General features: G+C 35.0%; 1 long non-coding RNA gene across 2 annotated transcripts; it reads right to left on the bottom strand.

Moving 5' to 3' along the window:
- Positions 1-4,749: 4,749 nt before the first annotated feature.
- Positions 4,750-74,740, bottom strand: LOC110468041 (uncharacterized). 2 transcript variants are annotated; one of them, XR_004149317.2, is made up of 4 exons: positions 74,467-74,740; positions 65,117-65,203; positions 50,734-50,849; positions 4,750-4,961 (listed from the first exon to the last, which is right to left on the bottom strand). It is a non-coding gene; the product is annotated as an uncharacterized LOC110468041 (long non-coding RNA). The 2 variants fall into 2 exon arrangements; XR_002464979.3 differs by lacking the exon at positions 4,750-4,961 and having other exon boundaries at positions 50,681-50,849.
- Between the last annotated feature and the right edge of the window lie 69,439 nt (positions 74,741-144,179).

The following is a 144,179-nucleotide window of genomic DNA, read 5'->3' on the forward strand; positions in this document are numbered from 1 at the left end:
GACAATAACTAGCATCCTATCTATAGAATAAAATTCCCTGTGAATTAATACAAAAGGAAGCACTCAAAATCTCTGGAAAACAAATGGGATACCTGTCAAAGAGCCATATTTTTATGTGACATGGATGGACACTGATGTAATGATTTACAGCCTATCAATAAAAACCTTTCTCTAAACAATAAATTGATGTTTACATTTCTATATATATGCATATCACTATTTATAACTTAGAGAGAGAATTATATATATATTACCTCTAGTTGTTGAAAAACTTTCTACAGAAATATTGATCAGATTTTTTCTAATCTTTTCTTTTTGTGAACCACCACCCTGCTTAATGCAAATCAAAGATAAATAATGAATAATCAAACAACTCTTTTATTATTGTTTTGTGAGGGATTAATTTAATAAGGTGATTTATGGACATATAGTACAGTTACAGTTTCAGCAAACCAAATAGAAATAAGAATGTCATGTGAAGAAAAGACCTTTACCCTTTTACCAGGGTAAATTTACACTTTGTTACATTGTCTCAGGCATAAGCTTCAGAAAATGGAAAACCAGCAGCAGCCATTCTGCTTGCTCAGGTACATATTAACACACACACACACACCCTTATATGCAGACATATCTTTTGAGTTGGTAAGAATTCAGCCTACTGCTTGTATTACCTAGTTTACCATGATTGATTAGCAAATGTTGCTGTTTCAAGCTCAGTATATTTTTGTTTCACTAGTCTAGTTAAAAGCATTGCTCAACAGTAAATTATCCTGTCTGGAGGGAAAGAGGCTTGGAAAAATGAAGCCAGAGCTCTTACAGTTATTTGTACTAGTTCTTTTCCTCGGTAGGCTTAAAAATATTTCAAAATTGACTAAAAAACCTTCATCTCAAAGGTGTCTCTTCATATAGATTAAAAGCAAGTGATTTAGTTCCTATGAATTGTCATCATAAATATTACTCATGGGTTTGAAATTCATTATAATAGTTGCCCAATTTTTTTTTCTGGAGAAAATCAGCTGAGTCAGATGAATCCCCATTTGCTCAGATATGATGCCCATTTTCTTCTCACGTGGACTCTCCAGAAGTCCCCCAGAGTAAGGATATTTATAATATGTCCTGTTGTCTTTCAAATCTACTAGAAAACATAGGATTTTTTCACAATAAACTAGTGTGGGGACGCTGGACTTCATCTTTCCCAACAAACTAGGAATTAGAATAACGTGGGCACTCCACTGATAACTGTTTCTACTCTCTGAGGCGGAAGAAAAGGCATATGTGTACAAGAGCTTTTACTCAATCCTTTTCCCAAGTACTTTCTTTCTTGTTGCTATTTCAGAAGATGTTTTTGTAGTCACTTTGGAAAGTTGCAAACACCCTGACTCAAGTCACATCCATTTTGCTTTCTGGAGTGCCTCACTCTAGGTCGGTTTATGATGAACCTTTTCAAAGAAGCTGTTTCTCAGAGGTTTTATAGCAGCTTCCTTCCTCTTTGTACCTGCTGCTGTCATTTTTGAAATGCAAATGGCTGCATTTTGAAACTATATTTCTGTTTCTACTTTACGTTTTAGAATTTCTTGAGTGTAGAATTGCATAATAATCTTTGTTAATCGAGTTTATATTTCTGTCAATACTCAAAAATTGCTATTAAATAACATCTTTGTAATTACCACCTTTCCCAGAATAATATCAATAGTGAATTTAACAATTATGTTTTCATAATTCTGTAGAAATAAATCCAGAATTTGCTCTGTTAAACTTTATAAATTTGCTCATTTGCTACTGAAACCCTGGCAAGGTAAAGAATGAGGAATATTGCCTTTATATTGAAGACCCCATGGCACTATACTTCTCACATAGAACAAGAGAAGGAACAAAAACCTGAAAACACCCTTATGTTTTTCCCTGGTAGCTGCACCTCACTTTCTCCTATATCAGTGGTGTTGCTTGGAAATCTGGTGCACCTAAAGGAGATAAAAAATACATTTAAGCTTACTTACCCACAGTATTCTGACATACTTCACACTGTGAAAGTTACTCATAAGCTGTTTGCATCTTCATTAAACTTCAGAAGTGCCAATACGCTTTTTTATTAAATATACATTTTACTTAGGAGTACTATCAATTATCTGGCACCCCACCTAAGGATAAATTTAACACTTATCCACTTAAGAGGATATTGAACAGTAGCTACCATAGGGAATAGACAGGCAGATGAATAAATTTCCTGTTTTTCAACGTTTTGTAGTTTATAGTATATATTTAATATATTTTATAGAATAAATTTGTCAGTTCAAAAATACTTCACCAGATCAACATTTGTTTTAGCAGTTTTTCACAGTAGTTCCTTAGTAATGATTTTCCCCCCAAATGTATTCTGGCTATCAAAACTCATTTTCTCTGATTAACCACTGTTTTAGCTTCAATGGTCTTACATGTAAGTTTTAAAAACATGTCTCATTGTAGGCTAAATTTCTGTATATGCAGAATTTCAAAACCACAATATTATTGAGCTAGGCAGATACCTTGCAATCTAAGTGGCACTGGACAGTCAGTTCTTCTGTTATCTGTTTTTACCTTTTACTTTCCTATCTTTCTGACTTTACAAAGAGTAGTACACCACTGGTTTTTGCTTTTTATTTAACCTGCACTGCTCTTGGGAACATTATATTTTTTTTTTTTCAGTGTACCAATCACACATTTAGGTGTCAGATTTTTCAGCAATTTGCAGGATATGTTCCTGAAATGGAATATGTAATATTTAAAAGAGGCAGCACAAAGCAGAATCAGAAAATACAAATAGAGTGTATATATATAGATATATAAAAGAACAAATCTCATTCCCACTCTCCAATGTTTTAGCTAATATTCCTGGAAAATAGAGATGCCATTTATTACTATTATTCATTCCAATTGGCTTTATTTATTTTCCTTTGTGCAAGGCTTGGAGTTTTGAACATGATTTTTAGCATATGGCTTGCAAATTTAAAAATGCCATTGTAAATTTTTGGTCAGTGATCACTCCAGCAATCAGATTTCAATAACTAATTCAAGTTACATCAGGCTAATTTCAATTCTGTCAATTCATTATATTTCATAGGTTTCAAGTCCATTTTTCCCAAAGTTCACTTACTCTCACTGTAGTCTTTCTGAAATTTGCTCTGTTCCATTGTGTTGTCCTGTACATACTGAATTGTTGCCATGGATAAATCTTAAAAGTCAAGTAAATGTGTTAATAAAAATTAACAATGAAAAAAAAAATTGTAATCCTAAATTTGAAAAACAGATACTGACCTCATTGAAAATGTAATTCATTATATTTAAGTATTCTAATGGTTAAAAATAGCACAATTCCTTTAATTGGTTTTGGTTTTGGCTTGTTTGTTTTTTTAAAAGCAGTTAACTACTTGCTTTTAATATAAACTGATTTTATAATCCAAATAAGTAAAGACTGACGCTTTATCCAACAAGGGTCTTTCAGGATATATTCCTACTTCTGCAGTACATTCTAATTTTAGAATGTGAACAATGTTTCTGATCTTTTACAGAGTGATATGGGTTGAATATACTCACAGTTCACTCGATTACTTCAAATACATAGTCTGCAGCACTTAGTGTGGAGTGTTTGGATTTGAATCATGAATTTCATTACAGAATTTTAGCTGAAAAAATGCATTATACAAGCTACTTTTGCATACAATTCCAATGCGCAATTTCCAATGCTTTCTTCATGACCTTGCTCCTCTTGATATATTTAGTTTGTGTTAGACGATTTTTGCAGCTCTGCTTGCCACAACTTTCTGGTGATTCTGTAGTAGTTCAAGACAACAGGACATATTATAAATATCCTTACTCACTGACCCACTCCAAATGTCAGAAAATACAGCTATATTAAATGTGTTACCCAGAAGCATTTGCTTTAGATGGGCATTCTGCAACAGCATTGCCACAACATGAAAACTTTTTCCTCAAAGAAAGGCTCACATTTGTGCAAGCAGACTCAAAAGAGATAGAACACAATTTCAGCTCAGGGATAAATGTCTTATCTTTCTTCCAGAAGAATTTGAAGTTGTGAAGGAGTGACAGACTAAGACTTCAAATTTAATTTTTGTCCCTTTCCTATAAATAAAAGAATTATACTGGTTTAATGAAGGAGCAAAGTTTTAAAACATCTCTGTTTACTGATGTGCAAAAAAATTTTAATAATTACAACTATTGGGTAAGTTTTTTGCTATTCTTTCATTTTAGTGAATGATTAGGTACTTCATACTTTTGGTATTTACATATTTAGCTGAGTTTACAACTGCCAGTGTTGCTACAACTCTCCTTATTTTAGTCTTCAGTGATGAATTCATCTTAGAATCTTGATTTTGGGAAGGGTGAGGATGGGAAGAGACAAGTAGTGTTTTTTAGGGTTGGGCAGAAGCAGGAGCAGATGTCAGTTCTGATAGACTTTCATCCTCCCCTTGGTGAATATTCACTTTTCTAAAACTATATTCTTGATAGCAATGTTTATGTATTTCCCCCTTGAATTGTGCCTTAGTATTTTGATCTTTCAAGTATGAAACAAATTAGGTGACATTTGTCCATTCATAATTTCATAAGGATTAAATTTACCCCAAGGTTTACAGCTGGATCAAGGATTATTCTCCTCTAAGATATCACACAGACTATTCTTGTTTGCTTGAATGTCTGTTTGCAAAACTCTGCTTTCCATTTCTAGATAGAAGTTTGTGTGTTTTTTTAAATTTAATTTTGTTTATTTGTTTGTTTTGTTTGTTTGTTGCCTTTTCCCCCACTAAAACCCAACACGCAATATGAATATCCATGGGGTGATGCTTTAAATCCAAAGGACAGAACAATGTTCCTCTGTGAAGCCAGTCTTACTCAACCTTAGTTATATTAACAATGCTCCTGGTATGCTGAGCATATGGATCAGGTGGTGCCGCACGGTATTTTTCCATCTGTAAGAAGAAACGGGAAGAGTGTTTATCTCAGAGCATGATGTATATTTCAAGATATTTGGCTTGTCCCCCTACATTACACTGTTGCATATCATTTCTCCAGATGTCCCATTTTTCTTCTCTTTTTGTTTTATTTCTACTGTATTTTCATAAATCAAAGTATCAGACTCAGTTTCAGAAATCATACTCTTTACCATCTAACTCAAGGACTTATGAAAGTCAGATATACAGACTACTGATGTACACAGATGTTTCTCATCACAGAAGGCTTTAACCCCTGCAAAAGATTTCTAGCATCTTAGAAGTCTTACTTTTCAAGCCATTTAGAAACATTTCCTAAACATAAATCTAGCAACTTGCTAATATTTGTAGTTATTATTTATTATTATATGGTCACTGAGGTGTCTTTATTGTCATCTCAAGTTAATGTCTCTTCTAGTTTCATTCCTCTCTAAAGATGTTAAAAATTTATAAAAATCCCCTATTGGAATGTCATGACATACACGTATGTAGAAGGCATTTCTTTTGAATTTACACTTTCTGTGGTCTTCAGAATTAAGCATTATGCACAATAGTGTGGTCTGAATAGACAATTGTAGACAATTGTATTAATATAAACCAATCATCTTCTTAATTAAGAAGATCTATGGTATCCTGTCTGTGAACATTTGGAAATTACAGTGTCTCTAATATACGTGGTAACTGACTAAATTTTAAGCACAGGTATTTTAACTTTTAAAAAATATTCTAACAGATTATTATAAATAGTGCTTAAAATTTATTCCTACAGAAAGTTTTTGAGGGCCTTTAAGAAACAGCCACAAAAAAGAATTAAAGATATGATTCAATACAATCATTATTAAAGCCCCAGAGCCTGCTCCCAAATCCAGTGACATAAATTATCTAATCATCTCAAATTTAGGACTTGTTTCTCCAGGAGATATGGCTAATATGGCATATTTGCAATTTACCCTTGCCTTTTCAGTTGTGCAGAATGTGTCTATTTCTAAAGTAAAAGGTCTAGACACAGAGTCTAGAACAGTCATTTCAGAGGAGCTGACCCAAATTGCCTTATATTTCTCAAATATGTTCCTCTCGTTCTCACTCTCATCTTCAAAGATCACTATTTCAAAAGCACAACAACTATTTGTATATCTTCTTCTTGAACCTGTTATCACAGAGGTATTACCACTATTTCCAATTGGCTCAGACTTGACCAGCATCATGTCCCTCCTTAGAGCCACCAGGTATTGTCTGTGCCTGGATATGGAAGAAACTTCTAGCAGCTTCATACAGAAGCCACCACTGTAGCTAAAACCCTGCTACCAAAACCAGTAGTCATGCAAAGCCAATGCAAGGAGAAAGATTTGAGATAGACTTTAATGTGGTGAGATTATTGGTTCTATTACACAAAGACTCCTGTCAAACACTGAAGTTAAAGTTCCTGCTTTTATGTTTAGCATTTATAAGTACATATGAAATTAGTATATACGAAAATAGGAACTTACAGCTTCTTCAGTATATTAGAAAATATATTATGGAAAAGGTAGTCTGCTCTTTTGCTATGCTTGGGGAAGGACAAATAAAATGTATTGTGCCATATGGGTACTGCTATTAAATTTGGACTCATAAAATAACAGAAAAAAGCAGAAAAGGAAGTAGTCCATTCACATATGAATAGCTAAGAGCTATATCCCAACTTCCAATGCTTTTTATCAACTTTTTCTAGATCTGGCTAGGGAGAGAAAAATAATATATGCAATGACCCCAGTTTTTTGTCTCTCCTATTGTACTCTTTGTGTCTGGGATAGAAAATAAAATGAGTAACACTCACAACTCAAAATTAACTCACAAAGCCATCATTACTATGACATGTAGTATAGCTATCTAACCTAATAAATAATAATGCTAAATATTTCCACAATCATATAAGACCCTCCTAGAACTGAAATTTAAAAAGGATACATGAACAGTAAGACAAATCAAATTAAGAGAATGTCTTATTTTCCTTTTTTTTCCTTGTCTGAGGTTCAAATGTTTTTTCAAGGGTAGGATAGGCAATATGATACAGAAAATACACTTTCAAGCCTCTGCGTCAGAATATGTCATTATAAATTTCTGTGCTAGTTATATCTTCTAATGTTTTACTTTTAAGTGGTTTGTGACTTAAGCTACCTGAACCAGTAATTTACCTAAGAAAAATTTGCAGCAAATGTTTCCTGCAGTGAATTATGAGAAAAAAGAAAAAAATACAATAGAAAGTAAAGAAAGTAAAAAGACATTTCAAGCTTCTTGTTTCCTTGCTCTAACATTATGAAGGAAATCAAAGAATATTTGCATAACTATTGTAACTCCTAATATATTTGAATTACTTCTCTGTCACAATTTAGACTGAAGGCATACATTTTAATGTAAAATTTGAAAAACATTTTTTCAAAAACTGTTTTTTAGCACTTCTATTGAAAGCATTAGAGTGCTACTGCCAGCATTCCCCTACTATTCTCTACCCATTCTTAAATGGGAGGCGTGAGGAGTCAGAGGACTCTCAACTTTTTCCCCACAATTTCAGGAGTAGGTACAGCTTGAATTAAAGTGTTTTAAAAGGTGCAGCATCCAAAAGAAAGAGTCTTTGGGCAGAGGAAGATGAGTGACAATTAAAACTTTCATTGTTAATATTTTGGTTTGTTTTCTTTTCTTTAAAGGACAGGTAGAGAAATTATATTAAAAAGGTGAATAGAGTGGAAATTAATTATTTAAAATGTCTTTGCTCAGTAGCTTTGCTTATTTTGGGAATCCCTGTTGTTTAGTCTAAAATGTAAATTCCTTGTGGTTTCCCTGCTTTATGCAAGAACTGCTGTTTAGCTGAGGAAGGTCACCCTAAATTTAGCTAAAACTTAGTTTAGATTCTATATAACCTACTTACAGTGTTTCATGGAGGGTCATTATTTTTAGAATAATGTAGAATAAAAAATAGTCTGTAACTCTTGTAATGCTGAGATACTTAGAGTAAAATCTGTGAAATTTATAATTTAATAAACACACACAATTGTCTTTTGTGTGTGTTTTAGAGCATCCCATTGACTATGTGCCTGAAAGCCCTGGTACTCTTGACAGCCAAAGATATTTTAAAGTCTGCAAGTGTCAGAAGAACATCATTTAGGTTCAGATAGAACAAGAGTACGTGGTAAAATATGCATAAAGGTGTACATGCTGGTACACAAGGGATGCTTATTTCAAAATGGATGGAATATGTGAAGGCTCTTGGCTGGCAGAAGCATGCAAGGTGCTTAACAAAAATGACATGCACATGGTCTGTCGGGTAATATAGGTCAGATAACTCTCTTGGTTTATTGAGTATTCCAGTGCACTTTGCTTCTGAGGACAGATAGTTGCATGTTAAGCTTGCCAGATGTAAGGCACAGCCAGGAATGTAATAATGAGAGCTGGGAGCAGGAGTGCATGTGAAAATGAGAGAGCATTTATCTTTTGGGAGGAAGAGAAAGTAAGGAAAAGGAAAATGGGGTAATGTCAGCTATCTACCTACAGAAAATAACAGGAAAGAGTACATTTCTTTGCTACACAGGAAACATAAAAAGATAACTATGAATTATTGTGTGTAAATTGCTTTATTTTCTGGACTAATGTTTTCTGGACAGTAGAAGGATGTCCCACTTCCACCCACAGAAACACATGAATGAGTGTCCAAGTTCACATTCACAACACCTAGTCTCTCACCCATGCACCATTTAAAGTAGGGAATATATTTAAATATTTGCTCACTTTAGAGCCTATCATGCTACTCCTTAAAGATTCCAAATATTGTGAATATCTGAACTTCTTTTTGTCTATCAACTGACACTGCATTTTTCTAGCCCAAGACCAAAAAGACCACACTGTGTTGTATTCAGGTCTTTTTTTCTAAGACTCTCCAACAGATTAAGTAGCCATATCAAAGACACAGTCATCTGTCACAGGACATAGGTGTTTCTGACAAACAGGCTTTGTGCAAAACTGTAAAACAAACTCGTTCTTACTACATGTAAGAAAATCAGCCATCTAGACACTGCTAACTTAACTAAATGTTATTTCTGTCTCAGTTTCTTAATGATGACAGAAAGTCACTGGGGTTTAGCAGTGAATCTTATAAAGTATCTGACATTTCTCTAATACAAATGGTTTCCTCTTTGGAATTGTGTAGCATGTCCCTGCTCAGCTTGCGGTCACTATTAAAAAAAAAATACTATTCTGTATACCATGATAACACAGTCATTCTTCTTAAACAAAATGCCTATTTTCACTGGCGTCTTGTAGCAGCTTCCCTTCGTTCTAGAAATTACCAGAGATATCTGAGAGTTTTCAAACAACTGCCTTTTTTTACAGTACACTGTGATTCTCCTCTTTCTCTCTAGATCCAATCAGCTTTCTGAACATTCTTCATCTGACTGCATAACTGCTAAGATCTAGTAAATGAATGAGCTACTTCTATGTACATTTGAAATGTCATGATTTAAGAACTCCTAAGTGGGTTACACTCTTAAATTAACTGACTGTTTTTCAAAGCCCAGCTGTGACTATCCCTACATTTTTTGAATATTCTGACAAAAAATCTCTTGGTTTGTTTTTTACTAAGCCAGGATTCATGCAGGAAAATAAAGCCACAGCAATGTGGATATTAACTACACATTGAAGAATTTATCCGTCTCCTCTATATGAGGAAAATTTTAATAAAGAATAAATGGAAATAAACAAAAATCTCCCTTTTGAAAATAGGGTATGTAAAAATATTTCAAACATTTGATTTGTTCTTTAAGTGCAAATTAAAGGCATGCTTTACAGAAGATAAATAAAAAATGTCTAATTGTATTTGGTGTTGACTGGTGACCAAGGCAAAATTATTGCTATTTTCCTTCTGCTTCTGAGAATGTGTTGGCAATTATGAATTTAACTATATATTTCACAGAAAGCAAACTATATTTATATCTATCCAAATGTCTCAGGGACATGTTGTCATGGTCTAAGCCCAGCTGGCAACTAAGTACAACCAAGATGCTCTCTCACTGCCCCTCCACACAAATAAGTTATGTTCTTATTAGAACACATCCTGTAACATATAAAAGTATCAAAGGTAGGGGTAATGAAAAATTCTCTTGATTTTGTTTACAAGAAAGGAGTGAGCTGGTCTCCTGTTCAGCAGTGGTCTCTGTTTCTAAACAAATCCTTATGTATTATGATCTACTCTTCCTTGGTAAATCATTAGCTGAAACTTGATTTCAATGTCTGTAAATTTTATTTGAATAAAGCTTTCTTTCATTCATGTCGGCCCAGCAATGAAATAATTATGAACTGCATAAAATTAATGGCATTCTGGACTTGAGTTATCAAAGGCTTATTTACAATTCAGTTTGGGTTTTTTCCTGTGGCAATTACTCCCTTCTAGAGAGCAATACTGTGCACAGGAAAGCGTCTTCAGCTGTATTGGTTTAACAGTGAAAGGAGGATAAAGAATTAACCTGTCAGAAAAGGAAAACAGCAGCAAAAAATCTCCACGATGCCACTGTATTTGCTATGCTGGCTCAATATATTCTTATTCCAGACTACATTGACCTTACTGAAGAATGATCTTCACCAGTTTCTATGACACTTTGCCAGGTCTGAGCCTTAACTGGGGAGGAGGATGCTGCTGATTTAGATTCCAGAATATTCAGTCAGTCTGCTTCACTCTGCATTACCCTGCTTGTACTGTATCTAATCTGTTACTTTGGAAGGGCCTGCAGCTGCTGTTAAGTGATTTATCTCAAGTAACCTCTGTGCCATGACAGCTCTGAGATACTAGATGGTCCCAGCAGTGATAAGAGCAGCCACACTCAGCACAAAGTGCACAACTGCATATTCATGTCAGACTGGGGTTTGCCAAATAAAATCTGCAATGCTGTGATTAATCAGACAATTTCTTTTCATACACAAAATTCATTAAGAGAACAATGTAATCTTTAACATCTTGCAGTAACACAAATGTTATTTCATGAACAGGCATAAATTTATAAGACATATAGAAAAAGACAGAAACGTTTCCTTTTTTTGGTTAAACATATTGTTATTCAAATGCATAGGTTTGTACTAGGAAAATTGATCTCATTTTATTTTACAGCCTTGAGCTATATCCTAGCACCAACAACATAAAACAAAGCATTATTGGTGGAGATCCCAGAGATCCATAATGTTTGAATATGCTATTTCACACTATACACTTTTTTGTGTATTTCGTATGTCATGATCATGTTAAAATAACCTTTATAACATTAAAATATCTTTCCAAAGTTTTTAATAACATAAAAATAAATGCAACATATGTTTAAAGGGGGCATGATGATAAGAAGATATTAAAAAATTCCTGAGTTCCATTCTGAAAAAAAAAACAAAAAACAAACAGTTAAGATGCCCAATTTTCAATATGTTTGAATTCCCAAAGGACAGAATTTTTTTGGCTGAGTTGAAACAGGGGTAAGGATGTCTTACAGTTGATGTTACTTCAGCAAATGAACCTCCAAGAAACAGCTTACCCTTCAACTAAAAGTACTAAAAGTACTGAATCTAGTAGTGTATCTGTTCCATCAAAACTAAGTAGACCTGTCCAGGTTTCTGGGAAAGCATATCCTTGCAACACTAAATGTCAAATCATGCTTAGTTTGTGTCAATGCATTAGTAGCATTTACAAATGAGCTGAAATCATACTGAAGTCTTCCCAGGAAGTGATCATTTGGGCTTTGAACTGATATTTAGACTAAGGAAGAAATATACATTTTTCCTTTTGCTGAACATCAAATCTCCCTTCTTTCTGATTTTATTGATATATATTGAGTTTGCATAGCAAGGTTTTGGTGGCAAGGTGGGAAGGTGGCTTTTGTGACTTCTCACAAAAAGCATACACTATGTCGAAGACAGACAGTGCTGGCTGGCTACAAGAGGGACCCATGACTGGCCAAGGATAAGCTATCAGTGGTGATGGTAACACTGCTGCAATAATAAGATTTAAGAATGGGGAAAAAATTGCTGTGAAGCAGCAGATGAAAATGAGGTGTGAGAATATGTGAGAATAGGTGAATATGTGAGGTCTTCAGACACCAAGGTCAGAGCAGAAGGAGGGGGGAAGAGGTGCCCAGGCAGTGGAGCTGAGATTCCCCAGCTGTGCTGAAGACTCTCCTGTGATGAAGACTGTGGTGAGGAAGGATGTTCTCCCTGCAGCCCATGGAGGTCCATGTGGGAGCAGATAGGCACCTGCAGCCTGTGGAGGAACCCCATGCTGGAGCAACAGAACAGGCTGTGACCCCGTGGAAAGACCACACTGGAAAAGGTTTGCTGGCAAGACTTGTGATTCTGCAAGGGGTTCACACTGGAGCAGTCCGCTGAAGGACTGAATCCTGTGGAAAGACACCTGCACTAAAGCAGCTCCTGGAGGACTGCCTTCCTGGTGGAACCTGCATGAAGGGGGAATAATGTGAGGACAAAGCAGCACCAGGGCCAATGAACTGAGTGCAAGCTCCATTGTCTATTCCCCTGTGCCACTGTAGAAAAAGAAATAATGAAATTGAATGTAAAGTTGAGCTTGAGAAGAAGGGGCAGGGAGGGGAGGAATATGTTTTTAGATTTGTTTTTACTTCAAATTACCTGAATCTGGCAATAAATTTAATTAATTGTTGCAAGTCAAGTCTGTTTTGCTTGTGACAGTAACTGGTAAATGATCTTTTCCTGACTTTATTGTGATTTTTTTATTTTCTCTCCCTTGTCCAGCTGAGGATAGGGAAAGATAGAGCAATTTAAAGGACATTTGCCCTTAAGCCAAGGTCAACCCACTACAATGTCTCAAGCAAAAATTCTGAAATAGGAAACTTTAAGTTTTTAGTAAAAGTTTAGTACAAACCTAGAATTAGATTCAGTGAGGTAGCTGTACCCATTGGTACAGCAAAGATGCAATAACTTTAAATCTGAAATACTAAGACAAATAATCAGAATTCACAGATGTTTTTAGGTTTTCTTTACAGATAATGGAGAAAAGCCATGACTACCAAGAAAGCCAGTGCATTCAATGAAGGATATAACTTCAAGGAAAGAAAAAACGTGGGGTGAAAATCCTGTTCCTATCCTGAATTTCAGCATCCCCTACAGTGAGCAGTTACATGAAAATAGAATTTACAACTTAAATCTGCATTTTAAGGCATATGATTTTATCACAATTCAGGAAAATTCTGACAGCTAAATGTCTCAGTCACTTTGTGAATCAGTTGCCTCAAAACTTTTGTGTGTCAAGGTCTCAGTTTTCAAATGTATCAGTATACAAATTCTATTCTGCTTCAGTCTGTTTGCAGTGATGAATATTTTTGTCATAGAATTGTAAAAATACATCTTTTTCTCTTTGGTCTTTCAGTTTAAAAATGCTGCAGCTTATTAACTCATTCTTATAAATGTGTGTATTCAAAAACAGTGATAAACTATTTGATCTTTTTCAACAGCAGTTGCAGCAAAGCAGTTGCAGCAATTTTGGATAAATCCATTTTCTAAAATGATGGAATTCTACATGCATATTTCAACAAATTAACTACATTCTTTATTGCTGTCTAAAGTGCTCTCTCAATGAAAACATTTTTTGAAATTAAGATGTTTTAACTGTAGCAGGCTGAAATTTCCTTTTCTGTCATCTTTATGTCACCCATTAACCTCTTTTTTTTTTCTGGCAGAATTACCAAAACAGCAATCATGAATATTAATTTTAAAGTTAGGTTGAACAAAACTGAAGAAAGGAAAGTCAGTAAGTAAACAGCACTGCATAGAAAGTGTTCTGGACTGAATGTCTGACTTCTAAAAGGTTTCATGCCAGACATCTGTGGTTCAATTTCTGTAGATGTCCTACTAGTTCAGGACCCTAGTTCAGGTCAAGTTTGTGTACATTTAGGTGATGAATGCTTAAATGGACAATATAAGTATTGCTTGATAGTGGTAAAAAAGGCTAAGTTTAGCTGTTGTTGTTGTAGTTGTTGAATCTGTCAAAAGGCACTAGATATCAACCCAAATTACAGTATCATTTCTTTCTACATATACATGCCTTTAAACTTTAGATAAAGTGAGTTGTTGTAAGGATACTCTGCCATAAATTATAGCTGACAGTGGAAGTGATTAAGGCACATAGTTTGATTGCATGCATTAATCTCTACAACTTTCATCAAGTCCAATTTAATTACCCACAGGTAAAAGTTTCTTTTTAATTTATTAGCTTTGTCAGTAATCAGTTGCACTGTATGCTATTCCTTGCAAAAGGTGAAACCCAGCAATATTCATGGAAAAATCAGACATTGAAAGTGAAATAAAACAAGTGTCATAGCCCTCAAGTGTACAGTAACAATGCTAAACTTATATATGAAATGAGACTATATGTTTAATCAGAAAGTCTGACAGATGTCTTGAGACCAGCACTCTTCCATGAAAAAAACTTTTGAGAAGGCTTAATAATTTTCAGAATGTTGAAACAGCTGCTTTGTTAGAATAGACACCTGTTCAGGTGTCATCAAACATACAGATTTATATATTTTTAACTGAATTTATGCCACTACTTGGACCTCGATATTTGTTGCTCAGCTGACAGTCCTGTTTTACCCTCATGATCAAGTGATCATGAACATGGATGTTAATTTTAATAACTACTATTAGGATGCAAATATTCAGCATGGCTACCATTTTAGGTCGCATATACATACTATGCATGTTATTTTGAATTTTCTTTGTAATGTAGATCAGACATTTTAAGAATTTTTATATAACAGAAATGCCTGTTCCAGTACTCTAATGCATTTGTATACAGTAACATTTGCAATACTACTCCAAAACATTGTCCAGTCTGTATTTTGAATTTAATGTTGCACAGTCGCATAAAGATCCATGTCTTTTATTTAAAAAAATCCCTAATCAAAAGGAAGATTGTAGGGGTATGGGTCTGAGGAGTGTGTGGCAGGGGCGGGGCGGGGGGGGTGGGGTGGGGGCAGGGCGTGTCTTTGGTTGTTTTTATTTATTTGGTTGGTTTTAGGTTTTTTTATTATTATTATTTTGATTTTGCTTTCTTTGTTTAGATTTGGGGGTTTTGTTGTGTTGTTTTTGGTGGTTTGGTTTTTTTGTTTCCCTATGCATTCTATTCTTCTAATAACATAGACATAAAGGAGGTCTTCGTGTTTTGTTATTAAAATGCATATTACAATGCATTACAATGTGATTCAAACATTATGAAGAAGATTGGTTTATGATATTGATTGTTTCCACAACCACATGGAAAAAACAAAGGAAAAAAAAATCATTGGGTACCAATATGTGATTAATTGTCAATATCCAAGAGCCAAACTCTGTTTCTTATATGTCAATTAATAAAATTTTGTACTGTGAATGTCTGCAAATAAATGTATTGCTGACAGAAGAATTACAATTTTTTTACATAACTCAAGAATTTTTAGTGCTTACTGGCCCTTAAATAATGCACAGTAAACCATTTCAAACAAATATCATGTTGAAAAGATACACAAGGGAAATAAAAGAGACTTCATAAATTGCACAGTACATGCAATTATTATCAAACTTGTTTAGTGAAACATGAAAATAAACTGCTTACTCGTGTCAAATGGATTTAATTACCGCACTAGCTGTCAGACAAAAACCAGTCTTCCTATGATGTAAATATGTTAAACTATATGGCTATAAATTTAAGAAAATATTTTTAATACAGTGTATGTACATTATTCCTGTTGATGAGCAGTTAAGCGCACTAGCTCCCAATCTTTGGGAGAAAATACAACTGCAAAGGAGCATATGGGTGCATTCTATGGCATGCCAAACTTCATAAAAGAATATATGGCACAATTCTAGAGTAATGCACACACAAGGCCTGAAGGGAAGCTTTCAGTATGAAAACTGTGTACAAACCGTATGATGTACCCAGCAAGTAGTAGAGTGACATGTCTATATTTATTGTTTCTTCCTTTAATATTTTTTCTTTAATAAAGACATTATGCCATGTAGTTTACTCTAAAAGTGTTGCTACTTTCCATGAGGCTAAAGGGTGATTTTAAAGCATTTTGCCTGACCAACTGAGAAAAGAGCAGTTCCAGGCAGGGGGCAAACAGGCTATTCCCCTGTTGCAGCTCAGATAGTAAATCCCAGGCTAAGTGGAAATGCAGAGAAAGGTGCCATGGGGACAGCAAGAATTCATATTGGACAGCCAAATTAAAGAAAGTACTTATCAAGGTCAGAAGTTATTTGGCCTAGGGCCCTGTCACAGAGAAAGAAAATCCATAAGTTCAGAACAAGATAGAAAGTGTAAAATGGATAATATCATTGAACAGGCATGACCATTCACGGAGAATCAGTAGAAGAAAGATATCTAAAAGTATCTAAAATAAAGGTTCTTCATAAATCCATATCATCCTGTAATAATTTGAATTTATATATTTTTCAACTGTTACAGTGTCATGCAGAAAAGTACTGCTGCACTGGTAGACCAAAAAAAGAAAAAGAAATATTGCTTATTCATGAAAGTCTTTAATACTTTTAATCAATTTACAGAAGTAATTTTGCAATATAAGATATTAAGAGACAACTTTAAACCCACCTGAACACGAAGTTAAAATGTTTATATTGATTGGCACAGCAATTAAAAGCCAATATATTCTACAGTAGATATTCTGTTCAATTTCTCCATGTAGTCCAAAGGTCTAAATCCATTATCTTTAAGCCACCATAGATTATGTGGGTTATTATAATGCTATACTGTTAGCCAAGAAAGTTTTTCACATTCAGAAATCTTCTCTTTATCTCTTTTCCATCTTGTCTGTACAGCATGTAGCCAGGAATATTGTGAGTGTTTACATCAGTATTAATTCAAGGCAAATAATGAGAGATAATGAAAATAAAGGTGAGGGGAGAGGGAAACTGATACAGACTTCTACAAGAAATTGCAGAGCTTTAAAAGTCATGTTTCAAACTTTGCAAATATTACAGAGAAAGAAACAAAATATTCACCCAGACAATACAGTCGTGACTTTACAGTCACAATTGTCTCATTTTTTGCTCTCGTGTTGTTCTGGATTTGGCTGCAGTCGAGTTAATTATCTTCACACTGGCCAGTGTGAGTGTATGCTTTCTGTTTGTGCTTAACACAGTAATGATAACAGAGATATTTTTATTTTCTCTGATCAGACTGTTTCTCTAAGCGGAGCCAAGGCCTTTTCTGTTTTTTGTCCTGCTACAATGCGAAAACAGACTGAAGAGAAATGGAAAGGAGACAGTCCGAACAGGTGGCCACAACAACCAAAGAGTTCTTCCAGACTATATGATATCATGCTAAGTATACAAAGTGGGGAGAAGAGGAAGGGGGGAATATTTGACTTCCCAAGTCATTTTTAGGACCAAAGGAGACAAATAGTGTGTAATACAAAAATTGAATAATGCTACAACTGGAAGTAGAAAACTATTTGACTCAGCCCTGTGCAACATAAGATGTTCTTGTTGGCTAGACATATGAAAACTTTGGCATGATGCGGCCTTACTCCCCTGGAGATGGCTGAACTCCTGCCTGCCCATGGGAAGCAGTGAATTAATTCCTTGTTTTTGCTTGGCTTGAATGTGCAGCTTTTGCTTTCCCTTTTAATCTGTCTTTATGTCAACCCATGGGTTTTCTACCTTTCACCATTCTGATTCTTTCACTGGTGGATGAGTGAGATAGAGGTGGCATGGGGCTTGGCTTCAGGCTAAGGTTAAAGCATGACAGGTTGAATATATAAGGTGGAATATATGAAGACGCTATAAACAATTGTATATATATAAACAGTATAAACAATGGTATTCTTACTTACTCTTCAGGTATCAGAACTGAACAACAATGAAGAACCAGGACAAACACTGCTTATTGGATCAAGTTATTGCCTGTTTACCTGAGATGGGATTAGATTCGTCTCATTTTACATTCCATGGAATGAAATAGGTGCTCCTTGCATTCAAGAAACAGATGAGGAATGTTTACTCTTATCTAGGTTCTTCCTTCCTTCTTCTCATAGTATTTCAACACCACAATAAACTAACTGTACTGCAAGATTATTTCTCAGATTAATTACCACTCAGAAGTAACATTAATTATAGAAGAAAAGCATTTAACATACTGAAGAGCAAAAGTTTGCTTGTACTTTTTTACTCTAACAAAATTTTAAAATAGAAGGAAAATGAGGATATGCAGCTATTCTAGCAAGGACCCACATTACCTATCTAACTAGTACTGCCAAGTGTCTTCAGAGATCTGCTCTGAATCAAGACAGACTGGGCATCTTGCTCTGTACAGTGCAAAGTCAGCTTCTGTTGTCCTATTCAGAGACTATTCAGTAATATCTGTCATCTCTTTAATGTATATATTCATGCTATAAACTGTGACAATCTCCAGTGAAAGGTCGATAAGAGAAATTAGATATCGGTGACTAGCAAGTTAAATACTGAAACAATGTACAAAAGGGAATATTGTTAATTTTCCATGTATTTTGTATCTCAAATAAAAGAGAAAATAAGAAAAAATAAGTACTTTTTAGGAGCAAAGGAGACAAATAGTGTGCAATACAAAATTTTAATAATGCTAAAACTGAAAGTTGAAAGATGTTTGCCCCAGCCCTATGCAGCACAGTATGTTGTTGTTAGCTAAACGTATATGAAAAATAGACAGAAGGATGTACTTTGGTAATTGACCATATTAATTTGTAATTGGTAAAAAAATTTAAAAACTTTCCCCAGAACAACTGAGCACTTTGCATGTTAAACTTAACATCTCTAAAGCATATTTTTCAGGTTATTTGACAAATAAGATACAATAGCTTTTTTTGAGGTATTAAAATAATTTTCTTTATAAAGGAAATTGATGTGTTTAGAATGGATGAAGCACTCTCCCATAAAAATGGAGGCCTAATGGAGAAAAGCATGTATCATATCAAGCATAAAACTTTCTCTTGCCCAGACCAAATGTCTATGCAAATGGTACAATGCCTACCTAAAACATACAATTAGCAAGATATAGATGTTTCCTTTCAGTTCCTTGCTGTAACTTCAGAGGGAATGAACAGTCTTTTTCCACCAGTAATTCCTTTCCTGGAGAATTTGAAACCTGCTCAATTTTCAGGATGCCTTGTTGTTAGCAGATGTTACTTTCAAATCACTGCATTTTCAAACAGGCTGTGCATTGAAAATGGAAAGTATGGAAACTGGAAATTGACATGCTGTACAGAAGCCGGAGACAGAATGTTTCTCCACTTAGTAGCTCAGGCAGAACGTGTAATTATTTTCACATCTTCCAGGAACATTGGTTTACTGTTAGATTGCTATAGCTCTGTCCATGTGCAGTGCACTTTAGTTCTGTCATTCAGAACTAGCTTAGTGAATATGTTAGATTTGCTTTGAAATTTCATAAAAGATTACTGAACAATTCTATCCATGTAGAAAACAATTACTTTCCAGTCAAATTTGTGATCAAGTTTTCTCGCTTCATGTCTCCCTATACTTTACAGGTTATTTGCAAAGAGGGTATTACTGCAAAGGTCAGGAAGTTTGGTTGCTGCCCTCACAAAGCTGTCTTAATTGAGCCAATTGTTTAGATATATACCATTTTTCATAAAAGTTTATATAGAGTTATGATATAGATGAATACAATCTGTGGGCAGTAATACTTCTGCTGGAGAATACAAAGTTAATCACAATTTCTAGAAGGAAACTTGTTTGTCAATGAAATTTTGAAATTACTAGATTTTGTATTAATAGCTTGGTATTCTCATAGTATTTACTGTCTAATTACTCTGTGTTGAAGGAAATTTTTGTCAAAACCTTATAGACAGAAAATTGAGGCAAATGGAAGATTAAGGTCAAAAAGGGAGACATCCTTAGTCATTGTCAGCAATGAAATGCTATTGTGACAATACAAAATTCTCTTTTTAATGTCTATCTTACAGAAAATATCTTTCTGGAATAGCTAAGTCAATCATAAGGCACAAAGATTATGAATTCAGAGAAGCAGAAATAGCTTCTGGTACATAAAGGTCAAGAAATCACCTCTGAAAAGCACAGAACAAACCATAGATATCTATAATTCCTATGCCATTAATATTAAATGTCCTTCATGGGACTCCTTATAAAGATACCTAAAAGTTCATATTTCTGCACATATTTCATGACCATTCTATGTCTTTTGTTTTTTAATATTTTAACTTAACTTATTGTTTTGTCTTAGAAAATGAAGGGCTTAACAAATATAGCGTCCTACAGTATTTGATACATTCAATGTAGTATTATATAGTAACTTTTAGGTAAAGTGCTGAGGTATCATTAGGTTACATAGAGTGTAATGTGAATTGAGACTTGGCAAGACTATGAGGATCAAAGGTCTATGAGCAGTGGCACAGTCCAGCTGGAGGCCAGTTACAGTGGGATTCTGTCACAGATCTGATCTGGGATCAGTATTATTTCACTACTATTTAATTATTTGTTTCATTGTCTTAATTACAACCTAGATGGTTGTATAAACTTCAACCTCAGCAAAACTGTGGACGATATCTAGTTTGGAAAAGTGGTCAATACACTTGAAAACAGAGCTAATATGCAGAGGGGCACAGAAAGGCTGGAGAAACAAGCAGAGGGACCTGCATGAAAATTACCTAAAGCAAAAAAACAAGCAAAACCCAGCCCTTGCAGCAGAACAGGTTGGGGCTGACCAGGTGGGAGCAATTCTGCAGAGCTATCTCTAAAGTCAGCAGGTTGGCAGGTTCCCATGTGGGAATGTGACCTTTTGTCTGGGGCTGCACAAGCAGGATAGAGTCAGCAGGTCTGGGAAGGGATCTTGCCCTGGCTGGCTCTCTCCAGCATGACGCAGACATAGACATAATGGCGTGTATTCCTCAGAGGCCACTGAAGCAACCTGGACTGGAACACTGGACATTCAAGGAGAGGACTGCAAGATCTGGATGTGTTCAGCCTTTAGGAAAAGGAAGGGTGAGAGGAAGCATTGCTATCCTCAATTATCAAATGTGACATTATAGAGAAGATAACCTCTGTTTCCACACTTATCAAGCAGATGAACAGCAGAATGGGGAGACTGCAGGACCAATGTTTTTGCCACTGGGAATGTCAGGTTCAAGACCACCTAGAGAACCTGAATGTACCTGAATGCTTGTGAGACCCAATAAGATACATCCCAGAATCATGTGGGAATTGGCTGATTTAGTTTCCAAGCCATTCTCCATGATATTGGAAAAGTCACAGAAGTATTACTGCCCACAGCAGTCTGGTGAAAACCCAGGTGACTGGAAAAATAAAGAAAACATTCACTCATCTTTAAAAAGGGTATAAGGGAGAACCCTGGGAACTACTGACCTGTCAGCCTGCCCTCTGTGCCTGAGAAGATCACAGAACAGATACTCCTAGAAGCTATGCTACGGCTCATGGAGCAGTCTGCAGGGCCAGGGAGGGAATTCTGCCCCTCTGCTCTGCTCTAGTGAGGCCCCACATGCAGGGCTGCATCAGCTCTGGGGTCCCAGCACAGGAAGGACATGGAACTGTTGGAGAAAGTGAAGAGAAGGTCCACCAAACATGATTAGAATGATGTAGCTCCTCTCATAGAAAGATAGGCTAAGAGAAATGTGATTGTTCATGCTGGAAAAGAGAAAGCTTCAGGATGACCTAATTATGCCTTCTGGTATTTGGAGCAAGACTACAAGAAAGATAGAGATAAACTCTAAAAGGACATTCAACGAGAGCAGAAGGGGAATTGTTTTTAAACTGAAAGAGAGTAGTTTTAGATGAGATGTTAAGCAGAAAGTCTTTACTGTGGGTGTGGGGAGGCATTGGAGCACATTGCCCAGGTAAATTGTGGACTCTCAGTTTCTGGAGGTGTTCAAGGCCAGGTTCAATGAAGCTGTGGTCTACTAAAAGGTTTACTTAACTATGGCAGGAGTGTTGGAACTAGATGATTATTTAGGTCCTTTCCAACTCAACCCATTCTATGATTCTTTGAGTCTATGAACACAAAGCCGTACAGTGAAATAAAAAGAGAGACATACAAAAGTGAGGTTTTCACCTAGATATAAAAATAAATAATTTGTACATTATGGGTAGTCAGAAAAGGTTAGTCATAACAGCTTTCTAACAGCCATCTTTGATTTTAGGCAAAAGTGGGAAAAAAGTTCTTAAGAAATTGATTGAAATAATTTCTAATGTATATTTTTCCATGATTCCATATTACAGAAAAGTCATCTCTAATGTGGTTATTTTATGTGGCTTGTTTGCAACATGTTGCAATATCTGGAATTGCATCTTCATCTGACAAACACATGAAAATTTTTTATTTTCAAATGATAAGTCTCCAAGGCTTACAGTTCTCTTAATTCTCTTTTAAAAGCTGCTTGCACTGTACACACATGCATCTGGGACTAAAGTCACTGATTATACAGTGATGATACAAGTTCACAAATAAGGGAAGAAATGCTTTTGGAGATGAAATTTGTCTAGTTTTTTTTAATATTTTATGTCATAACCCCATATTTATGGGGTTTATTCTACAACATACTTCCTCAGGTACTCCTGCCTGATTGTTGCAAACGCAATGACACCTTAAATACCCAAGGTGTTTTCTAATCCTGTGAATGCATAATGAAATAGTCAGATCACTGCCTTTTGAAATAGAGTAAAATGCATTTATACTTCAAGACACAGGAGAAGAACTGTGTACCATGCTGCAAGTTTGAAATTTTAAGTATTGCATTGTGACACTATGTTTATAAATTATTAACCAATATAATCACATGATTTTCTTGTTACCAAAACTGGAAACTAATTTTAAAAACAATGAAACCACAGATAAACTTTCAAGCTGGAGAGAATTATGTCCATTTTGCAAGGCATGCGGTCTGAAAAATGCCATCTATACTAAGAAGTCAAAATCACTGTATAACATAAAACGAATTCCCAAAGTTATAATTAAACACTGCACTCATTGGTGATTTCTGTATTGACAGCTCAGCTGAAATAGGACACATAGTCTCTTGATTCCTGTGATTACCTTTGGGTACCCCTTTGCAACATAATTTTAGAATACTGCCAGCCATTAATCAAACCACATGATGTCAAGGAGCTTTTAAGTATCATAAAACAGATGAACTTGAAAATGTCAGTATTTGGTGGGATATGGGGATATGAGCCCTTAAAGGATTAAAATATATTAGGCAGATAAGATGAATGAAAGACAAATGGATACATGTATGTGTAAGGAGACTAAAACCTCTGTCTATTCCACTGTATACAAGTTATTTATGTATTATATTAACTCTTCTTCCACAAAGTTTGTTTTGGGAGAAGTGTTTAACAGTATTAAACTATTTATATTATGACCAACTAAATATATCACTGAAAGAAACACTGACAAGGTAATTACTGGTTTAGCTCACTCTGTGAGTTTTCAGTAATAAATAAGTAGAACTTTACTGCTCTTGCAAGGGACACAAACATTGACAATTGCATTTTGCTGCTGCACGTTGAAAGACCAGGCTATTTGGTCTCTCTCTCTCTGGAAATAGCTTAATGAAATGAAAACAACAGTGGCATGACTGTTGTCTGATATCTCGATACGTGATACAGAAAAATTTGCTTCTGGGTATTTCACTACTTATTAGGGTGAATAAAAAATGCATGATGTCAAACACAAGACCTAAATCATCTTGTATTCAGGTGTCTTCTCTCCTTACTGATCAGCAGCCTAAGAGATAGAAAAAAAATCTCTGAGAGATATCTGCTGAAAATTATTTGTGGCAGAAGACTGGTTTTCCCTGATGGTTTTGCACAACAGTTTAGTAACGTTTTCAAGCGTTTCCCTTTCCTTATGCAGAGCTTCCTTCAGAGCTCTTGCATAGCATTATTCTTTACAGCAAAGGACAAACCTCTAGTGATTTGAAGCTGCTGACTTCTTCTTTTAGCAGCCTTGTGATGGTGATTATTTTGCATCACAAAGAAAGTCCATATTCATTATAATTTATACTAAAGGCTGCATCATTGTCTGTAGATTTATAGAAGAATTAAAAAATTCAAACTGAATACAGCAAAAGCATTTCATGGACTTAATATACAATATCTATAAAGGGAAAAATCTTAGCACTTTCAAGCAACTGGGTATTTTTTACTCATTTAATAGAAAACCAATAGAATTGACTGCCTAGGGGAGGTGAAAAGATTAGAGGACAGAGAAAAAGAAACCTATCAAAGATGCCTTTTCAGAATCCAAACTCACACAGTATTTTTCATAGTATTTCTACCCCAAAAGCATAATAAAATTTAAAAATATTTCCTGTATTTCTGTATTTTAATTGAATTATAGTCAACTGTATAAAATACTTCATCAGCTGTCAAAAATACTTTATATCAAAAAAAGAAAGATAAAGATGTTCCAACCACCTAAAGATGGCATCAGTGGCTGGTGGTCTGAAAAAGATCATTTTCCTACATAAACTTTATACAGTTTTAAATTGGTCCTCCATGCTAATCTTTGTTTGGTCTATAAGGTACTAACTCAAACATTTGACATAAACAGAGCATTCAAAGAAAAGAAAAACCATGGAAGATTAGAGAGTACTCTGTTGGGCTGAGATATTTTTAACAACAACTCTACTGGTTGTTGATTATGGGATAGGAATAGGCTATCCATCTCCTTATAATGTGAACACACTGAAGTATCAACTAGTATAAATGAAACTATGATCTCTATTTAAAACATTGATATAGTATTATTGAATTGAGGAGGTCATTTCCATGGTGGTTTTTTTCAAAAATAAATGTAAGGCTGACAAATGTCATCAAAATATTTACAACAAATTAATGTTTATTATCAAGCTATTGAAACTACATGTCAGAATAGTATTTGCTAAAGGTAAACAAAGCAACACTTTATTCTAATACCATGATTGCCAAATGTTTCTCTAAAATTAATCAGAAGTAAGCTTATGGTAAATACTATAAAGAGAAATTACAGCTATATTTTATCTGAAATGCATATTTTATATTCTCTACATTTTAATGCAAAATATTTTACCCAGTCTGACAGCATAGCATAAAATCCTAGATATCCTATGCTTTTATAATAAGTGCTTATAGATCACCTGCTTTTCTGTAATGTTCTCCATTTTGCTTTCTTCCTATACTTTTCTGCATCTCAGGTGCCTATACTAATCAAGAAATGAGAAAGTAAACATGAGAATTTTGAAATAAGGAATAAAAAGAAAATATATAATTTTATATATTTCTAAGAAAGGTTATTGGAGCTGCAGCAAAAATGGCTTCAGTAGTCTGAAAGTTAGCTGGGCAAGTGAAAATAAATGAAACCTGTATTAATCTAGCCAAACTCTCCATTTGGTTTAATGTTTTGAAACAAGAGCAATATTGTTATCACATCTTGATCTGAGGAATTCTTTAGGCTTGTGGATATTCTGGCTCTAATAAGATGGTATGCTGTAGTGGAATATGTATGTCTCTATATAAGGTGGAAAACAATGACGTGTGAATAGACTTCCTGCTCCACCAACGCATGAGGTACCAAGAAACAGGCATCATTCACTTCACTACTAGCTCTAATTATATCTTATAAAGCATGAATTTTAGAAGTCCTTTTTTGTCAAATTCATGAAGCCATGATTCCATACCTTGTAATTCTTCACTATTTCTTTCTGCTCCCAGTTATTTTTTGGTGGTGTTTTTCTAATCGGCCTATCACAGTATCACATAATGACTGATATGACACAGCACACCTTCACATTGTCTAGGCACAAACAGGAAGGTTTCTGTGTCTCCATGAATACTACAGCCTCTTGAGGAAGCCCGTTCCAAAGGCTTTAGAGAAGTTCAAATAAATTACACCCATATTTCCCAAATTACCTCCCAGTACTCCATGAGCCATAGCATAGCTTCTAGGAGTATCTGTTCCATGATCTTCCCAGGCACAGAGGGCAGGCTGACAAATCAGTAGTTCCTGGGGTTCTCCCTTCTACCCTTTTTAAAGATGGTTGAGTGTCTTCTTTATTTTTCCAGTCACCTGGGTTTTCACTAGACTGCTGTGACTTTTCCAATATCATGGAGAGTGGCTTGGAAACTAAATCAGCCAATTCCCACATGATTCTGGGATGCATCTCATCAGGTTTTACAGAGTTGTATATGTTCAGGTTCCTCAACTGATCATGAAACTGATCTTGTCCTACAGTGGGAGAATCTTTGCTCCACCAGTCCCTATTCTGAGGTCCATTCACTCTGGAGGTATGGGGAAAAAAAAAAGCTGCAATTGTAGAATAAAGCAAGACATTTGCTGAGTACCCCAGCAATTTGCTGAGTACCTCAGTACCTTGACTGTTTTTACCAGTTTATTTGTGTTGTTCATAAGGGAAAGTTGCACTTTCTTTAACCTTCATTTTCTGGCTAACACACATGCTGTTCTTTGCATCCGTCACCAAGTTCAGCTGTAGCTTCACCTTGATATTTCGCACCTTATACATACACAACTAGACTTCATCCCTGTACTCTTCTCAGCGTATGTACTCATTTGACAAGGAACTGAGTTTTCTCAGGAAGTTGAGCCACCAATCAGTGGTCAGATTTTGATATTGACATTTGGAGTGACCACTGAAGGCACTGCCTCTGAGAACACAGGGGGTTAAAAGCAGAGAACAGCCAGGGGAGCTCTCTTTTTCGGTTGTGGTCAGCAGAAGAGCTCAGACCTGCCCTGCCCAGACACGGGCTGCGTGGGGGAGGGAAGCCATGCGGCCTGGGAGAGGCAGGCCAGGGGGTGAAGGGACTGGAACCGGGCTGGACGGAGGGTGGAGAGAGACTGAGATGTCTTTGTACCCCCACCCACAGCAGGAGAGACTGAGAGAGACACACACTGTGCCGGCAGTACGCCAGCAGAGGAGAAATTGTAATGGTGGGAGGGAAAAGGTGCCCAGCCGTGGGCGTTCTGGGCAGCCTACTGCAGATTTCAGCCTGAGACTTTTAACCCCTTCTTGGACAATGAAAGCTTTGTGGAACATTAATCCTCCTTGATGTGAAAGAGAAGAGAGATGGCCTGGGGCCTGAGGTGTTAGAAGAAGATGAGGAAAGAATTCTAGGTGGGAGGAGATGATGGAGTGGCCAACACAGACTGCATTCTTAGGGGGATGCAATGGTTTGAGCCAAGAGAATGACCTGCTTCAGTGAGTGAGTGCATGTGCAGGAATGGGTGAGAGTGACTTGCTGCAGTGATGCCAGGAGAGTGACAGGAGTGGAGTGAACAGAGAAAGATGAGGAGGGTGTGGTGGTGCCCTCTCTCTTCAGGGAAAAAGAACAATATCTCTGTTCTTGAGACCCTCGGCCCCAGAGGAGGAGAAATTGTTGTTCTTTGGTCCTTGGCAAAGCATCCTTAAAAGGAGCCCTGTGAGCAGTCTCAGTCCATGTACAGTGGTGAGAGCACTGTACGTGGAAGGAGGATGTCACACTGGCAGATTTTCTCTGGGCGGCACCATGTGTGACATGGAAACACAAGAGGTTGCAGTTGTGTTTCCTCGGGGTCTATGGTGCAAGAGAAACTCCTCTCTCCCCTGATGGACTCAGTACTGATTATCTGAGGGGTGGTAACTTGATTGATGGTCCAAGTTTTGTCTTACTGTGTTTTGTTGGAAATTGTGTGGGGGGAGGGAGGAGGAATGTTTTGGAGGGTTTTCATTCTGGATTCTGTGTGTGTCTTTTTTTACAGTGGTAGGTTAATAAAGTTTTTCCTTTATTTCTAAGCTTGAGCCTGCTCTACTCTATTCCTGATCGCATCTCACAGCACTCATTTGGGGAGGGTGTACTTTCATGGGGGCACTAGCATTGTGCCAGCATCAAATCACAACAGTATACCTGTCCCTAGTTCCACTACCTGTGCCTTCACTTCTTTCCCTTTAGTTTGACCAGTAGGTATAGCCATGTCCCTCTTGTGTGAGGCAGCCCAGCACTGAACATTGCACCCAGATGTGTCTCATTTGAGTTCAGTACTGGGAAGCACTGCCTCTTTTGATCTGCTTGTAGTGGTCTTCCTGAATGTGGCAGGGTGGTGCTGTCCCTCTTTGCAGCCAGGATATATTGCTGACTGAGGTTAATTTAGTGTTCCCCAAGACCAAAGGGTCTTTCTCTGCACAGCTGTGCACCAGCATGGGTTTATTTCTCCTCAACTGCAAGGTGTGTCCCTTTATTTTGTTGAGTTTAGTGAGATTGCTGTCTACCCATGTTCCCAGCACTTCCATATTTCTCTGAGAGGCAATGCATGCATCTGGTATATCAGCTGCTCCTTCCATTCATTTGTTCCATAAGAGATTGTAATCTCTTTGTAATATAATCAGTAACTTCATCTCAGTGACTGTTGTGCTGCTTCTTACAAAAGCTTGTGGTACTGCATATTTCAGCTTCTACCTAAAGACATGAACTTGTGTTTTCAATTATAGCTATTAGAGTTTCATCTGTCTCATTACACAAAGGCATTAAATAGCTTCTGCTAGTTTACACTGACAGAAAGACAGCTGTTATACTACCAGTACTGATGAAATGGAATCCAACTCATTCCAAATCACAATCCACTATTTTACTGCAGCATTTTAAAATTTGCTTGTATCTTCTGCACAAGTCTGTCAAGAATGACACTAAAAATCTTGGCTTTAAATTTGCTTGCATTGAAATTAACAGGCATTTTACCATTAATTCCACTAGAAAAACTAAGCAAATGGTAAGGGCTTAGGAAGAATCTTGCCATATGTGACTTTTAAATATTCATAACTGAGATAAGTAGATATTTCCAAGACTGTGTTAGTGGTTTGGTTTTTTTTGTTGTTTTTTTTTTTTTTTTTTGGGGGGGGGGTGAAGGCTTAATTTGCCCCAATATTCTGTATTAAACCAGAAATCTTTTCACCACTCCAGGATTTCAGAATATGACCATTTGTTTTGCTTTTTTAAAAATCTTTAAGAACAAAAAAAACTTGACATGGTTATTTTAAAGAACAAACAAAAAGTCTCAGACCAGAAGTTTCAGATAAAATGTGATATGGAATTTGAGCATGAAAGTGCATTTTCCACTTCTATACAACACATATAATTGTACATGTTGGGAACGCATTTAAGATACAGTCGCTATTTCTTCTCTGTCTCAGATTTTTAGAGGAAATCTGATCATCTGTCATATCTTAAGAATATCATTACCCATACCCAGTTCTACGTACAGCCTTTAAAAAATTATATTGTAGTATAATCCAAACAAATAAAAAGCAAAATTTTAAATAATAAACTATAAACAGTGTTTTTCAATTTGTTATATTTCATTCCATGTTACTTTTACACTTGACGCAAGAACAACAAATTACATTTTTAAAACTTTTTGCTTAAAAGCATTTGTTACAAGAATATATTTACTTTCAACATATGAACACCAGAGTAGTTTTTCAGTATCAGAGTACCTCATCTTATAGTTTGGCAATATGATCTGATCCATTTGTTGACAGGAAACCAAAGTATGGTTTTCAGTCCTGTTACTTTCCTACATCTTGGGGGTCTGCCTTATTTTCCTTGAGAAATAGGAGGAATAGCAAAGACATCTTATTAAACAAGCAATTCACAAGCATTTTTAAAAACCCAACAAAACCATATTTAATGAATTATAAATATAATGGAATTTTACTTTATGGAGTGTGAAATAAATACTCTGGGGATGGAGACATGTACATTAAATTCTCTAATTTGGATTTGTAGATTTTTTTAACACTTGGTTAAAAGAAAAGCAGCTGAGAATGTATTCCATTAGGTTTATCCTTACTGGTTGTTATTTTATTGCATTGAGTTGTGAGTTTTACCTATCTTTGAATGTCATTACAGATTAATCAACATCCAGTGTATTGACAGTACACATTCTTCTTTTCCAGTGTCTACCAAAACCTTTGAAGTAAAGATCACCCTTTGCTGATTTCCTCTTATTATTCTGAGGAACATGTATTTTCCTAGAAGGTGAGGTAAAATACTCTTTACTAATAAAATAAGAAATTTCTGACAGTGAGAAGACTTTGTTCCATATGCTCTGTTCTAGGACAGGTGGATTCATTATTTACTTATATGTTTCTTAACACCCAGCTAAAATAAAACTCCATTTTATTTCTTATAGCCATCAGTTCAAACTGGTGCAATCTGTTTATAGAAGTATTGTCAGTTTCTCCCATGTATCAAAGGTGCAGAAAACACTGCACTCCACTCTTAGTGATTTTAAAGCAATGTTTCTCTTTAGTTTTCAAGTTTTGAAGAGAAAATCAGTACATCAAACTAATACTTATACAATATTGCAAAATTATTCAATATTTTTGCTTTCTTCATGCTTTGCCTCTGCTTATTCAGTGTTTTAGTTTTGCTGCCATTTGAAAGCATGCAATTGACTGATATAAGGCATGAAAGAATGTGACAAAGAAAGTCGTCAAGGGCCTTTATATCAGCATCTTTTCCAGATGATGTACTAGAAGAGGTTCCCTGTCAGGAATAGTGTCTTGAAGAGAATATATATTCTATATTTACACTTTTACTTGCATTTTAAGATGTAGAAGTAATATCTAGTTTTAAGTTGTCTTATTTCCTTTCAATTTCATTACTTTCCATGCCTTCTCCTTCTTCTTCTCACACTCCTGAAATTAGAAGGATAAACAAATAGATATTTGTTGTGACACAAAATTTGAATATATAGGGAATGATAATTTAGCTGCTTTTGTGTAAAATGGAAAACAGCATTTTTTTTCTTCAGAAATCAATAAACACCTCAGGCTCTTTTAAATGCAGACCCAGTTTTTTTCTCTTTTATAATTCTATGCTATGTTGATTGTTGTTTAAACTAATGCTTTTGCAAAACAACAAAAATCTCTATTTTAAAAATATTTAATAAAAACTCTAGATATAAAGAAAATATTTCAATGAAAAAAAATTAGCCGATTGCATATATTTGACAATGACTTTTTGTGTTGTTTATGAGTCAGTAACCACAAAGTGGATATATTTTAGTTACCAAAGGATATATTTTAGTTACCATATATTTAGCTTACCAGAATAAACACAGCCTGTGCCAAAAGTTAGTGTGACAAAGGACTGCACTGTAGAATGTATTGTATGGACAGTAAGAACCAGCACTACCAAAGATGCTCAAAGTGTCATATAGAATGGAAAGATTCACCTTAGATATAGACAAGAAGGTAGATAAACAGTAAATGGCAGACATTTCTGGGCTTTACTGCAGAGTGACATGTGCATGCTACACAAAGTACCCACCACAGCTGAGGAATCAGTGGTAGGCTTTCTTCCTTCATGTCAACTTTACTGCATTCAAAATTTCTTAAGTGATTGGCTATCATATGGCAAGCCACACAAAACAATTATTCAGGACTACTTAATTATGTCCTGTTACTTCCTTTTCAAATATTGTAAATGCTTGCCTCGTGAATTGCATATGAAATGGTGAGCTCCATTTCTAGCTTACTAATTCGTCAATGTAGTCTTGTATGTATGACCTTTTACTTTTACACTGTTCACTTGCTTTTAAACTTGTGTTCCTCCACACTAAGAATTAGATTTTCGCAGCTGGCAGAGTCAATCTAAGATGTCAGCAGAGGAATGTTTTCTTATGCTGTATGTAGCATGGTAATTCAAGTGTGTTCTCTGTCTTGACTTTGCTACTATGTTAGCCAGTATAACTCACTAATTTATCAGAATACTGTGTCACAAAAAACAAAACTGTTCTGCTGAACAGACTCAATAATATACATGCAAATACTTTAATCAGAACAAGCAAGAGACAGTTGTGAATACAGATTATAAAAAGGCAAAATTAATACCTATCTCTCTTAACTGATATTAAACAGATTAATATACATGAACATAACTGACAAAACTGACTGAAAATCATGTGAGCAGAAAACAGAATATTTTATACATCCTACAGAAAGCATATTTTAGAGTAGAAAACCAGCACCACACAACTGAAGTAAGTAATATGTAATCTATCTCTGTGACTGGTGACTTTTATTTTTATCTCCTTACTTCTTTCCACTAAAATCAGATTTAAAATTACTAGTTTTATAATATCTAATTTCCAAATAACAAATGGAGATTAGATATTTGAACTGCAAGTGTATACTTTGCCAACCAATCAGGATTGGAAATAAAATCATACTCAAGATTTATCTAAGATTATCAACACAGGTAAAATTTCACATTTTGATCTGTAAAAGTTTAGAACATATTAAAAAGTGTTCAATACTGATTATAAAAATAGAATAATACTTATGAAGTGTTCCACAGAAGAAAGATAATTCCACTAATTCTTTACCACACCATGTGTTTCATTTCTTAGGAAGGAAGTTTTGTAAAGGGACTATATATTGTCATTAGGTCAAAGAGAAGATATTGCAGTAATGACTGCATTAATTTATTTCTGTTTAATAACATTGTCACTGCAAAATCCACTAACATGAGTTTATCACAAATATCAGTTAAGTAAGTTTTTTTCAGAGAAAAAGAAAATATGTTGCCTAGTTCTACACACTCTGTTTTAACACTCCTGTTGATTTGGTGTGTTCTAATTTTATGAAGAGATGGTTATGCAAAAGGATGTGCTTTTCCCTAAAGCCAACACAAAGAATAACAACAAAAAATATTATTAATAATATTTAAGTGATCAGCAACAATTTTTTTTGAGTCAGCTGAAAAACTATGAATACCACAGGCAGACTTGAAAATTAGATTCCAAAAGTCATAACAGCTATGTGATGAAAAAACTGTGGCAGATCAAAACTATACAGTCTTCTCATTGCAAATGATAGGTTTTTCTGAAATGTTTGTGTTTCAACAGTTTTTTTTTCAGTAGTAATATTCTTCAGTATGTGCTGGTTTTACATCAAGACTACTACCTATCATGGCATAGACAGTAGCCTGGTGAATATGGATGGAGTATTTGAAATTACAATATTGAACCAGGGAATAAATTTCATTACTCTATTGTTACACTTGATACACAGGTATTGCACATTCCTTTAAAATGATTTAAAGTACTTTGTTTGGGTTTGTGTTTTATTTTGAAATGGACCAAAAACTATTTTGAAACCTAACTGAGGGAAATGATCTTTCATGAATTTTTCAGGGGAAAAAAAAAATAATTGAAAATGAAAATGAAAATGAAAATAATGAAAATGAAAATGAAAATGAAAATGAAAATGAAAATGAAAATGAAAATGAAAATGAAAATAATAATAATAATAATAATAATAATAATAATGATAATAGTAGTTGTAATAAACAAGAAAATGTCAAAAAGATGCTAGAAGAACAGCAGTCAAGTATGTTAAAGATGATGTCATCTCTAACCTGTAAGTAGGCACAAATAACTAGTTACAACTAGTTACTTTGGTGCACTGCAATGAGCCAAAGCGAGACTAGAATATCCAGAATGAGACTATGGAAAATAAGTGAAATTCTCAGTAACGCATTAATATGCTCTGTGCATATATGTGTACAACGTATTCTACATGTACAGTTTCTAGAACCTGAATTGTTCAACAGTTAATCTCTGTAGGTGTTGCTGTCTTGTGGATATAAATAAAAGATAAGTCTCTTACTGGGTTTTATGACACAGAACTTTCTGGGGTTTTTTCCATATCTGAATTTTATGAAGCACCTGTAGCTGGAGTAAACTCATACATGTGCCAGAAACAAGATTAAATAAACTAAAGGAATCTCACAGAGATTTGTAAAGTATTCAGTTGTTTGGGGTTTTGTTGGGGTTTTTTCTTTGTTTGTTTTTCTGGGGTTTTTGTTGGTTTTGTTTTTGTTGGGTTTTTTTGGAGTTTTTTTCTGTTGCTGTTTTGTTTTTGTTGGTTTTCGTTATTGTTGTTGTTTTGGATTTGGTTTTGGTTGTTGTCGTTTTTGCTTTATACCCATTTGTTTGCTTATACAAACAAACAAACAAAAAAAAGGGATAAAGAATTCCAACATTGAAATGACTAACTAATCTCATTGCATAGCTCCGTAAAATCTGGCAGGATTCCATCAGAAAAGGCCTGAACACCTGTGCCATATGGGCACAGAGAGGCTACTGTGGACCATATGCTGGGAAAATGGCCCAGGAGAGATTACTAGTCATTGGATAGGCAGCATGAGAAGCTGTGCAAGAAGAATGTCTATCAACCACAGCCTTACAACCCAGAACTATCAGCATTTGAGCTAACTGCTGAAATAATCTGGTACAGCCTGGTAAGGAGGAAAGGCCTATCAAACCAAATGGTATCTCAATACATAATTCATAGACATCATTTGTGAAATATCAGTGCAGTCAAAGTAATTTATAAATAGTGACTTTTAAACTAAAATCAACTACATATGAGCTAAATAACCAATAATCTCCTTACAATTTATGCAAAATATAAAATATTGACATTACACTCAGGGAGGACAGAAGGGGTGAAGATGAGGCTGTAAGAAAAAAAGTAAATAATTCTGATGCAAAGACTGCAAGCCCATATGCAGTCTTTGAAAATGTAAGCAGCCAGTTCTATGCAAATGCAACTAAAAAGGTAAGATCCCCTTCTTTCTTTTAAGTATTCTTAAAAGAATACACAGTATTCTGAGTCATAAGATATTCACCAAGTATTCAATACAGAATGCTGTAGAACTCTATGAAATAGAAAAGATAATTCATAAGTATTGTCACATGGTTATAATTTAGAAGGAAAATATATGTTTTAAGGAAAGCACAGTAAATATACAGAAATTCAATTAGAATTGTTTAATTTTTGTTTTTTCTCCATATATTTTAATTACAAATTAAATTAAGCCTTTACTTTTATTTTGTGGTTCAGTAGCTGTATTACTACCTGAGTAAACATACCAATTTCAGTGACCTTAAAACAAATAATTAGCATAGCACTAATGTAATGGCATTTTGTGCGTCAGATGTGCTAAAAAACAGGTTCCTAATAGAGCCTGTCACGTGTGTTCCCTGCCAGAGCTTTCTCATACAAAACCCTCATAATTCTGAAGTCATTATTTAACTGTAACTTTTCCTCACTCTCCTTTGAAACAATTTGTATGGAATAAAAATAGTTTTTATCAGCACCCAAAAGAGTCATGCCAGAAAAGAAAAGATCATATGTCTGCTGACAAGCACTATAAGCTAGTCCAAATAGACAAGCATTGTCAGTGGTAAAAAGCTTTCAGCAAACCAACAAGAAGGTTATAATTTCTTGCTCTTCTGTATTTATATGCAGTTTCTTTATTGCCTTATGCTCTTGCAATTTGCCTCTCTTTAACCTCAAATATATCACTGCCTCACAGATGTGGTGATAAAGAGACCTTTTGGGTATTTTTAACCAAACTTTCAGTTGCCAAAAGTAAGCTTGAGAAGAACTGGAGAAATTATGAACCTTGCAAGAACAAATAATGACATTCACAGGAGTGTCTTTTGACACTCTTCTATTATTAACCCACATTAAGTGTACCTTTATCTTAGACATTACATTGGAAAAAATAGTTTTTTGTTTATTTTTCAAATATTATACTTTTTCCTTCCTTTCATTCTTTCATTCTCATTTTCATCATTGCCTGGTAAAAAAAAAAAAAAAGAAAAAAAGAAAACATTAGTAGCTTCTGAGACAGGAAAATTAGCCTTGCCTGTTGTACAAATGCATGGTTGGATTGAGCAGTTCAGCAGTTGTTCCTAGATACATTAATTTCAGAGAGATGTAAAGTTTTGGTAGCAGTAATGTCCTATTTCTGAAGCCTAACCCAGAATAGAGCCTGTTTCTTGGCAGCCATTTAAAGACTAACCCAGCCCTAACCCAAAATAAAGCCTGTATGCATCCTGACAGGCAGATAAATTTTGAAATCTGGATCCAGAAAAAGCAGTTGAATGGCCAGCTGCCACTGAAAGTTTAAAGAGAATTCCACCTTTAAATCAGCCTGGTTTTGGAAACTTCAGTATTCATTGAGTTTAGTGAACATTGAATGAAGCAGCTCTTTCCTTCAGAAACATTAATGAGGAAAAGTCTCTTCATTTGACACAGAAATAATAATTTGCTCTGCCAATATGTGGATGATTATGGAGGGAACGGAAGCGTATTTGCTTTCATTACAATCATGCCAAAGGCAAAGTGTCTAAAAACCCACTCACCTCATGTTATTAAGTAGCAGAAGGAAACTCATAAATCACTATTCATTTTGAATCACATAAAATAATCATGTCTAATTGGGACCTTATTATTTCATTATTCATCTTGTTTTGTTGGGATCAGTCCAAAATACTAAGTCATAATATATAGTCTATCACAAAACACTCTGCTATGTACTGGCACATATATTGGCTTCAAAGATTTCCTTCCTGTTTTTCATTTGTATACTAGAGACTCTGTTATTTAAAAATAAATCACTAAAAAGGCACCTCTGCTGTGGACAATACTGTGTTCTGTGTGTGTATTCAACATAAATGCATTTTGCTTTAGACTTTAGGATTGTTTGATATTGTATCAGTTTCCATTAAATTATTAACAGTTTGGAATTATAGACTGATAATACTATTTTCTTTGTGTATCCTTTTTTTCCTAAAATTTTATAGTCAATTTTGTAGCCATAATTGCTAGCATTTGAAATAAATTATTGCACCTCCTTCTTTATGAAAAATTATACCATCCTCCTTATTTTTCTGTGGTTTGGAGCGAGATATAGAGTTTGTTTTAAAACTCTTGACTCCTGCCATGGTTTCTGAAAACCTTCATATGTATTACAGTTAGATAGTCCATTCCTGAGAGGCACCATTCACCCTTTAAAAAACCTAACCTATGTTCTGTAACTCAAATGATCCTTTTGAATTCTATTCCTCAAGATCACCAAGATCTAGTTTCCTTAGAAAAATGCTTTCTTATAGTCACTGGTAAAAAATTATTTTCCTTACATCATATTTTCTTGAGCAGCACAAATGAAAAAAGATAGAGAAGATACAACAAAAGTGCTCAATAATATTCAACTAAAGAGGATAATAAGTACCATTTCAGCATTCACAATGGAAACTGAAAATAATCCCCATTAAATACACTTAATAAGAATGCAGAAAGTAGTTTCAGAATTGATATAAAATTGGTAGAGCTTCCCTGAAGTCAGTGGGATTTTGCTGAATTACATCACCTAAGAATTTGCTTTCCTGAGGGGAATAAAAAGTATTTTAAACTTAAAATAATAATGGATGGGTTTTCTTAGAAATGACAATAGCTTTTCTATAAAAGTCTTCTATCTTTTTTTTCCTACTATATGTCAGCTGAATCAATCATGTGAAATGTTCTAACTTGTAAAATGTTAAATAAGATACTGAGACAAAAATAGGATAGCTAGTTGTAGAGCAAAATGCAGTTGTTCATTGAAAAAAACATAATGGATGGATTTCTCTGCCTGAAATATGCTTGATTAATATAATAAACATTACAAAAAGAAAAGAAAGAAAACTGAAGAACTAATGTCACATAGAGGGCAAAAGTCTTAAGATTAATTAATAAAAACACCATGAAAAATTAAATTCTCAGATGAGATAGAAACTTCTTAGTGATGACAAAATTTGTTACTTTATCTAGCAACAGCATGTTTTATTAAGTCACCAAATACATCCAATACCATTTAAAGCAAAATTAGCAAAGTTTTAAAATAAATTATAAAGATAAAACCATTATATATGCTTCAACTTCATCTCCAGGAAATGCCATGTGGAAAAAGATCACATACCATATTGAATGTTGTATCAAATATAAGCATATTTCATTGTTAAATCAAATGTAAGCACATTTGATTGTTAAAATAATTGCCTGATCTTCCATGGTAACATGAATATGCTGTATCTAAATTTTTACCAAAAAATTTTATATGCTTCTGGAAGAATTCTGTAGCTGTCCCTGACTTTTAGTAGTCAAAAAGCTAGTACAAACACAGGAACTTCTCCACAAATGTCCACTGGAAGAATGTTCCTTGGTCCTTATCAGTATTTGAATATACTGCTTTAAAATATTTCTGATATTTGTCACGTGTTCAATGCAGCAATATTTTCAGGGGCATACTTACTATGACAAAGACTTTTCCGAGTCCACTGGAGATTCAAGATGTTCTAGTGCTGGCATTTTGAGTTGTACCAGTTCCAATATGGATTTTTGCTTGCTCCACAATCCATTCAGAATGTACTTGCTGTGATGTGCACATAACCATGGCCACAGACATGTTGAAGTGTATCTCTTTCCATGTGGGCGTACATCCTACTTCATACTGGACTACCAGGCTGCCCCATACAGCAGAACACAAAAAGCAGGAAAGCACTAGTCAGCTGGCAATCCAGACAATTTATTGAAATGATTCCAGTCACAGGAGAGCAGATAACAAGGACTACAGCAATCAGCAAAAGCAAAAAGTATCTGGGCTTCAATATAGTGTCAAGCAAGCAAGCAAGCCCCATGGTAAGTACAGGACACTTTCAGTTACTAGCTAAACAGTCATAAACTTGGGCTAGCTCACTTCAATCAAATCTGTTATCTTTAACCCTTGAGCCCTGTTGGGTTCCTAAAATAGACTGCTGTGGTTTAAGTTGCATTGGGAGCTAAGCACCACACAGATGCTTACTTATTACCCCTTAGCATTTGGGATGGAGAACTGAAAGGGTAAAAGTGAGAAAACTGATGGGTTGAGGTAAAATAGATTAATAGGTTAAAAGCTGCAGAGAAAAGCAAGGAATTATTTCACCACTTCTCATGGCCAGGCAGGTGTTCAGGCATCAGGAACAGAGAGCTCCAGCATGTGTTAATGGTGACTTGGGAAGACAAATGTCATCACTCCAAATGTGCCCCTCTCTCTTCTTCTTCTCTATCTTTATTTACTGAGCTTGATGCCATTTGACATGGAATAATAGTCTTTGGGTCAATTTTGGTCAGCAGTCCTGAGTCTGTCCCCTCCCAGTCTCCTGTGCACCACCAGCCTCCTCCTTGCAGGGAAGCATGAAAAACATGCTGTGTATGAATTGTTCAGCAGTAACTAAAACATGACTCTGTTATCAACTCCATTTTCACTAAAAATCAAAAACACAAAACCATGTGAGCTACTATGGAAAATTAGTCATATCCCATCCAAAACCAGTACAAAAAAAAAAAAAAAAAAAAAAAAAAAAAAGAACAGTAGTGATAGGCAAGGTACCATGCTACATTATATATTCCACATAGACCGATTAAATAGAATTTCTATTAAACAATCTTTCCCTACTTTGTTCTCCTTCATTCATCACTTTCTTCCTGCTGCTGTGTTCATTTTCACTTTACAGTTACTGTTTAACATACTGTCCTTCCTGCCTCCCATTCATGCTCTGTAACCTTATTTTCTTTTTCCTTACCATTTCTTCTATGTTCAAAATGCTGCTGAGAATACTTCATGGGCAATCTTATAGATCATTGTGCATAATGGATGCCAGGAAAAGAAAGCTTTTCCAACTTTACCTACCAGAAATATACTTGATTTCAATTGAAATATCATGTGGCTGTCCTCATGTTGTCAAAAGATCTGCCTGTTTAGCCTTGGCTATGACTAAAGGTAAGAAGCTTTAATTGCTTTTTAAAACTCAAGTAAATAGAACCTCCTATACTTTCATCTCAGTTTGAAGGTAATTCCCCTGCTAATAAAGCAAGAAAATCTTAAAAATTCCTGAAAAATTTTCTTGCAAAAATGAAGATGGTAGTGGTGATTTGGTAAAAGAACTTATATTGTGGCATCTTTAGTGTTCCATACTTGACTAATTTAGGGTTTAATTGCCAAATGTATATTTAATACCTTTGGACTGCACTAATGAATGTAAAGTTGGAGGGGATTTGACCTCATTTTTGAGGTTAAATGGACTAGCTTGTTGGGACTTCTACACCTTTATTTCCATGTGAAAGGAATTAATGAGTCCTTTATCTCCTCTGACCTATCCTCTTGCTCAGCATTGATGCTCATGACTTTCAGTTTACTTAATTCTCTTTGTTTTATCATATGTATGTTACTAACCTATTTAGTAATAGATTCCCTTTCTTCTATTTTATGGAAATTATTTTCTTCCTCAAAGTTTATTTTACTATTTAAACTTCTAAACTTTCTTTCCTCACTTGGGACCCATAGATACACTAAGAATCTAATTAACTTGATGAAAAATAGCTCCCAAAAAAGCTGAATTTCCTTCTTTTTTCCCCATCAGATCAAGATGTTGCTTTGTTTTCAATTTTTGTACACACTCAAAAACATTTTATGTGAAACTCTGAGAATTAAAGTAATTAAGGAAAATATCCAGCTGAATCAGAAACTATTACGACCATTGTCAAATCTCCATCTTCACACTGGCAGTTGATCATGATACTGAAGAAGAGTGTGAAGACTGGAATATTCACATTTGGGATCAGTATTTTCTGGGAAAAATTTAACGTGTAAGACATGTTTGTTAAGTTGTCTCTCAGTTATAACCAAAATAAGTAGTGTGAAAAAGTGTATCTGACTGAGCTGGAGTTCGTTTTCCCATAGCAGGCCTCTCCAGCTTTGCATTGGCAGCTGAAAGAGTGTAGGCGATACACCAGTGTTTTGGCTACTGCTGAGCAGCACTGGCACATCATCAGCTCTGTCTTTCCAACAGCGCATCAGTAGGCAGGGATTTGGCAAGATCCTGGAAGGGGACACAACAAAGAGAGCTGACCAAATTGGCTAAAAGGATATTTCATACCATATTATGTCCATTCAGCCATTAAAAGCCAAGAGAGAAGAGTGGGGACTTTGGGGAAAGGAATTGAGGGTTGCATCTGTTACTGACATTTGCCTTCCAGAGCAACCAATACGCATACTCAAGTCCTGCTTCCCAGGAAGTAGAAGGACCACACCAACTGAAGGGAAATAGAGAATAAACATTTTGTTTTTCTTAGCTTCTGCATGCAGCCTTTATTTTTGCTTTATTAAACTAAGTTTAGCTTCACTCATTGGCTTATTACATTTTATTTGCTCCCTACCTGTCTGGCTGAGTGGCTTGGTAAGCATATGCGAAGGAATGTCAGGAGATGCATACATTAATTTATTAGCAAAAAATTTAGTGTGGTAATCACTGCAAGGACAATACAATGTGATATTCTTTTCCATGACTATCATAAGCTGCCTGTTTAGTTTTCATTGCAGAATCTTTATTGTGGGTGATGAGGAAAGACAAGAACTTTTTTAGAGAAAGGACAAGCATGTATGTCTGACAGCTAAAAAAAACTGGAGTGCTGCTATTCTTCTATCCTTCTTTTATCTCTACCATGCTTGAAGAGTAAGAGAAGAAGTTTGAATGAGTGTCAATTTATCCTTTTCCCTCATGGCCATCTGATCAAATCAAAGAGGACTGGGAAAAAACATTAAGAAAGTGACATAATGGAAATTGAGTGACAAATACATATACTGTTATATCCAAAGAAGAAATGAGAATAGATGCAATTAGACAGAGTTGGAAAGATACAGACCTCATATTTAATAGTTGCTGATGGTTTAGAGGTTTTTAACTTTCTTATTTAAACTAGCAATCAGAGCACCTAACCAGAGTATATAATATTTGTGAGGCAGTTAGGTATCCACCAAGTGGAGTGCAGTGTGACAGTAAGACAGGCTGGCAAGCACAGCTTCCACAATAGGTCTATCTGTGACAGCAAGTAGATGAATTAGACTCCTACAGTCTGTGTTCCTTCTTCTGCACTCCTCCTAGTACTAGATCTAGTGTGTATGAATACTTTGGATACGTGTGTAATTTCATTTAAGCCTGAAATTGAGAGACCTTGAGATTACACACACAGGGAATAATGACAACTGTTGAATTCAAAACACATCAACCAAGAAAAGACAATCTTCACTTACTACACCTGCACAGCCTCTTGCAATCATTCAGTGCAATTAGGACAGCAGTGATATTAGAATGAAATAAATATTTTTCATAATAGGGACAACTTTCTTATAATCCCTTACATTGTTCTGAATGTTTCACAATTTTATAGTGAAAAATGTGAATTAGGAGCACAGCTCCTTAATATAAAAGCTTTCAGTTACATATAACTGCTAAGATAACCGTATGTGTGAAGGCATTCTTCCTCTTCTCCACATAGAAAGAGTCCATGGTCTTACTGCTACCTAAATTAAGACAGGTGTTCTAAAAATTCATTTCTAGGTGACATACTCTTGCTGAGACCCTTGCTGTACAAATTCTTCAAGTGTAAAAATGTGAAGAAAGATGATGCAATGAAACTTATTAGAGGCCTAGGAAAGAGATACAGAAATAAATATATGTAACTGGTATCATATGGCAAAATAAAAATACCTTATTCATAACATCTTGCATACATACTATTTCAAAAGTAATGTTTCAAAATATGGAAGTACAAAATTAAAGTTTAGGAGGCATACTGATTTGCAGAGCTGATTCATTTCAGCAAGGGTCAACTTCTTAAGTGATATTTCATTGCCTTTTTGTGATGGGCTCTGGATTTCAAAAAATAAAGATTTGTAACAGACATGTTAAGGTAACTTATGCATGCACACTTAATCTTGTTTGTTTAAAGGTAAATATCAGAGATAATTTTAAATGCCACCTAATGCTGATCAAGTAAACTTACAGTAAATATTACTTAAGAGCAGCCATTATCTGACCACAGAATGCCAAGGTAATGATAAGATGTTAATAGTTTCTTATGCTAAGGCCTATCCATGCCCCATAGAGATAATGAAGATATTTTAAATAATTCCTCTGTTGTGATTTAAACCTATTCTTCTTTTGCAAGAAAATGTTATGATTTTTAAAATATGAAATAATATAAATAATGAAAATTCTTGCAGAAGTAGTATATGAGATCATAAGTCCGAGCATGATTTCATTTCAGAGATGGCCTTCATATGTCTTTTAATTCTCCTGCAAATATCAAATAGGTTATGAAGAATTTGAGAAAATTAGCCATCATCACCTAATGAAAGGAGCTGAGAACTCCAATTTAATTTAGGAAGTTGAGACCTAATAATGAAATAGTGGCATCATTCTAATGAATTCTGATATAACACTTGACATGGAGTGCTGGAACTGTGAAATATCTGACTTGTCATTTGGAAAGCCAAATAAGTAATTCAGTACTTACTGATTTTTTAAAATTTACTTTCCCTGATTTGAAGCCAGTTTTAAAAAGGAAAGGTTATAATCTCTTCTTGGTTACTGACAATTTGTACATAGATCAAAATAAACTTTATTTACCAATCAACAAGTTAATTATTATTTTCTGAAGTCATTACTTGCAAATATGTTTCAATATTTGTATTTTCATCTAGATGAGTTCTATAAAAGGAACATGTTACAAACAGTGCAGAATCCAATAAGAAAAACAGGTCTGTGTATTATGGCAATTAAAACTGGGAGACTAGAAAGAAGGCTTTAGCCCTTAAATATGATTATTGCCCATCTTTTACAAGATGAGCTGGCTCTAAAAAGCCAGCTCAGTAGCATTTTCACTAACCACACACACATACATATGAACAAAACAGTCAGTTAAAAATGCAAGCAAATAAATAAAGTCAATACATTTCAGGTTTACTCCACTCATGTACACAGTTGACTGATATGTAAATTTAGGAAGAGTTTGTGAAACTTCATTATGAAAAAATAATATTTTTATTGCTTCTTCAATAAACATGACAATCTATTCCCCTTTAGAAAGCTTTTATATTCCTGGAGTGGGGAAGGAGAACAGAAGTAGTTACAAATAAAAAATATTTAAGTAAACAAATTTGAAATTTTATTTAAAAATTAATTAATAGTAGCTGCAATTTCTAGACCTGAGTGTTCTGTGTTTCATGGCTTCACAAGTAAAATACTGAACCATGGAGACAGGATTGTGCAACATACCCAATATTTTAATATATAATTATTTTTTACACTCTTGCATGTATTAGAAATTATCCACATTGTTATTTAACTCATGGTTACTTTTTTGAGTAACTGATCTACCACTGAAGTTAGGCTACATTCTTATATCAATCAAATCTGAGTACAGAGGCATTGTTATTGAAATGAATGCACATTCATTCAAGATAAGAATGAGAAATGGCAAAAACATCATGCTTTATGGTATTACTGCACTGAGGAAGAAGAATGGGACTCTTTTATCAGAAATTTGGCAAGATCTTACTGTTGGCAATATATATAAAAATCCTGCAGTGAGAGTGCAAATGTCTGAGACGGCAGAACTTAAAATGTATAAAAAGTAAAATTGGATAGAGGAAGAGCAAAGGGATACTAAATCAGATACAGTGATTTTTTAAGATTCTTTTTCTCTTTTTGTCAGGAATGAAAAGATCTTTATAAAAACAAAAGCAACATCCCTTTAAAAAATATAAGGCAAAAAGAAAGCACTTTTAGTAGATTTTAGTGAGATGGTCAGATCTCACCTTCTCATAGTGGGATGGCTGACCTGAAATCAGTAGATGGTGAAAAAATGCACCAGGTGTTCAATTTATGGGAAAAAATTCTTATCCAGAGATGAGACTTTTGACCTCCTAATTAAATAAATTAAACTAATAGAAGACTAAAATCCTGGCATGCATAGAGATTATCATCATCAAATAGTAACATTAAATGTATGACACTGAGGATTACTTCAATACTTATGATTATGAGTTGATTATGAGGTGTTGAAATATCAGTACTTAAACAGTTTAGGACTCATTTGATTACAGCACATATTGGATGAAAAAGCATATGCCAGTGATTCGGCAGTTGCTTCACAGAACTGGTGGGTTTTGGCTTTTCCAGCAAGAAATTGGATGACATCCTCTCTCAGGTCTGAAGATGATACCCTTCTCCAGAAATAAAATGTATTGAAATTACACATGCCCTCCTATTTTTGTCTCCAAGACTAAGAAATCTGACATCTTATTGCCATTATTTGTGCAGCAGAAGTTGAATTGGAATTTTCCAAAACAGATGATTAATGTATAAGACTTTGCAATTTAATACTAGGGTTTTTTTCCCTGCACAAGCATCTTGGATCCTGTTTTCAGCAACTGATTTAACATATAAATTGGCCAAACTTGGCAAAAGTCAAGAATATTTAATAGGATACAGATGGTACAGCAGAAAGCAATATCTAGAGATTTGGGTGACTTGAATGCTCTTTAGCCCTCTACCAGCTGCTTTGGCTCAAGTGTGAATGAAGACCTTTTAAGAATCAATAAGTGTATATTATGTTGTGCCCACCCAACTAAGCTGACACCAAAAACAAAAGCAACCATATGGTTTTAAGTTTATTAATGAACAGGGCACTATAGCTTGATACTCAAGTTTAAATATGTTAATTTAATATCATCAATTCCTTGCACATTGCTAATTTCCATTGGCCATCTAATACAAAGAAATGTAATTCTCTCCAGATTTTCAGTTTCAGTGGTAACAGAAAATAAAACAGACAGCAATTGCCTGAGGCTAGAAGAAAATGGAAGAGACACTCAATTTCTTTCTTTACAAACCATAATAAAATCACAGTCAATAGATTTTAGTTATTGGAATCATAAAACAACACTAGCTGCAGTTAAGAATTAAGTCCTTTGGGGCTGTAAGTGCTCTATATGGTGTTTTCAGCTTGTAATGAATGATTACTAATTACAAGGCTCAGATTATATTGCAGGCATTTAAGTGCTGATGTCCCACTATAATAAAGCTGAGAACCTCGAGCAGTGTCCTCTTTTCTTTTTTATGCAGCAGCACACTGCATTTGATGAATTGATCTTCAAGTTCCTAATAAACGCTAAAACATAAGTGATGGAGTGGATTCCAATTGTAAATGGATTCCTGGGGCATTAGATGCTGGAGGCAATATCCTAACAATCCTCCTTGCTTTCCTCTAGCATTGACTTGTTATTATTTTCAGAGGCTCTTGTGGTTGTGTTTATCATGAGTAGCATTATTGCCACAGTTCAAACTATTTACAGCTGTGAAATCTTCTTGGCAAAAATAAAAGAAAAAAAGTGGAAGACAAAAAAGATACTAATCTATCCCATCACAACAGTACCAACAATCATGATCAAACAAACAAACAAATAAATAAAAACTGGAACATGAGAAATTCTGGCTTAATTTTGGAAAGGGAACTCTGGAGGTGATTAAAAATGACAATACTCAGAGATGCACTGATCATTACCCTAAGCCACCTGCTATCATTGGACCTGCTTCAAGCAGGGACTGGGGTTGGTGACCCAGTTGGTGATCTGAAAATTTCAGATTTTCACCACACTATACCCGTAGTGAAATTTCACTTGCAAATTTCTATTTCAGATAAAGGCCTAACAGCTTGGATTATGTACCAAATATATTCTCCACTAGTGGATCTGTGTCTTCCCCACGTGAAGAGGGCACAGCACTCAGCTACAGCTATATATACAGATACCTCTGAGGTAAAAGACAACAGGGAATTATCCTTTTCAGCAAGCAAGGGGCTACTTTGTTTCCTGGGGGCATTGCTGCCTCCTGTCCAACCTGAGGCACCAGATCCTTTGTTGCAGAACTCCTTCTGACTGGTCAGCCCTACCCTGTCCAGCTGCAAGGCTTTATTCATCCCAGGTATCAGGCTTTCCATTCAGTTTTGGTGGACCTTGTGGGGTTCCTGACTACCCACTTCTCCAGCCTGTCCAGGATCCCCTGCAATCCTACCTTCCTCTGTATTAACTCTTTCTATCAACATGAACTACTCACAGACCTTTACATTGACTCAGAAGTTAGTCATTCATGCTATTATTAACTTGTCACATCCATATCTCACCAATTTGGTTATAACATTGTAAAATACAAAAGACACAGGATGCTTAGTACTTTTGAGACAGTCACTTCTTTTATGACAAAAGAGAGTGTAAGCATGTTTACATATTTTAGAATGGAATCAAACAGAATAAAAAAGATGGTAAAATTAATATAAAATATCATTTATTACATTTTTGTGATTTAAAAAATCACAAATAGATAAGTACTTTTGAATTTAAGTTTTTTTTTTAGACATATAAAGTAAATTAAGTAAATTATATTTTTAAATAAACTAGCTTCAAAGAATAAGTATTAATTTTTTTCAGAAAATGTGATTAAAAGCATACCATCATAATCTTTAGAATTAGCAGATTAGTTAAAAACATCTGAGTAGTTAAGCAAAGAAAACTTTTGACAGATAAGGCTGCCAGAGACATTTCTACATTTTTTAATTTTTTCCTCACATCCGGCATAAGTGTCTTAGTTGGTTCCTACTGCCTCTCATTCTCATGCCCTGTACCACTACTACTAAGCAATACAGTTAAAAAAATCACATTAATTTCACAAGTACCTTAATCTAAAACATCTAATCTACATTTTAAATAAGTAAAGACACATAGTGGGCTTAAACACACTTGGTGCCAGGTGAAAATCTATTACAAAATCTCATTTGTAGAAGTTCCTGTTTAAATTCGCAATTTCTATGGAATTGTTTTTGTTGGTGGTGCCTTTCCAGCAATCACAAATCATGGATGAAAGAGGGTCTAGAAATCCTTATGGATCTATCAGTCTGGTCAGAATAGAGTCAGGTAACAGAACTGTCAAAAAAGTCCAATGACTCTTTGGTTCACAACTTTCATTATGAACAGTTGCTGGTGACTTATTAACCTTGGTTTTCCTAGTAAAAATAGAGGCATTTTAAAGTGCTGCTGATAGCAGTGCATTCATGTTGATACTATATGTCAAAGATCGTCATCACACCCGTCATGAACTGCAAATGTGCTTCTCAAAAATTATGAAAATACTTTTCTGATTTCACTACATCACACATTATATTCTGAAAATAATTCTTTGTAACATTTATTTTGTCCTTTTCATCATCTGTTAAATCAAAATTCATTTAAAGGAAAATTTCTTTCATTTTCCTGCCTTCTCTGTTTTCTCTATCTCTTCCGATCTTATTACAAAAAACATCTTCTCATGTCCAGTATTTAAATTTTTATTTTTTTTTTTAAATTAACTTCTCATTCTCTGCTTCTATCTATATTTCTCATATTAAGGTTAAAAAAAAATACAAAAGAGCAAGCACATGCTAAAGGATGCTTAAATGTTCCAGCTTAAATATGGTGAAATTTAGTTCACTGAGCCTATCTAGTTCCATCTCGGAAATTAATAGGCATGTTAGCTACATTTTTAAAAAAATATATATTCTAGAGATGTGAAGATATAATAGCCAGATCACCTGTGCTATTTTATTGTAGAAATAAATTAAGATGTGAAGATATAATAGCCAGATCACCTGTGCTATTTTATTGTAGAAATAAATTTGTAGATTAACAGATGTGTTAAGATTTGTGCAGGATAAAAAGAAACTGAATACTTGCTAATAAAAAATAATGGACGAAAATAATTATTACAAAAATATTAAACTATTCAGCTGCAGATATTCAGGAGGTTGAATTCAGAAATACTTAGACAAATAGATACGCCAATTAAATACATATGCTGGGTAAAACTGGTATTCACCACATATTGTGGCATTAGTATAATATTAGATATGCTTATTTGGTACAATTAACCTTTGGTAATTGCTTTAAAGACCTTGTTTAACCATGCAGAATATTACTTCATTGAAGAAATAACTGATCAAGTGTAAAACTAGAGGCAAGGCTTCAAGAAACTAATTATACTGTCTGGATACAGTACATTTTTCCTGCTAAGGTTTAAGTCACCTTTATATATTCATATATTCTTCCAGACAATTTTAGTAACAGAGAACGGTTGCTCAAAGTTAAATATTTGGTTTTCATTTTTGTCCTCTGAATTTGAGCTGCAAAATGCAACCAAATACTTTCACAGGTTGGGGCAGAGGAAAGAAAGACGATACAAGCAGTGTAGTTTAAAATTGTGTGTTAAAATTAAGGATACTATTTGCAAATTTTATGCTTCATTGCCCAACATATGCTGACTCACACAAAAAGAACTAGCACAGATGTTTTCCCAGTAATATGTTCCTTAGAAACTGGCCAAGTGGCAGGATGCTAGAGATCAATCACTTGAGTAAACTGAATGTGGGCTAGTATGGGTTTTGAGTGATGTCAGTTACATGGAACAGATTTCCTGAATTAGAATTTTACTCTATATAAGCAAAAAGGGAACACAGATATTGAAAAAAGTTAATCTGAAATAGTTTTGCTTTTTCATAGTACATCAGAGCCTTACTCATTGATATTGAGGGGTAGCCCTCCTCTTTAGTTTGTGGTAAAGCCTTTGACATTTAGATTCTTATTGCCTAAATCATTTATTAGTTTAATAAGCACACAGCCCTTAGTTCCACTTCTTCACATTTTGGCTAAAATGCTTTGGACTATTTCAGTTCCATGTGACTCACATGAGAAATGAAGAAATTCATCCAAGAGAAATGTTCAGACTGAAAGCATAAATTTAACTTCAGAGCCTGGGAGACTTCCCGTTGATACCAAGTACTATCTTTGCAGATATTCTTTGCAAGTGTCTATATTTGCAAAGAAAGAAGACTAATGTCTTTGTTTTCTTTAAGAAAAAAGACACAATATTAGCACCAAACACATTTCCTATCTATTATTAACATTATTTAAAAACTTACAAGAAATGTGGTATGACTCAGCTAGTAACTACACAAACATGAGTAAGTGCTGTACTGAATCTTGTGCCCTAATAAATGTAGTCAAACAAATAAATGCAAAAGTACAACAGTAAAGCAAGGAAAATTTTTTTGAGATTTATTGTTTTATTGCCATTTAATGTGACACGTCTTGCTAAATTCAGAAGAACTTTTGTGTTAAGCAGTAATGTTTTTCTTGGAAGAAGATTTCCAAGTAACTTTCCTGTTAAAAATTTCATATGACTTACAAATACCATCTAAATCTATTTGTAACATAAAACACAACATAAAAGCAAGTCCAGCTGGGCGAACTGAAATACTTAGTCATTCCTCAAGAGTTTAATTGAACTTTGAACTGACATTCCTGAAAAAATTAACCTCAAATCATACATTTCCACAAAACTTTTGACCTGGAGATCTAAGCTATTCCAAAGGGGCGTATTAAAGACAAGAATATGCTAAAAAATGAAAAATCAACATTTGCAACATATTTTGAATTCTAAGAAACGGACACTTTTCTGAACTTTAAAATTATTTTTTCAGCCTCAATTGGTGCTGCACAGAAGATTAAACTGTTACAACAAATCTGTTCTTTACCTCGTCATTTTCTAGTGGTTAATCCAAATGAGATGAAAAAGGAAAAAATATGATTCAGAGGACTGTTCGCTTAACCTTAATCAACAAAACACAAGGTAAATATTATTCTGAATCATGGAAATCTTAATTTCAAGCCTAAATTGCTCTTTTTGTCCTGTTGGCTTTGTCAACCCATATTTCAATGAAAAAATGGTAAAAATGGCTATGCAGCCCACCTATTCCTTCAAGTATGCAGCTGCCTTGTAGGGAGATGAAGAACAGGGATACAGTGTACAATAGCTGCACAGCTACCTAGTGTGTAGTAGTAAGCTTGGACCTGGAGGAACAGTGCATATTCCAGTTACACTTGTAGGTTCTCTCTCTGTGAAGAGTCAGTACATAATTACCTTTAGATTTCCAATACTGACACCATGAACGAATATCAGAAATTTAGAAAATTTTTCTGAATAGGAACATTCCATTGTATTTGAAAAGTCATGGCAATCAGATGAATTCCCAGTGCCTGGAAAAGAGAAGACAACACTTGTTATTATAAAGGGTGTAAAATGGGACTTTGGAAACTACTGGTTAGTCATCCTCATCTCCATGCCTCATAACATCATGGAACAGACCCACCTGGAAGCCAGGCAAGCACATGAAAGGCAGAAATGTAATTAGAAATAGCTAACATGGGTTCACCAACACAAATCATATCTGAGTAAGCTGATGGCCTTCTACGCAGAATGATGGGGCTGGCAAATAAGGAAAGAGACATCCTCTATATGGACTTGAAGTGATGCCACCCACATTTTGTCGTTATGTTGGAAAGATATGGGTTTGATGGATGAAATGTTAGATGGATAAGGAATTGATGGAACGGCCCTATCCAAGGTCTTGCAGTCTCTATGTCCTGATTGAGATCAGTTATATGTCCCTCAGGGGTCTGCACCTGGGCCAGTGCTGTTTATTAATAATATAATTAATTATATTAATAATATAAACTGAGACTATTTGCATTCTTCCATTCTTTCATACTTCCAGGATGGAGTGCAGTTGATGTACTAGATGGATGACATGCAGAGTGACCTTGACAGACTTTAGAAGTGGATGAACAGCTTGATAGCTGAACAAGATCAAGTGAAAGGTTCTGCATGTGGGTTGAGACAATCTCCAGTATCAGGACAGCCTAGGGAGCCTAGGGTATGAATGGATTGTAAGCAGCCCTATGGAAAAGGACTTGGAGATATTGACAAAAGAAAAATTGGACATGAGGCAGTGAAGTACATTTGCAGCCCAGAAAGCCAATGGCATCTTGAGTTGCAGAAAAAAACATGTGGCCAGTATGTTGAAGGAGATGATTTTCCTTCTTTACTCTGTGTTGATAAAACCTCACCTGGATTAATGCATCCAGCTCTGGGGTTCTCAGCACTAAAAACCACATGAATGTGTCAGAGAGGGTTCAGGTTGTGGTGGTGCATTCTTTATGTATTTAACAGTTGTTTTAATATAAAAGTTAGTTATTGGATGTTAGTTAGTGCAATGCTTTAATCCTTTGTACCCCCATTTTGTTCCCTCACGATGGTGTGTCCCAAGTTGTTTACACCAACCTGGCTGTCCCTCAAGTTGCCAATCTCCCTGTTCCTCCCCTCCTTCCCATATAAACTGCTGCCAAGCCAAATTTTGTTGTCTCCCCCTCCTGTCAGTCAACCCAACCCACGCCCATTTGGTTCCAGAATGTTCAGTGTCAATCACTCCTGTCCAGACAGTTGGTTTGTTCACGAGGCTTTATCCCTCCCCTGTGTTGTCTCTAATGGTTGCTACAAGCACTGTACTCCTCCCTTAGTGATTTCCCATTGGTTGTCTCATGTTTCCAACCCTTACACCCACTCCCTTTATAAACCCTAGCCAGACCCTATTTCTTTGGCATTCATCCCTGACTCATCCTTGGAGTAAATCTTCTTTGGACCTCATATGTGTGGCTTCTCCTTCGTTCCTTCAATTTGGTTTCTTTGTGGTCTTCCTGTTGTAGTGTGCAGCCTTGGCAAAGGCCCAGAAGCGACCACTCTTGTGTGTCCCTCTGGTCACACCAGGAGCTTGCTAGTCGGCATTCCACCGCTCCGTGACCACAGGAGAACCTTACCAGGTGAGGGCCTTGAAAATGGTCAAAGGGCTAGAAAAACTCTCATGTGTATAAAGGATGAGAGAGTTAAAGTTCAGAGTTTGATTATGTAAAGGATATGTGGCCTTTCAGTATAAAAATGGAGCTTACAAGAATGATGGGGAGTGGATTTTTACCAGTCCCTTAATAACAGGACTAGGCGTAATGGTTTTAAAATGAAAAAGAGGTGATGTAGATCAGATATAAAGAAGAATTTTGTTTACAGTAAGTTTGGACACTGGATCAGTTGAGTCCAATAAGATGGAAGTGTTCAAGGCCAGATTGGATAGAGTCTTGTGCAACCTGCTGTCATGAAAGATGTCATTGTCTGTGCCAGGGGACATTGGAGCTTAAAGGTCCCTTCCAAACCAATCTCTGATTCTTGAACCATGAGTGCGAGAACCTCCCTGAGAGGTATTAAAACTCTATATAGAAAGCTGTTATTTTTCACAATAAGCTATTGAAGCACACCCAATAAGGAGTGATAGGGTACCTCATAATTTCTATGTTGCACAGTCAGTAATAAATTATGAAATAACTCAGAAAATTGATCAGCTTCTTGCAAAATTTTTTTGTCATTCCAAAGCACAATCTGTTACCACTACAGGGCCCAAGGAACTGATATTACTGTTTTATACCATGAACATACTCTTTCTTTCTGTGGAAGCCACTGGGATTTGATAGAATCTACAAATCTTGAAATGGACATAAATGGTTTTGGTATTTAACACCCTTTGAAATCACATACATTTTAGCAATGTGATGTGTTTCAATGATTTCTCTAAATCTGCATGATACTTTTCACAGTGGAAACACAGAAATCTGTAAAGAAGAGGTATTTCTATTATTGCTTCTACACTCATAAATCCTTACTGTTAAAAAAAGGGAATAAGACAATGGATTAGTTTGCATACTTGATGGAAAACCATCTGAATATTTGTTCTCAGTCAGGTAGAGGCAGTACAGTTAGCTCTAACAGTTGTAATATACTTCTATGCTTAGTTTTTTAACTGACGTAGTTGAGTAGCTCATACTCAAAATTATTCCTCTTTCACACACCACATAAAAAATTTCATCTAACAGACATAGAGATACAGTCCGTTTATCATTCAGTGCATACCACACTTCAAGAAAAATGATTATTTTTTCTACTGGAAGAATAGGCACAACCACCCTTCTCCCATTTATGAGAAGAGCACTGCAAGCGAGATTTAAAAAAAATTAGGATTTAGAAAAATTTATTATTGTGGCAATCCATCTGAAATGCAGATGATTCCTTAGCTCTTAAGTTCACTCTATTGGTTCTTCACTGGTTTACTTCTGCCATTGCTCCTTTTCAGAGGTACAAGTGAGACAATGATTTGGACACATGACAAATATGCATCTGCAAATATTGTATTGGTGAAATACCTTTTGGAGCTGAACAATTCACCACACCACTGAGCTGTAATAGCTAATTATCACTAGTGGCACAAACTACTGAATTGTTCAGCTTATCTATAATGACACTTTATGCATTGCTTCTGTTAAAATGTTCAGTTGTCGATTACTTACAAGCTGATGGATGCCTCCAATCATCAGTCGTTTGGAAGGAATATTTCTTTGGAAGGAACAGATTACTCTGGGTTTTGAAAACACAAAGCTGAGTGGGGAAAATGGTCTCTTTTACAGACCACAAATATCACCTGGAAAATGACTCTTGGTTAACAATCTGCTTGGCACTCATGAGACATAAAAAAACCCCTGAACAGCAAACAATTTTTTGTGTTAATATCTATCACTTTTTTGAAGTGTAAAAGATACACAATTTTTAATTATTTTATTCTTTAGAACAATTTAATCTCTTCTGTACTGCAATGCTCTGCAAGCTTGAATTTTGTGGAATTAATTGAATAATTATTATAAATCAGATATTTATTTCATATGAAAAACATATTTGAAGTTCCCAATTAAAAACAAAGAAAACCCAAGGCTCCACCCAAACTGCATGGTGTCATTTATTTTGCAGACACATTTATTTACAAACAAGGCAAATATGACCAAGTATGGTAAAAGAGTTTCTTATTTCCTTGAAACATTTTTGAAACATCAATAGAAAAATTCACAATTATGTTTTCTCAGTTATAGAATCAAAAGAAAAATCAGTAGGTGACAATGCTTCTATTTACTGTAAATGCCTGTTAAGTGACTGTATTATCTGTAAACAGACATATTTTGTTGTGAAGGATAATTTCTTAAGCTTGCCTTTTTTGCTTTATTTTTGTTTTGTTTTGTTGTTACAAATTTGATTTTGAATTATTTAAAGCCAACTGTGGCCTCCACCTTTTCTTCATATCTCTTGTAGGTTGTCAAAAAGCATTTATTTCTTTACCAATAGTAAACATCTGACACTTCTTTACCAATAGTAAACATCTGACAGTGTCAGATGCAAAAATGTCTCTTAAAGACACAACTCTGAAGTAGAGTCTATTAATTTCTGTAACCAGGTTATTACTTTGCTAGGTGTGTTTTAAGTGTTACACATCTTCACCGAGAAAATACAAAACCCAAAGTCCTATTACTAAGTAAAATCTTCCATTTCAAAAGAGGTTCAATGAGCATTGGAAACCCTTTCATGCTGCCTGAACAGAGATTCTGTGAGAGGACAGAAAGAACTTCTTGTGTTCTCACACATGGGTTGTAGCTGGGGGTGGAAAATATTTTATAAAATGCTTCTAGTGATAGACTTATACATCAAATAGAATACATAAGTCATCTTTTTTGAGAAAACATTTTTTTAAAGCCCATAATTTATTTCACAGTCTAGGTATTTTATTTTCCCAACTCAGTTTCCATTTTCATTCTAATGAACTCATATGAGAAAACTCTCTGTGGTAGTTGGTGTTTTTACAATTGTTTTAATATAAAAGTTAGAATTTCTATGTCAGTCAGTTATAATGGTTTCTCCCATGTTCCTCATTTTGTTCCCTCAGATGGTTTGTTCCTAAGTTGTTTATACTACATAGTTTTCCCCACACTTGCCTGCCCATCAGTGTGGTACTCTCCCTGTTCCTCCCCTCATTCCCTTATAAGCTTCTGTCAATCCCAGTTGTTCTGCCCCCTACTCTTGTCCATCACTGGAGTCACTCCCTTCATGTTCTTAAACGTTCTGTTCTGTTAGCCCTGTCTCAATGGTTCATTGGTTTATAAGGTTTCTTCCCTCCCCTGAATGATCCCTATTGGTTATGTTAAGTGGTCTAGTCCTTCCATAAGATCCCCTGATTAAATGAGAGTCGTATCCACCCTTTCTACCACCCCCTCTTTAAAAGTGCTAGTCGGACCCATTTTCTGTGTCACTTGTTCCTGTTGTTTATTCAGGGTAATGAACTCCTTTGGAAACTCAGCCAGGTGACCCTTCTCTTCTTCCTTTGCCTCAGGGTCCTCATGTATTGTTTCTGCAGTGCTCCCCACACCACAGCAATCACGGTCACCTGGAAATGTCGCAGCAGAGACTCAGGGGCAGCCACTCTTGTGGGTGCCCTCTGGCCATAAGCTAGTTGGTGCTTCTCCACTCTGTGGCTGCTGTGTGCAACCATTACTCTCTTTACTTTTATGGATGCATCTTTCAGCTGTGGAACAAAATATATTTTGCAAAGTATTAATATCATCCAAGAAAGTGATAAACATAAACTTCATTAGGGAACATGAAACATGCTTGCAGAAAGGGGGCTTTACTTTGTTTACACTAATACCAGTAACGCTAAATAATTATATTAAACAATATTAAATAAAATGTATCTGTCAATAAATGAAAGTATAAGCCAAAGCTTATGAAAAATCTAACTTTAGTGATGAATTCTGACTATCAAATTTATCATCATGTCACTTTGTACAAGGTCACATAAGAAGTCTATCAAAGTGCCTGGCAATGAACAGTTTAAAGAATGGATAGAGAAACAAAAGACCGGCAGTAACAGTAGAAATGCAAAAGAAAAAGGGATAAAGAGATGCTAGATGGGTAATAACAGCAGTGTGAGGACAGACAGGTATGTTTCACAAGTCAAAGCTTAATTTGACATTGCCATATAAACTAAACATACTGAGATCACTTCAAGAATTACCTTTGCCTTTCTGTGTAAATCTGATGGTACCACTACAAGATTTTGTACAGTCTTAGAGACTACCAAATGCTCAATTTTATTCTCAAGAAACTGTGGAGGTGAGTCATCCTTTAGAGAAGTTTTATTTCTTGTTTAGTAACAATGATAACAGTACAATGTCAACAATGACAATAGTAATTGCTGGGCTAAATTTAACAGTTATTGTGATGACCTTGCAACTCCCTTGGTGTGCACACACACACACATACATAGAGACCATAAGGGTTTTACTGCCTGTAGTCAAGGCCATCTTCGACAAGACAGGCTGCCTGGACCTGGTTTACAGCTGTGAGAAAAGGCTGTGAGTAATGCCCCCGCTCCCCCGCCTTGTACAGGAGCCCTTGCAGCTGTACCAGCAGCTGATGATGCACTGTGCTGTTCCAGATTGTGACTCACAGGTTCAACTCCCTGACTTGACCTCTTGGTCTCAATGAGAATCCTGGCCAGCCGTGCTCACCATGAGGGACCTGGCCTGGTCATCCTGCTCCCTTGAGGGTGAACTGCACCTGTTAGGGTCGTTTCCTGCCCTGCCCTGCCCTGTGTTGGAGTTGCCCTTGGTTCTGCTTCCTCTGAAGAGCCATTTTCTGAAAAATATGATTCTAAGTCTCCTCTGCTTTGGCTGACAAAAATTTGCCTTTCTGCTTGAGATATGAAGTACTGCATTGTTTTTTTTCCCAGCTTACATTGTTTTTTTCCCCAGTAGGAGTTTCAAGTATTGGTTTTGCTTGTGTTTCACACTGTACTTCAGCTCAGTGAAGAATTTTATTAAATAAGATATAGCGAGTAGCTCTCAAAGTTCCTCCCTGAAGGTAACAACATAGTTACCACTGAAATACAGTCAAGATAATATGAATTCCTAAATTCTGAAGAAAAATGGAAGTCCTGTTTGAAAACTGACTACTCAGACCACTGGAAAGATCTTGAAAACCAAAGTACCCAAGAACAGAAGAATTCAGGGATGACTGAAAAAAAAAAAAATCTGTGTATTCCCAGTAAAAGTATCTTATGGCTGAATATAATTCATGGCCTGTAAGTTTTTCATCAGTTTTCTGTCACTATTCAGTTAAAAAAACTTGCCTTTTATGACATGTCATACAAACAAAAATAGATGCTAAGCTGCTGTGGTAACTGTGAGTTTATGGTCCTGTAGCCAAAATCCAGAATAAATGCCATGACATCTGTATCCACTAAAATCTTATTAATACAAAGTCACCAACAGTGAAGTTAGGAGAAGTGGTGCATAGTTTCTCAAATATCCCTCCCTGAATGTAATTTTCTGAAGAATTCAGAAAGAGCTGACTGGTGATAGTTACAGCTTTTGGCATATTTAGGGTGTCTTCATCTCCAGAATTTTAAAAAATATCTCACACTTTGTAAAACCTAATTTAACCAAGATTTATAGCTTTATAACAGACAGCTAAAGTACATAGAGAATATTTTAGCCATCACAAACAGAGAACAGCTGCCAATCAGGAAACCAATCTAATGCTTCAGCACATCTCTAGACCAGACAACATGAAAGAGTAAGAAAAGATAAGGAAGAAGGAAGAAGGAGACAAAGGGGAAGGGGGACTGTAACAGTAAAGGGAAGGAAAAGGGGAAGGAGGAGGAGAAGGAAAAAGGGAAGCAGAAATGAAACAGAAAGGGTAAGTGGAAAACATCTCCCACAGGTTCCTGCTTTCTGGAAATACTTTTTTTGTGTTGAAACCATGTAGGGTGCACTCCCCCTCTATCAATTGTTTCATTGGTAGTACAAGCACAGAGTCTGAAAGAGCCCTGCCTTGTCAGACATGAATATCACACAAAATTGTAGATAGAATGCTGACTAGGGAGGATATCAGAATCTCACTGGAATATGCATGCAGATATAAACAAAGGAGTAGACCTGGTATTAATGAACATTACAGCTATGGTTAGAAATGTCACATAAACATTGTCACATTCCAAATACTTACATCAGTGTCTCAACTGAAGGAATTTTCTTTTTCCTGGCCTTTTGAACAAATTCACTTCTTTAAACTGGTTGGCAGTATCTAGCCATGAACCTTTAACCTTTCCTTTTCACATGGGAGACCCTTAGAGAACAATCTTCCTCCATAGATTTTAATCAAGTTTAAAATTTTAAGAGAAAGATCAGTCTTACGCTGTGTTAAATACAGAAAATTCAGAAAAGTACAGGAAGAACAAATAGGTTCAGTAAAATAAGTATGATACTTTGAACACTTGGGAGAGAGAAGGGTCATAATGGATAGGACCTTAGAAATCCCTTATCTTGCTTTCATTAAAATACCTTTCTCCTACTTAGTTACTGGATGGAATGGTGCTCACAATGTTAGATTTCAAGACTGTTCCTTTGCAACCATTAGCTTCAATAAATTTCATGCCCTTCCATAACTGTATTAATTAAAAGCCTTTAAAACTTACCCCTTTCAGTATTAAAACATTGACAGAAAAGACTAAATTATTGTAATTTTATTACTTAACCCCTTGAGTAAATTCATGTGCCCTTTTCCCAATAACACAGAAAACTGGTTTCATGGAAAAGGACTATTTCAGGGTAGCACCTCCCCTGTATGAGCTGTTGAGGAGTCCTGAAAGTCCTGAATGTCACTCAGTGTATCTTTAAGGGAGCTCTCTGGGTGTCTTTGCAAAAGAGGATCACTTTGGCCATCCAAAGACAGATTTCTATAGCAGTACATTATTTTTCAAAATAAGAGAGGTTTTCAATTGCAAAATATTTATCAAACCTTCTTGGAAATGTTTACACTAAAAAAGCCTACAAAACATTGTATTTTTTCTTGGTTTGGTTTGGTTTGGTTTGGTTTGGTTTGGTTTGGTTTGGTTTGGTTTGGTTTTGCTTTGATGAGCTTTTATTCTGTCTTAATTTTTTTTCTGATTTTCTTCTGGAAAATAATTCACAACCCTAAGAAATCCATATCTTATATCTAGAATGCTGAGGGGCAGTCTAAGTCCAGTATGTGAATTACCATCCTGGATTGGGATCCCATTAGAAATTTTTATATATGGCATTCATTAACCAATAATGAAAATATAGGGTTTGTAGTTTCAAACATGTATAACTCATAAGGACTTTATTTTCCAAAATTACCAATTAAATGCTTAATTGCTTTTAAAAAGCAGCATTCAGATAATAATTCTATATGTACACAAAATAGAAAAGACCCAAACCCAAGCAACCTTCACAATAATACCTAAAATCGCAGGTGATTTTTCTTTTTTTTTTCCCCCCAGAAATAATATGTTCTTTTATATTTCTCTGCAGACGATTTTATAATTCAAGGGACACAAAGAATGGCATAAAATGATGCCTCCAGAGATCCAGGCAATTTCTGAGTAGTAAGCCTTTTCTTGTGGGATGAATAATGCTTGAGGTGTTATTCTTATGTAAATTATAATAAAAGCAGAAATATAATAAAAGTTAAAAAGCATATGACATATTAAATATGTCATAGTAAATATATATTACACATACCAAATATATAAATTACTAGACTCTCTAAAAATAATAAAAATCCTGTTATTTGAAAGACATCTATCCATTGGAAGCATATTCTGGTCTTACAAGAGCATTCACTGCCACTGCAATTTCTGATGGTTCTCTAGGCAAAAAAAAAACAAAAAACAATGCCACTACCAATAAGTAATAATTACTTGAAAGTAGCTGCCTCAGTAAATACACTTTTTTAAAAGTGTATTTAAGTACACTTTTTAAAAGTTATTATAATTTAGGCAGATCTAGAGATACATAAGGTTAGTTTTAGACTTTTATAACCTCAATACCTTACAGGTGTCTTACACTTAATATAGAAAATGGAGGTATGTCTTCGTAAAGTTAGACTGCTTTTTTGCCAAGCTAAATGTAACATGACGCTATTAATTGGATGTCTTACATATTTTCCATACAAACTAGAAGGTGTTACTTCACAATGTATGTCCAAGGGCTGAAATAGTTAATAAATTGTTATTTGCTTTTTAGAATCAGAAGGGAATGTAATACTCTTAAGAAACCTAGGCAAATATTATGCTTAATCCAAAGTTATTCTGAACCTGAAGTCTTTAGCAATTTGGAAATGTTAATTTTCAGGCAAATCCTACTGTAATTCTGGATAAAAATTGGTATTAGCTAAGGATTTAGAATTAGTTTAAATACACATAGACTGGCATAAAGAAATAAACCATAGGTGATTTTGAGATAAAATATTCTGTCCTTAAGTAGGCATAAAGTTAAAAAAACCACGTAAGCAAATAAAAAGTAGAGTATTTATCTTGATAAAGGTACAATTTTAAAATATTATTCAGCTGAAATATTGTAAAACAAGATTTACTGCAACAATAATTTAAGGTAATAGCAAAGATGTCATTTAAGCAATTTGCAAATCGTATATTTCCTTGCTGTGTTTGCAAGATTACCTTGTGAATCATCGGGAACAATAACTCAAAAAGCTTTTGATTTACATTTTCTTGAGACCTAAAGGCAAGAAAGGACACTATGGATAAGATGAATACCTTGATGATCTACTAGCTTCAATAAAGAAAATTCTGCCTTTTCCCAAGTCAGGTGCTAACTATCTCAAGTTAGCATCTGATACATTCTTGCAAATGACCATATAGATATACTTCATGGTAAAAAACTGTGTTTGGATCAGTCTGTAAGAAGGCTTTTTCTTATATTTACGAATAAATATAATTATGGTCCTGAGAGTGCAAAACCTGAGATGTACGAAAGTTCTGGATCATGAATACACTGGTTAAAAGAATTTTAATAATTAAAATGTGGTTTTCAGACTAACAGTGTCTAATATTTCTGTCTATACAATAGGTTTATTTCTGTGGAGGCTGCACTTTACTGCTGAATATCTGCTTCATTCCATTCAGGTTCAGCTCTGTCTGCAATTACTGAAACATTAGCATGCTGTCTTGTAGCATATTAAGTAGTGTGGCTAACATCTGTTCTGTATTTATTTGTTCTTTTTTTCTTATGTTTATTTATTTATTATTTTTATTATTTACCCCTTGTCTTTGTGGAGATTTCCAGAATGTGCTGCTATGGATTTGCATTAGAAATCAGGATCAGGAAAGAAAGCGTCCCTGTACCTGGATTAGATGACAGTGGGGATCTTGTTGGTCCTCAGTTCCCAGGGGACACTATTTATAAGAATAAATAAACCCCAGGATTTAATTTTAGAGAACAAATGTACACTGTGCTAAAGCAATGGAAGTGCTGACACCAACTTTCACTGTCGGGTTAAAGATTATTTTTTCAATGGTTTGTGTATAGTCTACTGAGTTCCATGAAGACAAGGAAAGCATCTGCAAATTTGGCTGTCTTCTGTTTGGCAGACATGTAAAAAGGGAAAACAGGTGTTATATTTTCAAGTAATCTGTGCTGTACAGAAATCTGTTATGTGGACACATAAAATCCAACAATTTGCTTCAGTTCATGAAACACTTGCAAATGTACATGTCATAGAAGAAAGTATGTTTATTCCGAAAAATAGTCTGAAATTGGTTTTGATAAAAAACCTTTGGTTAAGCATACAATCTATGTGAAGCACATATGATAGAAAATATCAACCAGAAGTCTTCAGAAAAGAGGTTTCCACTTGAAATTTAGAATACTTTTTACCTCTGCTTGGAGTAGAATAACCTTTGAATAATTATTCTACCATGGCTGGATGCTTAGGATACACATACATTGTTGGCACACAGTGTTTGTCCAATCCCTTCTCATTTCCCTACAATTCAATTTTCTCATCTTTCAATTTCCTGCAGTTCCTTCTCATTCTTGGGTAGGAAAATACAGTTACAGCATAAATATACCTTATCATTCACTGGAATCCAGCAATCTCTAATGCTCAGCTAACTCTAGTTATAAATCTCTTCTGCAGAGTCTACAAGGGTTTGGTATCTTTTTCAGATGGTCTGAAAGTCCTCTAGGAATTCAGTATGATAACAAATCTTTCCACATTTATATGAAACTCAAAACTTCTCTTTGAAATCCTACTTTTTAAAGAGTAAAAATATTCTGCTATTCCTACTACTAATAGAAGGGAATAATGTAAAAAAAGTAATATCACAAATGACAGTAATCTTAAATTGTGAATTTGAGAGCCACAGATATTTAGTGCAAGAATATGCTTGCACAAATTGTAATGTAAATGTAAATAATTGTGAGTTATCTACTCTTGGAAAGCCCTACATCTTGTGACTTCCTAGTCCTAGTGTACATGGTCCACCTCCTACAAAGCAAGACTTTTTGGTGCTTGTCTCTAGGAAAAGAAAGGAAAGAAATGGACTGTGCAATTTAGGTTATCAAACAACAACAACAACAACAACAAAAATCAAAACCAAAACCAACCAACCAAAAAAATCCAAAACAATCTGTGGGAATCCAGGGAATCAAAAACAACAACAACAAAAAAAACACCACCAGAAAACCCTCACAAAAAAAACCCCAAGACCATAAAAAATCCAAGCACCGGTGTCTTTCATCAACTGGATGGCACTCACTATGCAGCATGAAATCACAGGATTAAAATACTACTTCATGATATTTTGATTTTTATTCCCTCAAATATTTTTCAACACGAAATATTGGAATATTCTGGGCATTTATTTTTCAACAATGATGATTAAGGGAATCACTATTATAAATTTATAATGTCAAGAGAAGAGAAAATATTTTCTATAATAAGAATGAATCTTCCAATATTTATTTCAGAACATAAAGCTACACTTCAGTCTTTAGTTAGGAGGATTTTTTGCTGCTATTTTTTTTTCCCTAATCTTCTCTCACTGGACACGTGCATAATGCATTCTAGCAAGAAGTTATACTGCTCAAATGCTTCTTGGTAGCACTTTATATAGTCATAGTGGTGAATGAGAAGCAGTGATTACATGCTAACTTAAGAGTAATAAATGAGACTTCTACTCCATAAAGTGGAGAATTCCTCCATTTCCAAACTGAAGCACTTAACAGGAAATGTTGACAAGTGCAAAAATACCCAGTAATCGTCCACAGATGTCTTTGTGGATATCTTACACTTCAGATCTTCAAGAGACTTCCCAGTAACTAGGAGCTTAACAGACAAACTGACAGACTGCTCCAAAGGAGTTAGTGGAAATAATTTGTCAGGCAACGATGTGTTAGCTGCAGGCATCTCAAAATACCTGGCACACAGTCAAAAGCACTTTGAACTTCAAGTTCTATTATCATTTTGGGAAGCAGAAACTTTTGGGAGTAAGGTCTTAGAACAAGAAAAATCTAAGTTTCTCTACAAAAATGTCACTTCTAATGGAATGTTTCTGATATAAGACTTGTTTTAGAGAATTCATTTCTATGAATAATACTCAAGCCTCTAAAACAAACTGTTGTACCAGAGGTATATATTACTTATCTTGGATAACTTTTAGAAAAATAAATGCATCATCAATTATATAATCAGAAGAAAGTCTTTGGACTTTCCCTATATTTATTTTATCTGGCTAGCCATTTGTTATTTCGTCCCAGCAGGCCCATGAATGCAGATTACGTGAAGGAAAACACAAAAGTCAGTGGGTTGCAAGAAACTGGATTTTTTTCTGTTTCATGAATATTGCCATGGAGCTGTCTGAATACCAAGAAATTTATCCAAAAATTTTAATCTAAAATCAAATTTCTTTTGGATGTCTCCTTTTTCTATGAAACTGAACATGGCTGAAATTTTCTTGTGTGCATGTGCAACAAAGGTTAAGCTACAGAATAACTGGTCAACAGTCTGACCAGATGAGTAAACTAAATATCAGGAAACAAAATACAGTTGCTGTATTTTTCTGAGGAGTTCCTAAAAATCTCCCCAAACCTGTGGTATGACAGGATTCAAGTGTAAAAATTATATAATGGTTATCATTGCACATAAATTTTCCAGGCAGGTAAATGCAAGCAAAGATTTAATTTTGAACATTGCAATTGGGAAGGAGAGTCAGTATTGTTTTACTGTAGTTTAAATTGATGCATATCCTATTTTTTAAGCACTCAATAACAGATGAAAGAACAGTGGCCCTTCCCTTCCCTTCCCTTCCCTTCCCTTCCCTTCCCTTCCCTTCCCTTCCCTTCCCTTCCCTTCCCTTCCCTTCCCTTCCCTTCCCTTCCCTTCCCTTCCCTTCCCTTCCCTTCCCTTCCCTTCCCTTCCCTTCCCTTCCCTTCCCTTCCCTTCCCTTCCCTTCCCTTCCCTTCCCTTCCGACATTCATTACCAACTAGTTTATATCTGTGCTTTCATATAAAGTCTATGACATCAAATGTTTCATCTGTGTCTCTTTAATGTTTACCCTTCAGAAGCATCTACTTGGAGCAGTGGTATGTTCCACTAAAAATACGGGAGATGGATGGTGGCTGCTGCTGCCCAGTATCTGTTCCCCACAAACCTCTCCTGTAGAAAAGCAGGTTGGGTGAACATTCAGGCAATGCAGTCAGATCCCCACACCACACTCACCACAGCTGGCTCAGCGAGAGAGGCAAGAAAGGCTCTTTTTGCAAGGCTTTATTCCAGCGAGATGCATCACGTGAAGCTGAAGGAGCCCTGCAAGGAAGAGAACCACCCCGTGAGCGGGCAGCTGAAGGGGAAGGGGTGGGGGCAGAGCTAAGGGCTGGGCAGAGGGGCCTGGGCTCCAGGGGAAAGGACGCAGCCACCAGGGGTATCCTCCCAACGAGGGAACGGGGAAAGGAGAAACCAGGGGAGTCCATGGGGAGTCTGTCCTTTCCCCCCAGGAGGACGACTCTGTGGTGGTTAGTCACCGGGCAGAGGACTTGGGAATTGGCTGAGAGCAGAGAGGTCATGGGATGCTACAGGATATGACATGCAGATATGACATGCAGATGGCTATCCTAGTTGAGTTTAGAATGACAGCAGTAGGCAAACTGGGGGAAAAAGAAGCCTTCAGCAGCTCTGCAGAAATGCAAGAGGTTCTGTGCCATTATTTGCACAAAACAGTTCTCAGTCTTCTGTGAAGAATACAAATATAATTTATAGCAGAGAGTCTCAGAAGCCTCAGAAAGCCTTTGGAAAAGGTCTCTTCTATTGTAAGGGATATTATGACTACTGTGAAATAAAGCATAAGCATAGGAAAATGGTTTACTGTTAACCATTGAAACATTCTCAGACATATTTTAAAGAAGGAATGTCACAATAAAATAGAAATGGCTATATTTATGACTTAGATCTTTTATGAACCAAATGCCCCAGAAGTGCAAAAGATTAAATATAGAAGAGGAAGACTAGAAAAATGCATATGCTTACCTCAAAAGGTTAAGGAGATTAGCAATTATGAAACACACATGGAGGGAAAAATTTGTAATGGAGTTAATAACTATTCTATGATCTAAGCTCTTAATGATTTTGGAAGTAGCTCCGGGAGTGCTCTTTCCAGCAAATGGTTCTGCTCCACAGCCTTGGTGGTTCAAAAACTGCCATCAACAAAAATTCCTTTTGAAGTTCTCTTACATCATGTTTTAAAAATCATAAAAATTGGCAGAAACTTTTCCTAGTCTTCTAAAGAAGCAGCCTGAGCCCAATCTAGCTTTTCCCATATGACAGAATTAAAAAAAAAAAAGAGAAGATTAAGTCAAACAATGAAGTAGGCATTTCCTTAAGGTTTGTCCTCTTTAATTTTTCAAACTTAACTATTAGATTAGCTGCACAGCTTTCCCAGATGAAATCTTACCTCTCTGTCTTTGTGTCCTTATTTTATTCTGACCACAATGGAAAAAGACAGTAATTTTAGAAAATGTATGGTCACAGTACATATGCACATCAAAGATGCCATCACAAAAACATTATCTATCAATTGTATCTTGAAAATTGAATAATTAACCTCATTAGATGTCTCAGATTGCTGGTTGGTAGACAGAGAAAATGTCACATGACAATGAAATTTGTCATCTACTGGCTTAATGGAGAGACAAAAAAGATACATCAGTTTTTGTATTTAAGCAGGGACTCGACAAAACACATTATCTAACTACCTTCTTTTATAAGAAAGTGGGAAAAAAAATCCAGTCACTCAAAGTTTAGGAATCCAAGCAAGGCACATTTATTTTATCTATTGATTACTTACTCAGAGGAAATTCTTATACTTAAGGCATCTTTTTTTGCACTGAGTTCTTTTCCCTGACTATACACAATATAAGTTTGTGATTTCCAGTGAAAAACTCCTTTTTTGGCCTTATTTCTTCCTGTGACAGCAGTCTCCAAATTTGCATGAATACATGAGATGACCACTATATCCTGAGTCCTCTCATGATGCAAGCTACCTGCAGAATATGAAGAAGCCATCTAAAAATCAGTTGTTTTCTATTTTTTTTCTTTCTTCTGAATAAAATATGGGAGTGAGTCTAATTTCCTTCTCACTCTGAAAATAGACAGTGGCTCAGCAAACCTATGCGACAATTTTAGATTTTTGTGTGTGGGTCAATTTGTGTAAAAACAGACCACTGTAAAAGGAAGAAGTATCCCCTCTAACACATTGTGATTGCCTCAAGCAAGTGAAAGCTTGCAGCATTTAAATTGGAGGCATTTCCCTCTGCCTCTAAAAAGCTTTATTTTAAGGCATGAGAAGAGAGAGTATCTGTAGGGAAAGAAGAAAGACGATTTGTCTGGGTCTTCAGGAGACTCTGTAAACCTTTGGATGTGGAATGAACTAATATCATCTATTCATGAATTTTTTATAGAGTTCCTTAAGCACCAGAGCACACACAGCATTTACCATGAACATCCAGAGACCTAGTCATTGATGGGAATTCAGGCCAATATTTTCAGCAAGTGCACTGCACTTGTAATGTGCAATTTTGACAACTTGATTCTGCTGTTACCAATAAAGGAACTACATTTTAAAAGTACACATTTATTGAGGTATGTTGCTTAATTCCTAGTCTGGCTTCTGATGAACAGAAATTGAACTTCATAACAAACTTGCAACCTAGTTGTGAAATAGTGACTGTATCTCTTTTGTGAGCTAGCCCATACTGTATGCAAAAAAAACCCTATCAACTTTCAAGTAACATAAAAAAGAGAGCCATCTAATTTTTGGTTTAACCTTAAAAATTAAAATATTTTTAAAAAATTTAAAAAGTGTTCTTTCTATGCATTATTAATGAGCAATAAAGTAAATTTTAAAAACCCTACAGGTTTGGGAAACAAATGAGAAGGAAAAATTCCCTTCATCCCCTGTTTATCACAATGTTCAATGAGTTAAAATAAGTCCATTAGAAGAAGCACCCCATAACTTTGGTTTTGGTTACCACATCTGAAAATACAATTAAGTCCATTGGAAGATGCAAAAGTGTCCTGCATTTGATTTTCCTATCAAGAGATGGCTAAACATATTAGATTGATTCTTGCTCAGTCATCATAAAAAAAAACCCAAAAAAACCCCAAAAAAAACATTTTCTTGAACTATTATTTATGTCAATAATCAGCACACTATGGCTGCTGCACATTAACATTTCATTATTGCTCATCTCTTTGTGCTTAAGCGTAATAATGTGTGTATTTTCTCTGGAACAATTCACTGAAGTAGTGAAAAGTTGACTGTGCCAGAGAGCACTGAACCATGAAAAGCCATCACACTAAGCATTAGCAATGTAAGGTATATGAAAATGAGGAAAGTGGGGCAATGGATGCATTCTGTTGTCTTTGCTATTTTCTGGACATGTTTGAAAATGAGAAGGAAGTCAGTGTTCCTATTTTATACAAACCATAGGACTCATTGGTCCCACTTAGCATGAGTTTAGCAAAATATTAATTTCTCTGCAGAGCTGATGTAAATGTTTGAGATTTATGTTACAGCATGAGGCGCTGCTACAGAAGTGTTCTTGACAATGTATGTGGGCACTCCTATAAGACTCTAAGAACTGCTTCAGCATCTGTTGGATCTTGGCTGCACCAAGTTCGTCACACTTTGCAACTCATTCAGTCATTAAGAGGTGAATTAATTAGGCTAATATGTTTTTTCCTTGTCATACTTCATGTGGACTATATAATGTTTCAGTCTGCTACATTCAATCCCTGTTGTTGTTACAATAAATTTGCTCAAAGTGTAAGCCATAAGACTATATATAACTTATATACGTACAGCTCATATAGCTGTAAGACTAAACTTCTACATTCAGGGTTTGGGAATTTCTGTGGGGTTTTTTACTTGTTTCTTTTAAGATTTTATTGCTTGTTGTTCATACTGATGAATGGTAACCTTGACAAGACCTTTGCATTCATTCCTCTGATTACTTGGATTAAAAACACAAAATGCCCTTCTTTCTATTCTGGCTATCTGTACAGCCAAATCATGAGCATCGTACCTCCATCTGTACAGGACACATGCTTTGGTGGCAGACAGAATTGCAGCTTTATAGACACTCCAGCTGTAGTCAGCTAGAATTTTAACTCAGGGGAACCTGTGTCAAAGGTAGCAGAAACAATGCTCTTTCCTAGAAGGCTGAGAGACAGTGCATAGTATTTTTTTTTTTTTTTTTGCAAGCTCAGTACACCATTTAGTTGTCATTTCCCAAGAAGAAAATGACAATAGAGAGATGACCAACATATAGTTGTAATGCAAAAATTGTCACTACCAAATTATGAGAAAGCTAAGAATCACACTCAGGACTAACTGTAAGTGAAAAGTTCATAGACAAGAAAAACTCCTAAAACCTGTATTGTGGCAAAGATATTATTTAGTCCTTCATGTATTAGGTTGAGTCCAGGCATTCATGAGAAGATAGTGAAGCTCAGAGAAAGACCCTGAAAGATATCCATTTTTATGTGTAATTATTTTTCAAACCATTTCATGACCTACTTTCATAAGAAAGATTACCTGTCTCCCTTGAAACCTTTGTAAATTTTTTGCATTGGCAGAAAAATTTGGAATGCATCTAGAAGCTCATGTGTGCTATGGAGTTTGTTTAGCAATTCATGTATATTCTCTATAATTAAAACACAAATACAAAGAACACAAATATAAAGAACACTGGATTTCAAATCCATTTTTATTTTGGGAAGTATAGCTTTATTTAAGAAGAACTGATGATATTTAGGGAAAGAATTAATTTTTTCTATTTCCATGTGCCTTGAAAAAGTTAACTAAATTAGAAATACATCTTGTCAAAACAAAACACCACAAAATCATAGCAAATGTTTATCTACTTTATCTCATTAACAAGACTTGAAGTAAAGAAATGAGAATATTAAGCATGAAAATTTTCCTGAATGGAAGTTTACCTAAACTGTCATGTAACATTTAAAAAAATCCTTTTAAAATTCTCATGGTGAATAGAACTCTCTGGAAAATTCATTCTATAAGCTTGAGTGTGTTGGCTTTTAGTATAGTGTAAGGTTCTATCTATCTCTACACAAATTGAAATAAGTCAATTTTTCATTGTCTCTAGCTTATTTGAGAACTTAGGTTTTATATTTGTTCACCCATATGAAATTCATTCATTATTTAAAATATTTCACCAATTATTTGTATTAAAAAGAACAAGAGTTTTTTCCTACTACACTTTCATCAACTATTTAATATGAATATTTTACATTCATTGCAGCTGGTCCTTGAAGGTACGTTGTACTTATTCAATGCTTTGGTGGAAAGGCCTAATATTTCTCAAGCTTTACAAAAACTGTCTTGCAGGTGTTCTTTATTTATTGTTGAAAATAAAAGTCACTTGACAAATGCAACTATTCTTGGTCAATCGCATTTATTCCCCATCCAAAAAACAATCTCAAAATGAAGTGTGGACATGGGTCTTTGCAGAAACAGTTGGTTTAAGCTTCAAGAAAAAACCCTTTTTCTCCTCCGTTAACATGGGGACTTTTTGTATAGGAGAAAATCTTATAAAGCCTATGAGTTGGCATAATGACCCTGATTTTGTGGTTGTAGGACACTTCCTAGTTAAATAATTATCTTCTTCACAATGACAGATCATACAACAACTGGGTAGTAACATGAAAAGAAAGTAGTATCAAGAAGAAAATTTAAAGAGCAATAGGTTATTATCTTAAATAAATGTAGACCCCATTTATTCCTTCTCTCTGTCCCCTCTTTCATGAGTTATTTGTCTTGAACAGGCTTGGTCACTAAGTACTGTTAAGTCATTAAGTCTTTTAAGTACTGTTATATGATGTCTTCCAAACTACAGAATAGGCACAACAGCAGGGAACAGATACCTTTTGTAGAGGATGAACAACACAGCGTGGTGTTTAAGTCATGCATTATTGAAACTCTGTTTCCCAAGAAGCCAGCTAATTTAAGTAATTAGCAACCAGTTTGTTAGTTTTCCATCCTGAGGCCAAGCTGATAACAGATACCTATCTAATAGAGCTTTCTGCCATGAAAATGGCTGCTTTCATAGGTTTTATTTTGAAGACTTAGTAAATAGTTTACTGTAACAATGTCTAATTTTTGAAAAATCTAGACAAGAAATATAAGAGGGGTGCAGTTATTAGGAAGCAATTATGACAAAAAATTAGTTATATTTACTAGCCTTTACAAACTGGCTTTCTATTATTCAGAACAAAAAGTACTTTGTATTTGAAAAGTCATTAATAAGTAGCATAGCTTCATCTTTCCTGCTGCTCTGGGCTATTTTGTTTCCTTTCAGCCATCTATGCATTTCATGTACACACCAAGGTTATCTCTAGCTAGTCCATTATTAGTTTAGTGTCATGTACTTTCATTTTTACTTAGTCCAAAAAACAGGGCAGAAGGAGTAGCTAGGGGTGGTTCCTTACATTAAAAAGCAATTCACCTTTTAAAGCGTGTTATGAATTTTCAGAACAGAAAAAAATTATCTAAATAATCTATCATTGAAAATAATATTTTGGCAAGCCAATGGATGAAATTATGAACTGAATGGAAATAAGTACGCTAGAAGAGAAAGATACCAGTAGCTTGTAGATAAATTACTTCATTTAACTATACTTAAATATCTGCCTACACTTTTGTCATAAAAAGAAACATATGGTAATATCCTCATGTTCTATGGCAATATGACAAAATATGGCTCATTCCATAACAGTAAAATAAAATACTGGAAATTTCTAAAAGTCCTGAGAGCATTGTAGTTTTCTCTTTGAGTAATCAAAGTTTAAATTAATACACACTGTATTTGTAGTTACTCCTTGAGACTTACACCAGCCTCTAATCAATTGTTTACCTTTCTTATCAAAGTGAGCTTAAGAAATCACTGAATCCCTCTTTTGCAAAAGTTATGTAATATAATTAAATACTTGTATACTCAGGACTAAAAAAGGCAGCAAACAGCAGAAAACAATAATGAAAATAATGGTTCTGAGAGTAAGTATTAATTGGCACAAGCTGAGATACAAGAACACCATACAATTCTGATAATACTGTATCTTTTAAATATATTTCCAAATTGTTGATGTGAACAACAGTTTAGTCTATCAAAAGAAAGTGTCGTGTCATTACAGACCCCTGAAGAAATTGTGGTTTATGTGCATAAAAATATTTATTTAAATATATAGAGTGTGTAATTTTCCACAGGTATTTAATTTTTTTGTTCTTTATGCTTTCTCAAGGTTTTTATATCCAGTATCAAAACAGAACAATATTAACTGATAAAAATTACAAGAGATTAGGAAATCTAAATTATAAATAACATAGCAAATAATTAGTGAGGAAACACTGGCTAGAATTTGTATCTCTAAAACAATTAAATATCTTTTTGTAATCTTTCCAAGTATATGAAAATATTGCAGTTGTTTCACATAAAAATTTTTAATAGAAAAGTCAACTAATAATTTTCAATAAGTCAGTCATATTGAAGGGTGCACCTAGCTGTGATAATTGTTTGTTCTTATTTTTTTGTGATTTAAACAAACTAGATAATCAACAAAAGAACCAAATTTAGACCCCTTTGAATATATGGCCTGTATTGCAGGAACAGACTGATATATATACATATATATATATATTTATATATATATATATATATATATATATATATATATAATAGTCTCTTATATCCAGGAAAACAATGAATAAACTCCTCAGGACTGTTTTTCCTTCTAACCAGCAGCTAAAAGGAGGAACAACTTTTCTCACACTTGCAGACATCAGTTCTCAGATTCTGCTGCCATATGTGCTGGCAATATTTTTTGCTTGCATTTTACATAATCATCCTGTTTCATAAAGGAGAATCTGCTTTCTGCCTAACCCTTTGCAATGCACTTTCTTTCAAGGGATGGCTTTATTTTTATATGCTGAAATTATTTAATATTTGGAAACTTGGAAGGGGTTACTTTAATCACCAGGGGAAAGAATTCATCACTTTCTTGAATTTAAAATCTGGTCTAAATTTTATATTTCTTGTACATATGGATTTTTTTCATTGATTATAGGTCGTGAAGACAGTAAACCCCTACAAAAACACCAGAAATTGTGAACTTTTGTCTTTCATATCAGCAGTTAAACAGGTTCTAGATACATTTAGAAGGATGTTGGTTTTCGTGTAAAACTGTGCAAAGAGTATCTGACTTCTATATTACCAATTCTACTTTCAATTAATTTGGAACATAAGTGTTTGAAGTCTTCTTGTAGTTCCTTTATCAAAACATGTTTTCATGTAATCACTCTTCTGCCTTAGTATATCATGTCAAAAAAAGGCTTACTTCTGGGTGATAGTGATAGATCTCAAAATGTGCGATGGGGTTTTTGTATTACAGCTTTCTGATATGTTGATTTAGAAAGTAGATCACTTCAAAATAAGCCCTTGAAAATAAGTGTATTCTTCCACTTATATATTTACCATCTTTGATAAATGCAAGTAAGAGCTGATGAAAGTAATTGTAAAAATATCAGTTTGTTCCATGCCATGTACATAGAATCTGCTGAAGATATGCTCTATAAGGGATAGCACAGAGATAATTTTATGATGGTTCAGATGCTTCTAGTCTAGCTTTGAGAACAAAGAAGAATATACCTGGCTACCCATGGTCAAACTATCATTCTTGTAGTAGATGAATTTGGATGCTAGGTTTTGGGGTTTTTGTGTTTGGTTTTTTTTTTTTTTTTCCCCTTTTTATGATAAATTCCTTTTGAACAGACTTTTTCTTTCACTTTGGAGATAACCAAGTATGGTCACATTACCTCATTGCAAGTCAAATAGAAAATGGTAGTTGTTATCCTTGATGTGTCTCAGTTAAGGAAGAAAAGTTTGATCTACAGTGAGGAGAAACTGAAGGTTCAGTAAAGTATCAGGCAAGCATCTGAACATTTACTGTGTAAATGTCTCATGCATACATTGACATAAAAATCTCCTAGCCTTACAAATACCTATTTGTTGAGATAATTTTATTTTCCAGGCTCTTATCCTTATTTGGAAGGTGGACTGCCTCAGTTATCTAATGCATTGTAAATAGGCATATTATTAAGTGGTTTATTGCAGGCAGATTTCCAAAAATATCCCTCTGCCTATTTCCTTTCTAACAAACATGAGCATTAACTGAAAGAACTAGTGGAAGGTATAATAGCTTGATGTGACCAGGATAGCCTTAGAGTTCAGTACTTTCAGATTTCCCAGCACTGAGGCCCTCATTACAAATTGCCCAACTGTAAACGAAAACAAGTTTCCAGTGGGAATACCTGCATGCCTTATTCCCCCTAACATATGTTGAGAACTACAGTCTTCTGTGACTTGAAATTTCAGGAGAATCTACGTACTTTCTAAAGTCTTACCCTAAATCCTTTAAAGTCCATCTCTCCACAGGTTCCCCAGAAATTCACAGCTAGGACTTCCAAGCAAAAATTTCACATGTATTTATTCAGCACTTACTGAGAGAAGATGATCCAGCAGTTTCTTATTCAACTCACGATGTTCATCTGTACTGCCATCCAAAATGTAAAATTATCCTGATATAGCACTTCTGCATTTGTTTCTCAGTCTGTAGATCTGTGGGAGTCTTTCTTGACAGCTAATGTTCCCCTGTTTTCCAGCACAGGAGATCTTATAGGTATAATGTTCCCATTTTCATGTTTCTCCCATAGAAACAGCAAGTTTTCTTGTTCAGGGGATCATGTTCAACATTTCTGATCAGTACAAAGTGAAGCACTAGAGGAAGCAGAATTCTGTTAAGACTCTTTGGCTCTGAGTAATCACGAAGAGCCAATGGTGCCAGGAATAAATCACATGAAGAGAAATACTTTGAGCAGAGGAATGGAGCTGTGAAAACTTCACTAGAATTGGAATGCTCCACAAACACAGAGAAAACTGGAGAAGATTTACACAGCACCCAACTTTTGGGTACAGACATAGGACTACAGAATGAGGGAATTATTGCAGTTCAAAAATGCTACAGATCTTCAATTCTAAATGGTTGTCTGCTCCTAGCTCATGCAAAACACACTAAACTATGTTAGTGTAGGAATGCTTGGAAGTGAAAAAAAAAACAACCAAACAAACAAACAAAAAAAAAAAAACCCCAAAAAAAAAACCCCAAACCAACAAAACCCAATGTTTTTTCTGAGCCATAAAAACTTTCTGAAAGACAATTTAGGGATATGCACTAGCCAATACTCCATATTCCACCTCAATTGCAAAGACAGGTGCATGCACAGAGACGTTGAAATGCAGCTCACGTGTCAACAGTGGCCAATGTGTTACCAACCAAGTTATTGCAATCTATTGTATACTGATCTATGCAAACCTTCAACAGTGGGACCATGGGACAGACTCAAAATGTAACATAAGATTTTTTGATATCTGATTTTGAAGACATTCTCTTTCTTAGAGTTTCCCAACTTCTTGCAAGTAAACTAATTATGAAATTACTACCTGGTTTTGTGAGTAGGAAATACATATATTAAACATGTAAGCGACACCCTCACCAAGAACAGCAAACGCACATCAAAACAGAAAAAAACAATCAAAGACAAACAGTGAAGGAGAAGAGAGTAAAGATCCAGATTTGCCATTTTGAGTCTGATGAAATCTTATATACATGGAAGGTTTTGTTTGGAAATTCATTCTATATACCCAACCTACTGGAAAACACATATATGCATTTGAATAATCTACATCATATTCTGGTTGGAATCATTTGATACCAGCTGAGAAAGAAAAATAAACAAACCTCGTAAGTCTCAGTCCTGAGGGGCTGAAATTAGTACCTGCTTCTTGCTTGCATTGACTGGATGCTTAGCACTCCAAGCTGTGAAGTGAGCTCAACTATAGAAATATTTTTCAGCCTTTGCTATAGCAAGTATATAAACCTACAGCTGGAAAACAAGTATTTGCATTTCTGAAGGAAGACCACCTTTCTCCTGCTTTTCTTTATGACACTGAAAAGTGCCATCCACTTAATGCAAATTTATAGTTTTGTATGTATCTTAGTTTATAATGTAAAATGCAACCAGAAATGGGTATCTTCTTACCATCCTCATAAGCTGTTAAAAACATGTGGGGCAATATTCTTTATCTCTTCCATGACTCGTCCCTGATAACTTCCTCTGGAGCTATCTCTGCTAAAGGGCCATCAAGCCTCACTGCATGACTGATAAAATTGCATCATCCCATTGTAAGATGCTCTGCCCAGGAGGATGAACCAAACATTCCTGCCTGGCTATAATCTGGGTTTGGAATACAATGGCCAGCACTACCCACTGGATTCCCTGAGGAGAAGAACTTCATAATCAATACTGGACCTCCAGAAAAGGACCAAATTCACTGCAGGATCACCGCTGCAACAGAATAACATTCATAATTCCAACAGGACTGCAGCCACCATTTAATAAGATTTCTACTACCACCCTAATCAACAGGGTGTCAGGTCGTATCCTGGCTGTCATTTTAAGCCAGTGTTTCTGTATTATTGCCTTTATCCTAATTTTCCTATTAAATTCTAATTCTGACTAGGGATCTCCCATTGGTTTGCTTTCAAACTAGTACACTGACTTCTGGTATAATCCAGCTATCAACGGTAATGCTTTGGGAGTGTAGTTCAGTGAAATTTGGTTTTCTGAACCAAAGCAAAGCAAAGCAAAGCAAACCAAACCAAACCAAAAGTAATTTTTCTGTTGATTTCTGTCCCTAAGGTCCTAATAAATTGTTCAACTGCAGCCACTTCAGAGATGGACAAATTAAGAACTGTTAATGGTATTTTTCCTGAATGGGTAGCAAAATATAGAAATACTAGTTTTCTGAATATAAAAAATGACTGTACAAGAGTCACATCAGGTGGATAATGGAGAAGGGTTTCTTTGGCCTTCAGGTATTAGCATTTAAAAAAGGAAATAGGAATAAAACCTAAAGTAGTGTACATACAGCAAAACACAAAGGAAGATGCAGAAATTTTTCAAAGTTTTTTCATTCTGTTTTATGTTTCTGTCCAGTTGCCAAGGTTTAAGTAGGACATCTGGATAAAAAGAAGAAAATTTAGAAATGGTTTGCTTCTTATCCTTTATTTAGAAAAGAGGGGGAAAAAAGTTTAAAATGAGAAGGCAGAGGTTATAAACAATATTATCTACTCATAGCAAGACAGAACAGGGTATTTTAGGATAGCTTTTTTTACTCTTTGTTGAACCAGGAAATACAGGGTAGAGACTTTACATTTAATTGGTAGTGTTTTTCTGGTTTCGTTTCTTGTCCAAAGATTTTAAGGAGAAAGGAAATTATATGTATATACATTTTTATGAAGACTATACAGGGAAAAATAAAATGCACTTCAAATATAAAACATGTGCCTCCTGAAGATGCTTCTTTCATCTAGATAATGTAAGGAGATGTTGAATGATAACAAAAGGTTTCTTTATCTAAGGTGATTATTGGTTACTCAGTGGATTATACTTTATTATTATCTGTAAAATTAGAAAAAAAAAAATAAAACAAGTGCGTTTTAAAATAAGAAAGTCTAGAGACTGTCAGAAAACACATTCACAGTTTTAAGTTTTTGGAAAGCACAAAAGCCCAGCCACTAGTCATGCCCACACATCTGAGAATAGGCACAGAAACCTCACAAAATACATTAAATAATGACTCAATAATAGCATAGTAGAGACCCTATCATAGCAGGGGTCCTCGTTGAGAAATAATTAGCATTGACTGCATGATTGCAGAAGGCTGATTAATCGCTTTATTGAACTATATTATACTATACTATACTACACTACACTAAACTGTACTACGAAGAAACACTCATCTGTCTTGCTGACAGTCCGATACAGACAGCCCAGATTCATTAATTGAAATCCAAACACCATCACCATTGGCCAATTAAGAAATCACCCTTTGGTAAACAAATTTCCATAACACATTCTACATGTGCCAAACAATGGTGGAGATAATTAACAAGTGGAGATAAGAATTGTTTCTCATTCTTTTCTCTGAGCTTTCTCACAGCTGCCCAGGAAAATCCTGGGAAAGGATTTTCTTTCTCTCTGTTCAGAGGATATGTGATTACCACAAGACCAGACACCGTAGAAAATGTCTCTGTTTTTATAATGTTCAATACTGGCATGGACAGAAAGTTCATATACTCAGATGTGGTTCTTCGCCAGCCTGAAAAAAATGTCCCATAGGTGGAAACCCAGGAAAATTATGAAAAGCCAAGGGAGAAGGATCTGCTTCTACAATTAGGACAATTATGTGAGTTTTCAGCTAGGTATAATGGTGCAACACAAGACATGACTGTCCCACAGTAGATGCACAAACAATATTCTCTACATAAATCCCATCTCTTCTACAACTTCTTTAGCATAAACTCCTGGATATTCAACACCTTCTTCTTTCACATCAAAGTTATCACTGATTCATAATCACAGAGTGAATATTAATTCACAGAGAAAGAAAATGCATTGTTCCAGTCACTGTATTTCACCATAGTGACCACTGATAATAAAAAAATAATGCCAGCTTTTCAAAAAGCCTAAGAAACAGTTTTTCATAAGATGACCATCATAAATTTATTGCTTACAAATTTCCAGATGCAGGTTTTCAAGCATCCTGTGCTTCCAGTCTTGTTATCTACCACTGTTATAGGTCATGGAGCTGTTAAGTGTCGGACAGAAACTATCAGAACAGTTCTGATGCTTCTGTTCTTTGCAAGTGCAAATTTCAGCTTACTGCTGAACACCTTCTGAGTTCTATTAAAAGAATGAGGACACGTGCAAGATTAGATCAGAACTGCCAAGAATTTAGAACTAGGAAATTCCATCATGGCTATGATCTTAATCTTGTCTTGAAACTAAAGGGCTATATGCAAAACAAAACAAGAACTAAAAAAAAAAAAAAGCAATCTGAATATAAAACTTGTAGAACTCATTCATTTCATAAAAGAACGTATCCACCTCCTTCAAGAAAATTATACTGCAGGTAACTTCCATTTCAGTCTATATACAAGTATCTAAGGCACACAGAGGTCACAGGAAAAGGCAAATATTCGAACACTAGTTGGAAGCACAAGGAATGGTGCTGTGAAGTATGCATGTTGTTCCAACATAATTTCCTGATGAATGAGGACTATGTGTACTTGCGATGTCTCTACAGGAGTCTAATAATATTTCAGTCACTAGGATATCAATGGTAAAGAGGAGACTAGAATAGAAGAACATTTAAGCTAAAACACTTGAGTTCAATGAGGACATCATTTAGTGTCTAAGCTATACCTATGTAGGTAATGTTTTAAATCACAGTACAAGAAGAGAATTAAGCATCAATTTAATATATGCTTAATGACAGGAAAACCAGGATCTTTTGAAGAGATTTTGCAGGTAATGCAAGCCCTTCTTTCAGCTTCAAAATGAGGAATAGTTGCAGCCTAGAGGACATTAGTCGTTGGAAGCTGTGTCCTTGACAGCTTACATACAGTATCTATCACTTAGATATCTGCCATCAGGGACTGGCAGGCATAGAAAAGATGGTGTTCAGACAGTTTTTAATGCTTCTGGCAAGTACAAACTCTTTTTGGTTTAAGTCCACTGAGGACTTAATGCAGACAATGAATCCAAAATGTAGACAATCCCGACAGTACAGGTACTTGATACTGTAATTTAATGGTTTTCTGGCATAGTTGAGAATCTCATACTTCTGGGCTGAAATGGCTGTGATGTTTTTGTTGGCATTGTTATTGGTTAATTGCCTGGGAGAAGAGCTTGTTAGTTTGGGAGAAGGGTTATTAGAGGTTAGGAGAGTTTGATTTGCTTTTCAGTTTGTTTTTTTGGTAGTGGTGATTTCCTTCGGGGTTTTTTGTTTCATTTTGTTGGTTTTTTGTTTGTTTGTTTGATTGATTGTTTGTTTTTTTTCTGTTTTATATAAGCCTTTAGACACTGAAATGGCCCTCTTGGTAATTCTGCATATATCTATAGATTTTCTGTTTCCAAAAAGCAAATTAATACCTTAGGAAAGTGTCATTTAGATGCCTTTGAGTAGGTGTCTTTGTAGCAGCTCTTTCTGAGTCCGTTTCTCTCACATGCATAGATGATTCCACAGAATCATTAGATTGGAAAAAAACCTCTGAGATTATCAAATACAATATTTGATCAATCAACACCTTGCCAACTACAGCATAGCACTAGATTCCATGTCAAGTCATTTTCTGAACATCTTCAGGGATGGTGACTCCACCAATAACCTGAGCAATCTGGTGCTTAACAACTGTTTCAGTACAAAAATTCTTCCTGAGAGCTGTAGAGGGATAAAGTAGTATTTCTCAGTTCCTCACGGCTGTTGACTTCGTTTGGTATGATAAGCAATTTCTTCTAATTTCATAGGTTGGCCCGCAGATCCTATTAGCTTAAAGAGATTTTAAAATCAGACTATTTTTAAAATCAGATAATACAATATAAAATTTTAGTAAATTACTGTCTGTAATCTGCAGAATCTGAATTTTTCCAGTGTTAGACAATATCACGGCAACATTGTATTAATTGCACTAATTCAAATCCCCAATCAATTCCTTAAAAAGGTTTCTTGTTTTCTGTGTATATGTTTGATACTTCTAAACAGTGCCATTACCAGGTATGACACAGATAGGAATAGTGTTCTTTTGTTTTGACATGTGGTTTCAGCTTGTTTGTCAGACCTTTCTATGGAGAAATTTTCTAGTTAAAGAAAATTAGGTGGAGTTACAGAGAAATTTGGTAAATACTTTTTTGCAGTTCAGTTACATTCATACTGCTCTAGTGACTAGAAGCAAGTGATAGAGGTCAAAACATTTCAGGTCTTTTGGACACAAAAAGTTCATTGAATCTAGTTAGAAATTCTGTTAGGAACAAGTCTCAAGTACAGAAACATTATTTCAAACTCCCTAAAAGTGTTATGTTTGATCAATGGATTGTGTTTAAGGAATTTGGTATAAATCCATGCCTTGTTTCAACTAAAGACTCTTTTGAATATATATATATGTTGGTCTTGGTACTGCAGCATCTGAGAAACAAGACAGAGCATCTGGTTTCTATGATTTGTTCATGCAGTTCAATGATTATATCTTGATGTTCAATGTAAATGTGAAATTGATATATTTACTAGACCCTATTTAAACGGAACAAACTTTCTCCTCTGGTAAATGATAGTTTCTGCAAGAGATGGGAGAAGTTGCAGTAATATATATTCTGAAGACTTCTAATCTTTATTTATCTCATTGAAAAAGTAGTTTGTTGGAGACCTTCTCCAGAAGTAGAATCAGATTCAGTTAATAGTTCCTTCCAGTATTTTGAAGCTGATTTATTTTATAAAGCAGTTGCATGTCCCTAATCTTTTAACTGCCACAGGATACTACTACAAGAGGAAACTGAAATTGTTGCTCACATTTGTTGCTCAATTTGCCACTGGTGACTACGGCTTCATCACCAATGGGAAAAGTATTAAACTACACTTTCAGCTTGTCTTACAAAAAAGTCAACTACAAAAAAATCGGTTTTTTCAGAGTAACAGTTAACAAAAATAGATAGATGGAATAAAATCTGTCAAATAGCACTGCATAGCTTTCATTGTCTTTGCATTTAACAGTTGTTCTATGCTCACAGTTTGCTACAGAGTATTTCTTGCATCCATAGGAGGTAGCTACAAATTTTCAGTCTGAATAAAAATGGATTTGGAGAAATTAAAATAAAATTTTTGGTATAGAAGTATTTATAGTATTAACAGGAATACAAAACTGCCTCTTGAGGAAATCCTTTTCATCACAATTTTTTCATGATCTTCTGCACACAGCTGTTTGTAAGGTAGGGAAATTTGAATAACAAACTCTTTCAACCTCCAGATTCTCACAGGTATATTTTTATCTGATATTTAAGAGCTTTAACAATATTCTCACACTGGTTCTCTGGGAAATATTGCTGTATACATAATGAACCTGAGGAATTACCCTGACTTGTACACTGTTATGAATGCTTGAAGGTTTTGTTGTTTTCTAAAATAATTTTTGATGACACTTTGAGATTGGAAATCTTTTGTGGTACCTTCCTCTACTAGTCTTCTGAATTAAAACTTCAATTCTGACCAGGTAAAATGGTAAAACAGCCAAAACTGTGAACCCAAGTTGTATGCTTCAAGGACATTTCCTAATTATAGAAAGATATGAGTCTAAAAGCAATAGCAGTAAATAAAACAAAACAAACTTGATATGCCTGCAGAGAAAACTAAAAAGTAGAAAAAATAAATACATTCCAAGGAAAAGAATGACACTTGGAGGCAGAATTATGTGGAAGAATGTTCTCTTAGTGCAGAGAGCACAGATATAAAGACCTGATAATTTTGTCTCTAACACAAACTCCCATGGCCATAGGTGCAGGTTTCAGAAAGTCCTTTGAATACTGGGGGGTGGGAAAAAAAGGGGTAGTAAGAGGATTTGGGATGAGCACTCAGGAGCAGATCAGTTTTCTGTAGTGGAAGAGGGAGATGAGGAATAAGAAAATAAGACTGCTATGGCTCACTGCCAGACCACAAAGCCTTGGGACCTAAAAGCAACTCTATTTGATGGGCACTCAGTACTAAGAGACCACAAGTGTCTCTTTTAGATTTATCCAAGTCCAGTTAAGAGGCAGTTAGTTTAATTAATGAGGGTAAATAATTACTATTTCTTGGCAAGATTTCCAGTACAATAAGAAATTGCTCCATTTTATTCAGAACAGTGATGTAATTTCCCAAGTTCTACACAGTCTGATTTGGGGCTCACCTAATTTAATTTTACAAATGGTCCCTAGTGTCTCATACCTATCTTGATCCTGCTAGATACCTCTAAAACACAATCAAACACCTTGCAGTACAATATTTTAATTTTCTTCCTTTATTCTTCTTCTTTTACCTGTAGTCTGAGGCCATACATAGGAAAAAAAAATTCTGTTGTAAACAAATATAGAGAAATCTTTTACAATAGTCTATGATAAGTCAGATCTAGAAATAAATTTACAGGAATGTTTTACTGTTTTGTAGAAAAATTACTGCTGGAAAAAAAATCTTTATTAAATTGCATATCTTAATTTTATTAAAATTCTACCAGCCTTATATGTGTAGTATTTATAAATAAATTTAATTATGTCATCATTTGTTGTGATAACATGTTTCATTGGAACTAAACATATTTATATTCAAGACAGAGTTCAAACTAACATTTTATTTTTATCAATTCAATTTTACTTGTTCTGCACACTAAAAATTATGCTGAAAACAAATGGCAAGTTTGGGCTTTTACAAAAGAAGAAAGTAACAGGAAGAAGTGAAGAGTGAATGAAAATTTTTGTCAGCTTGGTCAGAAATACTTACGAAGACTAGAGAGAGTAATTAGTTCATCTCTAGTTACACCATTAGCATTGTGTGAAACAGGTTTTCTGTTTCTGAGCAACACCACATTTTTGCCAATATGCTCTCTCTCTCCTGTACACCACTGACTACTCAATATGGAAACTCAGTATACCTAAGTCTTGACAGAGGCGGAGGACTTCTGGACACATCCACAGAGAAACTGCAAAATTATGCAGACTATCACACCTACAATGAAGAAAGGAGAAGAGACACAAGATGCTTCTTTGATCTTCAATAAATACTATCCATTGATATCCTGTTTGGGTCTGGTCCATGACCATTAGTGGAAACTCTTCTTCATATTAATTATATTTTGCCCATCTAAGAAATCCCTTTACTTTCCATTACTGCTATGGAGCTCAGTATGCATGCAAGGTCATGCCTGAAATATCAGTTTCAATAAAATTATAATTCAATATAAAGAAAACTGATATTTCAGCTTTTAGACACAGACACACACAGACACACACACAGATTTGACGTGACAGAAACATTTCTCTTTCTGCACCAACCCTTTCTAATGGATATTAGTCAGATTACAACAGCAGAGAAAAAGCTTCATCCTGTAGGAGTTGTCATTTAAAGCAGTTTGACCATTTGTAGGTTTGATTGGTTTCTCTGCTCAAATCTTCCTGGTACACAATGTCAAAAATTTGGGTCACATAATTTGTAATGTGTAATCTTGATAGACCTGAAATATTTGTGGTAGATATACTTTGTAATATAGTTGTACAACAGTGTGCAATTTTATTTTTAGATCTATGAATAAGTTTCAAAAAATATTTTATACATCTTTTCAGTCAATACATACTTTCAGAACTACTAGACTAAATTACCCATGCTATCTTCTTAAAATTCACATAACTGGACCAACATATTCCAAACATATTCAGGTTTGCAGCAGTTTATCTGAATGGCAGGTCCAGGGTTTGAAAGCTACTGTTTTCCATTAATGTTTTTAAATTCAGTTTTGTGGTTTTTCTTACACAGCTAATCTTGACAAAATCGGTCCTTGTAGACTCTATATTATTAATTTTTAAAGTATGCTACCTTTTTCTCATGCAGTATAGTCAGAACACAGTGATTCCCTTCCACCCAAATAGCAAATAATTTCAAAGTTTGAGCATAACTTTCCTAAATCCTCCCTAGCTCTCCATCCAAGCATTTTCCATCTAATGTCCCTCAATGTAATCTGCAAAGTGGATATTAAAAAAGCTAGCAGTGGTGCTCTACAAAAGTACAATATTCTTCCTTCACCTATGCTTATAAAGTTCCAGTTGAAAAGCTCAAGGCACAGGATCTGCAAAAAACCAATCCTTTACCTCCTATTGTCTTTTTTGTGTCATGAAAATATAACAGTGTCCTAAAGTATTTGTAAGGGACGACTCTCTCAAATATGATGAATATGAACAAATTTTCTGTGACTATGAAGACCTATGAAACAGACATGACTTTTCCTTCAGTTTTCCTATTTTTGGAGAACTACGTGTGCTATTGACTCTAGGAGAAGAATGCCTACCTCCTTCCCAAGACAGGTACACTGTGTGACAACAGCTCTGTAAGTCTCATCTTTCCATATGCATCAATGGTCAATACAAGACTCCCACTTAAAAGGGGAAAAATAAAGAAGAAAAAGGGAAGAATTTCTTTTTCTTTCTTCTTCCTTTCTTGAATGCTGTACTACAAACTCCTGCTCTGGAAGAATTTAAGTTAATCCCAGGAGTCCTTAAAAACAGATTGTTAAGTGTTCATATGTTTTCTCATTTAGTCAGTATCTTCATCTATTTCAAAGACAAAACATTCTTGCACTTGGAAGTGAAATGAACTGCCCAAAGACTAGTGGAACTAGGAAGATGAAAATGAACACAAGTGTTCTATGGTAAATTTGTTTCCCATTTTAGTACCCATCCATTAACACAAAATACTAATTCTAATACATGCTGAGAATAAAATAAAATGCTACACAATGCATTATTTAGTTAGTAACTTCCAAGTTTCTTAATGCATCTGTAACAGCTGTCTTCTACCACTCGTTCTAACAAGTAGTATTTGTTTTCAGTAAGGCAACTGTTAGACCAAATTTTTGTATCAATTGTGCAAAGAGAACTGAATAATTCTCTAATAATTTTCTATTCTAACTGAATTTTTAAAAAATATTAATAATCTGAAAAGTTCTACACAGTGTGACTTGATTTTTCTTTTCAACATTTCAAGACCAACAAAGATAAAAAGTGACCTCATAAAAAGTCTGATGCAAAGCAAAAATAGAAAATAAAACCAAAAAACCTACAAGTTAGTATTTTGTTAAAATAGGAAGCTTGGAAAAATGAGAGGCTTGTGTAATTCTGTGCATTACAGTAGCAACTCTCCGTTGTAGTTTTATGCTGCTGCAGTGCCCTCTGTCTTTTAACATACCTATATACACTTAATTATCCCATGAGGTAGAGTGGTTTTTGTTTCTTCACAATCAGGGCAATATTTGGCTAATATTTTTGTTCTTCAAGGTAAACTATTAAATAAATAAATAATATTTTTTGAACTCTTTCCATAAACTGATTTATTTCCCATCTTCTTGTATAAATTCACAAAGTCTTTAAGTCATTTTTCTTCCATGACGCTACTGGTTAAATTCTAATATTCATACTATCATAACTTAAATGTATCCAGTTCAGCAACTGACATAAGTTTTACAGATTGGAAAAGAAATTGGAAAAAAAAAACTGGGAAAAAAAACCCCAAAAAACACTGACAGTGTTAAATTGAAAACTATCAGATGATTTATTAATATAATTAAGTGATCGGTTCAGTTGATAAGTACAACAATGTCCAGAAGTGTTATTACACTAATTATCACTTAATAATTAATACTGTTACCGTTAAATCCAGAGAGCTTTATGTTGTTTAATATACCTCAGAGAATTTCCTACCCTATTCATTCATATCATAAATAATATTCTGAGAATTTGAAATTCTGGTCTCAGACATCTCATCTGTAAGATCTTGGCAGTGTATTTGAAAACAGAGAGCACCAGGAGAAAGAAATTATTTGAGGCAAACCCTGATATATATGGAAAGGAAAAGGTTAGAAAAGGCAGTGCTGAAAATACCTTAAAATGGCAACATTCTAAAAATACCTATGCACTTTGCTTTTCCATAAACTGTGAGCTTTGAATTCTCATATAAAAACATATGTTCCACTTTTGCTTGAGAAGACTCTGTTAGTGTGTCAAAATGCTGCATGCTGTTTTGTATAAGCCCTGTGCTTTTGTATGTAACACATACAGGTGATATATACAACATGCCACCAGTTATTATGCTCCTTTTTTATGGGAATTCATTCCTTTTTTCCTCCATCATTTTCTCTCTCCCATTTCCTCAGTATTACAGTTTCACCCAAGAGAGCTCTAAATGATGCATAGCTAGAACAAAGGCAAGGGAATCTAGGGCAGTGCTGTAAGACTAGACAGCCTTAGATTTTGCTGTAGCATGTAACAATGCAGAGTATTAAGCTTTTACACACCTGTTTTTTATCAGAATTGCTTATCCTGTACTTTTTAAAAAATAACTCTTTTGATTTTACTGTAGCATGCAATCTGCTCATAGCAGGAAAGAAATGCAAAAGTAATATTTCCCACACCAGAAAAATCTTTTTGCTACAGAGGTGTATGTGTATATGTTAAAGAAAAAGAAAATCAAAAAGAGTAAAAGTAAAAGAAAAAAAAAATAGAAACCAAAGACAAATTTCTCTTGATTGCCATTCCTTCTCATTCTCCAAAATGTGTTTATACAGGTTTATTTAAAATAATTACACAGACAGAAGGAAAAAAAGCGTAAAATTTTAGAGGTTCTATGGTTAAGATTAAACAACTACCTAGATTTTCCTTCTTTCTGAAGCATTTATTTTATTAGTATTAAAGAATTCTCATGATGCAACATGTCAAACAATGAAAACATCTCACAAACTGTGTGGTTCATCAATTTTTTACATATGTTTTCAACAAATAAGGTGACAAGTGAAAATTTGAAATCTAGTAATGTGAAAGTTCAACGTATCAAAATGCCTTTGACAATGTATTTTTTTCAGTTCTGTCCCAGCATAACTAACAAGATAAATAAAGCTGCACTAGACCACCTAGTTGTCTGGCAAATTCCCATGAGCATGACAGAGAAGGTGGTAATAGTGATTTAGTACATGGTTCACTGCCACCTGTGTGATAGTAATGAACTAATGGTATCATGCAGTAGTACAGTGAATGCTGTGCTGAGAAGCACAGCTAGTTACCCTGGAGCAGTTAGTAGCTGGAATTTGTCTGCCAGGCAGTCCAGAGTGCTTGCATGTCAAATATGGGTGTGGGGAGTCTGGTGTACATTACCGCTCCTGAATTGCAGTCCTCTGACTTCTGTGGGCCTCTTCCTACATTGTGGGAAGGAAATGCGCACCACAAATGGATGGAACACCAAGATATTTCAGTGGCAGATATGTACAGATCTCCCTGGCACTCATAGTCTAGGCTTAATGTTTGCTTCCTTCCCAGTGCTTTACAATAGAAGTATTAATCTGTACCATGGAATTAAAAATTGTATTACTATGACATGAACTCTCCTCTGGATGCAGTGTTTAGATTCCCTCTGATTCCAACACCTCCAAGTGTATTATAGAGCAAAACAGGCCAATACAATGAGAATGTTTTCAAGATCCACCATATCTTGGGGAAATTGATTTATGTCTGTTCATTCAATTCAAACTGTTAGTCTAAAATCCAAGGAAGCAAAACAAAATCAATATAGCCATTTGAGAAGCTGCCAATGCTGGCACCTGAATTCAGGTGTATGAGAGTACGTGGTCAACAGATATTGATTTATGTGAAAAGATCATTAATATGATGCAGTTCCTTCATCCTTACCAGGATTTTAAAATTTCAAGAAGTATATAAGATTTTATTTCCCTTTGGATATAAAAAAGATGTCAGGTTAAACAGGTTATGCTGAACAGTCCATTTCAGATGCAGAAATTACACCTAAAATATAATTCTATGCCTATTTTTTCTGGATAGTATCTCCAGAAAGAAAAAAAAAAAAAAAACCAAACCAAAACAAGAAATGCCACAACCAGCAAACAAACAAAAAGAACCAAAGATGTAGCAAAACATCTCTTGACTATGCAGAATATGCAGATGTATTGACAGCATTGCTGCTCAAATATGTTGATACATTTATTAGCTATAACCAAAGAAAATCCCAACTGACCCAAAATAAAGTTTTAAAAATTGCTTTAAATAAAGTTTGTTCAGAGCAAAGCTTGCTGCCATGCATTTTTAAAAAAAAACAGTAAAACTTCACTGGCTGTAGTTGAGTTGTTCCCTCATCCTGATGCAATAATAGAAAAAGCAGGCCGAGTATGTCTGACAAAAGAGAAGTATACAAATATATTAATATTTTTCTTACAGTATGTGACGATATATCCCTTAAAGGAAGGCCAAATGCTCTCTTTCTTTTTGTCTAATAAAAAGATCATCCCATTCCCCTTCACCTTACATGAATGTGAAAGAATCATTACTATATTCAAAATGAAAATGGAATTTACTTGAAAGTGATATCAGATTATCTTTTCTTAAATTAAATGTGCAAAAGCCCTGTCAGAAGAGAGTGTTGGAGTTTGATCACAAGAAAAGTCCCTGGTTAACCCTCTGGTCTCCTTGATGCTGTAAGAAAAATTAATTTTGTTGTTTGTTGTTGTTGTTGGTGGGGGGTTTTTTTGGTTTTTTTTTTTTTGGTTTTTTTTTTTACTGTGATGCAGTAAATTGTCAGATATCTGCATTGAAATGGTTTATCTTTAAAACTGTTTATAAAAAAGAGCTAAGGGGTTCTGGCTTCCTTGAGTGCCAGGAAATAGAGGTTGTTTATTTTATAGAGCTCATTTGTGCTACTGCTCTTGGATATGAGACAAGAAAGTTAAAAATTAGAACTGCACAGGAAGGAAAGCTCAGAACCATATAAATACCAGCTTAAAATGAGTTATATGAAAATCTCAAAGGTCTTGGAGGGTAACTGGCTGTTCAAAATTTTATATCTACAACCAAAAAAAAAACCAAAAAAGCAAATCAAAACAACCAAACAAACAAATTAAAAGCAAAAACCAGCAATCTTAGAAAATCTGAACAGAAATAGCTGGTTTTACATAATGTGCTTCCATTTTGCTAATTCAATTAACTTTTTATTATTTGTTGCCTCTTTTGATCTGAGTCATGTCTGTAAAGACAGAGCACTAAGGTCGCATTTGATGAAGTTTCAACCAGCGAGAGATAACATAGTAAGGAAATCCACAACTTCTTAAGTTCTAATTAAATGATACTAATATAATAAAACCAGAAAGTATCCTTAGAGATGTAATTCCTTGTCAACAACACAGAATGAATCCTGACTGGAATGAAGCTAGCCACATTGTAAACCATGCCAAGGTGTACAGGGCATCGAATATGGTATCAGTCTTCCTATTCACCAGCAGGTAATGACAAGTGAATATAAACAGTGGTATAGTACTGGGCTGAGAATAGTAAAATGCTAGAGTCAAAAGACAACTACACACAAGAAACTGTGTCTTTCATGTCTTTTAAGGAAACTCTCAGTGGTACAGTAAAGAAGATTAATGAAATAGCAGATTTCAGTAGAAAGTATGACATGGTCAAACCGAGAAGGAAGGAATGGGATTTCATTTACTGATTTATCTTTATCTTAAGGATGCTTCAGTTGGCATGCAGAGGCTATATGACAATGAGGTCTCAAACACCAACCAGTTTTAGACTTCCCTATTTCAGAAATAAAAGTTTCAATCTAAATATTTTGAAAATAACTTCATTTTAATTCTAACAGAGAAGTATTATGAAGTAATAGTAAGTATTATGCTTGGCATAAGGAAACAGAAAAGAGATATCAGAGGAAGTTCATCCTCTATTATTAGATGTTACATTTTCATTTTGTCCATCCAAGTGATATTCCATTTTAAAAGTTTTTAATTTTGTTAACTAAAGACTAACAAGCAGTGAGTTTAAAATATTCTTTGTTTAAATAATTTTGTCAAAGAAGTATCAATTCATCTGGAAAAAGTTTTCAGTTTATCCACCACAAAAAAGAGGTGAAATTATTATATAGTTTTGCTCTTCTGGAATTCAAATTCCATTCTCACACAGCCTGGATGTGAGAACCTATTAAGTGTTAAAATTGGGCAATAATTAATACAAGCAATACATTATTAATTAATTAATAATTAATACAATATTTAAGAAACTATCTTCTTGATCGTTTGATGAGTAACAATTGACAAGACATTTCAGTATATGAAACTCACTCCCAATAAAGTTATGGGCATGAAGGCAATAAGGCCTTTAGTGAAATGAACTGAGACACACTGCAGTTGTCTGTTCCACAGTGATCTGGTTTTGATTTATTTGCTGGTTTTTTTTTCTTTTCAAAACCTTTCCCTTTCTTTTTTTAACAAATATAATTGCTATGGTCCTTGAGGGAAGCATAGTCTGAGTCAAGGTGATAGATTTCCAAGAGGAAATGGAGAAGAGACAAAGGTGTAGGGAACTTTATGTATCAGTATGGTCAAACCAATTATGGAAGCACAGGGGCATAAGCATTTGCAGAAGAACAAACAGACCTGCATGGTCTATCACTGGCACACCATTGCACTGCCAGGGGCAATTCACCTGTACCTGACTTTAGATTCTTTTATTCTTCTTCCATGTGATTCTCATAGTCTTAAATTTCATTACCTAGATAAACATCTTTGATTTTAAAGAGTATGGAAATTTTAGCAAGGGCTACACAGACTTCTTTGATCTTAAAGAGTGTAGGAAATTTAAAAAGGTCTTTATAGACTCCTTTGATTTAAAAATGTATAGGAATTTTTAAAATGTCTATCTCCTTATTTAACTTTGGAAACTTTCAGTTTCTGTACTGCTTTAAATCATCTGTTAATGGTCCACAGAGACCATATTCATGCTCATAATTATTAACTAGCTTTTGAATGCCCTTCCCTCTTGCCATGTTTATTTCATTAGTAAAACTAAATTTATTGCATGCTTTTCAGTTACACCTTACTCACTATAACTCCCATTTCCACATCACTCTGTTGTTGTAAAACACTAATTTTAAACCAACCTATTTTGTTTCCATTAGATCTTGCTGGCTCCTATCTATGCCAGCAAGATTTTTTCCTCTATTAAGTTCCTTTTTACATAGTTCCTTTTATACATAGTGCAAATACAGAACTGTATATTTTATTTGTAAATCTCTAATTATTCATGTATATTCTCACATATGAGTACTGTAGATTCTGAAGCAGTAATTGAATAAATTATAATGAATCTCTGCTTGTTCATTTATTCTATTGTATGACTCACCAAAACAAAGAAAGGAATAAGAAGCAGAGATGTTCCACCAAATATAAATCTGGACAATTGTGAACTAAAAACACAAGGTCCTTTAAAGCACCTAGGACTATTATTAGTAACAGAAGCACATATAGCTACTAATTACAAACAGATGGTTCTCTCTGCACCACGACAGGCAAACAGTGAATTAGAACAGTTTGAAGTCCAAGCAAGTCCAATAAGGCTGTAAAACACTGTTGTGACTGTGGTTTTAGGTGTCTTTTTTTTTTTTTCATATGGATCCTATTGCTTTAGTTAACTAGTAAAAAAAGAAAAACCAAGTTACAATTGAGTCACTTGACTTCAGTTCACAGAGCACTATTGCTTTCTTGCCCACAATTTAACTGATCCCCCTGCAGCAATTTTCATTATGTAACTTCAAAATGCCCCCAGATAGTCCCATGCGGTCCTGGCAAGAAATTATACAGTAGTTTCATCAGTTTTATTTTACAGATATGTATGGAGTATGACCAAGAAGACTAATGATTTTAGCAAGCCAGATCCCAAGGCTGTTCTTCCCTCAGAATAGGCCCTGGGCCAGACTCTGACTGGCATTGCTACCAAAGAAGAGAAAAAGATCATAATGGTATTCTCTTCCTACACAATCCCTCCCACGAGGATCAGACAGAATTGCAGATCCTGTGTTAGGCAAGATCTGGAGCATGAGCTCAATTCTACGGGAACTAGTATGGGAAGTTATTTTAAGAAGCAAAAAAAACAGGGCATTACCCTTATGTTCACTTTATACTTTGTCCATATAGGTTGCAAATTCAGCTGGAGAAAATGCCATGCTATAGATGTATGTACAGTGCTCACTCTAACAGGGCACTGGCCCCTGTGACAGCCCTTAGCAGTCATATAGTCCCCACCTAAATGACCCCTCGTATTTCTCTTTGCTGTTGTCTAGTCAGAATTCTTATCTGTCTATTCAACAGCCTTGAGAGTGGAACATTTTTTATTTTACTGCATGGACGGATGTAATCCTGAAGTGATTTTGTGAAAAATGATGAATGTTCTGCAAACGCAGAAAAGTACTGGTTCTTGTAAGTGCAGGTAGAAGAGGAAAATTACCTGTGGGTACAATGAATTCTGCTACTACTTGTGGTTTCAGCCAGAAGCAAGTAGTAGTCTATTACCATACTGATGGAGTCACCAGGCTTTTAAGAAAAGATACTAAGAAAAATTGTTGAAAGCAAACTATTGTCAGCTCTAGAATTCCTTATCTTTTATTTTAGGAGAAGGTCAGTGGATTTCCCTAATGTTTGAAGGGTGCAAGTTGGGGAGGGTGTGATTTGTTGTGGGATTTTTCAAACATGACTAATATTTAATTCTTTGTTTAGTGCAAATTAGCATAAAAAATTAAAAAAATTATTCAATTTTGTATTCCAGTATTCTTCCATGTAAAAAGTGTGTTAAATCCCTACTCAGGGGAAAATGAAAGATACAATCATGGAACTGTTATTCTGTCTCTGTTACAAAAATACCTGGCATTGAAACATTGATACAGGCTAAACAGATGGAAAATGTAATTCACCTAACATTTCCTGTCACTGGAAGCTAGAATGCCTGACTCTCACAAATAGCTTATTTAAGAGAGCAAAGTTATGTTCATATTGGTGCAGACCCTAGAGGGACATCCAGGAGAGGGTGTAAACTGTTGAGAGATAAAGGTGCTTCCAATCCCAGTAGGAAAAAAACACAAAATTTTTAGATTACTTTATGGGAGAAAACAATAATAGCAATACCAAACACACAGTTATTCAGGTGTGCAGTCTACAAAAAAATCTGTTGAACTAGCCAGAATCTTCCAGTTTAGATTTTTTTTCCTCCCATTACTCTGTTTTTTCTCAATTTTTTTGTTTTCCTCTGGCTTTTTATTGTTAAAAACTGATGCATGCTTCTTATCTCCAGTACTACCTTCAGAAGAGAGCTGACTGCAGGCTTCTGGTACATGCTTCTAAGACAAAGACAAGACAAAGTGACTGAGAAGATTTTTCCTTTTCTTTAATAAACAAAATTGATTTCCAAACAATTTTCTTGACCCTGCTAGAACACAAGTGTTACAGAATTTGAAGGAGAAATCAGTTTTATGTTTTTTTTCTGAAATGACTGTACTGAGTATGACATATACAGTTTTTCTCCTTCTCCTTTTTTTGCTTATAACATGTTTGAAATATAAATTATGAAGCAAATAAATATCAACCCTTACATCTGTCTTCTTCCTTTCTAACACAAATATCTCTTGTCCTGATTTACTATTACTAGCATTTTTAAATGTATGGAGTTTAAACTCTTCTATATACACAATCCTACTCCCCAGCCAAATGGGATAGAAGGTTTTAACTCTCACTGTTCTCACAGAAGATAGAATATTATTATATTATAATCACAGTAAAAAGAAACAAATGAAAACAAACCAAAACAACATATCAGAGTTGCCTTGTTTAGTCCGTATTTCTTGAAGATTGTACTAGGTCTATTCATGTAGCTAGATTAACAGTTTTTCAAATATTTATTAAAGTGTTCTCCTCTTTAGATATTACCAAGATATAATTACTACACCTTTAACCATGACCATTTGCAATGCAAAGTAGGAAAGGAGCTTGTCTGAATAATATATTTTAAGTCCTTGATTTAGTTCTGCATAAACTGATTTTTATACAAAGAACACAAATTGTTGCCACTTCATCAATGCCTCATTTTTCTCTTAACAATGAACCAGCAGTGATTAATTTCTGAAGACCAGTAAACAAAAACATAGCCTTGAAAGTGATTAAAGCTTAGCTGTAAAATATGTGCATGCACATACTAACAAATGACTGTTATTATAAAGTCAAGCACTGCTTCAAAAAAAGAACATTCAAATGGAAGGAAGTAGGCAACAATAGGAGAAACTGTGCAGTGCCATAGGGGTCCTTAGGGATTTTCATTAATACCAAGTATACATGAGTATGATCTATTGAGAAGTGAAAATCTTCTTTTGACTGACATTGAGAAGCAGCTATAAGAATAAATTAATTCGTGGTGAATTTGGTACAACTCTGTAGTCATATTGTGTGAATGTTGCATGTGTTTTTGTACCTCTAAATAAACGCATTAGCCTAAGGAACCACAATGACCCTTGCTTTTGTAAACTACAATCCTAAAAAGACAGGGCTTGTCAAGGCTTTGTGTACCTCTTGATTTTCAATCTGAATAGAATATTTTGAAGCATAATATTGTCAATTTCAATATTAACAGTGGTATTTGATAGAATGTTATGATTAAAATAATAAAAATATTTGTTTAAAATATATGAAATAGTTTGTATACTAATTCACATCTAATTTTTCACTATTGAACCAAAACTATATAAGATATAGTGATGGTGAACACAATATCCTATTTGATTTTATATTGTCATGAACAATTTGGAGATGAAGGATTAAGAACCTGAAGAGCATGAAGATACAAAGAGAAAAGTATGCTGAAGACACTTAAGGAATACTTGAGTCCCAATGGCAGCATTCTGCACAAGTTGTTCTGAGAGAGATAATGAAGACTAAAAACAACCTACCTCAAAAAAACATAAAGCTGTGGTATCTTTTGTCATTTGAAAAGACCACTTGGTCTTAACAAGTTCATACATGGGTTATATAAAAGACTCCTGTGCAAAATTATTAGGATTTAGCAAATTTTGAGTTCAACAAATCTAGCTGAAAAGAGCTTCTTTTGATTTTTGCTACCAGTGATCTACATTATCATGCAATATAAAATAAAGGAAGAATATATAAGAAAAAATTTGCTTAAACAAGTCAGTGAAGATAATAAGGAAAAGTAAAAATAAGGGCAACAATAAGGAAAAAAAAATTCCATCTCTTATTGCTACAATTACATAATTTGTTTTCTGGTTTGCTTGATTGCACAATGTTGACATTGAAAATGTTGATGCTAATTTCTTAACTATCAGGCTTGTTATTTTAAAATTTGCTCTGTGATAATGTTAGGCAGGAGGCATTTTCTAATGACGTATGTGTAAAAATATGGAATTTGATCTAACATAAAATAAGAAATACCCAGTAAGATACTACTACATTTGGGCTTTCACTCCAATTTAATAATTTTCATAATTAGTTTTCAAGAAAAACATTATTTGAGAATGTCTCACAAATTTGAGATGATTGCACATGATTTAGAATCTTTTGATGAATCTTGCCATTTAGGCAGATATTCAACTAAAATGTAATGCTTTTAAAATATACTAATATATTTATATAAATTAATATCAGGGGCCAAAAGAAAGAGTCAGTTTTAAAGAATATCAGAAGAAAAGGCAATAATAGGAAGACTTTGAAGTGTTTGATTACCTTTACTGGAAAAAAAAAAAAAGGAAATAAAAAATTACTTTTATTAGAATCATCTACCTAGACTCTTAATTTTTTTGGTGATTTCTTTTTGTTTTTTTGTTTTTGTTTTTTTACATTTTGAGAGTTTTATTGCTTTCCAGTGATCTGTTATAGAAAGCAATGATTAAATGAAATGAATTCATGATGGAACTCCAAAACAACTGTGTATTAATCCTAAATTTCAGGGAGAAGAATAAGTCTCCAATTACATGCATGAATATGTTGTTCAGAATTTTTAGAATTGTAAGATCTCAGAGAACATTCACAGTACTTAGCAACACAGCTGCTCAGGCACAATACACCCACTCACATATTCTACAGAAGGCATTTATTTTTTTATTTCCCCCCTCCCAAATTGCCCTCTTTAATTTGTTCTAAGAAGTAATTAGTTTCAATTAGTCATCATGAGACTTGTTACCATAGCTTAAGTCAAATACTAAAAACTCCAAAAACCATAAGGATTGTATAGAAATGAATTACTGAATATTTTGTACCAGTTCCAATGTAATAGGGTTGAACATTCTAGGTTAAAATACAGCAACTGAGATTTCGCTTTCTTGTAGAAGTGCATTGCTTGAACATCAGGCAGGCTATTACTTTTTTCCATTGGGAATGAATTGTTTTCTCTAGTCAAAGATTCAATAAAGAACTCCCTCAGGCTATCGATGGCATGCTTGCAAGGAACTATGAGCTGTATCAGAAAGAAAAAACTATTTGGAAGAGCAGCAAATTCAGGAGTATTCTGAGTAAGGTAATATTTCATTCACTTAATGATGTAAAGGTTGTTTCCCTCATAATGTTCATCCAAATTTGAAGTCAAAGTGTAATCTGCTATGCCCCTTATAAGAGATGTGGGCCATCCTGCTAGTGAATTCTTCTTTTCATTGAGACTGTCATATAGGTTTTGCCTTTTGGCTAATATTCAATATTTCTATATTCTTACAGGTTTCTTAGAGGACTGCTTTGCAGTATTTTGACTCCTGCATACCTACATTCTTCCAGAATAGTCTGAGACTATTTTAACTTTCTATAATCAGTAGTAATAAGTTAATAAGCCTCTTTCCTCAATAACTTTTGGTCATTCAGGAATTACATTACCTATGAATTCCTGAAAGCTCTCATCTGACAATATCCTAACAGCTATTATGGAAAGGAGCAAAGTCTGACCAAATCCCATCTTTGGGCTACAATTTCTAGCTTTTCAGATAGAAAATGCAACCATATTCCCTTGATTTTGCTTCAGGGTTTGTCATCAGAGTCTGTGAAAGCAGCACAAAGCTCCAAGACAAATGTCCGTTCCATAATAGATTTGATTTGTGTACCCACAAATCTCCCTGTTGTTTGAAAACCACATACGTTTCTCGGGAAAAGACAGTAAAATCACTCTGCATGTTCCATCTGCAAATGGTGATCCATCTACTAGCACGACTGCACAGTAATGTTCAGTCTGCACCCTAATGAGCCCCAGATCAATGGCTGTGACATCCCTGTTTCAATATTGGTGAGTTTGACCCTGGAACTGCTGCTTATTTACACTGTCTTAAGTGATGCCACTGTCATAGGACTGGCAACAATCAATATTTCATTAGCAAAATCTTTGGCTTTTTCTGACTGGTCAGAAAACCCAATGGTTTTTCTATTGGAAATATGTTTTTTTTAATTATCTTTATGATTTGTTACCTTGAATGTTGATCTACACGATATAAGGCAACTATAATTTCAACTGTCCAGAGCTTAATACCTAATCTACAGGAGTTATGAGCACTGCAAATATTGCAAGATATCAAGGAGAACCAGAGTTATCTGAGGCATTTAATGCTGAGAGGATAAAGTGAAACATAAATAAATAAATAAAGTCTAAAAATATCTGTGCAGGAAAAAGTCAAGTAAATTAGCAAGTATTTAAATGCATATCTGCACATTTGTTCAAATACCAACACAAAACCTAAAGATATAAAGATATAAATCTCAGTATGTTTATACTCTTAACAGTCTCTTTGCCTCAATTCTTTCCTGCTTTTCATTTACTGTAAAAAATGGGTTTTGATTTTAAGTTTGGAATATATAAGTCAGTGCAGTGGTTTGTTTGTTGTTTTTTTTTTTTTTAATACTTCCTTAAAAAGCTGTTACTTGCATTAATTTCTTAATGGGATCTGTGTTAAGAACTACTTAGTCCTTGGCAGTAATATCAAAAAATATTTTCAGATTTAGGAGCACATTTATCAATATCATGATTATTCAAACACCTAGAAGTTAATTATTCCTTATGTAGATGTTATCCATTGACTGCAAATTCTGGCAGATTACAGAATATTTTCACTATTGTGAAAAACTCTTGAATTATTAACTATGAAGAACTTAAACTGATACAAGAGCTTTTTCCTGTCTAAGTTTTGAGGAGGAATCTTTTTTGCAATTATTCAGTATATGTGCTGTAGTTTTAGAACTATGTAACTTTACAAATAATCAAACAAGAGGAAGGTAAGAAACCCTTTAAGTACAATGCAGATGAGAAAATAAGGTGTAGGTGTCTTAGGGATGACTTTTAGAAAACAATTTTTTAGGTTTTTTTTGGAAACCACTAAAATAAATGCATGACTAGAGTGAATTATTTTTAAAAAGAAGACAATATTTGCAGAAGTTATCTGTGTGCCTTTTTCTTTTCAATAATAAGAAAAAATATTTAGCTTACTTTATTTAATTTTTGGGTATTAAAAATGTGCATTCTGTGCTTAAAATTATAAAACCAAACAAGCAGATTTTTAAATGCAGTTAACCATTTGCATCTTCCAGGACAGATTTTTCACAAACTAGAAATAATAAGCTAAAAGTGTATGCTTTAAGTTTCTCATTTACCTAAACTATTAAAATTGGAATACTTTATCAGGGAAGAAAAAAGCCTAAAACTCAAAAAGTTTCCCAATCCCAAATTTGAAATTTATATCAGATGGTCCTAGGTATTTGATCTTTCTCTAAATTACACAAGCTCTTCTAACTTTGTCGGCAATTAATAGATAATCACAACTGTTTAGATATTAAACACAGGACAAAAGTGAGAAAAGAGGCTGAGAGAAAAGTATACTCCTAAAGGAGCTTCTGACCAATATGAGGAACAAAAAACAACAATGGGAAGGATTATTTCACACACCAGTACTGGTAACAAACAGGGTGTAAGAAGACATGGAAACCAATCCTGTAGTAAGAAATAGTACAGTAAATGCCAAACAAAAGTAAAACATTTATGCTGTGATGAGAAAGACATGCAAAAAGTATATTTTTATGCTGAGAATATGGAAAAAATACTTAGACAATCATAGAAACAGATTCCAACCAATTATTTTTAATGATAAATGTTGTAGGCTGTTGTCTAAGAAAGTAATGAGAAAAAGAGTGAAGTTAACATCTATCAAGTTTAATTGATAATTTGCAATTACTGAAAGGATAAGCCATGTGAAATCATTTGAAACAGCAGCAATGTATGTTAAAGAGTTGTGATTGTATCCTGCTGGAGTAAACTAGCTTGAAATATGAAACTTTAATGAAAATGCCTTAGTAAAGAGAGCCACTCTGTTTGTATGCATTTTGTGGAAGACAAGTCAATAATAGAATAGAGCATATGGAATTGAGAGCAAGGAAGAATTCAGCAATGCAACTTTAATGTTTTCTCTTTTGCTTCAATAAGTAACACCTGAGGGCAGGTGCAAGTCTCCCTTCTATGCATAATGAAAACTATTTTCTTTACCCATCAGTAATTGAATAAGACAATAATTGAAGTAAAATAGATAGCTCTAATTCCTTATCTTTAAAGCAGAATTCTGATATTCAGTAACACAATTTACACAGGCGTCTTCAATGAGGATAAGCAATGAAATATATAAGCCATTTAAGCGAAGCCATGAAGAACACCTAGATATTGTATTAACAGTGTATAACGTTGAATATTGTGACATCCTGTCTTCCCCACCCTTTCTGATCCGTATCAGCAGCATAGACAGATGGCCAACACAGTTCTTATGACACTCAGTCCACAGACTGACATTGTCAACAGAGACAAGATGCTCCCCACACTGCTCAAGTAAGGTACAGACAAGTCTTTAATCACACTGCTTTTGGTAGAGCCAAGAAGTTGTGCAATTCCTACCTGTATTCAAGCAATTTTTGCATGATTGATTGTTGGTGTCAAATGACCCCAGACATAAAGTGTCCCTGTCAGTCCACCAGAGCTATGGCATCACTTACAATCCCCTGTTTCCTGTCATTGATCGCTGTAGGGGTGTATTGTTGCTCATCTTTCTTACTGACTCAATAAATGTTTGGTTTTTAATACATTGTCAGATTCTATTACTGTTCAGACCACACATTAAGTGCTAGATCTTTCTTGATGAACAACATTTTAGGAAAAAACCTAAGCTTAGTAATCTGGTGCTCTGGGCTGGATTTCATTACCACTTTATGTATCAGATTGCTACATTTAAAATTCCCATACTGATCTGAAAAAAGTTTTTTATAATAATCTGAAAGATACTTTACTAGAGAGGATACAGGTTTAGCTAGGCCAATTTTCTTATGTTTTCTCCATCTCCATTCATGTTTTTTTTCTGAATGGCCTCCTTTTTCCTCTCATCATGAGTATTCCAGTCTGGGTCTTCCTTTTACAGAAGGCATCAGATATGAATAATGTTAATTTCTTTGCTTTCCGTAATGCTGAGAATAGTAACCAAAGGACAAAGGAACTGCAAACAGATTCTAGGTAAGCAGTCAGATTTAGAAGAGTAATTTGGCTAATGACGAGCTATGGTGTTGCTACTGCAGTGTTTTTTGGCTGCACGAAAAAGGAATGGATATGATTTACTGCATCTCAGCTACCATTTCTCTTTCATACAGCGAATGTTAAAATTGAAAGAAAAAAGTTTGATTTTTTTTAAAGCTCATATTATTCTCATAATACTATTATTTGCACCATTGTTTATTTCCTGTTCATCAGCCAAGCACTACAATGGAAGTCAAATAGAAGTAATATGCTTAGGAATCATATATTTGACTCAAGCAGTGTTTCAAATATCTTCCATTTCAATATTTAAAAAGTAAGCCATTTTAACAGCATTTTTTTCCACTATAACAAGCTTTCTTTACTGAAAGTGGGTCTTCTGATTTTATTCCAGAAACATTCTGATGAAGCAAATTCTCAACCATTTAATAGAACACTGTAATTTTACTTGTGACCACAATTGTGTATATTGTGGACATTAGAACACTACAGGTATATCAGACTTAAATTTAAAATGAAAAGCTAAAAATTGATACAATTAAAATTTGGAATTTCATTTCAGAGTTATCTGCAGTCATATCATATCTTTCCTACCACAGATGATGACATAATCCTTAGCCCTAGCAGGAAAAGCATATAATCAAGTACTTCTGACATCAAAAGCGTTTGTGTCTGCTTAAAGTGCTTGTCTGAACTATGCTCCAGTAAAACAACACTAGAAAAAGTCTAAAATATGTTTGTAATAACACAGCCTTAGTATAGAAGCAAACACCTGCCAACCAAAGATTTGGTTATTTTCTGGTCCATGTAATTTGTAACTCTTTCTCTGGTCAGTAATATTGCTCAGAATCAAAAAGTGATCCATGGGACATGGCAGCTCAGTGAAATGTCCTTTTCCCACAACTTCTTAACTCATTTTTCCCTACTTACAGCTTTGAAAAAGGTTCTTTCTTCACAGATCACAACTGAGCAGCTAATACTATGATTACAATATTCAAATGATCTTATAACAGTTTCTGGAGTGCAAGCAGATCAACTCTCCATCCATTTTTTAACAAGTCTATACCATCTTTGATGCATGAACATGGTTGTAAATAAATTATAAACTAAATAAATTATAAGATTGCTTATCAGACAAAGCCAGTGTCTATTCTTATCACTCTCTGTGACCTACTTTTTCTATTTTATAAACTCACTGTACCATAGTTCCTTTCTCCCTCCTGCTTATTTACATTCTATTTGCATGGTAATTTTTTCTTCACACAGACTATTTTAAGATATGTCTAATTTTTCTGTTGAAATGCACATTTAGTATCAGAATTTTTATGACACCACCAAGGCATATTGAAAAAACCATGGCTATTTCAGAGGAACAATTCCAAAGGCTTTAAGAAGTGTTTAGAACAACAGAGCAGTTTGGCCTATACATACTGGAAGTCTAGAATCCATGCTAATATATCAAGTGATGTAAGCCCGCTTAATAAGTACTTAATTACTCATTATTTAATTCTGAAAATGAAAAAAAAAAAAAAAGTCTGCAGTTTCAACTATGAATTCACAATATATTTGAAGTTAGAGAGAAGAATGCAAAATCATTGAGGCATCATATAATTCAAAAAGAAGGCCAAGAGTACCAAAATCTAAAACTAACATAATCACTGTAGATTTGTCTCCTTTGGGCTTATTTGTCCTTTACAGCAAAGTAAGAGAAAAGTAAACCTTTGTGATTCAAAATGAAGGAGTGTAAAGGCTGAGTTATTGTAGATCTACAAAAATTTGCAAGGTAAATTACTTGAGAGAAATATAGTCCCTCAGTTACATCCACAGGTTACAGACACAAAATAACTGGCAAGTAGAACATAGAAGGAAAACACTGTGCAGTTTTGGGTGTTGTGACATAGGAAGTACATAAAACTGGTTAAGAGCATCCAAAGAAGAGCTATGATAGCAGTGAAGGGCCTAGAAAAGAAACTCTACAAGAAGCAGCTGAGGTCATTTGACCTCATTGTAATCTACAACTTTTGTATGAGAGGAAGAGGTAGACACCAATATCTTCTCTGTGGTGATCAGTGATGGGACCCAAGGGAATGGCTTGAAGTTGTGTCAGGGAAGTTTAAGTTCTTTACCCTGAGGGTGGTTGGGCACTGGAACAGCTTCCCAAGGAAGTGCTCACAGGACTAAGCTGACAGAGCTCAAGAGCACTCTGGACAACACTCTCAGGCACACGGCGTGACTCTGGGGTGTCCTCTGCAGGACCAGGGGTTGGACTCAGAATATCCTATAACTAACTCTATGATACTGCATATGATACTCTATAACTGCAGGTTTTTTATGTGATTTTGAAGTAAAAACAATTATCTAAATTTAACATAATGGTTCAAAGGAATTATGGTTTATGTTTCTTCACTTTTCTTCATTTTATAGGAGGATAGATACCTCCCTTTGCTAAACTCTTATGGAATAAGACAGCTCTTAAAAAAGTGCTTTCCTCAGGAGGTATTAGGTATATTGAGTTGCGTAGACTGTGCATCTGATATCTTGTATCTGCATTTTAAGTAATGCTTTGTGTTCTGATTCAAATATTGAATTGACACCAAATCAATTTAGAGTCCTAACAAAGTGTTATCGTTCCAGTGATAAATTACTTATATGCAATCATATAAATATTTCAGTATTATTCTAAGGTGACTTTATGATGCTTGTATCCCCAAATATCTGTTCTATTTATGCTGGATATTAAGTACTGCATCTTTAATATTGGTTCCGAGAGCAAAGTGGGGGGGAAAAAAGTGCACAGTTTGTTTGCAGAAACTGCACTCATTTGTCCACATTCCACCTCCTAGACTGTGTTGTCTGCAGCATGGACAGACTGGGAAAGATCTCTCCTTTGATCCTTAGTTAGGTTTTTTTTTTTTAGTTAGCTGAGGCAGAGAAGTTCCCTGGACTGTGGCTTTTCTTTTTCTTGGAACTGACAGGCCTTGCTCTGAACTAAAAACCCAGAAGAGCATCAGGAGCTCACACCTGTGGTCCACCAGGGCCTGGGACATGGCATTTTCCAGGAGGGATTAATAAGAGATTGAGCAAGCCAAGCTACACCCCACAAAAAGGACTTTCTGAACTTGCCATCTCTTCAGAACAGCCAGAGGTTTTATTGTTTAATATTATTCATTTTATATGCTTGTGAATACTTTGCTTGTTAAATAAACAGGTTTTCTCCACTTTTCTCCAGTTTTTTTTCCACTTTTCTCTTTTTTTTCTCCAAATCTTTTCCTGAACCAAGGGGGGAGGGACCTTATTCAGCGATTTCCTCCCAAAATTTCCCTAAATCAGGATAAATAAATAATATGAAGGTGTTATTTAGTGGCTATTCTTAATGGAGTGAAAAATAATAAAATTCTTCCAAAGCAAGAAGAAGACTTAAAAAGAAAAATCTCATTCAATGGGAAAAAACTTCCATTTTTTTCTTTTGCAGACACTTGGGATTAAAATCAAAGATGGTTATACATACCAGAGCTAATAATTCACATATTTTTTATTTACCTTGACACTATAGAGTTTTCTTCCTTAATATTTTGCATAGCTCCAAAAAAGTAACTAGACATTTTATATATTTCAAGTTGTATGTTTTCATAAAATATATTTTTTCAAGCTGCTACTTCTGCAGAGTGTTGACCTTGTTTTAAACATCTTCTATGTGTTGGAGAGCTTTTGTTATCTTATAGAAAAGCAGCAAGTTCACAGGTTATTTCATGTGTTTCCATACAGCCTTCTTCAGATGCCATACAGGGGAGGCACAATCAATGTCAATCCTATGTACCACTGCAGTACTGCCAAGCATCCCTACCAACAGCTCATTACAGGAGGAAGTGCTGCTGCTCTGTCAGGTGATGATGAGTTACACTAACAAGATGGAAAGTGACTACTGTTATCACTTTGTGCTTCATAGTCATAGTTCTTGAAAGCAAAGAAATATAGACAAGAGTCCACTGTACTGTGACTGAAACACTCTAGACTCTGCAGCGCTGTTGAGCTTTCATTTTGGGTTGCTTTTATTTTTAAAGTTGCTCCATGACTTAGGCACTTCACAGAAAAGGTAACATCTCACTGTAACAGTTCACAAAACAGAAGTTTTTATAATCAGAAATCTGTTCATCCAAAATAATTTGCATTCAGCTGGATTTTATCAGAGTGAAAGTCCTATAATTAGGCTAGCTACTTCAAGGTCTGTACAAAACAGCCTATGAAAAATTTTCATGAAGCAGAGGAGAGCTATAATCCTCCCACCAACTGAAATAATCCTTGAAAAAATATCAAGGAGACCAAAGTGACCAGGAGTCACGTAAATTCCTGTGATTTCCACATTTCTACAGATTTTTTCCAATTACTACTAAGCATAATGTGCCTTAAAACAAAGAGGTGGGTACTTAATGTAGCAATGCTGTAAAAACACTAATTCTGAACCCATCCAAACATTATTTTCACTTGGAGTGAAAATGTAATTCTGTTCTTTCTGATTTATTACTAACCAGTTCTGGATGTAATCAAGATTGATCAAAGATTAAATTAATTCTTAATTGTTTCTTAAATTATTTATTTTCTGTCAAAATTAATGTAAATATTCCTTTGACAGTCATGTAAATAAGGTCAGTTCAAAGAAAGAGGTGCAATTCTATTTCTTCAACAGTGTTCAAACTTCTTATGGTTTTCATCTTCCAGCTTTATATAACTTTCTCATCTTCCATAACTGGTTTAACAAGTGAAATTAAACTTAATTGTTTTCATCAATTAACACTTCATTATGTTCATGGAATAACTAAATAGTTTAAAATTGCTTTAAGTTGTCAAAAAATCAGAAGTTATAGGAAGTGATGAACACTTTGCCATGTCACATGATAAAGAGAAATTTAGTTTCTCCTTATCAGGAGGCCTGTGTAATAAGGCTAGTAGAAAAAGATAATAATTTTCTATTCTTATCAAGGAAAAGCCTTGGAGGAGTAGATAAGTCTGACAAAAAGGAGGTAATGCAAAATGGAAGCAGGATGCCAGTTTAGCTCTGCAAGGCTGACAAGGCATACATTATGCCAAACAACAATATTGCACTTATTCAAAAGAGGGGGTCAAGGAACAGCCACCTAAAAAAAGACATTGGCTGTTGAAGACCACCAAAGAACCATATAAGGACTTCAAATAAAGGGTATGACTATGTAAAATAAGCTGGTATATATGCATCAAGTAAGCAGGCATAGCTAGTGAATATGTAATCAGTGTGTATGATAAAAGCTGTTTTCCTAACACTTGGCACACTTGATTACAGGAAGGACCCTCTGAGAGACCAGCGTGCTGCAATAATGAATATCTGCTTTCTAATACACAAAACTCTGTTAGAAAGTTTCCATCTGGCCAATTTTGGTAACAGTGACCTTCTGTTGTGGTACTATCCTTGCTGCACTGCTTATTTGGGTGATCATTTTAAAGGCTGTTTCCTCCTAGATATGAACAACCATGTAAGTGATTGTTGAATTTTAATAGATGGTTTAAGTTAAAACATACTGAAGCATCCCATTTTCTTAATCATTTTGAGATCCTTGTGGTGTCTACACAAAGCCTCCATACTTATAAATTATATATTAGTTAGGTTCACAAATATTTGGGCAGTAGAAAGGTGAACAAGACATAACCCACAATTTTTATAAGAATTGTGAAAAGCCTCTTAAATATGAGTAATCTTCCTGTAACTAAGTTATATTAACTAACAGGAATCCAGGGATTTCAACACAATAATGACATGCTTTTGCTTTTCTAGTCCCCAGTACTTTTCTATCTTTTGTACTGTAGATAATTCCTACTTCCATTTCTTGGAATGCTGGCTGAAATTAACCTACAGCAATATTAAAGATGACTACATTTTTTTCCCATATAGTGAAAAAGTCTATGGATATATCTTATGGCAGGATTTTTTTTTTTTTTTTTGCATTTTTTTGCCTTTTTTTTGCATTTTTTGCATAAACATTTTTTGTTTTAAAATGATCTCTAGGTACTTCACCTGTGTGTATGCCAAAGTTGTACTCATAATTACTTTAAGGATCTCACCCAGAATTATTGTCATATCAGACAACGCAGCACACATCTTCTGTTTAACATCAGGATCATTCTTTGGTAGCCTACAATGTGTATGAGTAAATTATATATTGTAAGCTGGTTTGCCTCCTCCTTCTCCCTTTCAATTTTAATATAAAGCACTTCATTTGCTTTTATCATTGTCTTCCTTTTGCTTCTGTTTCTACATCCTGTCTTCTATTACTCTTTTTCAACATTAATGGACTAACACTAGAAATCTCATATGGATCTAAATGAATTGCCAGTATTGATCTGCATTGAAAAGTTCCTACATAATGTCACCTCAGTGACCACTGTATTCCCACAATAATAACCAGCTACATTTCCTGAGGAAACATTTTTATACTTAGTGGCAGATAGAAGCTTTAAATACAATACTTTACAGACTGTGATACTCTACTCTGATGCATTTACAGAATATAGCTGGCTGCAAAACTTTTGAGCTGTACTCCAATATTGAGATGCACAGCCACTACAGTCAACAAGTTTCTCCTTTACCACATCTAGTCTCAAAACTGCTATGTTAATAGCCTGGAAATGTGGAAGTTTTCTGGTAATCTTGCCAGTGTTCTAACTTCAAAGGACATTACACTTGCTTATTATCCACTTTTCCCTATAATATTGTGGCAATAAGAGAAGACTACTGAAAAATTAATCCTCCATGCTACTTAAATCTAATCATGGCAAGTATGCTTTATGACAATTGCCAAGAGTTAGTAAGAGGGGATACATCTCATACGGGGTGAAGGACTAAGTGATCAGCAGTAAAGGAAAGGATGAAAGGAAATGAGAGACTCGCAGTATAAAATCACTGCTGTAAATATTCCAGGGGTTCCAGTTGCTCAGCTGTAATTAAATAAAAAATACACACTATTTAAATGGATAGATAATTTGAGAATCAAAGCATTGAGACCTTTCAATTTATTCACAGGCATAAGTGCTGCAAAATGTCTCTGACTAAAGGAAGAGTACTTTTGGCTCATACCTAATAAATATTCTAAGACTGGTGGGCTGACCTAAAGGGCTCGAATAATCAAGAACGTAGGATATCATCACAACAATCCTGAAGCGCTTTCCCAAAAGAGTGAGCACAGCTCCAGGACAGCTTTATCCATTACCAATAGCAATTAATTGAGTAATAAAATCTCACTTTCATAAACTCTGAGTTCTTCTCAAGTATCTTGGTTTAAACCATTGCAGTGCAGCAACCTTCAAGAGAGTCTGGTGATCTGGTGTAGTGAGTCCAGCCCTGTAGTCCCAAGTAATATCAATAAGATTTATAGTTACTACCCAGATATGACCAAATTATTCACAGCAGTGTCTTCAGAAAGTTTAATTTCCTTCTCTCACATGACAATGAAATGTTTTTCATGTTCTTGTAAACATTTGTCACAATGTAAGTAACTTCTGACTCTTCCTTTCAGGGTGTCTAAATGTGGAGATAACTGTGTGTTTAATGAATTCCTGCCAATAAATCATGAATGTCTGATTTTCATACTGTGAGTAGTTATATCAAAGGCCACAAAAAATAAATGCTTGGAGCGTTGAAATAAGATTTCTTAAATAATCATCATGATTACCATGCCAGTTTGTTGTGCCTGACTCAAGGTACATCACCCTTAGAGCCAGAATTTAGATTGAAATACTAAATTATATGTGTACACTTAGTCTACAATATTTCAAAATAACAAATAAGTCTATAATATTTCCTTTAAACAAAGTCTATTATAAAATTTACACAACCCTTTAGTCAGCCTAGAAATTAAGAATTTATTTACTATGAATAGTCTTAAGAAGTCCTGTTTTGTTCTATCTCTGCATAAGGTAAATTTGGGGAATTCTGCTATTTGACTAACGTTTCAGATTTTAATGCCTTTCAGACTTAACCTCCTGTCCAGGTTTTGCATCACGGAAGTGATGTGAAGAGAAGCTGCTAGCAGCTTCTCTGTGTCTGACAAAAAAACCAATCAGTAATTAGACTTTGAGAACTGGTAATCTGTTAAACCACTGAGAAAGGTGATACACCTCTGTGTATCCCCTGTAAAAAATGAAAAATTCTGGGAAACCGCTTTTCTGTTTGGCAAAGAGGTAACAAGGCCTGCCTGGGCCCTGTCTTGGCCGGGCCCCATCGGCTGCCATGGGCAGGACACTAAATCTGTCAGTGCTTCTGTCCTCCCTCGAAAAGGATAAAGTGAGAACATACAGAGAAACAACATAGAGAAACCGAGGTCAGAGAAGAAAGTCTAGATGAGAGGAATGAGGAGATGCCTTGATTTGAGTCTGAAATCCTCCTGTAAAGCTATGGAGAAGGATGTAGTTGATACAGCAGGCTCTCTTTTTCCCTATAACACGTTGAAAGTATGGGGAGATGACTTGTTCAAGTTGTATATATATTTAGCAAAGGCCTCCATGCTAAAGTAAGCAAATAAAGTAACTGTGATCCAATAAGAAGCTTGACCAGAGAAAGAGAGAAGAATGATAGAGACGCTGTACTCCCAGGGAGAGATGTTCCTAGAGATGAAGATGATTTCAGGGATAAATAAAGAGAACCTTTGTCCTTGAACAGCGCATCTTTAAAATAGTACTCCATAAGTTGACATGGCCCATAAATGCAGTTGTGAGAAAAGCTGTGAAAAATAGGAGGGATTTCATGATTACAGATATTTCCAGGTGCCTGTTGTTCTTAGAAATTAAAAGAACTATTTTATTGTAGAGAAGTCTCCAGAAATTTACTAGAAGGACTCCTCTCCCTAAGTGAACTGTAGGAAGACTATTCTAGAAGTGAAAAACTAACTGAATTGTTTTTGTAATTTGTAAGTGGGAAAGAAAAGTTTGTGGAGGGAGGAGAAGTGTTCTAAAATTTTTATTCTGATTCTTATAATTATTTTTTTTAGTTACTGTTAATAAAGCTTTCTTTATATCCTCTTAAAGTTTTGAGACTGCTTTGCTATCCTCCTAATCCTATTTCACAACAAGAAATGAGTAAGTATATTCCAGTAGGTGCACTGGCATTTGGCCAGCACTAAACCCACCACACCTCCCCTTTTTAAATTGATTGAAAATGTCTTTATTTCTGGTAACTAATCAGATTAAATAATAAAAAGAAAATTAAAAAGAGAAAGTCATCTGAATGCATTTTTTACACACCCACAAGAACTTTCCTACAGAAGATGTATGGTTCTGTTTAGCATACAAATTTTTTCCCAGAGTTCTGTTGCCAACTTTTTTTAATTATTGCTTGGCAGTGATAGATCCCAGCTGTTACATGCCTTTGCAACACATGCATTGAACTATTCAGCATATACAGACCTTTTTTTTTTTTCAGGCAAATGGAAGATGAATTTTCAAAATTTATTTAAAAGTGTTTTTTAAAGTAATTTTAACAAGGAGAATGAAATGAGTAACCCTGAAGAATCATTTTAATTACCTCATTAAGAAAAAAAAATTATTTAAAAAACAAAATATGCTAAAACTTGAGGCTGTAAAGAAAACAGACTTCAAAAACTTTTGTTGCTGGTTATACTGTATATATGACTTTTATAAAAGTGTCTGTCATTCCTTAGTAATATTAATTCAGCATCTATCACTAATTCACTGTGCACACTACATTGAAAATAGTCCTAAGGACTAGTGAAAAGGTTTTTGATTTCTTTTTCATAAAACAAATTTCCAGAGTTTATTTTCTTACTGAAGACTCCCCAACTTCCACCAGCCCTAGGATTTTATCAGCCTGATCTAAATTCAAGACTTCTTTGTTGTATATTGTGCTTGTAGACAAGCAGGCTGATACCTTAGATATCTGTGCTAAGGAGTTCCCCAACGATATGTATTACACACAGCACTGTTGTTAAGGGGGTATTTATGGGCTTCTAAGTCAATAACTGAATCCAGGCTCCATATGCCAAATATAACCCTGCACCAGCTGGTTGAAAAGCTGTTTTTCTCCCTCTCAGGGAGAGCTCTGGGTAAAATATTCATTACTTGAAAGGAGGGCCTGGAATTTAATGCTTTTATAAATGGAGAGAAAATTAATTCTATACTTAAAGGATAAAAGAATCCCTGTAAGTTTATGTTTTCCTTTTTCTGTACTAGACCAACACAAATAGTCACTCTGTGGCTTTATGCCACTCATGTCACATGTCTAAAAAAAACTTCCTTTTCCCTCCCAGTTTGTGAAATAAACACCTGTAATTCAGATATTTGCATCTAAGTACAAGAAGATAGTATTAGATTAGGGTGAATATCTAAAGATTCATATAGATTTCAAACCTGCACACATTTCATTAAAAAGGGTTTAGTCTACTAGGCTACCAACAACCAGGAGGATAAAAGTAGGTATCTCTGTGTGTGTTTTCATATTTTGAATTCTCAGTTACTCAAATAGCAAACAGCACCATGTATTTTTTCATGAAGAGGCAGTTCTCTTTTGAGTTAAAAATCAAATGCTAAGATGTTCCTTATCTTCTAGTGAAAACATAAAGGCACTATAAGGTTTTGATTTATTATAATATTTACACTACATAGGAACTGGGGAGTGAGAAAAAGGCAAGGCAAACTAAGGTAAGCTAAGACAGTATAATTCAAGCTAATTGTAACTGAGTAAATAACTTTAAACACACACAAAAAAAAAGTGGTTAAACTCCCCAGTTTTCTATGTGGGTATATGTTTTCCTCATTTTTAATCCATTTTGTTAGTAATAGAAACAGACATACAAAAAACCCTCATGTAAATGCCACCCTTCCTGCCCCGCAATTAATTGGGGACAAAATAGTTTAAGTTCTGAAACCTGATTATTTTCCATCTGTGTCTTACATATGTCTAACATCATACAGGAGTTGCAGAATGTCCCCTTTATTCTGTTTTGAAAGCTATCAAATATATTTTTCACTACTTCGTCTCGGCAAAGCAAAAATAATAGTAAATTTGAAGAGGTCTCATTTTTATGTAATTTCTGAATTTTCTTAAGCCTCAAATGCAAATCATTTTCTCCTGCTAGATTAAAAATCCCTATTCTGTTGCTTGAAGTCAACACCAAAATCTGCATGTAGTAAAAAAACCCAACAAAACAAAAAACCCACCTTCTGAATATTACATACCAAGATATTACCTCAGCATTTTTCCATCAATGACTGCTTTTCTTTCACTCTTTAAGGGTCTAATGATTTAATTCTAAGTTTTATTATTTCTAGACCTTGGTTGCATGCAACATAGTTATTGGTCAATGAGAAATTATATTTATTTCTATGTGAATTTTTGAGATAAATTCTTAGACATGGTTTAAATTATAAACATCTTAATGGGCCAAATTTGAAATTTGCTGACTACAGAGCACACTGTGGCAGAACTGATATTCCTAACTAAACACAAGTATCACATAATCGATTGCCTTTTACCTTGTGATGCGATGTTTTGGCTTCAATGAAACAGGCAATGCTGTGGTCCATCTCTCTTCTCCCATCCCTAACTATAGAGCTACGCTGCTTACAGGATGACAATTACATCTTACAAGCTAAGACAATGCCCAGCTGCCATGCCACATGGGAATTAAAGCAGTTCTGGTTTCACCTGCAGCAGCCATTGTAGCTGGGGCAGATGAATGCAGAGCTGCTTCCTGCCAGCCAACAGGATGTTGCTTCTTCGTCCAACTTGTGCTCTCTGGAAAATGTTTTTCTGCTTTCAGTTCAAGAGAGACAATGTGGCTAAGACTCGTTTTCAACATTACACGGGCGCAATGGTCTGATTTTTGACTAAAAGAAATAAAATTTCTGTAAACAAAGCTTCATGGCTATCAGGTCTGAGGCGCTGGTTGTGAGAAGCTGTGGGCAGTAACTCTGGCATAGCTGTAATGGAAGAGGGTGTGTGATGATGGCCTTTTTCCTCTGAAATAACAGGGGAGGAATTTCAAGTAATCAAAATGATAGAATTTGTCCAGAAGAAAGATCCCTGGAAGAATATAGGACATCATTACAGAAATAAAATGTTCTTGCCTAAATGAAACTTTGTTCTATGTTCAAATTGAAAGAGAATGGGTAGAGGTGGGAAAAAAGAGTGGGATTGTCAAGCCAACAACAAGAAAACAAAGAATTAATAGTGCATGCAAGAAGTTTAAGTACTGTACAGCATTCTCAGGCTCAGTAAGATTGGAGTTAATGATCTTTGGCAATCACATTGTTTCTGATCTGGCATGGTGAATCTTATCTGTTTTAGACAGATAGTTAAGGGTGCTTCACACAACCCTGTAGCCTTTATCATTTCAGCTAATTGCCCATTCTTTATTGTAGTCCTAACTTTTATCACAAGGACAAAGCTACTATCAGTGCCGATAAATATATAAATAAGAGAGACTCAATCCACAATTAATTAGGGTATGTCATGAAAGGAATTCCAATCTGCAATGAAATACTAGCATACTAGTTTAAAGTGATACAGAGGCAAGATTCAGTTAAACATTTTCAAGTCTACATTTTCATGGAGAATAAAATAATGTTTCAAACCTATTTCATATGATGCTTATAAAATATTAAATCAAATGATGATCTAATGTATATCTGTATCTACTCTACAGTGCAGAAATAGAGAAAAAGATGAGAAATTCAATAATGAAATATGCTTTTCATAGAATCACGGAATGGGCAAGGTTGGAAGAGACAATTTAAGGTCTTCTGGTCTAACTACCCTGCTCAAACAGGATGCCCCAGAGCACTTTACTGAGGGTCCTGTTCCGTCAGATTTTGAGTGTCTCCAAAGAATGAGGCTCCACAACCCTTGTTGTCAACAAGTAAATTTCTGTGAAAGCTGTAAGCCCATGGATCACCTCAATAACCAAACAAAATCAAATGGGTTTTTAGTACTGCTGATTGAAAAAATACATATTTCACAGAAAAGAATTGCTGAAATATAAAATTATATATTTCATATTAAAATGGAAATGTACATTTACAAGAAAACTGATGGTTAATGTGAATGAGATCCTAAGGTGTAAATTTCTAAAACAACAATCCTGAAAATTTTACATACTTTCCTGAAAAATTAAATGTAATTAAATGTAATTAAATGTAATTAAATATAAAAATGAACATACATTAAATATAATTTCTATTATAAAGAAAAATCTAGGGTAAAGAAATGAGCCTGCAAGTCTGCTTTCCCTGCTATATTTCTAGGGGAAAACCTCAAATGACAAGAAACCAAACAAAACTCCACATTAAAATTAAAAAATTAAAGATAATAAAAAATTAAGACAGATAATGTTTGGGTTTTTTTTTAAATGGGGTCAAAAATTAGAGGTCAACTATTCAGTCAAAAAGTGAGACATCACTCATTTTCTCATACCAGTAAGCAGCAGCGTACCCCCCCCACCACATAAATGTTCAGTCCTGTTTAACATCTCCATTAAACACCTGGGACCCTCCAGCCTGAAATGCAGCTCTGTAGTAATGGACTTTCTGAGCACAAATAGAAACACTGGAGGTTTCTCTGAAGTTAAGAAAACAATTGTTCATTGTGAGCATGAATGAGCCCTGGCATAGGTTGCCCCGAGCTGGTGGTGTCTACATCCTTGGAGATGCTCAAAAGCCATCTGAATATGGTCCTGAACAATTGGCTCTAGGTGAGCATGCTTGAGCACAGGGGCTTAGACCAGAGGACTTCCAGAGAGCCCTCCCAAACTCAATATAACAACCTCCTATTATTCATAAAAATAAATAAAATTAACCATTATAAATATATTTATAAATTTATTAATCATTTGATGCGATTTTTGCACAAGATAAATTTTAACAGAGTATTTAGATTTACAATATATTTGAAAATTGACAACATTTTGAAGAAACACCCACATTTGCATTCTGAAAGTTTTTTCTGAAAAATGCATTTCTGTTGTCCTATCAAAAATATTATGTTACAGGCTAATGTGAAAAATTTAAGCACTTAAATCAAGAGTGGAATGCAGTCGTTATTCAGTCTTCCCTTCTTGAACAATTCAAACCATTACTTTCAGTGGTTTTGTAATATCACAAACACACAAAATTCACACAGAAGATTGGAGTAGAAGCCAACAATAGAAGCAGCATCCAAGCAAGTGGTCAAATGCATTACATCAGAAGATATAGATAACAAATCATATGACTTTAACCTACAAAGATATATTGCAAGATATTGTGGTTGGTGCCCTAAAAATGTTTTTTTTCTCCTCTATGTTTGCTTTCTTATGTCGAAGGGATACAAGTCTCTGTGGTGGTTTAGCCACAGCTAGTATGCCCCTTTCTAGCACAGTCACTTCCCTCCATATGGATGGGAGAGGCAGTCAGAAGGGCAAAAATTTAAAAATTTATGTGTGAGAAAAAGGATAATTTAACAAGTGGAGGAAAAAAAAAAACAAGAAAGAAAAAGTGAAGGAGAAGTGAGATAAAAGGAATAATTTTTTACTAAATGAGTGATTGGCAATACTCAGCTACTCCAGGAGTACCTACCTTGGACCCCTGTCCCCTTTCCAATATTATCAATTTTACTTCTGAAGCTAATCTCATGTGACAGAGAATCTTCTTCTTGTGAATTCGGGTTAGTTGTTGCAGCTGCATCCCTTCCCAGCCTCCTGCCCACCCCCAGCCTTCTTGCTAGCCAAACAGAGTACGAAACATGTTGTGAAAGCACTGTTCAGCAACAGCTGAGAACATGCATGTGTTATCAACACAGTTTTGGTCACAAAAACAAAACAAACACCATGAGATCAGCAGAAAAATGAAGTAAATTAATCTGTCCCAGCAAAACTGTGGCTGCTTTGCTGTCTAATACATTTCTTGCAGCAACCAGTAAGAAGACACAACTATACTAGTAAAAGAAGGAAAAGGGGGGAAGGAGGAAAGGGAAGTAGAAGAAAAAAAATAAATAAAGAAAAGAGGAAAAACTGAGGAGGAAAAGGGGAGAAAGGAGGAAATCCAAAAGAGGGAAAGGAAAAGGGAAAGGGAAAGGGAAAGGGAAAGGGAAAGGGAAACTTCTTCAATAATTCCAACAATTGTTTCAAAAAGATAGATTAATAATTCTCTTTTAAAACTGGAACCAGAAAGAGGCTGAGAGCCATTTTCTTAAAAAGACCTTATATTGTACTAGTTAATCTTTAAAAGACTATTTTACAGTTACTTTAATGTTGGGGTATTTTTCTTGCTATTTTTATTTTGCTGTTGGTATTTCAGTAAATGTACTTGCAAGTTTCCTTTTAAGAATGAGTTGGGATGCTGCAAAATAATAAAACCTTCTACATCCTATTATATACAACATATTGCATGGAATAAGATGAGACCAAACATTACAGTACAAGTTTATTGCAAATATAAACTTGGATAAGGAAGCATCACAAACTAGCTGGCACAGTTATCTTTATTTTTAAGAGGAAATTATTTAAAAATACATCTTCTGCAGATCAATTTTATTCTCTCTATTTTGAAGTTTTACTTGTTTTTTACAAGGTTTGAAACTGCTTTTCTAGTTGTTTGTCTGCTGCACATTTTCTTCAGCATCAAAGTTCTCATACCATTTTATTTTTTACTTTCGCAGCTTTTCTTTCATGTTCTGGGACTTCAAATCTGACATGACATTTTCTGTTAGGAAGAGATGATATTACAAGGCACCCTCTGGGTGTTCTCCTGTTGAGGTTTGGAAGAGCATTCATGATATGTCCTCAATAGCACTGGGGAGAAACATGCCCAGCTTTCCTGACTGTAGAAGTCTGAGTCTGACATCAGTATATTCAGAAAAAGCAAAGGGTTATCGTCCTGCACAAGCTCCAGTGATCAACTGTAGACTGATCTCCCTACTGGCACCTCTCATCTATACTTTTTTTTTTTTTTTTTTTTTTTGAAACATTCGTTCATTTCAACATTCCTACTCTCTTTATTTCCTAAATAAACACACCTCCCTTTTTTATTCTTTTACACCATTTTTTTCAACTTAGGGTTGCCTTGGTAGTCTCTGTTTAGCTTGAAAACCATGAAGTTCTTGTCCGCTTTCTTGTAATCACACCATTAGCTTGTTAGTATAACTAGATGCCCAAGATTAGCTGTCTACCATGATATCAGGAGCATCTGGCAGCTTCTCATGTTGCTATCTAGCTAGAGTAGCCATATAGTCAGGGCAGACTCCTTTTTCTATTATTTAATAGCTCTGACAAAGTGTCTGATATTGTGTTCACTGCCTTTCAGAGCCTGAAGCAGCTACTGAACAATTATCTGCCATACTTTAACCCCAGCTGACAACTAAGTACCATGCAGACATTCACTCTCCATCCCTGCCTCCTCTGAATTTCAGTGTCAACTCACCTCTTTCTCACAGTTCGGCTTCTCACCAGAATTGACAGGGATAAAATGTCTGCAATGCCTCAGGCCATTCAGATATAATTCCTGAGAAAGTCAGTGAGAGTCTTTGTTTAACGATAATTCACATCATTTTTGCCAGGAGTGTAGTAGATTGTAATTTATTTAGAGCAGGATTCTCTTGTCAAAGGGGTACTTCCTCCTAGAGAGGTGGATCATAACTCTGGTCATTTGTCTTGTTTGGAAGAAGAGAACAAGGTAGAGAAGAATATGCAATCAAGAAAAAAAAAAAAACTCAAATATATTTCTCAGGCTACTGAAGCTAAGTTTGAGAATGACCTCACATCAGTGAAGTAAGCTTTGCAGCTGTATTAAGTGCTTTCAAGGGAACACCAGGAAGGACAGTGAGAAATAATTTGTCTATAATGTTATTGTGTCTCTCCGGGATGGGTAGAATGGTGCACGGAGGAAGTGTTAATTCAGTGTTAATTCAGTGTAAGGCTTCCTGATTTGCACTGCTTCAGTTGCTGTCACTTCAGTTGCTGTCATGTCGGTTTGTAGCTACCTCTACAGAAATGATTTTGAGGTCTCTTTCAGGGAATAGCCAATTACAAAAAATTTTTTGTAACTTTCAAATTTTTTTGACAAACACTTGTTAAAAGTGATCTATTATGTTGTGAAAACTATATATCAAAATTAGAAAACAAATGCAAAAATATTTTAACAATAACCACAAAATCACAGAATGGGTCCGGTTGGAAGGGGCTTGATCTGGTCAGCTCATCCAACCTCCCTGCTCAAGCAGGGTTGTGGCAGAGCACACTGCACAGGATTTCATCCAGATAGTTTTTGAATATCTCCAGTGAGGGACACTCACAGCTGCATGGGAAATGTGTGCCAGTGCTTGGTCACTCCCACATTAAAGTAGTTCTTCTTCATGTTAAGGTGGAACTTCCTGTGTATCAGTTTCTGCCCATTGACTTTTGTCCTATTACTTGGCACCAATGATAAGAGTGTGTCTCCCACTTTTTGACACCCTCCTTTCACATACACTGTAACTGTAGTGTCCACAAAAAAAATCATAAGAATCATGTTCAGCATTTGCTTGTAAGAGAACATAAATCACCTCTGAGATTCTTGTGACTGGAAGAAAATTACTGTATTTAATTCTTCATATGACTGTATGAGAAAATAATAAAAGAAACAAAAAATTTCCAAATGGTATTTGAGGGTAGGGGCAGGGATATTCTTTTTTTCTGGGATTTTAGAAGAACACAAGAAGGAGGCAACCATTAGAGAAATGCTTGTCTGTTATTTCTTTCAAGATATAATACTTTGTTATAATATTTATTAAAACTTTGCTTAAGTTTTAACAAAAAAAAATAGCCATTAGCAATTCATCAATTCATTCTCAATAATGACAGAAGAAAAGATTAGGGAGGTTTTAGAACACATAAGAGTTACCCACTGTCTTATCAGGGTGCTGAAACACAAGGAGTAATCAGCCTATATCCTCTGTAGCATCATGGGTAGTCAGGAGTCAGACAGCGCTGACATAATTATTCTTGGATTGCCATTTCACACGGAGCTTTGTCACAACTGATAGCATGGTATTTATGCGGCAGTTTCTGGTAGTGCCACTGTCGCTCATCTGAGTGACAAAACCTGATGGTACTCACAGAGGGACAGAGAGCATCAATATCATCCTGACAGGATTTCTACACTTCTGTCAGTGGTAATTTGGATTCCCTATGTCCTCAAACTATGACCAGAACGACATCTGCTATATCTTGGTGACAATTTACTGGAATTTTCTGATGACAAACATTAATTTTGACCAGTTTGGCTGTTGTTTAGGTTTTAAAGAGCTGGAACAACTGTTTTTTGAGGATTAAGCAATGTGTCAACACCCTAGTGTAATTAATACTTAACCAAATTTCACTTCAAGATTTTTCAAGTAAATAACCAAAAATTAACCTCATACTACCCAGTGGCCATCTGCTTTACCATGTGAGTTCTCCTTATAACTTGCTTAGAAGGCAGACATTTTCTGCTTTTGGAGCAGAATTGTATTGTAGAGTTTTGAGATTCTCCTTCTGTGACTTAAGATTGTCCTATCAGGAAAACAAATTCAATAGTCTTCATTAAATTAAACCAATCTAAACTAAGGTAACACATTATGTGGTATCGAGGATGGGTAAGTAATCAAGAAAATTTTAACATGACTGAAATTCTCCTTTCTTCCCCCACGTCCCCCAAGAACATAGCACTTTATTAAATATATAATCTCAAAAAACATGATGGTTTCTTTTATCAGCCCAGCAAGAAGATGTACATGCTAGCCAAGTACAGACAGACTGCGTTTCTCCAGTTAAGTTATTTTTGCAAGTAAAGAACAGAATTGTTGTTTCTTTACAGCTTATCAGCTAGGTTACCCTTGATTTCCACTTCCTGGAAGTGCTGACTCAGGATCACTGTAGTGAACTATGGTGCAAATCTCACAGCCGTTTTCTGAAAGGCTGACATAATATTGCATATATATTTTTTATGCTTACTAATAGAATACATTATGACTATTTCAGTAGACTTGATTTGTAGCAGAGCTTAACAAATGCTGGGACCTTTGCTATCTATTCACAGTCATAGAGGAATTATGTGTACTGGGAGGTAACTGCATGTCTTAATAAATAACCTTATAAAAGTTAAAAGTCAGCATTTACTCTAGTGGCTAAAATAAAATCTTGCTAGTGTAGTGCTGCAGTGTTGTAAGGTTAACTGCCTTCTTTCCAATGTGGAGCTAAAATTAGACTGTTAGTTTTATACGGGCAGAAGAGCTGGGCAATCTGTGAATAACTTTAAGGCATTTTTATACAGTCTACTGGCTGCAGTAGGTACTGGAGTCAGAGTTTATTCAAGAATTGGCATATTTTTCTGAAGCATTCCATTTCATGGGTGGCAGATCACATTGCAATACGTTGCTTAAGACACTTCACCATCTTGCACTGTGATATGTCAGCATATGGTAGAAAGCTGCATTTCATCACATGAATTGTTGTAATGTTTCCTAAAACATAGCATGAAGGAAAGCTTTGTGACAGCTCACTTACCCATTAAGTGCTAGTATCAGATTTGTAATCAAACACAAAGACAAGAGCAGACAGTAGCATGGTTCATCAAGTAGTATAATTATTTCTGAATACCAGGAACACCTCTGGAATCAGTGAAGTATTTCCCTTTTTCTTTCCTTGACTTTCAATTATGGCTATGGGTATCAAAAGTGACAGCTGATGGAACAAATATTTCTGTTTATGTTGTTTATAGTATTAGTATAATTAGTGGCATCAGTCATAATAAACAGACACAGCATGCAGCAGTGACACTCCTGCCATTAAGCAACACTAATGCAGAAGCAAAAAGTGCTGTGAAGAACGCTTTATCCAAAGCTGGCTGAAAGCAGTTTCTTAAATCTGTGTATGTATGCAAGATTCTGTAGCAGACTGCTTTACTATATGTAAGTGTCAAACATTCTGAACAACTCCCCTATGATTCAACTATATTTTATGACAGTTGCATTTCCTGACAACCATGTTATTTATACTTATTAACATCTATGTACATATATGTAGAGTTGTGTTTGCACTGTATATCCCCTCATTATGGTTTGTCCCTCCATATCCCCTCTTTGTACCTGTCTGGTCCATCCAGCTTTCCCATCAGTACCTGTATGTCCATCAAACCCCAACCCATCCCCCTGTCTCCTCCCAGGGGATGTGTCCATCACCTGGTGACCCTTCCCCTTTGTCCAGATCCTTCTCCCAGGGTCACCAGGTAGCTGGACCCTGGCTGGGACTCCTCCCCACCCCCTCCTCAGGGGTCACTCTGAGGCCTTTCCCCCCAAGAGCCGCTCCTCTGTTCTTCCCCATTCCCTGCTCTGGTTTCCTGCCCCTCTGTATCAGCTGCTCCGGGCTGGGAGACTCTCTCTCTTGCTCCGGATGTCCTTTGAGGTCAGATGTGGCCTGGGATCTCTCCAGGCCCTCATTAAACTTTGGAACTAATCCTGAGGCAGAGCGCCTCTTTCCTCTGCTTGTGGGACCAGCTCGTCTTTGGACTCACGTGGGAGCTTCTCCAAGGCCCGGGATCCAAGGAGAAGTTCCTTCCCTCTGCCCAACTCGCCCCACTGCCCAGCTGGCCGGGCTCCACAGGGCTTCTGTTCCCATGGATTCGAGGGGGAGACGCAGTACATATACATGTAACAAAAATGTACATTAGATATATATATATATAAAGAGATATATGTCTACAATATAGCATATTATAAATATCATATGTCTTTTTGGGTTGTTTTGGTAATGATTTGTAGTTGTCAGTGCTGGATGAAGACTAGATTTTTCTGTTCTTCCTCAGGTCTTTGAGTAATTATCCCAGAGTTGATCCAGTTTAAGTCAATCCAATTACCTGGGAAACAAAGCAGCTACAAACATCTATACGTATAGCAACACAATGCAGCCACACATGAGTATTGTATTAATACTATTTTTTTTAAGCCTGAATAGGCACGAAAGAAAAAAAAGAGAGAAAAATCCAAAAATAGTACTCTCCTCATTTTATAATACTGCGCCTGCACTCACAAACTATATAGGTGTCAAAGAGAGGATCTCATTTCAGGTTTTTGGAACTTTGCATGCAAGCATACCCTTTCTTGTAATGGGCAAGAAAACCGTATGTCTTTATGCAACTAGTTTACATGCAATGTGAGATGATACCAATGAGTATCACATGAGTCACACGAGTTAATAAATCCTTACTGATCTATGTTAAATGTCTTGATGGAGAGTTATATGCAGGGAGATACACAGAAAACCAAAATATCATTAATAGCTACATTTTTGTTTTTTTTTTTTTTCCACTCAGGCTTAGGTCAGGATTTGCCTAAACTTTGGAATTCTTCTCAGAAAAGAAATTACTGACTCTAAATTATCTGGTAGAGGAGATTGTGATGTGATAGGGATTTTCAGTGTTGCTTCTGAGTTGTACCTCTTCTTCTTTATGCCACTGAAGTGTTAAGCTAGTGCTTTCTGTCAGCTCTAAAACCATTTAGAAATAAACTGTTTTACAAATAATATTCTGTCACCTAACAGCATTTAAAATGATTCTAAGAGGAATTCATACATGATAAAACTATGGAAAATTAGCCTTCCCTGCCAAAGCTTTGCAGTGCTTAGCTTTGCCACCTTTTGGCATGAAGTGTGAAAATAGAGAACATTAAATGCTTAGTTAAAAATGGATGTAGTCAGTGTATAAGTTATTGACAACATCCCACGAGTTAATGACTGCTCATGCACCTGTTGCTCTTTTTGGCAGCTATCAGCAAAATACTAAAACAACTTTGAACAAAAACATGCATTGTGTGTTCTTTTAAAAAATGTTACCAGCCATAAAGTATCAAGCAATTCAATAAGTTCTAATCTGCAAGGAAATGTAGATTTTGATTGGACTGGAGACTAGAAGGTTTGGTGATATTAAGTTATCACTTCAGTCCTGGGAGAAAAAAAAAAAAAAAAAAGAAAAAAAGAGAAAAAAAGAGATGCATCATGTCAGTTTGCTCAAGAGGATCAGTGAGCCAGGAAGAAAAAAAGTAAAAATCCCTCATACTATGCCTCAAAGTTATTTCCATTTGGATCCTAGAAGCTGGTCAGCTGTAAATGACTGTATAAAAGGTAAGAAGTAAGTTAAACACTCTGGCAAGACTCTCTAGAGGCAGAAGTAACTTCGCCTTTGGGCTCAGGACAAGAAATAATGAAACATTGCACTAGAGAATTAAAAGTAAATCTATGCCAATTTTATTTTTCTCCAGAATTATTTGTTTCTTATTCAGTGTATATAAATGAAGACTAAGAGACAAAGCAATTCACAGGTATGGCATTGTCCCTATTTTGACGAAATTTTAAGACTTTTCTCATTGTGCTGTAGAGTAACACATATATCATTAGAGCATGTTTTTCATAAGGCAAATGACATGCTGTAAAGAATGCCACAAGAAAAAGTCTTTGTGTAAATATTTGAAGATATTCTTCTACTGGTATCACACAATCCCTAGGTGAGATACTATCTGCATCACAGAGTAATCAAGATGAGGTAAAAGAATCCACATGTGTGAAAGGTAGCACTCCAAAATGGTCTACCATATGATGTGGTATCAGCAATTCAGTAAAAGAGAAGACAAAGTGGCAGATGAACTTATTTCCCAAGAAGAAGGACACCCCTTAGTCCAAGTTATTGTTGGGATTTTTGTAGTATCAGCTATTTTTAAATAAAAAAAAAATAAACTGTGCCTATGAAGATGCTTTAGATTATGGTGTTCTTTATTTTGCTACAGAATGGACTTCCAGGGAAGCAAGAAAATGTAAGGGTGGAACTTCATCCTAGGATCCCAGATATTATCTATAGAATGAATGAGATTGATTAACTGCAGTCATAGGATTGCAATATTGGAAGGTAAAGTGGTTTTCAGTCGCTTTACTTCCAATTATGAAAAGAAGGCTTGCATATTACCCATTGTTCCAATAAGACATTAAAATATAGGGATTAAAAATTCCACTGGGGAAGCAAAAAACACACCTATCATGCATATAAAATATGACCTTTACTGCTAAATAACACTTTCTCACTTTTTTTGTTTGTTTGTTTGTTTGTTTTTGGTTTTGTTTTTTGTTTTTTTTCCTTTGGTTTTTTTATTCAAACACCAAAAGAAGATGCTTCTTTTTCCCTAAACTCCTCACACAATTGCACATAAACTGTTTCCTTCTCAATTTCATCCTCAGGTTCTATAAAGTGTGGTAAACACCTGCAGTATTTTTCCCTTAGTCTTGAATAATAAGGAGGAGAAATAGATCTAGTGTTCCTAAGAAATATCTCTGAATACCTTTGTGTTGCCATTTAGGTCAATCAGATCACTGCCCCTAGTTTCTATGCAAGGAAATTTGTGTTTATGATTAGAAATGCAAGTACTGTACCAAAGGCAAAAGTTAAAAATTACAGAGCATAATGAATGCAAGGGCTATATCTCAGATTCCATTAGTTTGGATAAAATAGTTATAGGAAAATTAAAAATAAATATTAACACAGAAATCTCAAATAAAATCCCAAGTTAAACAAACAAAACCGGAATGTTTGGACAGAATGTTCTTTATTTGGGGACAGAATTGTTTGGTCTAGGTATGATTTCTTATGTGAGAATCCAGCATAAAAGTGTTTCAAAAGGCATCTTCCATCATTCTACATTGGTGTACAAGGACATTTGAAATGTCTTCAGACAGCTAAGATGCTGAAAACAGATTATGTTAGAACAGCACTCTGCTCTGACTTTTAGAGACCTGTGAAGAACTGTTTGCACTCCTTTAAGCTGTATGAATAATGGTAAATTCTGTTTTCAAAAGGGTCTTTAAGTCCCTCGTACTCTAAATCTTCTTGAAGTTTCTAACATACCTTTCTTTGGCAAATTCATTGTGGTATCTAAACTATGAAGCTTGCACTTTCTTCTTTTTCTCAAAATATGTTGTGTGTAGTCATTAAAGATGTTGTAATGCATAATGTTTAATACTTCTTTAAATACTTACTTTAAATACTTCTAGCACAAAATAGACAACAGTCTAACCTCTCATGAATAAAATATAACTTAATAAAGAACTGTTAATAATTGTTAAGTTTTTCAATAAGGCCATTTCCGGGTGATCAGAAATATTCTGATTTGGAAGAGTCACATGGAATTGAAATGTGACGAAAGTGTCCATAGTCAGTCAAAGCAACAACTGAGGAAAGTAGGGAAGAAGAGACACAGAGACTCAGCTTGTTGTGAGTAAGGTTAAACTGAGAAATGAATTCTCTAACAGTAACACGTTTTGAAAGGAAAGGTGTCTGAGCAACATCTTAAATTGTTAAATCAAGGTAGTCTCTTGATTTAAAGAGTATTCTGACATGTGAAGAATATTCTTCTTCAAGTGAGAGCAAAAGGGGATGAACTTTTTTGTAACTTCTCACTGTCTTTTAATATCTGAGTGTTTATAAATTATGACTGTATTTCCTTAAACTGCCCTGGAAACAAAAGGTAGTGTGTAAAAGTCTGTTTAATCTTTCTTTTAGCAATAAGCATACTTAGTGGAAATTTTACTACTTTGAGATTGATGTATTCTGACAGAGAGAATTATAAGACAATGGAAGCAAATGCATAAAGCTTATGCATAAATGCACAAGTGAAATTACTGAGTTACCTCACATTAGATAATTCAGTTATCAAGTAAATAAAATTTATATTCAAAGTAATAGGGTTAAGACCCTCCATACTTCTGAATCAACTTCATTCTTGCTAAAACTAAGCTAAAGTCATAGTGTTAGCTCTCCCAGTGCAATAAAAGACTCATCCTGCCATTTCTTACTTGCCCCATGACTCACTAGCATAGATTTTAATGGCAATTCCATATTGTCATAATTGTAAGTGATGGTTCCTATAAAGGAATAAACCTGTATTTTATTACCGATAAAGGAAGAAAATTGCAAACCAGACTTAAGAGTAACATTCTAGAGTGTTGCTTCCAAAATCCTGATTGACTTGCTCTTCTCAGCAATTACCCTACTAAATAACATAAAACATAACATAACATAACATATGAAACATTCTATGTTTCATAAAACATAACATTACCCTACTAAATAACCACAATTTCAAAAATAACACCAATATTGGGAAACTTCAGTCTACATGATAATAGCACTTTCTGTATAAATCCTGTAATTTCAAGCTAACTATTTCTAATGCTTTTATCAAGTTCTATTCTTCTTTTGTTTTTACCTGACACACCTGGACTTGTAGGAAAAGATTTAAAAAAATAAAATAAAAAAGAAGGAAGTTTACAAGTACTTAAAAATTTGCCCTATCTATGCAAAAGGCACTCTTATAGAAAAACATCATCTCAAATTTCATAAACTTCTATTTCTGTTAAACTTTTTCGACATTTTACCAGAGTTCAGATCTTTGGAATTCAGGAAATTGCTGCAAAAAAACCCACAGTAATAATAAAAATACACTGCTGGCAATATCTTAATCCATTTTTTTTTAATGTGTGATATTTTCTATTAAAAATTGCGGTAAACTCAGTGGAGCTGTTGATATAACAAAATGCAGCCAGTTATGCATACAGTGACTTGCAATTTGGAAGTACATACCCTGAAATTTTGATAATATTTCTGTAACATGTCCAACATGTTGGAAGCTGCACCATGTGTTCATTTGTTAATTTCAGATATCTATAATTTGAAAATTACCTGAACTGTGAGCACCTTCCTAACAATGACTGTATCACAATTTCTGAGTCAGAGACTTCAAGCAACTTTTAAAGATCTCTTCAGATCTTTATGATTTCCAAAAGGTCTCCTGAAGGAAGAACAGGTATCTTCATAAAAATGAGTCTTTTTTCTGGTCCATCACAGATTCCATTCTAATATAGTGAAAATTTAAACTGAACTTCTAATCTCCTTATTGTATAGATCATCTTTTTTTTTCAGGAATGGCTAATTTATTTAACTACAAATATGTATAAAACACAAATATGGATAGGTATAATATAAATCCCACCCAGCCATTTTCTATTTTTAGCCAGGACTCCCACTGATACCTGAATACCAAGGATTTTTTTAACCATCTGCTATTTTCAGTATCTGCTTTTCCTAGCTAAAAATCAAAGGAAACCAAAGCAAAATATATCTTTTTAAATTTGTTAATTTTTGGAAAATTACAGAATTCAAATGCAGTGTGATTCTGTCCTACAAGTGGTGGGATCAAAAACCTTCAATATGCACAGAAGCACTCTAAAACCATTATGCCTAGAAGAGGCCAGAGAATCAGAATGTTTATATGAATACTCTTTATTTAAATATCCCTGCCCTAAGTATCTGTTCTGCACCAAAAATGCTAAGAATTGATGAAGCTCCTGACAGAATAAGAATTCTCAGAAATGGAGGAAAAAAAGTATTACAGCTCTGAGCTATTCCCTGCAACTGAATCTGCAGTTTGGTGTTTAGGCACAATATTGTAAAACAACATTAGCAGCTGTTGGAAAACAGGGGCTAAGGCAATAAACAGCATTTACAAGTATTATGTGCTCGATAAAATTTCCCAGTATAGAATAGTATTTCAGTCCTCTTGGGCCTATTTCATGCAATTTGAGTTGATTACATAGTCTTTATGGGTCTCATAGAGGCTATCAAAGAAATGTTTGAAACCCAAATTTTTGTACCAAACAGCAAAGGCAGGTTTATAGTATTTTCATATAGAATATTTTACTTATTAATCAAGTACTTTTTCAGGTTTATCTAACAGTTATAAGAAAAACTAAAACATGTTTTTATATTGATAATTTTAATGGAATGGATACTTTATTTATGATAGAAAAATATTCCCCTAAAACAAACTAGGTTTTTCTCAAAAAATACATAGATGAATACTTTTCAAATAATATGTATTTCAGTTTTCAAAGCAAAGACCTCGTGAATATGTTTTAAAGTAGATGCTTTCAAACCGTTGTGGTTAAACAACTTTTCTTAAATCAACCATGCAAATCATTACATTCAACCACTTACAAATACTTTTATAAGGCATTTCTACTGCCTATGTATTTGAAAAGCTATCACAGTAATGTATAATGATATTACAGTTTCCAGGTAAATGCCTTGCTGAGAAAAAGGTAACTATTCTGAAAGAAAATAATGTTTCTATCTGTGCATCTGGACTAATATTAACTTTGGAGTGAGTATTTTTTCAGTTTAATTTTTGCTGATTTTAAATTGAGCTTTGTTAGTGATTCTCAATAAATTTAAAATCTCTGGATGACTTGACAGGTGTTTCAGGTCAAGTCTCTTTTGTAAGTCAAATTTCCAGTTGACAAACACAATGACTTTGAGAATATCTACATGGCTGAACAGTTTGCAGGTTTGCCATCCACCCTCATGTAGTCAGGTTTAAGTTGGGAGATCATCTGGAAATTGTAAAGGAAGGCTTTTTGCCTTCAGAAAATAATTCTGGAAGCTAAAGGAGAAAAATATTCTCTTGGCTTAATCTTTCTAAACATAATACTTAGTAACAAATTCAGCAGACTTGTGCTTTAGGCAAATACTTTAATAGTCCTTTTGAACTCCTTTACGGTCTTAAAAGTGAAGTATATTAAACCTAATGGAATATATAAATACTTATGGTTATTGTAGTTGCCTGATATTAATAATTTATATCTTAAGATACAAATCATGAATGAAACTGTTAATTATTTAATAACAGTAGCCTACTAATGAGAGGCTAACGACAATGTTCAAAACATGACAGAATGTCTCTTAATAATCAGCAAAAATATAGAAATCACACTGCTAGCTATTTCTGCTTCAGAGATTAAAATTTTCATTACAATGTAAGGAGCAAATTGAGATGCTCTTTCTTAATTCTTAACACCTACATTTTTCCCTATTGATGCCTGCCAGAAGATAAAACCAAGCTGCAGTTTAGAGAACTGCAGATTACTTTTTTCCTCCTGTCCAGTTCTAATACAGTCATAATTTATATTGATGCAGACTTCATTTTTTCCAGTAATTATGACCTGAGTTAACATTTTGCAAGAGCGTCTGCCAAAATCTGTTGACTTTGATGCTGATTGGTGTAAAATGTGGAATTTACAAACCATTGAGAAATCATTCGATGCCATGCCCTGCAATTAAGAAGAAGTCAAGCAATAATAAAATCCAATTAACTATATGCCTACATTTAAAATTTTCATGCTATAGTCAGAAAAAAGAATATAAAGTCAAGGGCAATAGTTTAGCAGGGCTGAGCTTAGGAACACTTAGGGGAATAAGAAAGCCTAAGCATAAGACAGCCTTCTTTCTCTATCTGCATATAATTTCTTATCTTCCTTAACCATTTTAATTAAGATGTTAATAAATTTGCTCATGGATTTAATACTCAGTGACAATTATGGGTCATAAACTGAAATAAAATCCAATACAATGAATGTGTAACTTGTAAAAAAAAAACCCAACTTTGTTGCCTAGTCAACCAGACTAGACTTTTTTTTTTAGTGTTTTTTTTTTTCCTCCCTGAAGGGAAAGATTGCTGCTTAGAAAAAGATTTAAACTTTAGCCCCCACATATTAAGCAGAATTAATGATCTATTTGCTTAGACACCATATATTACTTCTAGTTTATCCATCCACTGGGTAAACGATAGGCACTACTTGGTCACAATGATAGATTTGAATGCAGGCTGGGACATCAATCAGTGCTGGCAACTGATTAGTTGTTTGTGTCTTTGACAAGCTCTTCCATCTCACTGAATGAAAGCTTGCTGATTGCTCTCACTTCTCTCCACATTCATTGCCCTCCACTGCCACTATATTATATGGTTAATGCTGATGGTGGAAATACTCCTTGACAGCTAACACTGAATATCTTCCATTCCCTTATCATTATATATACGCTACTCCATGTTCCTTTGAGGACTAGAATTTCTAAGTGAGGTCATCCATGCTATTAGATATACAGAGGGATAGCACAGTAAGGCTGGGACCTGCTGATGAGAGAGATTTTGTGTATGAAAAAAGAAAAAAAAAAGACATTGCATAATAGCATTATATGTGTCTGACTGTTCACAGTTTAAGATCTGGTTATTGAATACAAGCAAATTATAAGTAAGAAGGGAAAATTATCAAGAATGGAAACAGCTGGAAGGCTTTGCAGCAGCGTTGCTGCATGTGAGATGAAAAGACACAATGGAAAATTCAGTCTCCTGTGACCAGTGGTAAAAAGCTGGAATCTTGCCTGAGACATTCAAAGCTGTTCAAGAGACCTAGTTGATCCCTACCAACTAACAGTATTTAAAAAGTTTCAATCTTTGACAGTAATAGACTAGATTTATATGATAATTTCAGCATCGCTGCATTATGATTATATTTGCTTTTCTGCAACAGATGGAGAGAATACATTAGCTGAAGTATTTGAGGAAGTACAGAAGATATGAATGTTGACTTTCATGACATCGAACATAGTCTGGCATATGTTTGACATGTGTGATTAAGCATCAGGAGGACTGGAACAACAATAAAGAAGATCAGTGATGTTTTAATCAGATCTAAAGTGCATAGTGAGGACAGGACAACAGCAACGTGCTTCAAAGAGACTTTTGGTTCTTCTAATAAGAGATACAAAGTGACTATTTACACCTGCCCTAGACAATAACAAATATTTGATGAAAGATAGGTGGGGATTTTTAGGTGTGGTGGGGGGGGTTATTTTATAGTTTTGGTTTGGTTTTTGCTATTTATTATTATTGTTATTATTATTATTATTATTATTATTATTATTATTATTATTATTATATTTATTTATTATTATTACTACTTCTACTACTACTATTATATTTTCCTAAGATAATGTTTCTAAATATGAATCAGATGCAAAAAATTAAATACTGTTTTATATATGAAAACCTAGGTCATAAATTTGGATATATAATGGAAAAATACAGGTGTTATTGTACCTGGTAGGGTATCTATGTAAAGCCAATTGTAAAAAAAAAACAAATAAAGTTTACAATATCTCAGCTGCACATGTCAATTCTCTGGAAGCAAATAATATTTCATTTATCAAAGGGGAAGACTGAAAGGGGAAATGAAGAGTTGATCACTCCATACATTTCATGCAAATAAATGCATGAAATTTCAGTCTTACTAAGTAATAACTTAATGTAAGACTACTATCAGATCTGTATTCTTGATTTCATTAGGAAATAGATACACATGGAAAACATAGCTGTGATTAATGGTCTTTCTTATTCAGGCACAGGTTGAAAACTGACCTAAGCCTCTGGTCACTTTTGCTGTGAGTGACCCCACTTCCTGCTTTGACTTTCCTTGCGTATAATCTGGTTACCCAACTAGGTATGATAGAAAGATGGTCTCTGCCAAGGGAAAACTGGTGGTGATTTCTGATTTGCCATGGTTCTTTTTGATATATTAGATAATTGAAAGCTATATAGTCCCTTCAGATTAGATTTTCTAGTTAGCAGATGGATTCATACAGACATTCAGTGTGATGAGATGGTTGGACAGAGTCATTTTCTCTGTTTCATGCATGCTCTGACAGAAGGTCAGGAAAATAAACAGTATGATGTAAGAGCTTTGGAATATCAGACACCATTTGGTAGAGAAACAAAACAATAGAGACTGACAAGATCAGTACTGCAGCCAAGTGAGTTATGGTTCAAAAAACATCAGCTCTTGTCCTCTATCCATTGAATGAACAGCCCATGTCATTCATATTTGTTGTGCTTTATTACTCATCTGCAGTCAATGAATTCAAACACTGTACATTACTCTTAGTTTGTAGATTTATCTTTAAAGAAATAATTGCAATTTTTTTATACAAGGCATTTTTTTCCATACTGTATATTTCAGATATCCATCGACACTTCTAGTTATGAGGAAAGGCCATGAAATCCTTTGCATCGTGCAGCTTGAATCGCGACGGACCTCTAGTTGCTACCGGTTGTATGTGTTTTGCACACTTCTTGTGGACACTTGAATCCATTCAAGCTCAGGTTTCAGGTTTTCAATTATTCTAAGACTTCAAATCACACTAAATATTACTTCCTATATTGCACTACATTGCACTGCACTGTACCATTTTGAACAAGGATGTCTAAGACTTATAATTCCAAATATGGTGCAAAAGGGACATGATGTTACTGAAAGGAAGGACTCAGCACACACCCCAAGGAAACTGTAATCTAAATTACAGGATTGTCACAATATACATAGGGTCTTAGAACCAAAGAAATTATGAGATGGGAAAAACCTCTAAGGTCACAGAGTCCAAACATTGACTTAACACTTCTATATTCACCACAAAACCATTCTGAACACTTCCAGGGATGGTAATTCTACCACTTCCCTGAGTGGCCTGTTTCAATGTCTGATCACCTTTTCAGTGAAGAAATTTTTCCTAGTATATACCCCATATATGTTAGGTTTCCTCTCTCCTATAATTTGCTACATGGGAGAAGAGAACAACCCTCACCTCACTGCAACCTCCTTTCAGGTATTTGTAGACAGTGGTAAGGTCGCTCCTCCACCTTCTTTTCTCCAGGCTAAACACGCCTGGCTCTCTTAGCTGTTCCTCACAGGACTTGTATTCCAGACCCTTCATCAGGACCACTGCCCTTCTCTGGACACACTCCAGCACCTCAGTGTCTTTCATGCAGTGATGGGCCCAGAACTGAGCACAGGATTTGAGGTGTGGCCTCACCAGTGCTGAGTACAGGGGACAGTCCCTGCCCTGCTCCTGCTGGCCACTCTGTTGCTGGCACAGCCCAGGATGCCATTGTCCCTCTTGGCCACCTGGGCACTGCTGGCTCATGCTCAGCTGCTGTCACCAGCACCCCCAGGGCCTTTTCCTGTGGGCAGCTCTGCAGCCACTCTGCCCCAGCCTGTGGCACTGCCTGGGGCTGCTGTGGCCCCAAGGAAGATTTGGCACTTGGCCTTGTTGTACCTCATCCCATTTGCCTCAGCCTATCAAAACAGTCCATCCAGATCCCTACAAAAATTTTCCTGCCCTCCAGGAATACTTCAATCAACATTACAATTTAACTTGACGTCATGTCCAAATTAGTGCAAGCTCACATTTTCATAAATAATTGATATTGCAATTTTGCTTTTGAGTTAGAACCCCCCAAATTTAGTTTTTGCAGTAAAAATAAGCACAAAAATTTTTTACCTGAAGCAATAATAATTATGCAAAAGGTCAGACTATCTATATTTTTGCACAGTTCTTTAAAATGTCAAAGACATATTAATGTCTACCTAGAATGTGATTGTGTCTATGAAGTAATTACTGGAGCTATGTTTCAGTACAATGCGTTAAATTTTAATGTTATTTATAGACTACTGTTTGCAAATTAATAATAGCATTGCTATATATACATATCTGAGTAAGGAAAACAGTACTACATTCTCTTTATTTCCAACTTTGTTTTAATTATCCTTTTTCTCTATTCTCTTTTATTTAATGGGAATTTACGACCTTGAATTTAGATTTCCTGTTGGATTAAGCTGTAGCAATGTTAATGATACTTAATACCTCTTTTAAAGTCTGGCTAACATATTAAAAAATATTAGAATAAAGAATAGAAAACATTTATTCCCTTCAACATTACCTCATGGGCCCACTATTTAATAGTGTGTATTTATTAACCTGGTTTTATGGAGTGTTCAGTGTTGTCATATTACCAAGCTTCTTTGGTACCATACTTTACACAATTGACTTAAAACTCAACTGCTATTATGGAATATTGCAGACTATGAAGCACTGGAAAGCTACATTTAGAATGGATCCTTTCCAAGAAGTGATCTACCTTTTATTGCTGTTATACTGTGTGCAGAATGCCCAGAAACAAATCTTCTAATTATTAAGAAAAACCCCAAAATATACAATTACTGCTGGAAAAGAAGAGGAATGCAAGCTTTTAAAAGATTTAACACAAAGGAACATGTAACTTTGGAGTGCAAATATAACTTTCATTAGCTAGTTATCAAAGTAGTGTTTTGTTTTTAGCTTGGAGTCTAAAAAGAATCATGGAGAAAATATTTTTCACTTATGTATAAAACAAAAATGCAGGAGAATCATGTTGAGTCTATATTTTTAACTTGTGTTCTGTTTACTCTCAATCACTAAAAATAGAATGGAGGTAAAAAAATATATGTATATATAAATATATCTTCTCTACAGCACAAAAATGTTACAATGACAATTATTTCTGAAAGAAGCAGTACACTGAAATTATATGGCATTTGAAAAGGTAATGACAAATTACTTTCTCTTTGGGAAGACTGATGAGGATATGGATTTGGAAACTGAAACATGTTTTAGTAGTTTCTCTCTTCGTTTATGCTTTGACTGAAACTGGTTTTCAACCACTCACAAAGACAAATCCTTTAAAATGCTCATTGCTGTTGTAGAGACATGAGCATCGAAAAGTAATGAACCAAACCTTCTTCCTATAAAAGTCACTGGGAATGCTGTCCCTGTGTTCACTGAAAGTAACTTTATCCATCATGAATAACCATATATGACGATAAACACTGAAACTGGATTGCAACACAAGTTATTTGGGATATTTTTTTAAAGAGTTGCAGCAGCTGAAACTCCCTACATTCTAATTTACAACTGAAATTAGTGTGTCAGATAGGACATGCCAGAAAGCAGCATAGCCAGCAGTACTGTTACAATTTTATACAGTAGATTTGTGCTATTTTGTGTCAATTACACAGCCCTTCTTTAATATTTCCATGAACAAAATAAATATATTATGAAAATACTTTTTAAAAGTTATCCAAATTTTCCATGAGCTACAAAAAGGACAGTAGAAGATTATTTTCCCATAGTGTAATCAGTAAGTTATTGCATATAATACATGTAAAAATCCAATGAAAATTTGGCCCTGTGTGTTTATTCAGGACACCAGCTTTACCATATCTCTTCCAGTCTCTAATGCAAATCAACCAGATGGGATCACAGAAACTCTATTTATTGACTCTGATCTTCAGTTAGATTCTAGTATATTTATTATAAGGAAATGTCCCAGTTTAAATGGAATTAACTCTCTGATTACAGTTTATTTTGATAAAGTATCTCATTCTAGAAGTACCTTGTGTTATTTTCCTCAATGGAAACAAATCACAGAGAACTACAATACTCACCTCCTCCTCCTTCAAACACAGAGATACTTAATTTGCCATTGGTATGAGATATATTTTCAATCAAACACATTTCAGTACCCAAGCTTATATTTTTCTAAATCCTCCTGCTTGTCAGATATCCAGCTGTGCTGATGTCAGAATTTTCAGAAGCTGTCCATAAGAAAAAGATTATGTTTCAGAAACATCTCTACATGCAAACTAACTGCTCTGCATAAAGAAAAAACAAATAAGTGTCTATATTGCCCTTGTCTGTCTCCTCTATACTGCATATATATTTCAAACTTCTATCCTGTATCATTAAACACATTAAAATTTCTGATATCATTAACAAAGGAAAAAAGAGGTCAAACTTTTTGGGGGGGGGCAAAGACACTACTTCAAAAATATTTTCACTGGAAATTATTCCTCTTAAAAAGACATTTTCATCTAAATGTGATGATAAACTCTTTTAAAATGAAAAATAATTATCGAGGGAGATGTGGGAGATCAAAAATTATTAGCAAAAAATACATTCTTAAGGGCACATCCTTTTGATTTTGAAAAGTTTAATGCGTTTTTAGTCTTTTCATATCCTTAATTTATGGAAGGACGGATGGAAGATGTCATTTGATGGGGAGATTTGAGGGATTGTAAGGGATGGCATGGTTAAATATGTTCATATAATATGGTTAATAGTTTTATAAGCAGCACACCAATTACCATACAGAAGATCAGTATGAGAAAAATCAGGGAAAACTAAAAAACACTATAATAAAAACTGATTTCATTTGTCTAGCAGGGCAAAAATAGAGATAAATAGAAGAGCAAACCAGATTCAAGAAATCACAGAGGGTTGTGAAATGTCTTGAAAAAATGAGCAAGACACAAAACAATGAGCACATACAATGAACAGTCCAGAAAATGGCACCCAAGGCACAAAGACAAAATAATGTATTATTTTTCTCCTCTTTTAAAATAGCATGGAAAATATTTAGCAATGGTCATTCAGTGTTGAAAGAAGATCAAAAGCCAATAAAATACCTGACAAATTTCACAAGGCATCTTTCTTATTATTGTTGTAGACAATCTTTTTTCCCTGATCTGGGTCAGTGGCATGGCCAGCTCTGACCACTGTTAGGGGCAGAGCCTGCTGTTACCTAACCTCAAGGTCAGGTTTCTATGCAGATTAACCATATGCAAATCACCTCATCAAACCTTCACAGGGTGCACACCTGAAACTGACAGCAATTAATGCTGCTTCAAAGACAGCTACACAATTCAAAGGAAGCTAGAGAGAGAGATAGATTTAATAGGGTATAGGAGTCTGTGACTTCTGTTGACTCAAAAGCTTCTGTGTGCATATAAATATTACCTAATAGAAATGTTAAAACAGGCTAATCCACTTCCTGACAAAGCTGCACTCCATGTAATGCCAGCTTTTGGAACTCTGTATTGTTGTTTTAGAACAGGCAAAGTGCAGATGTTTGACATTAGAGTTTAGAATCATGACATTCTTTGAGAAAAAATTTGATCGGTAGTGAGTAATTTAACTGAATTTTACAAATGTGACAGCTGTTTTCATTCATGCCTCTATAAAGAGGTCAATGTGGCTCTAGAGTTATTGTCTCCTAATAACATGTAAATTGCAAACCTCAGGTTAAGATTAATCCAGCTTAATATACAATGATATTCTATGTGAAAAGGTGACATAACTCCCTGATAAAACTAGCAGTACACATGACCAAATATCTCTCTTAAAGTACAAATTCTGTATTCAGTGCAGATCTGCAGGATCACTCTGTATTCTGGAGCCATTAAATTGATGAAAATGCTTTTTCTCTTGCCATGCTCCAATAGGAAGTAATGCTGCTTCTAATCATGGATTCACAATGTAATGGGTCACAAGCAACCTCCAGATATCACCTGACCTAACATTTCAGAAAAAAATGTCATTGTAAGATTTTTGTGCTGTAGAGGAGATATATTTATATATACATATATTTTTTGACCTCCCTTCTATTTTTAGTGATTGAGAGTAAACAGAAACACAAATTGAAAATATAGACTCAACATGATTCTCATGCATCTTTGTTCATAGCAGGTCTGATCAGATACAGAGACTCCAGACCTTGGGGTTCTAACTCATGAATACTTCCAGTGATGTATGTCTTACAGTGTCTCTGAGTACTAATTCCCTTATTTGATTGATCATGGTAAAATGTGCTTTCCTTATAGCTCATTGGAATTTATCAGAAAGTCTCAGACTTCTCATTGTCTCTCTGGACTTGTGCAGTTCCAGTTGGAGTCTAGCTTCATCTTCTCTGAATTCTCCAACTAGGTAGTAACAGACACCTATCAGGTATCCCAGAAACCATATTTTCTGCAGGAGGAACCAGCCAAGCTCTCTTGGACTTTGTCTTTGGCTCCTGAAGGCATTAACAGATCTTACTGGCCCTGGACAGCTTCATCTGGGGTCCTTGGGATGCCTATGCAATTGCCTCATCTTTGTCACCTCTCAAATATGTATTTATCTCAGTCTTGAAGTTTCCCAAGACTGCTGATAGAGTACCTAAGATCCAGAAGAGGTGGATTATAATGTAATAGTGTGAAAAATGGGGAGAACAATCTCTTGCCACTTTCATCTTTGCTGAGTACGCACCATTGGGTTGTATTGGTCTTTGATATAATTTTCTCCTTATCATCACTTGACATTTATTTAGGTATTGTCAGTAATCAAACATATATTGAGACAATGGGAAAGGGTGAGGGAACTATGAAAACACTGCTTATCCAAACCTGTGACTAAAGGCTTCTATTTTCCAGTTCCATTTGGTTTTACTCCTGCTGCTAGCTACTGATGTGAAACTGATTTACAAAACAGCAGCTGAAATGCACTACAGAGGAAGATCCTAGTGTCTATTGAAAACTCTCTTCTGTGACAAGAAGTGAAATTGAAATTTATCACACCATAGCTATTACCAGTGTTGAGTATTTATGATATGGTAATGATAATTTGAACAGTACAACCAGGGCTGATCATTCGTGTTCTTTAGAAAACTGTGTGCTTGTCAGTATGCAGAAAATCAATTTTGATTGATTTCAGTCCTGTCACTTTAAACCAAGTCAATATGGAGGAATTGGAAGGAATTATATAAGTAGAAAAAAAAAAGGCAGAAAATAATTTTTCTTTTAGAAAATTAATAGCTTACAATTATTTCTTACGCAGGCTAAGGAGTAAATATGCAGTAACAAATGAGAGACATTCATATAAATTACAGGACCAGACAGCACAACAATCAGTTCCTCATACCTGATTCTGAAGAAGTGGGACCAGTGTAACTACATCCCCACTAAAACAACTGCACATTTTTGTTGCTTTATACATCAGACAACTCCACCTGTGCTATTATTTGCGTGTAGCTTCATTATGTTGTTACACAGCTTTGCGTCAGCAAACAGGCATTTATGTGACTGCCCTGGGGCTTCTAGTACCATCCTGCTCCTGAGCTTCTCAGGCCTCTGCCAGCCAGTGCACCCAGGGGCACCTGCTGTGTTTCTGACAGGTCACTGCTTCAAACAGGCAGCTTGTACTTGTGCTATTAGGGCATTGCTTCATGCAATAAGATTTAAAAGTCTTTCTGTATGTATAGATACAAGTCCATATATGTAATGTAGATATCTTCGTTTTCTTTCTTCCTTTTCCCAATATGTATCTCAATAAAGCAGCATTGTTGGTGGGGTTACTGGGGCATGATAGGATGGGTAGATATTAGTGGAGCAGTAACAATCTTTCCCCTTCATTGGTTGGTACTCTGAAACTTCATTCCTTCCTTTATATATTTCTTCTCTTATATATTTTTTCTTGAACCCAGAGCATGCATATAAATGTACAGCTGCTCTCTCACAATCACCTCAACCTTCTGCTTAAAATAAAACTCAGCTGGATCAAAATTTGCAATAGGAATATTCACATTTTCAGAGAGTGTGTTTAAGAGCATTTAGATAATATTAATTTTCAATGATCTTCATGCTGGAACATTTATCTCTTACAAATTAAAGTGGAAATGTGTCAGTATATTGGAAGCTACTAGGGTTACAAGCATCAACACAGAAGAGATAAGGAACCGCTTGTGAAACATTTATCTTCTTTTGGAGATAGAAAGGAATTTACTAGTAACTAAACAGCAGAAGAGAAAATGGAGGATTAGGACCCAGTTTTAAAGGTCTGTTTTATTTTTTTTTTTTTTTGTCTTTCTTCTGGTCTGCATCCCATTAAAGTCTCTGATATAAGAATGTAGAGCAACCATCAGTTACTATGAGACTTTTACACTTAAACATAAACTACCCCATTTCTCTCTGCCTTCCATAGATGTCAAGTCGAGTGAAAGAGATATATAGTCATGTAAAATGTAACCTCTGCTTTTGTAACACCTTTCTTAGTTGCTTTTTTCTCTTTAATTTTTAAGTTGATCAGGAAAAAATCCTACTGGGAATGTCAGTGCAAGATGGGTAAATGCTGCTTTCATAGTTACTGTTTAGATGACTTCTGCTTAGATGAACTTAGATGATTTGTGCTTTTCTGTCCATTTCTTTTGTTAGAGCACCAGACCTAAAAGCACAAAATATACTCTTCAACTACCTTTCCTGCTCCACCATTTAATTCTATATTTATAAATAAGACTCGGAGAGTGTGAAAAAATTTGGCAAAATAGTTCCTTCTTTAAATGCTGCTCCCTATTGACAGGCAACATAAAAAAGGGTATCACAAGATTAGGAGCTCAGTAATTTTATCTAGCACACTGCTGTGTGCTCTCTTTTAAAAATGAAGCAATATAGTGAACCATTGTGGTTAAAAAAAAAAAAAGAAAAGGAACAAAATGAAAGCAGGAAGATTCTTTTTACTCTGAAAAGAATTCACTCAGAAAATTTCACCTGGGGAATAGGAAGCTAAGACAAAGCTTTTCTTTAATAGTTTTAGCTTAAGGAGAAGAGGAGACATGTCTATATCTACCAGGAAATATGTAGGACAATGTAATAAGAAGATATCTATAATTAGCTCCTTATTTCTGTAAGATCATAGATAACAGTGTAGTTATTTATGCATTTTCAGTGCCCTGGAGGTTTCATTCTACTGTAACTCAGCATATTACACTGTGTGTAAGGGAAGGCAGGTGGGAGTAATAAGGCAGGGAAGGCTCTGTGGGAACACAAAACCTCTTGACCAACAGATAGATACTCAGGAAGATCCTTAGGTCACAGTTTTCATAGATTTGCAAAGTTTGCCTTTTTCTTCCCTGACAAAAGAGAAAGACATAAAAATTGTGTAATATAATCCCTCTTCCTTGGGAAACCTTTCCATTATTTTCTTTATAGACACACTGTAGAAAAGAATACCTTTTCTTCTTTCTCCTTCCCACAGGAAGGTAAATATATTAAAAAAATAAAATCAGGAATTTGTGAACAAAGAGTTCACATATTTTTTTTCATTTAACCTGTGATTTTCTGTCATTTTTATAAACTCCGATATTTTGCAAGCAAAGAGCCAAATAAAATTAGGGTGCCCATTTACATATCCTAGACTGTAGATTCACAGTATTAATGAAGAGCAATATGGCATAGATTCCAAATATAAATCAGCCAAAGGTTTTTCTGAGTCTCTCATGAGTCAGTAGAGAATTTTGTCTGCACAGCCTTCATAGCCCCAGTTCTGAGGCATGTGGCAGCAGTGATATCTTAACTGAACTCACATACTAACTTCTGGACAAAAGGATACAGATGGAATACTTTGTATAGTTATGCTCACTAAAATAATTATAATAACAAAAGACACAAAAGTTGGAATAGAACTTCAAATGGACACATATCAAGTGTTTACAGTAATGTTATGGAGGAATTTAATTTGACAAATACAAGATAACTCTTGCTTTTTAAAGGCAAAAGGGAACCAGAAGAGCACCTTCTTCCCTCTCCCATGTTACCTTTCTTTTAGTTTTCCTTATGACCAGAAATGTTTTCTTTTTTTTAAATATTATCCCAATACATCTCTAAATTTATCCTCATTTCAGGATCTATCCCTGCTTATTCTTATTAGAATTGTTTACTTGTTAAAGCAGTATTTAATAATAATTAATATTATTAATAATAATATCATATTCAGAAATATTGCCATTACAAATGTGCATTATTATTCTGTCTTCAAAAGTATCTATTTATGACAGTGGTAAAGATTACCTATGACTTCAAAAATTAGAGCATTACTGTTAAAAATCTTCATATTGTTGAAATGGTATGTAGTACTTGAGAGAAGTCACTACAGTACTGTGAGTGCAGTCCTTTTCTTCAGACACTAGTATTTAAAGACTTGAGACTTTGAAAGGGAGTAGTACTTCAGCATTCAGTTTTAAGGTAAGTGATCTTTAATATTGACCAAATACGAAAAGTGTGCTATCATATATGAAAAACCAGGCACCCTATTTCAAAATATTTTTGACTATATGTGGTTTTGAATATATTTTGAATATATATACTTTTGAATAATATGTGGTTTTTGTCTTAAGATATAAGTGAATTCTTTACCAAGAAGGGACAACAAAAATTCTTTATTTTTATATCTATGTAAAAAAACCCCTAAAGCTAACTCCTAAGGTAAGTTATTTTTTTTTAGTATTTCTGTGCATTTGACTGCTGAACATGGTTGGTTTTGAACTCTGTCTCAAACAAGTAAATGCTGAACTTACTTCAGCAGGTACTTTGCAAATAAATGTGCAACCAAATACATACATATTTTTTCTTTACTGTTGTATAATGAAAATGATGTAATAGAATATGCTTATATGGTGGATTGATCCTGAGTGGACACCAGGTGCCCATCAAGCAACTGAGTTAATCTACCTCATCAGCTGGAGAGGATGGAAAAATACAAAGAAAAGCTTATGGGTCAAGATAAGGGCAGGGAGACCAATTATCATCATGGGCAGAGCCTGCTTTGGGATTTACTGCCAGTTGGAATCAGAGTAGGATATGACAAAGAAACCCAAATCTTATAAACGCCTTCCCTGGACTCCTCCCCTCTTCCCTGACTCCCTTCCATGTCTTGTTTGTTCTCCCTCCTCCCCATGGATGGCACAGGGGTAAAGTGTATGAGGGCTGTGGCAAATTCATCATGCATTATGTCTGATGCTCATTTCTCCTCTTCTTCTGCTTCAGCGTGGGCCCCTCCCACTGGAGAGAGTCCTCCATGAACATCTTCAGTATAGGTTATTCCCACATGCCTGCAGTTCTCCGCTAGCTGCCCCACTGTGGGTCCCTTCAGGCACAGGCTGCTCCAGCATGGATCCCTAGTGAACTCACAAGGCCTGCCAGCAAACCTGCCCTGTCCTGGGCTCCCCTCTCCTCAAGCTACGGCTCTCCCAAAACCCTATTCCATCACAGGCCTCCCATGAGTCACAGTCTCCTTTGGGCATCCACCTGCTATGTGGGACCCTCCACAGGCTACAGATGGATTCCTGAATCCCTGTGGCCCTCCATGAGAGACAGCACAGCTGCTTTGTCATGGGCTACATCACTGGCTGCAGGGGAATCTCAGCTCCAGTGCCTGGAGCACCTCCTGTCCTTTCTTCTGCACCAACCTTGGTGTCTGCAGAGATGTTTCTGTCACAAAATCTCACTGCTCTTTTCTCCAGTGGAAATGGTACAGGTATTTTCCCCTTTTCTAAAATACTTTTTCACAGAGTAGCTACTTCCTTTGCTCATGGGCTTGACTCTGTGGCCATTCACAAGTTCATCTCAGAGCCAACTAAGATTGGCTCTGATGTGAGAAGCTTCTAGAAGTCACACCTGTAGCTAAAAAATCCTCACCACACAAATCTAACTCAGATTATATCTATAATGTAATTCTTTTAAACAGTGATTCTTAATTTTTAAGGAAACATAATTAAACAAATGTATATTTAATTGTAATTATATTGAAAGTTCTCTTATTTCCTCCTGGGGAGTAAGATTAGTAGACTTAAAAATCACAAAGCTGAATAAGAAAACAGAAAGTATATATGAAATATAAACTACAGAGACCTTGAAAAGTTCTTGCACTTCTCACTTCTCAGGGTGAAGAAGAACACTGGCAAACAAGTATTCATAGAAAGTAAATTATACTTTTGTTCTTGAGAAAAGTTATCATTCTTTCTAAGATACTGTATTATCTTAAAGAAAACTAGCCCCCAGCTGGAGAGCTGCATCCATCTCTGTAGTCCTCAATATAGGAAGGATATAGACCTGTTGGTAACGGCTCAGAGTAGAACCATGAAAACAGTCAAAAGGCTAGAATATGCCTCCTATGAAGGAAGACTGAGATCATTGGAATTATTCAGCCTGGAGAAAATAAATATCCAAGGACAAATTATTGCATCCTTCCATTTCTTAGAGAGATATTATAAAAAAGACAAAGCGACACTTATCACCATGACTTGTAGTGACAAGACAATGCACAATAGCTTTAAATTAGTAAGAAAGTAGATTTAGATTGAACCTAAGGAGGAAATATTCTATGATAAAACAGAGACACTGTAATATCCCACAACTGGAAGTGTTCAAGTTTGGAGGGGTCTTCAGGCAACCTAGTCTAGTGAAAGATGTCCATGATTGTGGCAGCAGATAGGATTAAATTATGTTTGATGATTTCTTTCAATTCAAACCTTTCTATTTGACATACATCTTTCCATGCTGCTGAAAATCTTCAGTTGCTTCTAATTTTCTTTGATAAGTCTGCATTTCACATTCTGCTTTGAACTTTATAGTCACTTCTGTGACACTTTTTTTCTGCAATTAGAATTAGTCTTTCTCTATTTTAAAACTAAATACATTAAACCCTGAAATTTCATTGAATGCCAAAAACTGCAGTCACAGAATTTACTGCAAAGAGAAATTAATTTAGAAGCTTCATGTTTTCAGTTTGGACTATTCAATCTGACCAGAAACC

The sequence above is a fragment of the Lonchura striata genome, chromosome Z (genome assembly GCF_046129695.1).
Source record: "Lonchura striata isolate bLonStr1 chromosome Z, bLonStr1.mat, whole genome shotgun sequence".
Lineage (NCBI taxonomy): Eukaryota > Metazoa > Chordata > Aves > Passeriformes > Estrildidae > Lonchura > Lonchura striata.